The sequence below is a fragment of the Leptosomus discolor genome, chromosome 9, assembly GCF_034619465.1.
Source record: "Leptosomus discolor isolate bLepDis1 chromosome 9, bLepDis1.hap2, whole genome shotgun sequence".
Classification (NCBI taxonomy): domain Eukaryota; kingdom Metazoa; phylum Chordata; class Aves; order Leptosomiformes; family Leptosomidae; genus Leptosomus; species Leptosomus discolor.
In genome coordinates this window covers 39218041-39362219 of record NC_141399.1, presented here as the reverse complement: position 1 = coordinate 39362219, position 144179 = coordinate 39218041, and positions in this window count along the sequence as shown.

Sequence of the window (144179 nt, the reverse complement as noted above, 5' to 3'; positions counted from 1 at the left end):
TGTATTATGCTGTTGATCTAACAATGCAATTACAGTGGTTCTATTTGGTCTTATAGGACTGATTTTTCTTATACTTTTTCCATTTTTAAGCAGCAAGTAAAAGTTGTTTTGTTCTTAATGTATGCATAGTTGGTTTGTTTTGTTACACATGACGTCTTGTGGCAATGCTTTTTGGGATTTCTAGTTACAGTGAGTGTCAATCATTTATGGAATAAAATAATAGAATATATTTTTTATTACTACTTCCTTTCATGATTTTGACTAATGCCCTGTGACTGGAACTCTCTTTAATCCTTCTGTATTGAGAAGTCTGATTTGCTAATTTCAGTCCTTCCTATGCACTTTCTCCCACTCCATCTGCAATGAAATTGCTTTGGAGAACATAGGAGAACTTAGTTATATAGGGTTTTTTATAACATTAGCACAGGTTAGACTGAAATAATTTGCATGTAGTGATGTATTTTGCCCTACTAAGAATGGTTTTGAGTTACTGCTGTTGGATATACTCCATCTTGAAGGATGTGCAAAATTGTATATTCAGATTAACTAAAGAGAAACACTAGGAGTGTCTTTGAAATCACACAGCTCTGCTAGTCCTGATAACAGAAAGCAGGATTTTTCACAGAGGGAACAAAGCTGAGTGAGTGGCATACGTGTTTCCGTTACGAATTCCTTCCAGTTTAAGTTGCAGGAAAATACGTGTAAGTAAGCACAGAAGGTCTGTGTTTGAAATCCTCACGTGAATGTATTATCATTTTGAAAATTCGTCTTTTCCATCTAGTCTGATTCTGCTATACATGTTGGTGGGAATCCTGAGTGTGTAGATACTAGCAAGATGGCAGTGATACAAAACTGGTATAACAGACTGAGACGGGGGAAATGTGATTTAAATACCTGGATCAGTACAGTGTCCTGTTTGATTCATGAAACACTACAATCTACAATCTTTTCAGTTCCTTAGTTTTGTTAAGGACTGATTTTAATTAACAAATTTAGCAATTATATAAACTGAAATGATGCATGCAGAGAACACCAGTATTCTCAGTTCACGGGAGTGTTCTCTGTATTACTTGCAGAATTGTAGCTCATTATGTTGTTTACCTCTGGCAATCATCCTTTCTGTATTCCTTTTTCTCAAGTGGCAGCTTCTCTATGACTGTGTTGCCTGGAGTATTAAGATATGAAAAGGTAATCCTGTAACAGTTGGGATTCAGTAGCTATACAGAAAAAGGAGAAAAAACCCCCAAACCTGCTATGCTCAGAGAACAGCCCAAAACCTGTAATTAAGATAACACTTCATTTGACAACTGAACAGGAGCCAGACCTTCAGTCATTTTGGAGCTGGTATATTTACACCAATTATTTTAAGTCTCTTCAGTCACCAGATATTGTTTCTCTCTGCTGTCTGGCAGGACACCAGTGATGCTGATCTGTGATCCAACCAAATAGGAAGAATAAATTAACAGCAGTGTAGCTGGTACATTCTCAATCCACCAGAATTAACCACAAGTGCAAATGAGACCATCATGAGATCACGATTGTGTCTGCAGAGCAGACCATGTTTAAGGTACTCTTTACTGAAGGAGGACATGGAAGGGCTCCATGACAATAAGACTAAGCTGATTCCTTCTCATATTTTAAGAGAAATATTTTTAAAAGTTATAAAATATGTGTTGTATTCATGCTATAAGTGCATACCTTGAGTTTTCCAACTGAGAGAGCAAGGTCTTCTGACCGAATTCCCAATTTGTGCTGAATTTTTACATATTGCTGCCATTTATTGTTGAACATAGAAGTCCATATGTGTCACCCTTGGAAATTGTTTTCAGCAGAAATCTTGCAGATTTTTCTGCAGCTGAAATAGTATTCTTGTAACCTGGACATGTGCTTGACAACTGTTGGGTGGTTCTTAAGGAGGCTTCTGTGCCAGGGTATGAATTCCCCTGTGACAGCTCTTAGATTTCCTGATGTTAATGCTCAGCCATCTTAAAAAAAAAAAAAAAAATCCTAAATTCCTCCCTCTTAATAGCAAGGAAATCACCCAGGAAATAAAACTTGTCAACCAGGGTGGTACTGGTGAGAGACGGAGAGTAGAAGGGAGGCTGTGAGAATCCTTCAAGTGTTTTGGTGAAATTCTGTTGTATATAATGAGCTTTCACTTCTAAATACTCTCATACTGTTTGGTTTTCTTGCGTGATACATAGTTCCATTAGAAAATGTTTGTTCAGATATATTTTTGAAATTGATGTGATAAAGTTTTGTAAATATAATGAGTGTCAACTGTTTTCTGTAATGGATTGTAAACTGATTTCATTCTCCATTGTTCTCCTTTCTTTGCTAGTAACCAATATGCCACATAAGCACTGAGAAAGTTGACTGTTTTCCTTACTGTGAATCATAAATATGAAGTCCTTAACATAAGCACATTTTGTCCTGTGATGTTGTTTTCTAGAGAAAAATGAAGTGCATATTTTTAAGCAACATAACAATAAAAACAGATGGAAATCATATTATCTGCAGACTTGTAAAGGGAGCCCTATGTAGGAGCCTAATACAATTTCATGAAAAGGACATTTTGGGTTTTTTATTTAAATGAAAGGGTTGGGTATGCCTGGTAGAAAACGTTTCATTATGGCTTTTTCCTTTGCAGTCAAAAAACTCCTCTCATCTAGATTTTGTGTAGTTAGGTAGAGTATTCTTGATTTTTTTTTTTGATTGATTTTGGAGACATGGAGTCATTCTTTTTATAATAAATGTTCTTATAAAGAAAAACTAAAAGTATCTTATTTTAAAACTTGATTTTTAAATGTATGAATCATAATCTTCTTACTGATGGATGCTGAGAAAGTTGAGGTTAGTGTCACTGGGAATAAATACAGAGCTAAAGTGTGTATGGAAAGACTTGTTGCTTCAATGTATGATTGTATTGTCCTTTCCTGTATCCTTATTTGGAGTGGCATTGCCTTTCAAGCTAAATACATAACATAGCACTCACTATAAAAACAAGTTTTCACAGCTCTGCTTTAGGGTACTGGAAGGTTTATTTATGTGTTGTATCTCAGAATCTTACATCTGAGGCTGGAGCACTGCCATCTGTGGTTAACTGAGCATTAAGGAGACTGCTGCCAATACAAGTGTACAAGAAGACAAGTAAGATGAGTTGGAAATTATCTACCAGAAATAAGATAGAAGCATATCTCTGATACAACTGGAGCCTTGCATTAAAGGAGTGCATTAAGTTTCCGTTACTTATATGCTTGTTCTTTAATATTTCCTTACTTTAAACTCTCTGTAGCTCTCAAAGGATATTTTCCTATATTGCTTTCCCCCAGCCAAGTAATTGCCAAATAAATGGAGCTTTGCACTCTTTTAGAGAGTTAGTTCACAGATAGGGCAGTGAAAAACATACCTTCTAGCACTGGACGTACCTTGATATGCAGAAAAGTTAAATAGCATGGTCTTACATCACTCGGAAGGTCAGCAGCAACTGCATTCAAGTCCAAGGAGATCGTGGCTGAAAGACACTGGAAGGACTGCCACTCTGCAGAGATACCAACACATTGCAAGTCTGTTAGTTTTAACTCTACAAGAACATACAGGCCTCTCATTTCAATGTGATGTGCAGAGCATGGTGTCATCCTATCATCTGGCTGAAACACGAATCATCATCTGTGTGTGTGTCTGAGAGCTGTTTGTTGTGAGATTCTGGTGTGACGCTGATGGTTAATGAAGTTTGAAAAATCACTGGGGTTAGACGTTTTCCAGTGCAGGGTCATAGCATTTCACTGAGGAGAGGATTTGTAGTACCTTAATACGTATGTATATAGACTAGGGTGGCATACGCTTGTTTTAGATTCCTCTCAAAATGTGAAGTGCAGAAATGCTTTAAGGTGTTTAAGTCCATTCTACATATTCTCTTACCACAGGGTAACTGTTTTTATGACTTGTTTCTATTTTTTTTAGTATTTTCAGCAAAAACTCTGGCTGTTGGTGGAAACATCCTAAGTTAATAACACTGATAAAGGAAACAGGAGACAAAAAGGCCCCTAGATTGATCTCATAGAAGTTGTTTAAACACAATGTGTAGTTACCCATCTTAGTCATATGATTTTGGTGCTCAAATAAAATTTTAGTATACAGGTATGGCAGTCAATTTCATGTATTCACAAAATAAGGTGACCTGAGAAATCAAACAAAATATGGTTTGTGATTTCCAACAGCGTTGGTATTTTTAGTATACATTCATTGTTTCTTGATTTCTTCCTCACAGGTGGTAGAAATTGGCTGGTGGAAACCAATAAGGTAGAAATGCTGTGATAGCTTAAAGAAAAATAAATCACTGAGGAGCAGTGGAACCTGTAGCATAGAAGAATGAGTAGTTTAAAGTTTGAAGTTCTGCACATTGATGGGTTTGAAATTAACTATAGCAATATATCAAACAACTAGATAGTGGTATTGACAGAGAGCTCTAAATGTGGGCGTTGGGAAAGGAGGAAAGGTTTTGAGCTTAAAATTATCTATTGGTATTTAAACCAAAATTATTAACATTTTCTGGATGGGAGGAAGATGGGAAAAGACTTTTTAGTTTTGCCTGTAGATTAATTTTTCAAATGAGAAAGGGCAAGTTTCATTAGAAATGATCTTCTTATGTTTCTGAAGATGAGGTACAGGAAAAGGCAATTTCTGGTTGACACTCATTTGAGTTTGCTTTTCTTGTATGTGCAGCAGACGCCTAAGCAGAGTTTTGGGAACGTGTGTGGAAAATATTTTAGTTTGTGACTCCTGTGCCTTGAATTACTGCATGACCCCTCCTTTACTTTTCCTGCTCTGCTACAAAAGATATTGAACATCTGAGGATTCCCCCCCCCCCCCCCCCAATTTACATGTCAATAAAACAGTATTATACACAGAGGAGCAACAAAAGAACAGAGAAGTTAATTAATCTGAAGATTACACAGGACTGAAATGTAATATTAGAAACTGCTCTGAATTTCCTGGGTAATTCTATTATCCTGGGAAGAATAAAGAAGTCCTAGTACTTTTCTGCTTTAACATTTGATATCAGTGAGGAATAAGTTATTTCCTCTCTTTGAGCAGCTAATTCCCAGCCATGCAGTCCATACTGCCTGCTCTTAGTGAAAAGGCACAGAGTAGTAGTACTTATTTTCCTTCCTGCGATGATCAGAGCAGCAGCCATGGCATCTCAGGGGTGACCATTTCTGTGCTGGGAAGCAGAAGTGAGGTTTATGTGGCATGGTATGTCTTCTCCACTTCTGGCACCTGCTCTGTTCCTGATCTGCCATGAGGGATATGTGGTGTGTCTCCAAAGGCCAGGACCATGAGAACAGTTTAAACACCTCCTCTTCCACATTACAGACAGTGGGATCTTCATTCCTGTATGAATGAATAATGAGACTGATACCTGCTTAGACAAATGAACTCCACCATTGGTGCATACAGAGAACTGCTCTAGTGTGTGAATCAGAGACTTGTAATTTGTGCCTCCCAGTTGCCTGCAGGAAGGACTGGACCCCTGGATTTGGTTCCTTAAAATTGGACTGTAGAAAATAAAAAGTTGCATAGTTCCTCCCTAGGAACAGAGTGTGAGTCACCAAATATAATTGCTTGCTCTAGGAATTACAGTCCTACCAATTCCGTTCATAGAACCATAGAATCATTAGGTTGGAAGAGACCTCTGAGATCATCAAGTCCAACCGTCAACCTAATTCCACCATGCTCACTAAACCATGTCTAGTAGCACTACATCAACATGTTTTTTGAACATCTCCAGAGATGGTGACTCCACCACTTCCCTGGGCAGCCTGTTCCAATGTTTGACCACTGTTTCTAATTTTTCGTAATGTCCAACCTAAACCTCCCCTGGTGCAACTTGAGGCCATTTCCTCTTGTCCTATCACTAGTTACTTGGGAGAAGAGACAGACCCCCACCTCACTACAACCTCCTTTCAGGCAGTTGTAAAGAGCAATAAGGTCTCCCCTCAGTCTCCTCTTCTCCAGACTAAACAACCCCAGTTCCCTCAGCTGCTCCTCATAAGACCTGCTCTTCAGACCCTTCACCAGCTTCATTGCCCTTCTCTGGACACTCCAACACCTCAGTTTCCTTCTTGCAGTCAGGGGCCCAAAACTGCACACAGTATTCGAGGTGCGGCCTCACCCGTACCAAGTACAGGGGCACGATCTCTTCCCTACTCCTGCTGGCCACACTATTGCTGATACAGGCCAGGATGCTGTTGGCCTTCTTGGCCACCTGGGCACACTGCTGGCTCATGTTCAGCCGGCTGCTGACCAACACCCCCAGGTCCTTTTCTGCCGGGCAGCTTTCCAGCCACTCGTCCCCAAGCCTGTAGCTCTGCATGGGGTTGTTGTGACCCAAGTGCAGGACCTGGCCCTTGGCCTTGTTAAACCTCATGGCATTGGCCTCAGCCCACTGATGCAGCCTGTCCAGATCCCTCTGCAGAGCCTTCCTGTCCTTGAGCAGATCAACGCTCTCACCCACTTTAGTGTCATCTGCAAACCTACTGAGGGAGCACTCAATCCCCTTGTCCAGATCATTGATAAAGATATTAAACATCACATTAGTTTCATTGGGAGTGAATTTCAGGTGTGTAACTTATGTAAAAGGAATGCAAGGAATACAAAGGCACAGCATGGTTTTTGAAAAAAAAAGCTTTACTTTTCCTTTGTAGAATAAATGATGACCCTTATTAAAAATAGTTGCCTGTGAAGAGTCTTCTGTGGGTGATGGTGACAGGGACAAGAGATGAAGACTTTTGCCAACTTGTTAGAAGCAAGCGCACTAATGATAAACTATGATAATTTTTTTTTAAACTAATTTTTTGAAGGAAGAAATGTAACCAAAAACACAGGCTTGTCATGTGGGAGGAGGTGTTTTCTTGTAGCTGAGAACTCATTTCCAAGGCTGTACATCAAGGGAGTTTTCACTTCAAAGATGTCTACACTGAGGAATAGCAACATCTAATGAAACTGATAGTTAAACCTCAACTATCACATCATAAGTGAGTTGATATAATAGTGCCTGCAACTGTTTCACATCCTCTTTGATTTATTTCGCTTTTGATCTTTACCACCTGCTGGACCAGCATAGCGTTTTTCACCCTGTTTCTTTCTGAGATGTTTTAAAATTACCCAGTATAACAAACAAAAATACATTATCAATGTATGTTTATATGATCATTATTTGGGCTCAACAAGAAAGGACGTGGGTAATAACTGATCAGCTATCCAGAAAAAATGAGCCTCACACAGAAGAGAAAAAGGTTACATTTTAAAATAAAACAACTTCCTGTCGTTTTATTATGTCAATTTATTATGTGGCATACTGGCTTTGCTACAAATTTCATTGTACTTTACTTAAAGACCTGACAATGTATGTTGTTCTTGCTTTAACACTGTTACTGGTCTTGGGCAAATAGTTTTTTGAAATGCTGCAGTTTTCTAGGTTTAAAAGTAGGTTTTGTAAGTATAAATTTGAAAGTCATTGTATGTTTTGAGCTTGCTGAAGACTGGGTTTGAACATACAAAATACAGATAGCTTCTGTACTGGTACTTGTATTTCTTCTTAGCTAAGTATTTTGTCCGTTCAGTTTATCATATCAAATAATATATGGGAGTGAGCAGAAACCTATATGGGTTTCCTGGTTAGAAATAAGAGAAAAAATCCAAAGTCATCCTGATGATATGAAGAATCTACAGGTTTTTGTCAGTACCTATTGAGAAAAAAAATACAGTTTTATATCTTTGGAAATAAAAAGTGAATGGTTGACCATGTGCTGTTTTCTACGCCACAAGGTATTTTTTCTAACTGTCTCTTACAGAATGTCCTTCTAAATAATGTCTTTATTAAATTTCCTTCTATTGGGAAGCGGAGGCATTCTGACAGTCATTTTTGCTCCTGTTGCAGTAAATCTGGAGGAATACCCTCTTTCACAGTGCACACATGTGTGTGCATGCATGTGTGAATAATGAAAGTCTTATCTCCACAGTGATAAACTCCTAGGTCTTTGCTCCCAACACAGCTGGTTTTTACTACAAGAAGATATTTGTCTTGTTGAGGAAAACAAGGCTTAGATTAGATTCTTGAATACTGACTTCCAAAGAGGGTAATGTATATGTTTTGTTAGTGTAACAGGAGTCAGTTAATATTCTGTTAAAAAGAAGCAATATGAGTCAGTAGTAGAACAGAAGTCAGAGAATATTTTAATTGTAATTACTTTCACTAATCTTTCAAGCATTGAATTTACTATATTCCCAGAGAGTTTGTGACATTTCTGTTCCCTTTCTTTCATTCTTGTGTTCTCATCCTTAGTAAAATGCGTTTATTTGAGTTTACTTAAATTAAAAAAAAAAAAAGGGAAAAAAAACCCCAACCCAAACCCCGAAACAACCAAACCCTTGAGAATGAAAACTGGTTCTGCAGAGCTTTTAGAATTACATCGGTAGTCTTTATGTAAATCACATATGTTATCCATTTACTGGATTAACATAACAATACAGAAAATCCTCCAGGGTGCTAGTTTATTATGAACACATCTGCCATCCGAGACAGCCAGTAGATGCAGAAATTAGTTTGGCTTATGGAGTTGTACACCGAAGATTAGCAGAGTCCTACCAGTTGAACTCAATGCGACATGTTTCACTGTGTTTGCCTTTGTAAATCTTCAAGTGATTACAGAAGAATTTCACGGAGTTGTAAGATACCAATGTGTTCTATACTGGGCTGCCTGTTTAGGAAGGTGGCGATTGGAACACTTAAGCAGCAAAATCTCCACTCAGGTCGGGGGAGGTGGGGCTCAGTCTGCCCCCAGCTAGGGGGAAGATTTTTATTTTCTTAGGATGTTAGGCAAATGGCTGGTAAGATGATTAAGGGACAGGAGCACCTCATATACGAGGAAAGGCTGAAAGAGCTGGGGCTGTTTATCCTGGAGAAGAGAAGGCTCAGGGGGATCTCATGAATATATGGAAATATTTGAAGGCAGGGTGTAAAGAAAGTGGAGCAGACTCTTTTCAGTGGTGTCCACTGACAGGACAGGAGGCAGCGGGCAGACAGAGAAACACAATGGGCACAAATGGAAACACAGGAATAGAAGACTTAATTTTTTATTTTTTTTTTTTACTGGGGATGCCTGAACGCTGAAGACTACTTAAAACATTATGTTTAAAGTGTCATTGTGAGAATAAAGTACCTTATTGTTAAGGCAATGAGGCAATGATCCATTGGCAACTTTTCTGATACTCTTCTGTTTCCCTTATCCAGGGAACTCCACTTCCACGCCATGCAGTAGTACGGTGCGTAGGCATGATGAAATTATCCAGCCTGACTCAGGAACCATCTAGTCAGTTTATCACAGGAGGCATGTAGCTTCATCTGACTGCTAATTAAGCAGACCTCTTAGCAGGGCTGAGTAGACTGTGAAAGAGCTTAGTTCACTGCGAGATTTATTCAAGATTCCCCTAATGTAAATAAAGAGGAGCAGATGCTTAGATATTGCAGGTTATGATAACACTTGCTGGATTCAGTGGCTGATATTTCATGTAGGTGTGCATTTGAACACTGCATGGTTACTCACTGGTCCAATCCAGTGAAATGGATTAAAAAAACCCCTTGTCAATAATATGAGAATTTGATCTGGCAACAATTGTCTATACAAGATTCTGAGAAATGGGTTAGCAGTTTGAGACCTCACCATTATGTAGCAGGAACTGTTTGTATTATGTAAGAATATATTTAGTCAAGTAAAAGGATTTCTTTAGAAATACCAGCTACTTGATCTGTTTCACTATCAAGTTATTTTTTCGGTTTGAAAAAACGCTATTTTCCATAAGTATGTATTGTTTCAGAAACAGATTAAAGGAAATTCATTTACTGATTGTAAACACCTCATTTATTTCAAGTAATTATGTGAAAAATTTCTTCCAGGAAGAATATTTCGTAGAAAGTGAGTCAATATTATGTCCTAATGTTTCTGCATAAATGAGGCTTTGTTTCAATAAATTAGAGCCTGTAAAGCCATAATCTTAATAAACTCCACAAATTACTTTGCTAGTCACTGTTAAACTGGAAGTATTATCCACTCTAGAGGGAAATAATTGTTTTCATACTTGTTTATTGCTGAATATCACAGTAATTGTAAGGCATTCTTTTTGATGTAATCCATTATACAGTTGTATTTAAAAAGAGATATGAGCCATTTTGTGTTATAATTTAATAACTTTGGAAACTAGATATTCAGTCATCAAACATTATTAAATGAAATCACTCAGAAACATTCAAATAATTACTGGAAAGAAATGAAGAATATAGTGGATTTATTCTTGGTTTTTGAAAGTTATTCCTTGCTATACAAGGCTCTCTACTGTTCCTGAATAGGAACCTACTACATGTGTGGCCTATTGAAATAAATGAGCTCCCATGCCCATTCAACAAATCACTTAAGTCTTGGTGTAATATTGTTAACAAGCCCTTTTAAATCACCGTGATAAAGTGCAACTTTCATTCTTTCTAATTATGGGAGGCAGACTATGGAAAAGCAGATCTGAATTATGATTTGGTAGCATTTGCCTTTTCTTCCTACCCAGAGCTTTCTACTTCTGTATTACACTAACTTATTCCCAAGACCGACTTATTGCAAGACCCACTAGTAACTCTGCTTCCCCTGTACATCCCTCTGCAACTTTTACTTTTGTAGGCTTGTTTTCCAGTTGACTGAATCTGGGAAGCTTTATGAACATAAATCTTGATTTAAAAATAGGCTTATTTTTTTTAAATTATGATATAAATATGGTTAACATATGAGTTTGTAAATGTAATTAATTGTTTTCATAAATAAGACTAAGAGTTCTATAACACAGATGAGAGTCAACGAAGCATTTCCTAAGAGGATTTCAAAATATGTAAATCAACTCTTTTGGTGTCAACAGTGGTTTAAGGAAAATTAGTAATTGGATGTGTTTCTGGTGAGTTTATGAAGGCATTTATATGAAACCTTGTGTTTTTATTTTCTTCGGTGATTTTTGGAGTAAGTGTAGAAAGACTGCGAATTAAATTTGTCATTTAGAGATGGTAAGAATTTAAATTATATTGGTTACAGTATCGTGATACAGTTTTCTGAATTGTATGCAAAGGAGAGCCCACTCAGAAAGTCTTTTAAAACTGTGCCTAGTATCTAAAAATGCAGGAATACTCCATGGTATGCAATAGGTTATTCTGAAAACTGATGAATCTGCAAAATATTTCACAGTCATAGTATGCACAGAATTCATTGTGACTTAAAATGTTGGATGATGTGCTGGAAGGAAGTTGATCTAATTCTTGTATAGGTAAACAGGGGAAGCAGAAGTAAACCCAGAGTTTTTTTGAGAGAAAACTTTAGTGTTTTTTCCTCTGATGTTCCCACTTGTTAAGGATTTGATAGTAAGTAAAGGGCCACACACAAAAATACTTGAACTTGCATCAGAGAGATTTTAAGACCGCCATTTCTTAAGCTTATCAGAAAGCAGATTGAAATGAAGCTTTATACGGTTCATAAGAAACTTGAAGAAAAAATGTTTAAGTGCAAAGGGCTCTTTCATTCTGCAAGGAAAGGTGCATTCAAATGGGAAATTTGACATTTTAAATAGCTTCGAGAGTGATAAACATTGGAACAAACTACCAAAGGACAAAATCGATTCTTCATTCCTTGTGGTCTGTAAGACAAAACTGAATGCCTTTCTGGAAGATATCCTTAACCAAAGTTAAGCAGTTAAGCAGAATGTAGAGGTAGCTAAGCTTGTAATGTTCTGGAACTCAATATAAGTGTTGTAGTATTCCTGTGGATTTGGATTTGACACATCTATGAATTTCCACTGTAGTTCATGAAACCTAAACTCCTTCACAAGTACTTTGATTAGCAGAAACAAAGGGAAGAGATACCGGAAAGACAAGCAAGGATGGGACAGTGGAACAAAGAAAGATCTTAAGAATGGTATCTGTATCAGCACATGGAGATACTAAGAAAGCAATTTTGGAATTACATAACACTGTTTACAATTTAACTGTAGTATGTTCATGAAGAGAAAAACAACAGCCATCTAACCCAGCCTTTTGCCAGTGTAGTCTTATTCTCCAAATCACTGCATGTTTTCTAGTCTTTTGTCTTGTTTTGTGGTGGACCATAAAAATGAAGGATGTCCAGATAATCATTGATGCCTCGTCTGTTACAGTATCATTGGGCTGAAAATTACCCTTCAGTGGTCGGTGATTGTACTATTAAATGGAGAGGCTTTGTATTATTATGGAAGTTAATTATTAATAAGGCTGTGAGAGAATTGCAAGAGTAAATTTCTAAAATACCCTGTGCTGCAATTGAACATTTTCAAATATCTCAATATTTCTGTGTGAAAGAGATCATTAATTCCGCAACTATAGAATAGGTGGACTGCTTAGGGCTGTGAAAAATCCAGAAGCTATCTGTGATGAGAAGTGATTTCAGGTTTTACTTCCAATTTTGCCTTTCAGGGCCAAGGGTTCAGTTTGTAGGGACACTGAAGGTTCTTTAAGCCACTGGTCTATGTCTAAAAACTGACACTGAAGACTTGAAGTAGGTGAGTTTGCGTTAAATTCCTTTTGATCAGAGTGGCTAGTGGGAGGGGGTGCAGCCATAATCTGTGAAGAGATCAGCCTTTGGCTTCCTAAGAGTATTTCATGTGATTCAGGCTCTTAAACATCAGGACTCGTAGAGTGCAGACCATGGATATGTTACTCCCTGTGTCTTGGACTAGAAGCTGGGATTAATGACAGCACTGATGAGAATATTTTCTTGTTGAGATTTTGCCCTGGCTTGCCCTGTCACCTCAATGGTTTACCAAATTGTTGTTTCTTTTGGGGTTCTTCTGTGTATTATTAGTGTAAACAGTATTTTTTGAAAGCTGGCTTGGTTAGAAGCTGCATAAACTCTTGCTTCTTTGAACATGAAAGATTCGAACAGGAAACACCTTGCAAATTTAAACCTCTTTCCAAACAGCATTTTACTCAATGTTCACTTGAATTCTGTGAGGGACAAGCCATAAATTTTGCTTGCTTGCTTGCTGTCTTCTGTTTCTGATCCTTTTTTTCCCTGCTTCTTCTCTTTCACACAGGCAAACAGCTACAATCAGATCAAATCCTGTGTCTGCAATTAATTCAACAAGCGTCCACTTAAAGCTTCTCAGGTATTTTGAGGTAAATTATTTTTTATGGCAAAAGTCCTTTTTCATTTTTTTTTTAACATTGAAAAATTCTTTAAGAGGCTTTACTTTTACTTTTTCTATACAAAGCTTTTTTTATCTTTCTCTGAATAAGACCTGAGTATTTGTAACATCCATATGAAACTGAGGTAATTTATAACATACAATGCATAGGAGTTTATAATGTTTTAGAATTTTTAGTAGCTAGGTAGTGTTTTAAGTCCAAATTAGTTCACTTTGCAAAGCTGTTATGGCCAGATGACAGGTGTTGAGCTGAACCTGTCTTCTTTTTCTGATTCTTTTAATGTGCAGCTGCAGGGAGAATATACCATGAGCTGTTGGAAGTTGATGTTTTCTTATTACTATAAAAAATATAGCGTAGAAAATTGTAACTTAAAAACCAGTGAAAAGGTCCTAATTTGAAAACGACTTTCTTTTTTTTTTTCAAAATTCCTTTTTAGTGATATCTCCAAAACCCAGCCCAGAAGTATATAAAATACGTAATCCTAGCTTTTAGAAGCATTACCTAATCAAGACTGCAGGTAATGAATTGTGAGGCCATTTCAGGGGAGGTTATTTGGTGAATATAGACTAGAACTAAACTTGAAAAAAGTGTAAAGCAGTTATGATAAAAGTTTCATGAACTTATTATTCAGCTTCCAACTCCCATAAAGAAGTCATAGTCCTGCTAGTTAAAAACACTCTGCGTGACTATGGATTTGATTCAAAAAGTATTTCACTTCTATTGGTTTATCCAGCCTCTCTGTTTTGCTGAGCTGTTCTACTGGCTTGGATCAACTTTATCTATTGAAGTTTTCTTTACTCCAGCCCTCTTTTAAAATAAAAAGATATTTTTATTTTACACTTTAATCTATTAGCTTCCTTATCTATTGAATTTTTATGGATTGTGGTCGTGCCTGGTTTACAATTTTGAGAGTTGTCTTAAAAGCAACACCTTCTATATAAAGGTATTGTGAATGAGAAACTTAGCAGGCATGGTGTCTGCATAGGATTGGGAATGTAGGATTGTATGGACGCTAGCTACTTTTCAAAACTCTTTTGTCATCATTTGAGGGCCAAAAAAAGCTGAAGGCAGGGAACTGCATTATTAATGTATTTTATTCGTAAGTAGTATTTACCTTTACTATGAAGGTTCAAATGAAAGGTTGAAAGCATGTTATTTATTTATGAAATTAATTTTATATAGGGCACAAAAAAAAAGTCAATATTCTGTCATAATGGATAAAGACTCTTAAGACCATGCTGCATCTTTGTGATGTGTCTTTTGGTAAAGAATATGGCACCAGAAAAAAAGGAGATATGGAAACTTAAACAATTAGTGTTCTTAATTTCTTAAGCACCTGAACAGGTAGACTCCTTTAAATACTTGCAGAGTTGATGAATGTAGTTGTAGCTGAGAGGTGAACAGCTGTGGTAGTTTAATAGCTTATTACCGTCTCATGGAGGCACGAATACCTGTCTGAGTGGTCCTTATCTACTACATTTCCAAGTCAGGCAGATCAGCTGCCTTTGCTGTTGGCAATTTGTGTATACTGTCTGAGGTGAGAATCCCAAACAGGACCTAAACTGCATCGTTCTGTTACTAGTTATTAAGGTGTGTGGATTCTGTGTGAGATTGTTCATGCACTGTGAAGACAAGTTTCCCCTGAGAAGTGAACACTAAAAATTTATGCTAGGATTTCTAAATTGTATTCTTGTGAACAAATAGTCAAGTGAGCATATCCTAATGTAAAGTGGGATTCCCAAACTGTCAAGTTTCCAACCTGGAGACAGGCTGGAATAGGGTTTCTCTGGAGTTCCCAAACCTGGGATAGGTGACACCACAGTCGTGGACTCCAGAGCACAGACCAAGCTAATGGTATGTTAGTAAACTGTTGATCAAGAGTTATTTTTTCTCCAATTACTTTGATTTTGGGTAATTAAAAAACCCATTCTGGTAAACTGTTTCTTTTCACACAGCTCCTGACTGTCTCTGAACTCAAAGAAGAATTTTTTTTAAACATTTTTTTTTGACATTTAGATGTTTATTATTTTTCCACATCAGCTGTATTCATAATAAACTGTATTTTGTTTTTCACTGTGAAATTCTAATTTGAAGTCCTCCAAAAGCTGTGCCAAACCTATTAGCAGGTGAAAGAGTAGTTTTCAGTGTTGAAGACTGCAGTTAGGCACATTGCATTTAGAGCCAATGACAAAAGACAAACAGTTCTCACTTAAATCACAATTTTTGGAGCAGAATTTTCAGTAGATGAAATGAGACATAGGCTTCCATATTCTTCTGTCAAAAAGGACTTAAAGTTTCCGTTTAATTAGATGGTACTTCACTCCCTTATGCTCTTAAATCTTGTCCTTTTATGCCAGATGCAGATATATTTATGGCATTTAATTATAGGCAATCAGACCATTTCCTGCCGTAGTCATAATGTCAGAGAATAGTTGATGTGAAATTAATGACAGATACTTTGTTTCTTGTTGCTTTATTAGTAAGGGAATGTATTACTTCAAAGATTGTTCTACACTTGAGAAATACGCAGTACAAAATGCCAAAGCAGTCATGACATCCAAGTGACAATGTGAAGAGTTAGCTTGGCATATGGTGATAGAAAGAAGGCGATATGTTTTGACAGATATCGTAATTTGACAGTTAAAATAAATACACCAACTGTCAGACAAAAATAGTATGGTTGATGAAAAGTATGTACTGTATTCTTTTCCTATAGTTTCTCTGTTTGAAGAACATATAAACATGTATGACACTGGTAATCTGCAACACCTGTAGACTCTGAGTGAGAACAAATGCCAACATTACAGTGATGCATTTTCTTAAGTTAGTGATTTCATTTCCAGAAAGAATACTTCAGCAGTCCTCAGTAGAAGCTTACTAACGTGAGTATTACTCACAAATGAATCATGAAGGTTACTGCAAATGAATAAAAAGATAGAACCACAGAAAGATCTTCCAGGTCCAAGAGCAAACAAAAATGTTTGGTCCTTTCTTTTCTGTCCCTTTGGTTATAGACAAAGGAGAAGGTGTCCACAGGAGAGCTGAAAGCACTCAAATCTTCAAAAGATGTTAATTAGCTATGTAACTGTAAAAGTCCCAAAAAGTATCATAAAGATCAAACCACCCAGATGCTCAAATCTTTCCATTAAGATACAACAATGTGTTAGAAATCCCGGGTCTACCTTTGGGAGAAATGCTGTGTTTGTCTGCTGCGAGAACAGCCTTTCAAAGGTAGGGGCAGAGACCTTTGGGTGCAGTGCCAGGGGCAGGGCTAATGAGCTCCGGCTGCGTGCTGCGCTGCACTGTGCAGAGGCTGTGCTGCCGTGAAGTAATTTGGTCGGTACTTGCTTGGATGTCTCTTTGCTTAGCTCCCTGTACTTGTTGGAGTTCAGGACCGTTGTGAAGAAATACCTTTCATATGCAGACATGATTATTAAATGGTACAAATCACTTCTTAGCTTTATTTAAATGTGAGGATCTGACTTATAACATCTGTTTTTGTTCATCTCTGTTATTCCCCTGCATTACAATATTCCTAATTATTTTGTAAAAAAAAAATCAGAATAGTTTGTAAGGAAACACAAGAAGTCAGACTTGTGTTAGAAGGAACATTTTTGCTTAGAGAACATAGATATTGGCATGTACAGTGGCCAGCTGCTACTGTACTTCGATGGATAATTTGCTTTTCTGACAGGAAAAAAATCTGAAATCATTAAACTATATTAAATGTAGCATCATACAACTTCTTTTATTTGGTTCCTTGTTGCAGTACAGTTCTTATCAACATAAAGGTGATTACTTCTTATATTTATGTTATTACAGAAATGAGATAATTATAACTCCACTAGTCTCACATTTAGATTTGACCCAAGGCTTATCTCATTTTCTGTAACCAAATGTAACAAGATGTCAATATATTTTAAAAGTTTCAGAGGAGTTTTCTGTCAGTAGTTGCACCTCTCTGCCCAGTATATGTCAGTATATTTTTTTCATTACATCAGAGAATTATCCAGACAGTTAAATAATCATGGCTAGGCCATTTTTCAGACCTGAATCTGATCTGTTTAGTTTCTTTTTGTGTGGGAGCTGTTCCTTAACTTTGAACATCTTTTCTTGATCATTGTGGTTTTTTCAGTTCTGATGTTTCCCTTCACTGATGCAAGAAGAGGGATAGAACCGCCCACAGTATTTAGGTTGAGAGCTTATCGTGGATTTATTGAGTAGCATGATAATGGTTTCATTACTGACTTCAGTGGCATCACGATGGTGTCTGAGAACCCTTTAAAATCCTCTAGGATTTTATATTACTCTTGTGTGTTTTTCCCTCCCTAAACTTCATGTCTGATCTGTCCCTCTAAAAAAAAAAATGGAACGTGTTAAAAGTCTCTGAAAAACTAAATATGGCAAGGTTGCCAGAGTTTAGCAGTACTTACTGCAAATGACTATCAGCAGTTTTAAGATCTCAGGTTGCCTATTTCTTCCTCTTTCATTTACTAGTCAATGAAGGCCATGTTCTTAAACTAAAATGTAGGGGAAAATAATCAAATATGACTCAGAAAGTCTCTAGCTTTTCCAAGATTTTCAGTTTCCCTAACTAGAGTAGATGAAATTACTGCAACAATGAGAATTGCTCATTTAAAATCATTTAATGTTATGCTTTTGCCAAAGAGACTTCAAGAAATCTGGATATACCAGCACTAATAAAGTGGAGCTTTTGAATTGTGCAGAATATTTCCCTTCAGTTGTATAAAGTTAATATAAATTTTAATTTTAAAAGGTGCATGATATCATTATGTGCACACGATGCTTCTCCATTGTTATACAGGAAAGATTATCTGTGTCACCGTACCATTTGGAGTATGCAAATACAGAAGACTCATTTTAATAAGAAACTGACCAACGCAGTATTTGGCTAGGTTCATTGCAGTTATTTCTGATTTTTTAGATGTATTTATAACCATACTTAAAAACCCCAAACTGAAACAAAACAGAGCCAGAATCAGTGAGCCGAAACTCCACATGCCTGAGTCTAGCATCTTCTATTGAGTAGTTAGTTACCTGTGAGTGCCCAGGGCAAACCAGTAGAAACCTGTAGTCACTGGAATGCAGGCCAAACAAATACTTGGCCCTTTGCATCTACCCGTGGTTTATAAAATACTCAAGTTTTAGTGACTCAGGCCTTGCCAGCTTGGAAGATGTCTCAGATCATTTGCAGAAATATGAGAAGGTGATATTGGCTTGTGTTTACTCGGTGGTATAATTGTTTTGTTTAGAGTTAACTGCATTATTTAACTTTGGAAAAATTATCATAATGTTTCTAATTCTTAGGTTCCAAAGGAGCTAAATCATTGACAAAAAGCAAAATCTTCATCCTGTCTGTTTTTTAAGCTATCAACATATAATTCTCAGCATCCTAGAAACTTCTTTTCATCATTACTGTATGTAGGGTAGAGAAATAGGAAATCCTGACTGACAGGCTAAAGGTTAAGTGGTATGTGTAATCCCTGAAATGCAGAACTATTTAGCAATTTTGGAAAAAAGCTGCTTGATACAAGGCATTAACAAAATGCATTGTGAAAGCTTGGCTCCCAAATTAATGTGACTGCCAATGTCAAACCAAAAACTTTGCTAGCAAAACAATTTGTCCAGTACTAAGCAGACACCATCATGGCAGATTGAATGAACATTCATACAGGGATACCATCTGTTTGTAATGGCTATTGAAGAATAGCAGATGAAAATGCGCTGAAGACATGAAAGTGCAAGACTGAACATCAATGGAAACAGGACACAGTGCATACAAAGCAGTGGTGGAATAGGCCAGCTAATACGGGCGATAGAACAGAAGCCACTGGCACAGAGGAGAATGTGTGAGTGTGCTCATGAAATATAAAATAGTCTTGGGGCAGTGAGAGAGAACCACCATGAATAATTATGACTACCAGTTACTGGATAGCTGTTGTCCTTAACTGAGAAAAGTTGTTGTTAGAGTGATAGAATATGGAAGGAGCATCTTTTCTTCCATGCTAGAGACGTGGTCCCGTATAGGATGAGTCTGTCGCGGTCTTAGGTACCTAGCTGAATTTCTTTGATTGTTTTCTGCAAAACTCACACTTTTTGCTCTGGTGATCCCCGTTTCAATCCTGGGAGTGTCAGCCAAATTTGCAGTCATACAAAATGAGTTATTGTTCATTATAAGTCATATAGCCTCTGGTGCTTAAGACTCTGCTAATCAAGGGAATGATATATGAATGTAGAATTCTTTATATTCTATAGAATTCTGTATTCTGTATGAATATTAAATAATATTCTCTATTGCCTGGTGGGACTGTGTTACAGGTTGATTTTTATGCCTTAATACAGAGATAAGCCAACATCAGCACTGCAATACCCAATTTTCAAATTCTCTTTCCTTTGGAATAAATTTCAAAGTTTAGAGTCAAGTAATTTAAATGCTGCAAGGATGGAGTCCTGTGAAAAGGAGGCTCCTTGGGCCAGTTTGTAGCAAGTACTAAGCAGAGAATATAGCTGAACTCCTTTCCTCTCTGGAATGCCTAGGCTGAGCAGAAATCTCTTTATGCTGAAGATCCAGATGTTGGAATCCTGTCCTGAAGACATACTGCTCTTTGAGCAAGGCTCACTGGTTTTGGGTGGTGACAGGTCATCATAATGGCAGCCTTGTACCCACTGTGCCTCCTTCCTCCCAAGTGCAGCTAGCTGTGCTTCACAGATAAAGTGGTTATGGATACATTGGAGGGGCAGACAGGGGTCAAAATCCTGTTGTGATTGTAGAGGTAGGTGCTTTGTGTACTCACTCATACAGGAGTTGTTTTTTGAAAGATTTAGTTACAGTTTTACTTCACTTGATATTCCCGTAGAGTCTAGGCGAATGTTGGTAGCCCATCTTGGTACGGGTTAGACAGTTACTTAGGAAGGAGCTCTTTTATCAGAAGTGGGGAATGGGACATCTAAGGCAGGATTCATCATGTATTTAGCATGGCTTAAGGTGTTCCAGGGCCTTTGACTAGACCTCTAGGTGCCTCTCCAGAAAGGAGTGGATCTCCTGCAAGTTGTCAGTGTCTGCTAACCCTGCATAGGGTGTCTCAGCCTCAGGCATGAGAAGCTTTGGTTTAGACAACTAAGTCCTGTGCCAAAAATCTAGCTACATCTGGTCTAGGTACCTGGTGGATCTGACGTGGGTTTTTAGAAGTCTAGAATAGGCCTGAAGAACCTCAGGGGTTTTTGTTCTCTGTTAAACAGAATACATAGGTAGATGATAGCATATGTCACTTCCTCAAGCTGGAAAAGACCACAAAAGCAGAGAACTTCTTTATTTTTTTCCTTTTTTCTTGGCAGATGTATAGGGTTGTATTCTGATCTCACATCAATTGTAAATGTGTTAATATATTTACTTCTGTTTGGTGTATCTGAATATCAAATCTGCATGTCTCTAATACTTCAGTTTATTTGGGTCCTTTACTTAAGAAAGTAATTTAGAGACATTTTTCCTAGCAAAAATAAACAATTGAGAGATTTTATAATTCAAAACTGTTAATAGTTTATGAAGAATATAAATAACTCATCATCTAGCCCATTTTTCACATCAGTCTTTTTTGTTGTAATTTTTTTCAGTGATTCTTTATTTGTGACAATATTTCTGTGAATCTGACCAGTAGCTTCAGCTGAGGATCTGAAATTAGCTTATTTTAGTTACAAAGTCTCTGAGAAATAAAAGTTGTATATAAAGTAACATTAAATGACCTTTGTTTATATCTTATGGTTTTGTTGTGGAAGGAAATGCACACGATTAAACCAGACTTTATATCACTCATTTTATTCGTATGTAGAAACACCCTTTGTTTCTGAGTAAGGATTTGGGACAAGTGTCACTGAAATTCTTCTATAAAAAGATATGAGGATGTAGCAACAAATCTTTCTGCTATTCACACTGGTGCACTTTGTGGTAGGCAACTGTCAATGCAAAGGTATACATTGCTGACGCTGTGTGATATGTATTACAACTCTGATCCAGGAAAGCAAGTCTCAGATGTGGCTACCAGGAGCTTTACAGTATGTACTCATTAGATTCACCCAATATGATAACGTTGCAGTTGTCAAACCTGTGGCCACTTCTGTGGTGCTGCAAGTTTTTGAGAATCATACTGCTAGGCTCCATGAATCAAAGATGAGTCTGATGCAGAATTTATTTAATTAGACACTCTGAATATCCTTTTCTATGCTCTGTTGTGAACTGCAAATGATGATTTAAAGCATCAGAATATATCACAGATATGTGTGATATAAAGGCCCTTTGTAACAGTTGAGATACTTCCAACTGCAAGATAGGTCAGGACCCTGATATTGCTTACTGTTCTTGTAAAAAGTGGTTGCTAAGATCAAGCCAAGTAGGCTGCTTTGGTTTATCCCATTTCTGGATATTTTCTGCAAAGAAATTTCCTGTTATTCCTGGAGATTTCTGAAAATCCTTAGAGGTTTTTAGAGTAATGTCCTAGTGATGATATGTCTAACTTAATGACCATGACATTCATGACCTGTCCAGTTCTACTAATATGTGCTTTGTCCTTGACTAATTTCTTTTACTTATGTGTGTGCTTCAATATTTTTTATAGAGTGGTCATTCACTGCAGAACTTCACCCAAAAGAAAACTAACAAAAAATAATTACCTCCTCAGATTTCTCTCAAGTAAGCATAATGCCCTGTAATTAAATTATTAGCTGTCACTTGCAACTGTTTTGCTGTGCAAACAACACTAAAGTCAGGATACTGCTTTTTTTGGGCACTTTCACCATTTAGGTTTCTTTTTTTGGCACAGCTGTGAGTCACTGAACTCCTAATTTAGAAGACTGATTAAAGTCTGGTTTTGGTTTTGTTTATTTTTTTTTTTTATTCTGAAGGAATATCTTGTATCATTCAAAAAAATCCCATCAACAACACTTCATGGTTCATTTGAACGCTCTTATTTTGCTGTTCCCAGTGAAATCTACTGGTGGTTTTTTGTTTAGAGAAGCAAAGATATCAGGGACTCAGCTGCTATTTGCTTGATGCTTCTGCAGGTGACATACTACATTGTCAACACTTGCTTTACTACTCTGAGAGTAATTTAATTGTCACCATGCTTAGCCTGATGTTACTCACTTTCAGGACAGTTAAATAAATCAAGGCTATTAGATGCTGATTCAAACCCTTTTTTTTAATAGCAAACGAGCATTGATTTCTGCACCAAGACAAGGTACCAGGGAGTCATGTTTACTATTTATTCTTCAGTATCAGGATTCAGAGGCATTCACTATTGATAAAATTCTTGCTTATGCTGAAAAATAGTACCACCAGATACTAAAGTAGTTCTGTCCTTTTTGAAGGATTCCCCATGTATTTCACAAACTGAATCTCTGGGGTTTTTTCGTTATCAACGTAGAGACAGGCTTTTAGCACATCCTGTTGAGATCTTATCTTGGACTTATATAATGGTGTCCTGAGCTTAGTTAAGATTTGAGTTATGAATGTGCAATCTTGCTGTTATAGATTCTGTACTTTTTTTTTTTTTTCCTGATTAAAGTTTTCAGCCATCATTAATACAGTGAATATATCAGTCACCAGTGTGAGAGCAGAACTTCCCACATTATCTGGATGCAATTTTGAGTTAAATATTGTCTGGGATTTTAAGAGCCTTGGGGAGACAGATACTTCTTTTCAATTATAGGAGGAGTGCGATGGCTGTTGGCGCTGTGGAATTGGATCTGGAGTTGCCCAGAGAATGGTTTTTGGCCGAGTGAAAACATTTTCTTAAAACGAGAACATTTGGCATTTCAATTTTTTTCAGGCGCTCAAGTTTACTATTATAAAATTAAAAAAAAAAAAAAAAAAGAAAAAAGAGAGACCATTGAAAAACATAAGTAGAGAAACTTGGTACCAATCTTCATAGCTTTTATATCCTGAAAGATGTTTTTAAGGTGTTCAGTGAAGACACAGAAATTAAAAATAATCAAATTGGTTTACATTTAAATCAACTTTAATAAAAAATGATATTTATAAGAACTTTTGATGAGATATAATCAATTTGAGTCCTGGTAGAGTTACTTGCAGATGAAAATTTTTTAAGAAACAAAATCAGAGTCCAGTGATGAGTAGCTTATTATGAATGTAGGGAAAAATGTGTTCTTAGGTTCTTTGGAGCAGTAAAACTAACATGATTGGAATTACTTTGCATGTGTTCCTTTCTTTTCCTCATTATGTTAGTACATGACATGCTGGTAGATTTAAGTTCTTACTACAGATGACTAGAAGAAGTAAAAATGTTTCTATTTCTTATCTCGGAATTGCTTTATAGTACAGGTACTACCTCTTGGTGTCTGTTGCAGCCACACTAAAATGATTCATGAAAATACAGGAGAGCAAACATCTTGTTGCAGTTGTCTTGTGGTTGTAGAGGAAAAACCAACAAGACTAAGCTTTATCATTGTGGTATTTCCATTTCTTATTCACATTTTGGTTTTAAATCAAAATTAGAATGTCTGAAACAGCAATGTGTTTTCCCTAAATGTATAAGGGTAAAGTATCTTTCTAGAATTCAAGCTTAGTTATTATATCATAGAATCATAGAACAGTTTCAGTTGGAAGAGACCTTCAAGATCATAGAGTCCAACCTTTGTCCTAGCTCTATCAACACCACTAAACCACGTCCCTAAGTACAACATCCACCCATCTCTTAAACACCTCCAGGGATGGTGACTCTACCACCTCCCTGGACAGCCTGTTCCAATGCCTGACAACCCCTTCAGTAAAGAAATTCTTCCTAATATTCAGCCTGAACCTTGCCTGGTGCAGCTTGAGGCCATTTCCCCTTGTCCTATCGCTTGTTACTAGGGAGAAGAGACCGACCCCCACCTCATTACAGCTTCCTTTCAGGCAGTTATAGAGAGCGAAAAGGTCTCCCCTCAGCCTTCTCTTCTGCAGGCTAAATAGCCCCAGATCCCTCAGCCACTTCTCAAATGAGACATGCTCCAAATCCTTTACTAGCTTGGTAGCCCAGCTCTCTACCCTCTCCAGCACCTAAGGAGAGTCAGTTCTCTTTTTCTGTTTGTTCTTCAGGATTTCTGTATTACCCAAGCTTTCAGGATTAAGACAAATTATCCTAGCATTTTTGCTTTAGAAATAGACTTTTAGCATGTGACTTCCATGTAGAAAAATGTTTATCATAAACTTTTTCTCAAGGCGTATAGCAATTATCTACTGATAGTTTTTCAAACTGTAGTTATTACTGACCTGTAAAGCAAGAATCAAGTGCTGAGAGATTGTGAACACCAGTTGCACCGAAGAGATATTCTTGTAGTTTCTGCTCTGTATAATTGTATTACTAAGGTAAAAACAGATACACGAAAGTTCAAAGCTGCACGTAGAACAAGCCCCTTTTAAAATATACATATCCTAGAGCTATCTGCAAGATCCATTTTGTGCATTGTCCTAACTCAATATGTCTTTATTTTCAGAATTTTTCAAATGCTTCATATTGCCTAAATTATAATGTACACTTCTTTGTATTATGATATTTACATGTGCATAAGTTGTGTCTGTAAGTTTGTCTGTAAGTTTCTTTTATAAAAATTTCCAAATGAGTATTTTTGTCTGAAACATGGCCAGGGTCTGGCTTAGATAATGTTTGGCTGTTAGAGGTATTTTCTGTCAGAAGGCTAGCTTTGCTCGTTTTTGCACAATCAGATAATGAGATTGTTCCCTGTTAGTGGTGTCTGCTGTATTTTAAATGATTCGTACTGTTTCTATGACAGAAATTATATTAATAAATTATGCAGTAATAAACAGGTAGTTGGTAAATGCAAGAACAGTGAAGTGGTAAATGGATACTTCATGACCGACCCAGTTTAACCAGTGTAAATCTCTGTCAGTGGAGAGACTTTGGTGTTCTTTTGCTTAACACTCAACCGTAGTGAGACAGGCCAAAGGAATTAGAAGTGTTTGAAATTACAGTGTAAAACAGTAAATGAGCAATGAAAGTTACAAAGGCTCCCAAAATGTGAAGGGTTGCCCAGAGGTTTTGATTAGTTGGCCAGGTTTCTTGCAAGAAGTTTGAAATATGTGAATGCTCATCAGAATGAACCAAAGGAATAACACCAAGAGTTGAGCAAAGTAGAATTTTATGGGGGTTGGACTGAACCTCTGAGCAGGTTAAGAAAAAAAAAAAAAAAAGAAGTAGTAACAAACTTGTGTATCTCTTCAGCAAAGTCGTAAGACACACTAGTAGAAGAGGCTGTGTAACTTATAGATGTTTTTGCTATGAGAATCATAGAATCATAGAGTATCTGGATTTGGAAGGGACCCATAAGGATCATCAAGTCCGACTCACTGCTCCTCACTCGACTACTTAAAACTAAACCATATGACTGAGTGTCGTCCAGACGCTCCTTGAACTCTGACAGGCTTGCTGCTGTGACCACTTCCCTGGGGAGCCTGTTCCAGTGACCAGGCAATCTCTCAGTGAAGAATGTTTTCCTAGTGTCCAGTCTGAGCTTCCCCTGTTGCAGCTTCAAACCATTATGAATGTCAAACTTAATGTGAATAAATTAGCATAAAGTTATCAATGATCCAAGGGTTTAATAATTTGTCATTTCTTTACCACATAATTTTTATGATATTTTGCCATTCACCGCAAGGTGTTTTACCTAAAACTAAAGTGTGACCCCTGGCAAGAAATGCAGTTTTTTATACTGATGAGTGTTGCAGAGGAGGGGAGGATTTGGGGTTTAAACAAAACCACAGAACTGCTCATGTGTAATTACAGCAATAATTTGGGGGTGGAGGGGCTGAGGTGGGGGACATGGGACACCAAAGAAAAAGAAAAGACTCAAAGCATGTAATTACATGAGTGATCTGCAGTTTTGCAGTCTGTCCTTTGGTAACCTAAAGGTGCTAAGTCTTCACAAAGTCGTTGCATGATGAACACAGTGGAGCTTTCAGAATTGGCAAGGCAGGTTGCACATCTGTAGCCCTGTGACTGAAAATTTGGATGGCTTCTTGCATAGAACTGTCTTCAAATAAGTGTATAAATTATTTTCTAATTGGGGCAGAGAAATGCAATTCTAATTAATGGCAGAGTAATAAAGTACAGCCTCTGTCCTCGTTTGCCATATCTTGTTTTGTTCTAGACAACTTCCCACAAAATTCACTTCAGGTAGCCTTTTTTTTTAAATAAGACTGTTCTCTAGCTTAAAGATCATAAACAATAATGCCACTGGAACTACATGTAAAGGCACATGCATGAATTTTAATGAACTTAGACTGATGGAAAGTTTGCGAAATCCCAGAGTGACAAAGATCTCTTGACCAGGACAAGGAAAATAATTAATGTATTCTAATGCTCTTCATTCTACTCTCATTTGCTAAATATGAAAATAAGACAGACAGTAACACACAATTGCAATTATTCCTTCATAGCAAACCTTCTTAGCAAACACATTTAGTAAATTGCCGATCAGAGGTTAATGTCGAGGTATGTTATGTTATCCAAACACATCTCTTCAGTGTAGGACTGCAAGACAGTGCAGGAAAAGAAATGTCAGACATTAAATAGTCTGAGAAGATATCCCAAGTATTATTTGAGAAATATTCTCAAATAATGGGGAGAAATAAGTGAAATTTTATTCAAAGAAATTACTTTGGTCTAGGTCTTGAAAAGTATGTGAGGGAGCAGTTTTATCAATGCTGATGGGTAATAATGCCTTTGAAAATGAGGGATGTCAAACAACGATATATTTCTGTTCTTTCAAAATATATTTCTGAAGGAAAAAGAAATTGTGAACCTAAATCCAAATCTAGGTTAACAATAGGAAAAACAAGCACGTCAGCTTTACAGAAATTCCTGTACTGAGTTGTTAAAATGAGAAAATAATTGTGACCTTGGATCAGTGAATGGCATTTTGACAGTGAGCATCCTTTGGTAATTCCACCTTTTAGCACCTCTGTGCATCCCAAATGATGGAAGTTATTATTAAGCAAAGACCAAGCTAAGTGTGGATAGTCCTGCAACTTGTTAGCGTGCTTTTTGCACTAAGTATTTTCTACTGAAACTTAAGCATTTTTTTGAGCTGCACAAGAAGAGCTGTTTAATACCAAATAGCAGCACAACAGATCATGAGGAGGGGGGAATATTACTGTATCTTTTGCAGGATAATGTACACTAGAGAAGAACCATCAAATAAGTAGGATATGATTTCCCATTAAAATTTGACTGGAACACCTGATCTCTGGCTTCCAGCTGAGAAAATCGTACTGAATCACACCTGTCTGGAGAAATAACTTCTTAAGATGACTCGCGAAGCAGCATGCACAAGATGGATGCAGATGGTTGCAAACTGGAAAAGGTTGTTTGCTTTGCCTAAGACTCTAATCCCTGCAAACTCAAAAGTCAAAGACTTAAAGCAATTATTGAATGGTTAATTAAATGGTTCTTGTCAGAGCATATGACTGATAGAAGGAGCGGGAGGAGCATAGGAAATATTTACAGAATCCCTGTTCGATGCATCTTACGATGGGAGATACCTTTGCAGGACTACCAAAGAAAGTCCGCTTAATCCAGGCAGCTGCTTAGATTTGAGGATGATTAAAAACAAAAAACCCCAAGCTAAACAAAAACCAACCAACCAAATGCCCCCCGCCCCAACCAACCCACCACACCTTGGAGAAACATAAGAAACATGTCATTGCTGCCTTCAAAGTTTACCAAGTACAGGTTATTTTCTGTGTACCGCAGCAAAGAAAATCTACCAAACAAGAGTGCTCAGAGCCATCTCAAGGGTATAACCTGTTCAATTAACGTCCTCAAATACTTGTTGTTTCTAACACTTATTGTAGTACTGTCACACAAGAATGCAGTGTACGTATATTACAGCCACTAAAGGTATTGAACCACCTATGGACTGGGCAAATAATCTATCTGCAGTGCTAGAGATAGATTCAGTTGGCTTTAGCAAGGTTGCTTGGATTAAAGAAAGCCTATGAACAACTTCTTGCATTGCTTCTGGTGTTCCCCATTCTTCAAAGACTTCTGTTAAGTCATTTGTATATTTTTGCTGTGCTTTTGTGCACTTCAGTGGAATAATTCTTTTCCAAGAATGCCATGCTCTGGAAATACTTTACAAATTCTGGAGGAGTTACTACATGTTTTAGAAATGTTATGCTTTTTCTTTTCAGTTCCTTTTTTTTTTTTTTTTTTTTAAGAAGAAAATTAAACACAGTTTCTGCATCAGTAAATTATGAATTTTCTTGCATCTTAGTCAACTTATAGAAATTACATGGCACTCTGATAACAAAAGATGTGCTCAATAAGAGATTAAAAGGTTGGACACCTTTTAGAAGTTTTATCAACAAACAGCAAGTGCAGAAAGTGCAACTGTGGCCATTCAGACCTGTTTAAGTAGCATTCCCAGAACAAATTTCTTTCTAAGGGTGTTTAATCATAAGCTTCCCAAGCAAGTAACAAAAGGGTTATGAGGATAACAGTTTACTTCAGATTGAACAGTAAACCAGAGGGAATTTAGATATTCTGAAAGAACTGAATATGCGTATCTTCAGCTATAGCAGAAAATCTCAATCCCACACTAATTTTTCAATTTAGGTAATTCCATTCTGCCTTCTCTACCTAAGGTGCCCTTCGTTTTCAGTTATTTTTTCAAGACATTCTTATGTGATACCTCTTCTCCAGGAGCTTTATTTTCCTTGTAAGTGAAATGATTCAGGTTTATCTACTGAAAATATGAATAATAGATAAAAGTACAGAATTGCAGGTTCAATTTGAAAGCTGTATCTCCACAGCTAGCCAAAAGTTGTTTGATTTGAAGAGTAATGCCACAAATGCTGAATGGTGGTATTTTCATGAAGATATTTAATTGAGTGAATTTTTCCTTTGAGTGAATACTTTCCTTTAAAATATACTTCTTTTAAGTGTACAAAAAACTGCACCTACAACTTCAGAAAAGTACAAAACTGATTTGTATTTTGTTTAGGGTACTCAGTGATATGCAGATGTGTTAATAATTCTAGTTCTGGAACTCCTGGGGGATATTCACACTTAGAAATATACTTCATTTCCCACTTCCTTTTGCTTAACAGCAAAACAGCTAAAGTGTGAAGCAGGAATGATATATAATGAAGCCTAAAGGAATTGCAACCCTTGCATCGCTTACTACTGCAGTATTTATAAAATAATTTACCAGAGTTAGGTTTCCAGTTCCAACTCCATGGAGAAAACAAGGTTTATCATAGGAAAACAGATTGTTTCCTGAAATTAATGTATTTTTCTCTATTCAAAAGACCATGATAATAGGATATCAGCAATCCCTAGTGAGGTGAGTCTGTGACCATGAAATTTATACACAGGAAATTCACAGGCTTTGCTCATCTTTACTAAAGAAGAGATTTCATCTCCACACTAGAAAAATAAGTAAAGAATTGTGAGGGAAAGAAGAAATTGTTTCAGGACTCTGTTTTTCGGTTTGAAGATGGCAGGTAGTAATTCAGTTTAAAAATAAATCCTGTTTTGAGTTATAATTTTCAGAGAATGTTCATCTGAAGTTGAGCTTCTTGGGTGAAACAAATGATACAATGTTGAATTAATTTCCCACCTGTGAATAAAATCATTGATCTTTTGTGGTACTTTTTATTATGAGAAATTTTGTGATGCTGATATACTTCCAATTATTATTTATACACATCACAGAAGTGAAGACAACACATTGCAAAGTGCAGGGTGTGATTGTAATAATGACCCTTATTTGCGCTTGTGGAATTGGAAAGATGCTAATGGAGTTTTAACATAAAATCTAATGCATAATCTGATTTAAATCCTGATTCAGCTGCTTTTGAAGTAGTTATTCAATTTCTTCATTCAGCAAACTTTTGTAACTAAACTTTCTGTCTAAAAAATGTAGACTAATGACTGGGGAATGAAAACAATCATCAAAATTAATGAAGTAGGCATATATATTTGAGCTGTCATTTAGCTATGATTCTTTCTCCTAGATGAATGTGTAACAAGGACAATAGTCAAGGGATTCACCATGGCTGACTTCAGATAAATTTAGCTATAATTGCAGCTGTATCCAAGATAGTTCTCTGAACTTGCTTTATGTTCAGTGGAGGCACATTTTGACTTCCAATTTGTTTGGCCGCTTGAATGTCAGAATACTTTGAATCATACTTAGAAGTTCCTCTCATTTTATTAACAATAAAGATGTCTATGCTGCTGGCTCAGGAGGTTTTTTGCGAACATTGAGCAGAGTAAATGGTTTGCAGGTTTTGTTCTGAGTTTTGTTCTGAGTTTTTGGTGAGGGATGGAATTTAATAGGAGACACAAAAGACAAAGAAATCCTCAAAAATTTCTTCAGAATTTCCTAGATCTTCTGCTTGGATATATTATATTTTTCTGAAACATGGCATTTCTCATTTCTTTGTGATACTTACACAAGTCAGGGTAATATGTATGTCAGTTATTTTTCTTCCTTCCACCTTTATTTTCATATTATTTATGTCCAAGATTCCATTAAAAGAAGTACGAATGCTGGGAGAACATGAGTGACTTTGAACTGTGACAACAATTTTGTTTGTACCGTGAGTGGAGAGAGCCTGTGTATTAAAACACTGTGCAGAAGTAGGTCTATAGGAATTAAGGAATGCTATATCACGTGAATGGGTAGGTGTTAAAGGTATCACAGCTGATAATAAGGAATATTTTGGCTTACTGGAGTATTTCACAGTCAATAATGATTGACTAACTGAATTAAAATGAGAACTGTTTGGATAATTGGAGGTTTGGTAGATGTTTTTAGCTTTTTTGCATTTCATCTTTACTGTTTGTCTGATTGATTGCCTATCAAGTCTGATGAATTATTAGACCTGAAATAATAAAGGAGTGCAGTAGTGTCTGGAAAGGGAGAGAAATACTTTAATCTTACCACAATGTGCACTGCTGGGCCACATTTCAAAGGGCTGGGAGAAGCCTGGAGCCTCTTTCTCTTGCATTTAGGATTGTATTTCAGTGCAGGCCTGAGCCATCTTTTTAGCAATACCTGTTGTCTGGTCGTGTACCTTGCTACTCCTGATCTTGCTTGATTTGTCTCATGTCCAGGGGATGATGATTAGTGAGCTGATGAATTGGGAGCACTACCTCCTGTGTAAGACCAGGTCTCTCCTGATCTTTCTGTCATCTGCCTGATTCTGTGCCCCGTGTCTGGTCACATGCTCCCCTTGTCTGTCCTTCATAGCCCCCTGACTTGGGATCTAACCCAGGAGGGGAGTAGGGCAAGGTGTAGACCAACAAAAGGTTCATATTTGCTACTTCAGCCTCTTAAACCCAAAATGTAAACCTCCAGAAATCTATGCCCAGCTGCCATCTGTCAACTCCAACCACCTTGATTTCCCCTAGAGAAATTTCCTAGTTACTTAAATATTCAGTGAGGCCAGTATTGGGTATGCATTGGGTATTTATCAGCTGAATACCCAGCTCATCTGCTAAATTCCAGATGGATTTACTAGCTAAGCATAGCCTTTTTGCCAGCATATGTGCAAGCTGTGCATTAGCTAACTCACAGATTGCTTGGTGCAGAGCCACCAAACGTATCTAATACTCCACAAAATCTGGATTAAAGAAGAGTTACCATTCCATATTATTCAGATTAAAGCATTCCTTGGTAGAGGTAGAGATGAATGTAGAGGAAGATGCTCTAACTGCTTAGCTGGAAGTATTCTGCAGTGAGAGGCTTTAAATCCCTCTTTTTGAAGCCTTTCTCTTGGGATCATTGGGTCATTGCTGGCATTGAGTGAGAAAGTGTGCCTTTAGTGCCTTTAGTTTATTCATTAGAGGCTCTTCCTAAGAGAGGGAATACCTCAGTTTCTTTCAAAATATTTAAGCATTTATGCAAATATGTGACTAAAGCCTGGAACTGATGTCTCTCTGGTAAGGACTCTAACCACTAGAGTATTCAGTAATTCTCACTGGAATAATAACTAGTATGTGTCCCACAGAGAATCAGTTACGGGAAGAGACATCAACAGATTCCTTTCTGAATATTCCCAACTGGCTGATACAGCTGATTCTTTGATCACTAAGTTAACCTTTGTGAATCTCAATGCTTACATGAATTGAATACTTGCACCTTGAGTTAGTGCTATTGTGGCAGGGTGCCTAAAATTTATTTGCTAAGTAAAGAAAATTCATTCCTTAGGTTTGAATGTAATTTTCTTTTGGTTTTTCCACACTGGGCATTTAAGGTGATTAAACTTGTAGCTGATCATCTGCTGATAGTATTTCTGTGAGACACACCTGAAGTGAAAATGCTCTCAACAGAAAGTATCTGACTGGAGGGCGAAAGGCCTTAACTTCTAACAGGTATCTGAACATTTTAGTGATATTTCAGGAAAGTTCTGCAGGGGAATGTTCCTGGAGTTTTTGTCCCCAGTTCTTCCGCTACTCAAAGCAGCCCTTTCTTGAAGTATTTTCCAACATGTTTTAGGAGAGTGCTTACTGGCAAAAAACTAGGAGCATTTTTCCTTGTCTTCTAATAGAAAGATATTAATACTAGAGATGTTAGGCAGCCTGAACTTTATGTTTGGTACTCCAGATACTGGAGTAGTGAACAATATATGAAAAGAATATATAATTATTTTAAAAAACTGGAAAATGTAATCAGGATGAATAGTTTGAATATTTGTTTTTATTTGAAATACATAATCTTGTCAGGGCAAAAATTTGTTTGATATTTCTACAGCTTCTAATAATTAGAGCCTTCTGCACTTTACTGTACTGTAAATCTCTCAACTATGGCTGTGTAATAAGCATACATACATTTCCTTATCCAGCTTGATGCTGCTGATAGCTCTTGTAACTCATTCTCTTGATTATGTTTGGCAACTCATAATTTGCTGGTAGCTGGCATATCAGAATGAGTGTTCCTGATGAGCATTTGCACCATTAAACTCTCATGACATGACTTAATTAGAGAGAATTACCTGAACATTGCTCTTACTTCCTTTCCCTATAAGGGGAGTGTAAGACAAACTGAGTGTCCATTCTATCAAAACAGGAAAACAACCAACCAACCAACCAACCAACCTAAGGCTTGATGGATAGGGAGCTTGCAAAAAAGAACCAAGTTAGTCCTTTGGCTCTCATGCTGATCTGTCTTAATGAGGTAGGATATAAATGAGGCTTACTGAGACATGGCAGGAGAATATATATTTTTTACAGTTTAACCTATAATTTGATGAATACTTTATTTCTACTTCTTAGTAGAGGTTATCTGCTTGCATTTGTTCACATGCATTTTTGTGTTTTCATAAAAACCCTCATTATACTTTTTATTCACATACGAGGATTGACCTGTGCATAATAACAATCTGTAGCATAAATAAGCATGTGATAAATTACAACAGCTGAGAATCTGAACCATGCATTCTAAACCAGTGACTGAATGTTGCTACCTCTTCTGCCAGATGTCAATCTAACGGAAGAAGCTCTCCACATGAAAAAAAGGAAAAAAATTAAACTAAAATCAACGCTATATATGTAGCGTGGAGAACTGGAGAGGTGAACTTAGGTAGGATTCCTAACAGAACAGTTAATAACTGTGTTAATTAGAACATGTGCTGGAGATGCTATGTACAGTAGAAAAGAAGAAAGCTAAGTATGAATAAAGCTGTCACTAGCTTTCATTTGTATGAAAATATTTTTGCTAGACAATTTTTGCCACACAGAATCTGTCTATTGTCAGTTTGCAAAGCATTATGGGATTCTGTCCAAGACACTTCAATGTTAATTGACTTTCTATAATTCCCACACTATTTTATTATCAAGTGAATTTTGGGAACTGGAAATACAATTACGAGGACTGTACAGAGAACTTTTGATATTAAAAAGATGTCATAATTGTTCAAATTCTGAATGACTTGTTTGAAATATTTTTCTGAAGGGGTAGATACATCTGTGTTTTATTTAGGATTATGTATTTGTGTTCATGTAATTATGGGCTGCTTTATAGTCTTCTCAGTACAGAAATGCCTAAAGTGAATAGATAACATTACTCCAATATAGTGTAGAAATCGCTAGCAAAGAATTGCCCTCTACTATGAGAGATGTGTGTACTAGACAAAAGACAACCTGTATCTTTGTTTTCTCATTTAAGGCATCTTTATGGCTATAACCTATTTTGAGGTTAACAGAGGCAAAAGTGGCATATACAATGTGATATAACCTCATTGACATCCTCCTGCTACAAACCATGTGATTGACAGCAGTGAATCTGTTATTCTCTTAACCCTTGCTCTGTTTTTCCTCTTGATGCTTTCACACAAATTTTCATTTATGGTTCACCAGTCACGTATGATTGAATTGAACCTCTTGTTGACTTACATCTGACTCTCCAGCGAAACAGGTGATTGCTGCCATTTCAGCTTCTCAACGTTCCTGCTGTTTCCTTAGGGTGGGTTGAGAAGGCTCTTTGTCATCCCAATGCTGGCTGTAGGGCTTCCTGGCTGCCTCCTGGGGTGGGGTGTAAGTTGCTAGGTGTCTTTGCGAGATGCCATGTGGTCTCCACTGACATACCTCTCTGGCTCATCTGAAGCGGATGTTTCACAGCTACCAGGTAGATGGTAACGGCTAGGGTTTTTTTGTTTGGTTGTTTTGTTTTTGATTGGATTGGTTTGGTTAAGTGAGTGCATGTTTTGGGGAGATAGTGCTTAGGAATAGTGAGAATGGAGTTCTAATGATTGGGAAATCTCAATTTTACTCCTTATTCTTGTTCTATTTGATCTTTCCTACACTATTTCATACTTTTTAGATATGCAGAAATGTAAAAAAAAAAAAAAAGAATATATTAATAGTTGAAGTGTGAGAAGCAATGCTTAGCATGTTCATTCTAAGTCAGGAGATGAAATGAATTCTGCAAAGATTCTGGGTGGGTAATGTAATCGAAGTCAAATATGAGAATCAAAAATGTCCTCATGAATAAACATGATTTCCTGAAAACAGCATAATTTCCCCCTATCTTGTTGTATCATATTCCTTTTAAAATTTTTCTTATTTTGGTTTTAGAAACAGTGTTCAGGTGTTCCTGGGATGGTAATGGTAAAATTGGTAATGGCCCATGGCATGTGTTACCATGATGTCACGATGTTTTAAATGCTTTTTTTTTATCACAGTGCTTTCACGTCCAATATATTTTTCTGAGATTACCTTGCAGTAATATAGCCTAAACAGATTGTTTGCAGCTCTTGAAAATGTTAAGAAAAGGATGGAGTTTTATTGAAGCCATAGATCTTTGTAACAGGGAAAATGATTTCAGCACCTGTTGTGGAAAAGGTAATTTGCTTTTGACTAGACATTCAAATGAGCAGACACTGTAATTGTGAGCTTAAGTACTAGAGGTGGGGGAATCTTTAGTTACCTGGTTTAGTGATTAAAATGCAAAACCAGAAAGGGCAGGAACGTCCCTGAGCAGAAGCAGAGCTGTACTTCCCATGTGGATTCCTTGTAGTCAGCGAAATTACAGAAAATTTTTTTAAACATCACCAAAATGTGATTGTGGTATCTTTAGAGGGTGGTTTTGTGGTTTGGGTTTTTTTTTTTTTTTACTTTAAATAATGTGCCATGCATTTGGTGAGGTATTTAGAGCTGAAAACAGAGAATTTTGGTGTTTCTATTTGCATCAGTTCTGATTTTGAAAGAAAAAATCAGCATTTTCAATGTCAGAATTATTTGCGAAAGTAAATTTTATTTCTTTGGTCAGCAATTTTAAATGGGCTGAAGCAGGACTTTCAGGATCAGGTGGCAATACCTGGCTACTTTTTCTTTATAATGTGTAAAAATATCTTGATTTCGCTTTCATTTGCTGAAGTATCTATTTTCAATCTTTGATTGTACCACCCTGATCCCATTATATATATAATACCTCCTCCTTTTGATCATTCCTGTTTGTCTATAACTCCTAATCAGAATGCTTTCTTCTTTCTTTTTGTTCCAAATAGCTTCTGTTGCTGACTCTGACTTTTCTAGACATGGAATTACATGGCTGCAATATTTGATGAGCATACTTTAAACTCTGTAATTTATCACTGTATTGTTTGCTTGCAGAAGACGGCTCTGAAAGTTCTATTTTCTGCCTTACTAGTCTTTTTTTACTGTGTTTAATCAAAAACTTTTGCAGTTCACATAGACTGTGAAGTGTTAATGAGAAACCATGTGCTGCCTAGAACATGGGGCAATCCTCAAACTTGTATGTAAGAAATATAAACGACCATGTTCTGAGCTTTCTTATGCTTTCGAAATCGGAGGGGATAATTGAATGCTAGTAGAGCAGAACTTTGATTGGTTTTCTAGCCAGCGCTCTAGGATGAAAGGTGTGGTCTCTGTTACCTCGTCATAAATGATCTTTCCTGGGATCAGGAGTAGAATTTATTGGGAACTTGTGGAGAAAATAGGGTTTTTTTTGGTAGGTGTCAGAGATGTCTGATTGAGACCAGGAAGTATTCATTTTTAACATAGCATTTTTGATGAGGAGGATTTTTCTAGGCAGGGATAAAATCCTGACAAATGCGAACAGTGTAACTCAATGCTGACGTCAGTACAGAGGGTGTTTGCAGAGAAATTCCTTAAGCTTACAAGAAACAGTCTCAGAAGAATCAATAAGTAACTACTGTGCTTCCTTTCAGAAATGTCTGAAAAACAGTGTGACAGTTTAAAACAAAGGAAGACAACCGACAAGATACAAACAAACATTTGTTTGGATAGGACAAGGGCTTTAAAATGAAAGAGGGTAGATTTAGATTAGACACAAGGAAAAAAATAGATAGATATAAGAAAGAAAGATGCAAGGAAGAAATAGGTAAGATATTAGGAAGAAATTCGTTACTATGAGAGACTGGAAGAGGTTGCCCAGAGAGAGGAGGTTGCCCCCTCCCTGGCAGTGTTCAAGACCAGGCTGGATGGGTCTTTGAGCAACCTGATCTAGTGGAAGGTGCCCCTGCCCATGGCAGGGGGTTGGAACCAGGTGATTTGTAAGGTCCCTTTCAGCCCAAGCCATTCTATGGTTCTATGATTTGCAGTGTTGCTTCACTAGATTATTCAACCATGTAATGGTCACAATGATATCCTTGGCTTCTATATTACTTAAAAGCCACAATGATAGAAGAAAACACAGATCTCCCACAAAACTTCTATGAAGGGGTGTACGGTTTGGAGATTGCCTTTTTGAGATTCTTTTTTTCTGCATGTATGTGGTTTTGCATAACATAAAGCTCCACAAATAAGATCTATGTGTCTATAAAAAGTAAACCCACTAAATACTGTAACAAATGAAAACATTTAAATAGAGTAGAATTAGAGAATAACTGGACTGGAAGAACCCTTGGGATGGAATTGGTCTCGCCCCTTGCTTAAGGCAGAGCCAACTTTGAAGTTAGCTCAAATTTCAAATTTAGATTAGGTTGCTTAGGGTCATGCAGAGGTGTGTTTTTAGTATCTCCAGGGATGGAGATTGCATGACATCTCTGGGAGACCTGTTTCACCGATGAAAGTTTTTTTCTAATGTCTAATCAGAATAGTGTTGGTTTAACTTGTGTCTGTTCTTGCCTTTTGTTTTAACTTTGCACCTCTAAAATAAGTCTTCATCTACTCTGCAGCCTGCCTTTAGATAGCTGAAAATGTCAATAAGATTGCCTCCTTAATAATTATTTTCTGAACACTGGAGAAACTCAGCACTCTCAGTCTGTGTTTATATGTCCTGTGCTCCAAGTCCCTGAATATCATGGTGGCCCTGTACTGGACTCACTCCAGTTTGTCTGTCTTGTGCTGGGGAGCTCAAAACTGGACTGAGTGCTCCAGATGTGGTCTCACATGTGATGAATACGAGAGGTATGTTATTCCATGAAACAAAGCTGCAGTAGTCTGTTTTGTGGCATCTGAGTCCCTGTTACTCTTCTGGGTCTACTGTAAGTTTCCTTTAGGAGACTGAATAACTATCTAGGGAAAAACAAAACCTGCTCATAAAGCTTGGAGATGTATAACGACTGAAGTACTGCAGAAATCTGCCTGAGTTTTCCACAGGGGTTGTCATGAGGTGAAAGCAGTTTCTGACTTTGAGAACAAATTTAAGTTTTCTCCAAGATAATGTCTTTACAAGATAACATTCCAAACATTAAGGTAGTTCCAGAAGCAGTGAACAACCTTTTTTCCTAAATTAACCATTTTCCCCCTCTTTTTTGGGTAGTATTATTCGAGGTCCTTAGACAGCCAATTCCACCACTAAACTATGTCCCTAAGTGCCATGCCTACACGTCTTTTAAATACATCCAGGGACGGTGACTCCACCACTTCCCTGGGCAGCCTGTTCCAGTCCTTAATAACCCTTCCAGTGAAGACATTTTTCCTAATATCCAATCTAAACCTCCCTTAGTGCAACTTGAGGACATTTCCTTTTGTCCTATCACTAATTACTTGGGAGAAGAGACTGACACCCACCTCACTACAACCTCTTTTCAGGCAGTTGTAGAGAGTGATAAGGTCTCCCCTCAGTCTCCTTTTCTGCAGACTAAACAACCCCAGTTCCCTCAGCCACTCCTCATAAGACCTACTCTCCAGACCCTTCACCAGCTTCGTTGCCCTTCTCTGGACACTCTCCAGCACCTCAGTGTCCTTCTTGCAGTGAGGGGCCCAAAACTGCACACAGTATTCGAGGTGCGGCCTCACCCGTACCAAGTACAGGGGCACGATCTCTTCCCTACTCCTGCTGGCCACACTATTGCTGATACAGGCCAGGATGCTGTTGGCCTTCTTGGCCACCTGGGCACACTGCTGGCTCATGTTCAGCTGGCTGTTGACCCACACCCCCAGGCCCTTTTCTGCCTGGCAGCTTTCCAGCCACTCATCCCCAGCCTGTAGCTCTGCATGGGGTTGTTGTGACCCAAGTGCAGGACCTGGCCCTTGGCCTTGTTAAACCTCATGGCATTGGCCTCAGCCCACTGATGCAGCCTGTCCAGATCCCTCTGCAGAGCCTTCCTGTCCTTGAGCAGATCAACACTCTCACCCAATTTAGCGTCATCTGCAAACCTACTGAGGGAGCACTCGATCCCTTCATCCAGCTCATAGATAAAGATACTAAACAGAACTGGCCCCAATACTGAGCTCCGGGAAACACCACCTGTGGCTGGCGGCCAACTGGGTTGAACTCCATTCAGCACAACTCTTTGGGCCCAGCCATCCACCCAGTTTTTTACCTGGTGAAGAGTACATCCGTCCAAGCCAATAGCAGTTTCTCGGGAGAATGCTGTAGGAAACAGTGTCAAAGGCTTTACTAAAGTCCAGGTAAACAACATCCACAGCTTTCCCTCATCCGCTAAGTGGGTCACGTTGTCATAGATCAGATTAGTCAAGCAGGACCTGCCTTTCATAAACCTATGGTGACTGGGTCTGATCACCTGATCATCCTGTACGTGCCGTGTGATGTCAGTGAAGATGATCTGCTCCATAACCTTCCCTGGCACCGAGGTCAAACTGACAGGCCTGTAGTTCCCCAGATCCTCTTTCCAATCCTTCTTGTAGATGGGTGTCATATTTGCTAACGTCCAGTCAACTGGGACCTGCCCAGTTAGCCAGGACTGTTGCTAAATGATGGAAAGTGGCTTGGTGAGCACTTTGGCCAGTTCCCTCAGTACCCTTTTCTATCTTTCTGGATTTTCTGCAGATAATAGTAATAATCACAGAAGAAATTATTATGAAATAGCCAGATTCAAGACACATACATTTGCATTGTGCATGTTTCCTCTGCAAATAAAACTAGTATAGCTTGTGTGTGTGTGTATGTATGCATAAAATGGAAAAAAGAAATGTTTTGTGATAGAGCAGCTGATTTAAGGTTTGAAAATAATATATATTACCATTCAACCTTGCATCTGGTTTTATTCACTAGTTAGAAGGTGATACCCGTTGTCATATGGTCATGTCCTATAGTTTTTTGCCATATTGTCACATTTAAAAATAAACATATACTTTATTATATCATCTACATTTCCACTCTGGTTTCCTTACAATTTTTAGTTTTCTGACCACCTATTATTTCTATTGTGTATTAATATTAGTGGCAGCCTTGTTATGCTAGGGTCTATTGAAACACATAGTGCATATCTGATGGAGTTTATAGCCTATGTAAACAGGACATGCAAAATATAGAGGTGCTGTTACTCCCTTTTAACAGATATTGAGATATATTCTTATAAAAAGTAGTTTCGTGTTAATGCCTTTGCATGTGGCTTTGGACTAATAACCTGAAAATTCTGTCTTGTTTCCTTTACTTTTCCCTATTCCATTTGTTTCTTTTGTCACCTCTGCTGAGATTAGTTGTTTTATTTTTAACATGTCTCTAATAAATAAGCACTCCATACATACGTACAGGTTGGATGTAGGTGCATAGGCAGTGCTTCACTGACCACTTCCTGTTACTTGGATTAAAGTACAATGCCTTTATAAGTTCACAAGCTATTTAAAGCTATATGATTGTCTTTGCCATTGCAGTTTATCACATTTTGCAGTTAAGCTAACAAATATTTTGGGTAACAAATAAATACATAACAAAAATCTCTTCTTAGACAGGATTAAAAGGGATTTTTAGTAATTTATTTAGATAATCTCTATACAGGCATAAAGGGACTATGCAGCTGCATTACATAGTTCTACAACTCGTTTGAGTGCTATTTCTGCCTGATTGTTCTGAGCAAAAAAGATACAAGCTCAAAATGAAACACTGTGAATCAAAACAGTTCCAGAGAGAAGACCTGTCAATGTAATGGTAGGATGAGATGGAGCAGTACAAGAAGGGAAGAGGTTAGAGTGTTCTTGTAGATGGAGAAGAGTCAGAATAATCCTTTCCTTTTTTTCTGCTGTGTTTGATCAGTCTACCCTGACCACTGCAACTGTTTAGCTTTAAATTGGTAACATATTTGAACAAGTTAATGCTCATCTGAATTCTAATTAGCAGTTAATTGACAGTAGTAATGTGAGTTTACCTTTTGTGTCAGAGATGTTTGTGTGAATGGGTCATGTGCTAGAACACTGCAAGTTTCCATTTTCTTTTTAGTTGATGGAGTATAGCTCACATTCTACTGAGGTTTATTTTGAGATCAAGTGTGATACATTGGAATCATAGACTCTGAGACTTTTCTCAGTGCTCATAATTTTTAATATGTTGCTTTCCAATAAAATCCATGTTCAGCAGCTCTTCTGTGCAGTTGGCCACCATAAAGAAGTGCTTCCAGTACCTGAAAAAAGCAGAGAAGATAGAAGTTCAAGAACCTTGCAAACTCAAACCTCCATTTCTTATGATGGTTGTGCAGGGGTTGGATTCTGTCAGGCATCAGATTAGTAGCTGATACTTGGAATAAAGCAGGCAGCATACCAGAACATAAATTGGCCCATGATAGTATAATTGTCCTTAATTCCTTCCAACAGAGACAAAGCATGAATAGGTATTTTAATTATATCCAACAACATTAACTGCAACATCCTGTGACATTAACTTCTGGTCTCTAGAATGATGAAGTAAAAAGAACTTTTCTATGTGTCCCTGAGCATGAAGTTTAACTTCTTTAAGTGACGCATTTCTGATCAAATATTTTACATAAAATATCACAGGGCAATCTTGGACAATTTAACAAGGAAATGTAGGTGTAAAAGCTTGTTTTATAGTGCAGACAGTCATGACTGACACAAGTATGAGGGTTCCTTGACATGCTGTTCTTGTTGTAGAATCATAGAATGATTTGGGCTGGAAGGGACCTTAAAGATCATTTCGTTCCAACACTCTGCCATGGGCAGGGACACCTTCCACTAGACCAGGTTGCTCGTAAGGCCAACCAACCAAGCCTTGAACACTTCCTGGGAGGGGGCAACCTCCCTTCTCTGGGCAACCTTTTCCAGTGTCTCACCACCCTCGTAGTAAAGAATTTCTTCCGAATATCTAATCTATTTCTATCCTCTTTCAGTTTGAAACCGTTACCCCTCATCCTATCACTACCCTCACTGATAAAGAAAGAGTCCCTCCTCATTTTTCCTGTAGGCACCCTTGAGGTACTGGAAGGCCACTGTAAGGTCTCTCCAGAGCCTTCTCTTCTCCAGGCTGAACAACTCAAACTCTCTCAGCCTGTCACTGTTCCCTAGGGGTTTTAGTGGTGTTTTATTGCCTCTGGATACAAGGCATGTAGCTTGCATCCCTAAATATTTAAGAGGAGAGAATTTTGTTTACTTTTCAGTGGATCTGATTGTTAAAACTAATCCCTTTGGATGCATATGTTGGACCATAAAGCTCATTCTGTCTCTGAATTATTAGAAGTGGCACTCTGAGGCCTGAAAGCCAAATAAAAAGACCAAGTTAATTTTTGTAATGATTTAAAAAAAAACCCAAAAAAAACCCAAAAACAAAAACAAAAAAGAAATGTAAAATATTAGATAGGAATTTAGCCAAAACTCAGATTTTATAATCATTAAATATTTTCTGTAGTACTCTTGACCAAATTGCTTAGTTATTTATATTCAGCACCGCAGTTTGGTGAAGTCACTGGTCTTTTTGTGTAATAAGTAAGAACTGAATCTGGTTCTTTTGCTTATTCCTATTATGTAACTAGTCACCAGCTACATATATAAATTTACCTTTTTACAAAAAATGATAGGTAATTCTGAGAATTTCCAGATCTTTTATTCTAGAGAGAGATATATTTTTCCTTAAAACCTATATTTCTCTGATCAGTCTCAAGTATGAATACATACTTCCTTGTGGTATGAAATAGTTATAGCTGTCCCTGTGACATTTTTTGTTTTGAAAAGACAAGTTAGATAAGATTTTTTTTTCCATTTGGGCATAATACAATAACATTACGAATATCTATGACATCTGGGGCTATGTGTAGGGATTTGTGATACATATTATTAAGCATGTCCTCATAATTTTATTTTAAGGATGATGCTATAGTCCTTTTTATTTTTCCTTGGTTGGAAAGCTACCTTTTTCAGGGACCATCCCAAAATATTGCATTCTCAGGGGTTTCCAGATGTTGCTCTGTATAGCAAAAAGCTTCCAATTCTGCTGCTGCTTCATTAAAAACTCTCTTCTGGATCCTGTGCTGCTCTGCAGAGAAGCGTGCTACTATAAATAAAATTGCCTTCTGAACAATGTGCATAGGTGTGGAAAGAACAGGATCTCTTGTTGTGATTTGCGATATCTAAGGTCCTAATTTGTACATGATCTAGTAATTAACATCAAACCGTAATGTTGTTCTGGCACAGCATAAAAAAATTCCCCCACAAACCAATCAAATCCAGTGCAGCTTGCTTCTGTATGTCACTAGGCTAAGTGCAACTTCTGCTGCAGGGTGTCTATGTTTAGGGCTTGCACTTGTATAGTTACCTCATTGAATCTAATCGTGCCCCTAAAGCTCAACAAAAGGTGACCAGAAAGACCACTTAGTGTGTTAATGATTACTTTGTCTTGTAAATAATCAGGGGCTTCTGTGGGTTTTGGGGGTTTCCGGGTTGTGGTGTGGGTTTTTTTTTTTAGATTTACTTAAGCATAAAAAATAGACTATGGGGAAGAATAGAACTTTTTGAGATTTAAATGAACTTCAGTGGGGCGAGAAGGGAACCAAATTGAATCATGACACTTACTCGTGTGCGTTCAGGTCTGCTCAACCATAATTAAAAGATTTTAATTGGTTTGCATTAGTATTGGATGTAAAGCAGAAACTGCACATCTTTTCCACACTATTTGTAATGTAGTGATGCCAATAATGTATGTATTAAATTCAGGTTTCAGTTGGATATAATCCAAGGCCATGCTGGAGAACAATTAGAGGAAGGACTTGTATGAATAAACGAGATTGCTGTTAACATTTCTATTATTACTTTCTGAAAGGTTTGCAATTACTTCATCTCCTTCATTCAAGCTACTGCTGTAAAGGTCAGAAAAAAAGTGTATTTTGGGGGAGGAAGGTTGTCCGTTAGGTTTTTTTGCACAGGAATTTCATTGTAATGACAAATGGTTCTTTGCTTATAGGAGGGGAAAAAATAATTAATGGTTCAATGAGGGAAGAACAACTGCTCCAAGAAGGAAATCAGAACTTGTCTGATTTAGATGCTGTGTATTTTCTGAGTAGAACTTCAGTGATTGCTTCGGTGCTATTAATGCTAAATTCCATGCTCAAGCTTCTTAAACCTCCGCTGTGATATTTTGGCTGTACTGGTCTTCATTCAGCACTTACTATTGCAATCTCTCTGAGCCTTTACATTTTTGGATTTGTTAGGCAACCTTCTCATGTTTTTAAGTCCATTAACACCATTCCAGAGTCCTGTGGATCTGATCCCATTTGGCTTGTGCCATTTTCTCTGAGGCAAGATATCGTCACCATCATTCTTCCACTGGCCAATGTCCTTGGCAAAAAAAATGTGGGAAATGCCAACTAGATCTGTGACACTTGCCTTTAAGTTCCACTTGAGTTATGCTGCCCTTGTTCATTTACTTAGAAAGTAACATCAATTTCATAACTATCTTTTTATATATACTTGACTTTGACAGATTAGATGAGGTATCAGACTGAGATTACTCTCTTAACCTTTTTTTTTTTTTTTTTTTTTTTTTTTTCCTGGGATTTTTTGGAGAGGGGCATGGGATGGGGCGGCAAAATGAATTTTCCTGGTAATATGAAAGGGTTTATGCTACTGTTCCCTCTTGACGGTATAGAGTGGAAATTGAAGTGAGGGCAATTTCTCACACCCAGAGTATTAACATATCCAGTCGCAGTTCCTAAGGCCAAAGTGCCAGTCAAAGCAAACATATTTAAATGAGGAGTAGTTTTGAATGTTTACCCAAGTGTGAAGTTGTGTTTGAATTGGCCAATTGATGGAGCTACTTTACAAAGTTGTATGGTCCCTGGGAAGATACTTTTTAGACCAGGGTTTTCAAACAACCTGAAGTTTTCCATGTTCTACTGTAAACACTGTGGATGTGACTTACCTACTGTAGCTGTAAAAAAATCTAATCTGAGCAAATTGCTTAGGCTTCTTTTTGGTCAGTAAAAAACTCTGTGGAAGTGATCAATCCCTTTTTAAGATATGTGAAGCACATTGCCTTTAGAAATAGCCATATGTCTTCATGGACTACAGAAGAGAAACTGGGTGACCATCTTTTACTAGACTTTAGGGTAAGTAGAATGAGTGCTCTCCTATGTGATATGGGCCTCTACCTTAAGTTTGTCTGTGATATTGAATGTTGTTTAATTAAATGCTAATTAAATGTTATCTTTTATTTTGTTGTTAGCATGACTCCAATTGGTTTGACAAGGTCCATGATAGTAAAAGACTGTATCATTACAGATTTTAGGGAAATAATGTTATATAGGTGCAGAGTATTTGCTTGTGGGTTTTTGTGCTCTTTCAACTCCATTCGCAGTTCAGGACAAACCTGCTAAAGAATAACAAATAGACTTTCCTTATATTTAGGTGATCCTTAAAGGCTGGAAAAAGGCTTTTCATGTTAAGTATAAGGATATTACTTGACTTGAGACTTTGAAATGCCTTTCTGTTAAGCAAAGTTCTAGGGTGTAATATGTTTTGCAGAATTGCTGTTTTATTGAATTTCACATGAAGATAGAATGGAAGAATTCTGTTGCTGAGTAGTGCTAAAATAGGGATTTTTTTTTTCTTCCAGCTGTCAGTGCTTGTAAAATACTATACACTAGAAGTGTCATATCTGCTAAAAGGTCGTTCTAAGGGAATAGGATTGTTACTTTTGCTCTTCCAAATAGCATGAACTTAGAAAAAAACATTCAGACTTTGTTGTGTAAACCACGCTGCTTTATTAAATAATTTCCATTTATAATTATTTATTATTTTATTTGACCATAAAAGGATGAACTACTTACCCAAATTAACTTACAAACTTGATATTATTACAGATCTTTGCAGTATCTCATAACGCTGTAGATTAAAAGAACACAAAGATGAAATATGGAATTAAAAATATGGAATATATATCACTCCCATGCCTTGTGTAGCTTTCAGAAATTATGTATTATCTCCAAGAATTTGCATGAGTATGTAGGCTTCTAAGGCAGAGTGACTACTCATAAATGGGAAAAAAACATTAACACGGTGTAGATGTCCCCATACTACTGGATTAGATGAATGGACAGTGGGATGGACTGGAAATTAGCTGAAACATATTGCTCAGAGGGTTGTGGTCAGTGACACAGAGTCTAGTTGGAGGTCCATAACAAGTGGTGTTCCCCAGGGGTTAGTACTAGGTCCAGTCCTGTTCAATATATTCATCAGTGACCTGGATGAAGGGATATAGTGCACCCTAAGCAAGTTTGCTGGTGATACAAAACTAGGAGGAGTGGCTGATATGCCAGAGGGCTCTGCTGCCATCCAGCGTGATCTGGACAGGCTGGTGAGTTGGGCAGAGAGTAACCTTATGAAGTTCAACAAGGGTAAGAGTCGGGTCCTGCACCTAGGGAAGAATAACCCCAGTACAGGTTAGGGGCTGACCTGCTGGAAAGCAGCTCTGTGGAAAAAGACCTCAGAATCCTGGTGGCCAACAGGTTAACCATGAGCCAGCAATGTGCCCTTGTGGCCAAGAAAGCCAATGGTACCCTGGGGTGCATTAAGAAGAGTGTGGCCAGCAGATTGAAGGAGATTCTCCTCCCTTCCTACTCTGCCCTGGTGAGGCCTCATCTGGAGTACTGTGTCCAGTTCTGGGCCCCCCAGTTCAAGAAGGACAGGGTGCTACTGGAGAGGGTACAGCAAAGGGCTACAAAGACGATTAGAGGGCTAGAACATCTCTGTTATGAAGAGAGGCTGAGGGACTTGGGGCTTTTTAGCCTAGAGAAGAGAAGACTGAGGAGGGATCTTGTCAATGCTTACAAATGTTTAAAGGGTGGTTGTCAAGACGATGGGGCCAGGCTCTTTTCAGTGGTGCCCAGTGACAGGACAAGGGGCAACGGGCACACACTGGAGCACAGGAGATTCCATCTAAACATGAGGAGGAACTTCTTTACTCTGAGGGTGGCAGAGCACTGGAACAGGCTGCCCAGGGAGGTTGTGGAGTCTCCTTCCCTAGAGATATTCAAAACCCACTTGGATGCAGTCCTGTGTAACCTGCTTTAGGTGAACCTGCTTTAGCAGGGGGGTTGGACTAGATGATCTCCAGAGGTCCTTTCCAACCCCTACCATTCTGTGATTCTGTGATTCCACCAAAAATTACCAGACAAGATCATCACTTGGTTTGATGTACTTGGTATGTGTCAATTTATGTGGACAGCCTGACTTCTGAAGTAAAGTTAGCTCACAATCCAGTGTTGTGAGCTACATGCTCATGTATTATAGTGGTGTAAAATTGAATCCTATAAGACTATGCCTTTAGCACTCCTGCTCTGTGATATGATCCCATCCACTCTCATTAGCTAAGCAAGCCTAAGCCAGCCCCGTGTGAGTAGGTCTTCCAAGCTCCACTTCTGTACTTACACTGACTCAGATTACACACTGACTCAGAAGATGCCTGAGTATCTCTCTGTCTTTCTGGGGCATCATGAGAAACAGGAGAAATAACCAAACAGGAAACTAAAGTGTTTCCCACAGCTTAAATTGCATACTTTTCTCTCTTTTGCATCCTTCAGAAATTGAAATGTCAGTTCCAGATGTATAAATGTCAAGTTGTACCTAGGAAAGGTAAAGACCTTCCTGACATAATTTCTGTGTGGCTAGAGAGGCTCACATCAACATTTATATTTAACCTTATTTAGTAATTGAGACAGACTTGAGCACTTATCTAACAGTATTAACCAGCTGGTGAGGCTAACAGAGGCAGCTGAGTCAGCTTGCTGTTTTCTTACAGCAGTAATACATGTTGCAACTGCATTTTTCTGTGTAAAGGACACAATTCTGATTCTTTTTACATCTATGTATATTTTTTCAGGACTAGTATTATGGATTTATGAATGCAGAGACCCTAACTTAGGATCCTTCTCTGAGTTCTCACCAAACTCAGTCTATCTTGTCAGTCATCTGTAGACAGATGTAGGGATGAACCGCTTTATCTAATTAGACCGCTTGGTTAGGTTCTTAAATTAATCTTTGCAGTCCTACTTGTCTTTTCGTGTCTGTGTTGTTGCAACTTTGTTAATGGCATTCAAATTAGCTGCGTTAAATGTAGTCTGGATGTCTGCTCACACTGCAAACAGATCCATTTGCAAAGTGGTTGCCCTAAGTTATTGCGGTCTGTTAGATCTCTTTGTGGGCTCTTCTGCTGCTGCATACTGTGAATTTTTTAGGGCTTTCACTCACTCAGTTCTCTCCCTTTCTAGCTCATTAGTGTGAGAGCAATTCAAAGCTGGAGGATAACTTCAGATGTTCTAAATTATCCTTGGGGGAGCCTAGAGAGTTATATTCGCCTTGGCTAAAGTTGACCTTTGTGAAACTACTCTCTTTGCATAAAATTTGGCAAAACATATTCAATATCAACTTAAACTGCTGTTACTTCCACAGGAGCAGCTGACTTATTTAGCGTTCATATATGAGGCTGTACTTGCAAGGAGTTTATTTCAGCTTAAAAGACTCAGTCTTTCCAGTAATTCAGATGTCCTTCGTTTCAAGTAGATAGCTTTATTCTCTTCTAGTCATTTCTAACTGAATCAACCTTAACTAGAATCAGCCCACATTGTACATCTTCTGCATTTGGCACCAAAATCTGTCTATAGTTTTTCTGTTCTTTTTTCTTTAGGAACTTTTCAAATAAGGACAGTTCACTTTTATTCTTGTGCAGAAAAAGGAATTTATTAGGAAAGGGAATTTATTATAATAAACAATTGTCACGTATCATTTAAGAGTAGGAGTGAAGTTACTCTGGACATATATAGTACCTATGACTTTACAGACTGTTCACTTCTACCTCCTTGTAATACATTTATTGCCTGAAGGATAAAAGTTGCTTTGTGACTCAGTTACATGGAGGAGACCACCTCAGCTGCTCACGGCTGAGCCTTTCTCTCAGATTTGCTATGTTGAATTCCTTTTAGCCTCTCCTGAACATGGTTCACATAAAATAATTTAGTTTACTTAAGTGGTTGGAATTCCGCCCACCCAAACTAAATCACTTTTTTAACCATATTGGAGAGCAATTACATGTACCTACTGGTAGAGTTTGTGAGCAGTAACCTCTACTGACAGCGGTGCTGTATCAAGATGAAGGTAGAAACCTCTCTGCCCTTGCTGTGTTGTAGGTAGGACAGCCCACAGCTTTAATTTCTAAGCACTTAAATGTGAATGATAGGTATTTATAAACATAGTTGTTGTACTTACGTATTTGGAAGCAGTATTGATTGTATCACATTCTCCCATTTTATTCATGCTGGTATGTGTCAAGTGGGTTAGAAAACATTGAATTATTCTCTTTTAAACTTAATTTTCAAAGTATCTTTTTGAAGTAAGGAAGTGGTGTAAAGGTGTGCTTTGGCAATTGCTGGGGAGGGAAAGAGTTGAATTTATGAATACTTTAAATCGTTGTGTAGTCAAAGAAAAACTATTGTTATTCCTTAACTGAGAGACTGTTTGTGTGCTTGGCAAAAGAACAGGTATCTAAGGCAAACATCAGATGATCAGTATAGGTGCATTGACCTTAGTTGGCTACTATAAATTATTAATTTTATATCTTTTTCTGTTGTGGATTGGCCCTGGCTGGATGCTTTATCGCTCAACTGGACAGGGGAGACAAAACATTACAAAAGGCTCATGGGTCAAGATAAGGCCAGTGAGAGATCATTCACCAGTTTCCACCATGGGAAAAACAGACTTGACTTCAGGAAAATTAATTTATTACCAATCAAATCAGAGTACAATAATGAGAAATACAACCAGAACTTAAAAACACCTTCTCCCCAGCCCTCCCTTCTTCCTGGGCTTAACTTCACTCCCGATTTGTCTGCCTCCAACCCCACAGTGGTGCAGGGGGACAGAGAATGGGGATTGTGGTCAGTTCATCACGCATCTCTGCTGCTCTTCCTCAGGGGGAGGACTCCTCACACTCTTCCCCCTGCTCCAGCATGGGATCCCTCCCATGGGAGACACTCCTTCGCAATCTTCTCCAACATGGGTCCTTCCCACCGGCTGCAGTTCTTCACTAACTGCTGCAGTGTGGGTCCCTCCCATGAGGTGCAGTCCTTCAGGAACAGATTGCTCCAGTGTGGGTCCCCCACAGGGTCACAAGTCCTGCCAGCAAACCTGCTTCAGCGTGGGCTCCTCTCTTCACGGGTCCACAGGTCCTGCCAGGAACCTGCTTCAGTGCGGTCTCTTCACGGGGTCACAGCCTCCTTGGGGTGCATTCACCTGCTCTGGCATGGGGTCCTCCATGGGCTGCTGGTGCCTATCTGCTCCACCATTAACCTCCATGGGCTGCAGGGGCACAGCCTGCCTCACCATGGTCTTTACCACAGGCTGCAGGGGAATCGCTGCTCTGGTGCCTGGAGCACCTCCTGCCCCTTCTTCTTCACTGACCTTGGTGTCTGCAGAGTTGTTGATTTCACATATTCTCACTCCTCTCTCCAGCTGAAGTTGCTGTTGCGAAGGGTTTTCTTCCCTTTCTTAAACACGTTATCCCAGAGGCGCTACCAGCAGTGCTGATGAGCTCGGCCTTGGCCAGTGGTGGGTCCATCTTAGAGCCGGCTGGCATTGGCTCTGTCGGACATGGGGGAAGCTTCTGGCACCTTCTCACAGAAGCCACCCCTGTTACCCCCCCCACTACCAAAACCTTGCCGCGCAAACCAAATACGTCTGTCTGTAACATGGGCAAATAAAATAAAAAAGCATTTCTTGTTTATCTAAAATGGGAGCCTCTAATTTCAAGTAGTTAGTGCTTGCTTAACTTGGAAATATAGAAACAGTGTTTAATAACCTGAAACTTTACAAAGACAGAAGTTCTGGTCAATGGATCCAAGGGAACCTCTGAATCCTGGAAAATTTGGACCTATGGGAACTGTAGAAATTTTCCAAATTAATTTTCTTGTTTGGAAGATTCTCTTGGACCATGTTTTGAATTTGGGCGACACATTTTGGTTCTGGATGTTTTTGTCTATTTATCCTCCTTGATGTTGGTGAAATAATGTGTAATTTGCAGGTATAAACTAAACAAAATTATCCCATCTACAGTTGGGTAATGTGGACAGGTAGTACACTTGCTGTGCTTTCATTTATGTTCTCCTTAAAATAAAACAAAAGCCCTTTATTTATACAGAAAGACTTGAGTAGCTGTTTAAATGAAAGCTTGTTGTTAGAGATAATGTTACACTTCTGTAAATGTAGTCTCTGTGGCTTTTATAGTGTATGACAGCAAATAAACCCAAAGGACTTCCTGAAAATTATGGAACTAAGCTTTGCAGAACTCTCCTGAAGTACTGTATGTATCTGTGTAGTCTCTGACAGGTCTCCTATACTTATCCCTGGGGCTTTTTTGTTTCACACCAAATTTAGAGTAGCCTATGTTCAAACTCAGGATAGAGAAATAAACTTTCCGCTAATATGTAGGGATTGATCAAGAAAACTCCACGGTAATGCTCTGCATATTATAGTACATCTTAACAACAGAAAATACTTAAAGGAATAAAATCAAGAGTTAAATGAACAAAACCTACTATTGAAAAGGAGTGAAGACTAGCTGAAGAAATGTCTGTAAATGTTTGGATTCTCTCACCTGTTCTACTTTAAAATTATGACTAGTCTTCTGTTCTCCAGTACTTTTTAATTTACTCTTATATAGACTTATTTAGTCTCTCATCTCTATCTACTGCTAGAAAGAGGTTATTTTTAACCTTTTATGTTTGGTGTAGTGGGACTTGAAGATGATGAATGAAACAGGTAAGAAATAACTATTGATTTAACATTGTGTTTGCTGGCTGTTTGGCATTCTCTGAAAACACATTATTCTGAGTTAATAATCAATTAGTAAGAAGATTTTCATAATCCATTAATAGTTGCAATAAAGGACAATTTACTGAGATGAATAGTGTTGGCTGTAATAGCACATGCAGAATTGCTTTTGGCCACCATTGAATATTCCCTGGAATTCATCTTGTGGGTAGACTAATGAAAATGGTATTGCCTATACTTAGTAAATCTTACTGATAAAAATCAGCAACCATCCTGCCTAAAAATAAACCAGAAAAAAATTGAACACAATTAGTTTTCTTCTTTCCTCTTGTTATTAGAAGCTTCAGTAAATTATGATGGTAGGTGGGTTGGAAAATAGACCCTGTAAAGCTTTTGTGAAGCTGGGACAACTTATGCTTCTGTGAGTAGGGTAGAAAATTCTGCACCCTGGTGAGGTGGAGTTTTATGATGCCAAGATGTGGAAGGCAAAGAAAAATCAAGTTCTATTCATTTTCAAGACTTTACTAGTAAATTCCTCTCTTGGAGGAATTGTTTTAGACAATCAACTTTCAGGCAGACACCCTAACCTACAGTTACTTCCTCCACATTCCTTTTGAAATGTTCAGCATACAGAAGAGAATTCAATATGTGTTAAATATGAAAGTAGAACTGTTCATTTGAGGCAGTTCCCACATTTCATAAAATCTAGCAGTTACAATCTCTGTGCAACTAGATTGTAATTATTTGTGTTCTGTAAGACTGTTTCTTTCTTATTTAGAAATAACTAATTTTATCACTCACTAAGCATGTATATAGATTGTGATTTAATTATTAAAAATAACAGATACTTTGAACCATCTCACATTTTTAATTAAGTTGCTATGATTCCTTCTTGACATGCAGCTTTTTACTAACTTAAAATTATAATAATTTTTATTTATCTTAACTTTTTACATGCTTTTTAGAGGAACTCCAAACTTTGTGATACTGATACATGCGGTAAGCATCCCTAAAGCTGTAAGCTGCCAATTTAAATTGTAATAAGAGATCCTTATACTTCTCTGTACTGTTTTGTTAAATTGTAACTTCAGATGTTTTAGCTAGAAATCTTTTTTTTTTTTTTTTCCTATTCTTTTTCTATTTAAGAGAATCACTAGATCTCTATCTTGAACATTTGCTGTTCAGCCCCAGTGAATTCTGTCATTATTCCAGCACCGAATGAGGTCTTGGAACTAAAGCATTCTGACACATTGTCCTGTTTTCTTGCATAGCTATTTCTTGACTTCACAGAATACGTTTCAAACTATTGCACTGCAGTATGCTTAATGCTTTTTTTACCCCAAAAAACCACTTACATTTTATTGTTGAGGTGACAATTTGTTATATGGTCGATTAAATGTGTGAAAGCTGTTTATAACTTAACACAGATTTATTAGGAGATAGAATACCATAAGACATGCTTGGTTTTCCTTATATAGTGCAAGATCTTTGTCAAGCACGTTTTACAAGTATTTGATGCTTCAACTTGACTGGAAACAAACCAGAAACATATTCTGTGTGGTTAAGGACCATGTTTTATCCCACCTATTACTTATTCCTGGGGAAATCTGAATAGATTCATAGCTAAGTAGAATTCTTGTGTTTAAGGTGATAGTTACTGAGGTCATCAACAGAAACTTCTTTCCTTCCTCTAGTGAGATACACATTACAAAGTTACCATCACTCTGGTGTTCTTTCCTGAGCTGAGGTGCTGCAATTACACTACACTCAAATGTAGCCAAAATGCTGAGAAGTGATTTGACCCAATCAGTGCTCCTCCACTATGTCAGTGCAAAGTAAAACGTGCTTACTTACAAGCATCTTCACTGGACATTCAGACTTCTGTAGGTGCTTGCTGCTTGTGTTTTTCTAGATGGCTTAGAAAAGGACCTTCTGTGTTCTCTGAACAGTATTTTTCCTTCTCATCTTCTAGAAACGTCCTGTTTCACAGAACTTAATGACCTCCCCCCCAAGTGTAGGTGCAGGCATTATTTTCAATGGATCATTCTGGTGACTAGGTTACAGCATGAATTCACAAATCTCATCAGAAGCGGAGAGAAGGTGGACTGTAGCATGGTGGTGGGAAATGGTGACTAGGGACTGGATGTTAAGTTGGACTTCTTGAAGTGAATGTGCAGAGAATGGTGACCTTATAGCTCAGTGCTAAAAGGTTGAGCCCTGAAATCTTTAATAGTAGGATTATTAACACTGTAGTGTTTTTAAATGACTGCAAAGGTAACCCATTTGTTGTACCATTTCAGTGTCAGTAAATTTAAGTCAGGGGCATGAGGAATTTACTAAAATCTCACAAAATCTGTTCTCTTTAGGGAACAAAATCGTTCCGGATAAAGTGATTGAAAATGCTTTCCAAATAATTGGTACCAATTTGATTTTTAATAATTATCTAATTTAAAAAAAAGAAAATGTTGCTTAGAAATCCTAGTTGCATAGTGGTGATGGACCTGAATACGCTTGTAATTGCTGGACACTAGCACAGTTATCAGCTGTCTGTAGAGTCCCAGTGGGTGTCAAACTTTGCTGCTGGTGCTTTTGATGTTGGTGAATGCACATGTGAGTACCGGCCATTAACAGGGTCATTAGCGTAGCCGACATTCTCCCAACAGCAGTTGTTAAAGGACACCGCAGAGGTTTGTGCATCCTCTCCTTGCTCAAAATGAGCGTTTTGCAAGTGCCAGATGGCCATTACTACCTTTCTAAACTCAGCTCTGTCTGTGTGTGCATACGTGTACGCCTTTGTGAGAAACAGAGATTGATCAGTTAAGGAAGAACTACATAGAAACGCAGGAAATCCATTCCTACAATGCCACCCCCACCCCCCACCCCCAGCCCAAATTACTAGCGGCTGACTAAGCAAAGTGTTAACAGTTTTAAGGAACGAAGGTCAAATGTTAGCCTGGAAACCAATGAAACAACTCCGTGCTCTGAAAATGTTTATTACCAATAATACCTGATTTTGCTAACTGACTTATTGATATCTGCTAAAACACAGCATCATAGACTAAGTTAGGAATAAAATATACTTTCTTAGGTCTTCGTGCAATTTTCATTGAGGACAAGATGAAACCAAAATAAGAATACAACTCAGTGACTGTCTTGCCACACCTGTGATGTTAACATTGAATTCAGAATCTGAGGTAAAGTATAGAAAGGGGGCAGAATGCATGGGAAAGCCATTTTACTAAGAGCTCTGCTTGGAGCGAGATGTTTTACCCTGACTTTCCCCTGGCCCAGATAACAGCAGTTTAATATTATATTATTTTCATCAGGGTGTGGTTTTGTTTCTCTGTGGCCTCTGACAAAACGATTTACAATGTAAATTGTAAGAGCATCTGAATTAATATCTTGTGACACAAGCCAGCAAAGAACAAGAGAGTAAATGCGGGGATGTGACTGAAGCTCAAAGGACATCTTTTTTTTTTTTTTTTCAAGCAAAAGAGTCAGACAAGTTCCTTGGTTTTATTGACCTTCCTCATAAACAGCAACGTTTAGGATTTGGGAACTTGCTGGTAGAATTCAAGTATACAGAGCACCGGGTCACTCCCAGTGATGAGCTCTGTAAGCTATTTTACCACCACTGAAGTCAAGAGGAAGAAATACACTACAGCTGATGTTGCAAATCTGCAGTGGTAAGAAAAACTTGCCTACGCAAAGTTAGATAAGTAGAGACATCCTTTATTAACAATGCGCACCGGGGACACCGAGGACATGGGATCCTTCCCAAAGATGTCCGCCTGCACATTGCAATCAACAAATATTTATATATTAAATTCATACATATTCAGTCTATACAATGCATATTCAATTTCATCCTCTCGATGATTGGTTCTTCTTTTCTCGCTTCTGATGCAAATTAGCGCACAGCCTCTGTTGTAGTCATCTATTGTTCTCTTTTGAGTAGGTGGTATAATTTGGGTAGGTGGTCCATGAGTCGGAGGTCTCGACCACTCCTGGAACTGACCATGTTTGGTCAAGGAACATGTCCTTGGCTTGTAGGCTCTTGGCTCGTACCTACTTCGGTCGTGATTCAAAGATTATACACAATGGGCACCATGATAAATCCTATCTCGCAGACATCTTGGACTGCAACATACTGTCCTTGTTTCTAACCATCAACAGATCATTGGTTAATGAATACCTTAGGTCTGGAATTTTACAGGAGGATGCTAGCAGCATTGTCAATACAGATTTTATTTTATATTTGATCATTTATTCCATTTGAGACTTATTTTCCCAATATAATCATTAGTTTCTCCTATTAATATCCACTAATTAGGATTCTTGATATTCAAATCAAGTTGGGAAAAGTAAGGGGATTTCTAAGCAGTATCCTAAAATCCTAAATCTGGTAATTTCTGCAACACTGATACACCACTTGCAAAAAATTGGTTTTGGGTTTAGGTATCAGCTTTGTATTCCCACACCGAGTAACTAATCGGGCCTTCCTTTTCCTCTTGCTGCCCTTTCCCTCTTTTCTGATTTGACACAATGGGTGGCTGGGGCCTTTAGTTATGTTGGCCTGTTTCAGAAAATTAATTTCCCTTAACATCCTTTCAATCTGCTTGAGATAAAGAACGAATTAATCTGAGCATGGCAAGGAAGTATAATGCTAAGGAAAATGGTAAATTTGTGTTTAGGAGTATTGGCTTTTTTTTGTCTCTTATTGCAATGCATTTCTAATTCACATTTTAAAAAAGTGTGAATTAATGCTTTGGATTAATAACCTATTAGTATGCAAATCTATTTCAATTGTTTCATGAGGATTTACACTTGGAATTTGTGTGGGCTTTACTGTAGGTGAAATTCAATAGAACTAATTGATATTTTTTCTTCATAAAATTAACTCCCCTATTTTCAAGAGTGTTAAATACTGTGACTGCTGTCCTTTTGACACCAGGCTGTCGACTTTCCTTGGTAGTAAATAAAGGCAGCATAATGTATTTAAAAATACAAAGGGTATGGTTTCTAAGGAAAGCTGACTACATTAAAATGGTAGAAGTTTTGTCTATCCAGGCACATACCTTCCAGATTTCTGAAGAACTATAAAGAATAATCAAAAGGTTGTTGTCAGTTTATGGAACTGAAATGTCAGAAATTAATTTTTATAACAGTCTTTAGTCCACCTACATTGCCTTAAATAAAATCTACTGAATAAGACAATGGAAGCTTTAAAAGTGTTTCCTATACAGCAGACCATTTTAGCCCAGACTCAGTGAAGCATATCAATCTGTGAACAAAAATAAGCCTGTGTATAAGTCTTTTACTAGAGGAGAAAACACTTCAACACATGCACGAATTCTTCACTAATATTACAGCTTTTATCAGTGGTTTAAAGTGCTGGCAAACTGAAACATATTATAAAGCATCTGGCTTGAAAGAGCCTGAATGCAAACTCTGTCTATGTGAAGGCAGAGCTTTGAGGATTTAAGAATCTGTACCCTTCTGAATTTCTTATCTGATTTTTAGCTTCATAAGTGGAACATGGAAACATTTTCTGCCCACTGGGATGTTTGTAATCCCATTTCTAATAACCAGGAAAAAAATGTAAGCTGCCTATTTTGAATGCCCTGTTGATAAGCATTTCAAGAGGATGATTCAACACATACACTGCGCTGGATTATCTGCAATAGATTTCCCCATCAAAGAAACATTTTGCTTATGACAAGATTTTCTGTGCTGCTCTACCACTGAAATTGTTTTAAAATGTTTTCGTGTCTGACAGTGTACTCCTGCAAATGCCATAACATCCATTATGTAAGAAATTACTACTTTTTTCCATTTTCTCTTCCTAACTTACATGTTCAAAGCCGCATACAGTTATAACATAACAGGAGAAGAATTACTTGAGTACAAATGGTCTTTTCTGTACTATTACTGTCGTCAACAGTACACCATTTCACTATGTTCTTTATTGAATGTCTGATAAAAATGATGTGCTGTATGTTTGAGAGAAGCAGGAAAAAAGAGACATACTTGATCTTTGCGCATACTTCTCCCTTTTACAAAAACTCTTCAGAGACTGAAGATGTGATTATCTAAAATTGCCTTTTCTTTAAGGGTCGTTCAATAACATATTTCCCTGTTTATGCAAAACACATGAAATTCAAAATTATGATGGATGCAGCCATATAGCTGAGTCCAATAACCAAGATTTAGAACTATATCTTGTGTGTTGGTAAAACTGTTTCATCAAGTTTTGGTATGAAATTCAAAACATTGAAAATAATTTCCTTGAGGGGAAAAAAAAGACTCGTCTTGTATTGTTCATGTCAGTTCTGTTTGTTAGGGACATATTTATTACAGCTGCTCATCTTTTGAAATGGTAAGGCCTGATTTGAAAGGAACTTTTCCAAATAACTGCAAATGCAAAGCTGATCTGTAATATCTAAATTTTATCAGGAAGAAAATTAAAGGATTAATTAATTAATTAATTAAGGTAATCTAAATTGGCACACTGAAATGTTGGATTTAATTTGTTGTTGTTTGGAAAGAGCAGGACACTTGGCTGTACTAGAGGTGACTGAGCAGGTGCCTACCAATCCAGGATTACTGTTCGAATGAGGAGCTCTGCTGTGCACTTGACCGGAGGGCCAGGGGGAAGGAGCTGGCAGTGAGAATAAAAGCAGAGATGAATAAACTTTTCAGAGTCTTATCAAGGAGACTTTGATGTAGGAGATGGGGGGAAGTGCAGAATGGATTTGGAGGGGGATGGCAATAGAAGAATGTCGTTAATCTAGAGATTACAGAGAAGGAGAGGAGAGGTGTATGGGGCAAGCTGAAAAAATAACCTAAATGGATGATGATTTTTTCTGACTCTCTGAGGAGGAGGCAGGTTTTTCCAGAAAATGCGTGAATTTCTGGAAGGGACCTGGAAGGTCTGGGATGACCTACCTGTCCAGGTTTCCCAATTAGTACAAAATAAATCATGGCTAGTTGTCCATCTCCTGTACCTCTCTTCCCATGCTACTAATGTAAGAATTCTTCATCAACACCTTGGAAATCTCCTTATATCAGAAGGGAGAAAACCCCACTGAATCCTGTATTATCTCAGCATTTTGATTATGAAGTCTTATCTTTAAGAAGCACTGTTTTTTAAAAGCTATTTCTTGTATGTATGATATATGTAATGTTATTTACTACATTTGAAAAGGTTCCCCAACACCTTTGTCTATAAGTTGTTTTAAATATATTCCAGTACTGTGACTTAATAGGTAAAAACCTTATACAAAATAAAAGTAAAAACCACAGGATTGTTGCTTTGAAAATTCAATTTATACCCTTATTTAAAAGAAGCAACAGCAACAAGATAGGATTCTTAAGTGTGTAAGTGGCAATATAGATGTTTCTATTCAATTTTAAATCTATTTTAAAAATATTTTTGAGTAATTTATGACTTTGCAATTGAAACAGTCATGCTTAACTGGCTTACATACAACAGAACACTTAAGCAGCAAATCCAAAGACATCAGTCATTATTACCAGTTAGTGTTCTAGTACATTAACAAATAGTTCTATGTGTAATAGAAAGAATTTACAGGAAAGAGATAATGCATTTCTTTTAGCAGTTATATGTTCATTAAGAAGTCAAAATTTTTCAGCTTCACTGAATAAGGGTAAGAAAGTTGCCAAGGAAAATATGGCAAATTGGCTGAATCAGCAGCATCCAGTAAAACAATAGTAAGACGTACGCTAATGTCAATGATATACCTATGATGAGGTAGGTCTCATTTCATCTTTTTCAGGTTTTCTGCAGTCATGATTTTTTCTTCCTTTTGGCTGTCTTTTTTTTTTTTTTTTTTTTTTCATGGCAATACTACAAGGATGAAATAAAACCAAGTAAAATTGCCTTCTCTCATTCTCCTGATACGGAGGACAAAGACTTTCTCCAAACACTACACAATACAGTTTTTGGTAGAAGAAAAAGAGTGCTGTGCTCAGTAGAAGTAAGAATACGCAGGACGTTGCAATCGAAAGACAGTATGAACTTGATCAGAAACAAAGAAAAAGGGACTGTGATTCAGTGATATATTTTTTCTTTCTTTCTTTTATTTTGATTGGAAGAGTTAAGGGGCAAGTCACACTGTTAGCATCAAGAGCTGCAGTGCTCTCCCCAAATAAGTGTCTTGGATAAAAAAGTATTCAGTATTCCTTTTCCAACAGAGAATGGAAGTGGACAGCAAAAGAGACAGAGAACATCTTACCCTACCTGGTATCTAACAGTGCTGATAAATGCGGCTCACAAAGAAGTAAGAATTTGATCTTTGAGTCAATTGCTGCCATCAGCAGCTTGTATGTTTCTGGTACCATTGCAAAGTATCATTTTAGGGCATGAAAGTCTGAGAGACTTAGGGCAATCAACACCAAGGCCAGCAGCCTGCAGGATGATGCAGCATTTGTCACTTGTGTAGCCTAAAAGACTAATATTAATCTGATATAAATTACAGTCTGCTTATGTCTATTGCTTTTTTTGCTGTCATGTGTTTTAAATTATTAAATTCAGAAGTTGGAAAAATTAGGCTAAATAGTAGGCTGTTCACAGCAGTGAAATACATAGCAAGAGCACAGGATAGTACAAGGTTAGGAAGATAACAAAGTACTAAGGAAAATCTTTAGCTTTCTAGATGGCAGATTTAAATTGCTTCATCCTGAGTTGGTCTAGGCATGAAAATGCCTTTTCCAAGGATGTGACCTGATTTTGCATCTTAGTAAAAAATGCCTGAAAGTAGACATCAGATTGATTTCATAATTTATTTTTCTTTAGCGTATTTTTAAAGGTGGGTTTGGTTTCAATTTCAGTTTGCTTTGTCTTGATCAAGACACTTGTAGAAATGATGCAGTCACTTTTTTCCTATACCTGCCTCAAATGACACTGGAAGCGCTATCCTAAACCAAAGCTTTGGGACAAGTATAAAGCCCATGCAACTTCGAATGAAGGACGGCTTGAGCTGATGAAGGAGGGAGGTCCTGTGACTCAAAAGTTTAGGACACTCTGCTTCTGTGGAATAATCTTTGTTTCTATTTGCTGAGATCCTCTGTATGCACTGAGTGTCCTCATCCTATACTTGAGAAACACGTTGCCTTTTTCTCATAGGACTCCTGACTTGCTGGCATCAGAAATGGTACAGCATAACCTTCTGCCAGAGGAATATACCTTACTGCTAAGGGCATGCTACCGGGAAGTGGGAGATAAGGGCTAGAATTCTTGAGAAAGAGATTTAAAACTAAGGCTAGAGAAAGAAATTTAAGACAAGATTTTTGTGTAAAAGTTACTTGAAGGTTATCGTAACAGCACTCATGTCCCCTGTTTGTGAATGGAAGTGACTGTGAATCATAACAATGTTCTATATCATTCTGCTAATTTCCATGTTATATTGCAGAAATAATGATGAATTTCATGACATATCAAATACTTTGTCTCTATTGAAGTTAAGGTCTATTTGTTTAACTATTCTGGAAAATAATGCAACTCTCTGTAAGTTACGAAAACTTTTTGTTTGATGTCAATATACATCTACATCTTAAATCTTTGCCACGATCACCATTCTCTCTGCTTGTCTAAGCTGATGTTGTCAGTACTGTAGGAAATTGAATTATATAATAAAACAAATTTTATAACATTCTATGTATTTTTCTGTGCTGGCTGTACTTCAGGGTATGACAGATGACAGTCCTGAAATCTGTATATGCTTATCTAATCTCTTTCAGAAAGTGCCAGATAACCTTACTTTTGACAAAACCAAGATCAGAGCTGGTTAATCTTTGCGTTTTTTTTTTTTTTTTTTTTTTAACTTTGTCTGGATATCATCCATGTGCATATAGGTGCTGTTGATTTATCTATCTGGCTGTTCTTGAGTGTAAATAAAAATGGCCTCATATGTAACTGCAACTGGCAATATCTGCAGAAACCAGCTTTTCAGAATGTTAAGGTCTTTTTTTGAAAGCATTCCAAGTATATATATATAAAAATAGAAACGTCAGATTTGTATGTGACAATTTCTAAAGTTTAAATTCTCTCAATGTTATGACATAATACAAGGAATCTGATTTTGCATACACAAAAGTGTAGGAAGAAAATAACAAAACACTTCTTATTTTTTGCCAGGGGCAATGCAATATCAGCAATAAGCTGCTTAGTGTATGCAGGGGAGCAAAAATAACATCAGGATTATTGCTGAGAATTATTCATGTTCATGAATCATGTTATGCCTACACACAACCTACATTTTAAAGAAGTTACGATGCACAGAAACTGCCTAGTTTGGAAATATTCTTCTTAGAGGAAGGTTCCTCATTTTTCACTTTCTGGTGTAACAGCTCACCAGAGCAGAGTATCAAGTAATTAAAATACATTCAATTTCATTCTCACAACACTTAGTTTTGCTAAACAGTGAAATTCATATAGAGCAGAATAATGGAGCAATCTATGAACGTAGCACAGTATTACAGTGTTTTGGGTAGTCAGGTTTGTACATCTCAGGTATGACGTAGTGTCATCTCATTATGAACTGATAAAGGTGATTTGCCATCACCTTGACTTTTGCAAGAACTTTAAAGTAAAGAAAACTCACGTATGAGAACTGGTGACTGAAATATTAGTTATTATAATCATCCTTTTAGAAAAATGTGTGTAATGCAAGTGCTGACTACCAAAATTTAAGGTTTGCAACTTCTACTTATCCAGTGCCTCCAACTGACTGTCCTTTTCTTGGAAGGGGAGGAAAGGGAATGAGAATCCCATTCAGTTGAATTAATTCTCTGTGTGGCATCCCCCTCCCAGCTTTTTTTTTTAAATGAGGATTTACATGGGCCATAGAAAAACTGAGATTTCAAAATGGTCTCTTTTTTTGTTGCGATGAATAGGTCTGCTTCTCTGGTGATGCTTTCGTATAAGGGAAGATGTGGCTGTATTGCTAATGTATCGTTGCACTTCAGATGTGAGAGGCCCTGGTCCAAGATTATTTGTTAGTGGTTTTAGGAGACTGAAGCTGAAGCTCAGTTTGCTTCCTTCTGCTAAATTGGTCTCAGGCATGTGTAAGACTGGGGATAGTTTGGTCGTGGTTTGGGGAGAGCTGTTCTTAGCAGCAGTAGTTTTGTCTAAACAGATGCAACTTTTCTGTTCTGTACATATGAACCAGATTCCACTATTTTGTCAGATATTTCAGAACTTATCTGTCTTCACTCTTACTGTTTCCTTGTATTGGTGCAAAATCAAACAGCTCTAGAAGGTGTGGGAGAAAGCATTACCATAGTTTTATGGTTGTAACTGTATTCTAGTCTCAGGGTCTATTCCATTTCAGCCAACTGCTTTTTTATTGGGAGGGGAGGGGATGGGGGGAGGGTGTATGTCATTTTCATGAAAGAAATATCACACTTCATGCCTTGTTAGTTTGAAAAAAATAAAAGTAATTTGTGTTTAGAGATTTAGATTTACTTTGTATTCTCTATACAGAAAACTGTGTAAAAATTTCATAAGCCAATCAAAAGCTACAAGTTATATTATGAATATTGTGATAGGAATGCCTATTCCCTAATGGAGTTGTGCCTATAAATAGATCATTATGTAACCTGGTGTTACATCCAGGTGCTTTTGTTCTTGCCACCTAATCTTGTAAAATCTTTCACCTGTCTCAACAATGGTATCTGGAAGCATTTAGCAGGCTGGGCTTTTCTGTTCAGTGTTCAGTTTCCGTGTGTATGCTCTAATGCATACTGCTCTATAGCATGTCAAAGTAAACATTTTAATGTGTGATCACTACATTCTCTTGGATTCTTCTGTCCCATTTGACAAGAACATGAGCACAGTACATATGATTAAGCCTTAATATCTTTCCGAATACCTAACTATTTTAGTCAAGTACACAACTTACTTTTCAATGAGGGATTCTTAGTCATTGTGCTTTCTTTCCTATCCTCTGCAGAGTTCTAGACTTACTTTTCTTCCTTCCTTTTTAACATGTTTTTGCATATCAGTAAGAGTCTCTTTTCTCTGTTAAGACTAGCTTGCCTGCAGTATTTTTTACAGTTTCAGCAATAAAATATGAATCATTTTTTGTAGGTGAAAAGCAGAAGCTATATCTGCATAAGTAAAAACTATTGGGCGTTTTTCCCCCAAAAAATCTAGATCTGTGAGTGCCCTTGCCATTGCACATATTTTAAGCAGGCTTCATCTTGGTAGATGCTGCAGTTTCTGTGTGTGACCTGTAAGGAATTTAAATGCTTTTCTGTCTTTCCATGTCAACTTTCCTTAATTTTAGTGATGGTTTCACATGCTGAGTCCTAAGTTAGCAAATGTCATGGGGTCTTACCCTCCTGCTCACATGGTCTTTAATGTAGTTTGGATCAATATAAGCTTTCCAGAAAGAAACATATATAAGGCACAGTGATCAAGAGCAGTGGAAAAGTGGTAGATGCTTATAAATAAGGATATGAAAAGTAGTAGTAAGGAGAAAGAGTGGCGGGAGAGGGAGGGAGGGAGGAAGGAAAGACTGAGGAAGTAATGAGAAAAATCGTTTTCTCATGATCATTTTCTCCTTGCCAACTGGTCTAAACCTAGAATATTAGCTGTACCAAGTGCCTGATAATTGTGTTTAATAAAAAATGAACAGTTGAATTGTATGCTGTCATGACTAGGATCTTCTGTTGAAATTTGAGTTCTTTTCTTTGAGTGTGCCTACAAAAACAAAAGAATCACCCCCCTAACCAATTTGGATAAAGCTCTAAAAGTTCAGAGTACAAAGGCTCTCTTCTGACCACAGAGTTGGGAATAATTTGTTGCCGTGTATTGGTATGTACTTCTTAGTGAGGGAGAACAACCACAGCTACCTGCTGGGCTTCATGTTTCACTGTAGACTTGAACTCTGGCTCATATTCAGCAGATGGCTTGACCTTTCCAAGGAGATTGTTGCTTGGTGAATAGTTTTGCATTAAATTCTCCCACTTTCAGAGAGGAAGTCCGAAATTAAAAGCAACCTTTTGAGTCTCAGCCTTACTCTGCAGTTCTAAGTATTTTTTTTAGCTATATGCTGCCAAACGATAGGGCTGCCACATCAGTTATGTCAAATCCTGACTTCATGGTCTGTATCAGTGCTGTGTAAAATTTATTAAGCCCTGCAAGAAATAAAAGCGCAGGTTTTTAGTTTGATGCTTACCATGTCTTTTGCAGCTGGAATGAGCAGAGTCAGGCAGCTGAGTTACGTGCTTGCTCCTAGAGGCTTACATGTATGGCAAGTCAAAAAGCCACTATGTCACAGATAATTCTATGGATGCTTTCCATAAATATAAAGTTTCATTTTGATAGACAACCTAAGCCAAAGTAGTGAAAGGTAGTTTCACATTTGTTACATGTTGTTATGCTAAAATGCACTTTTGACTTGCAGCAAAATTGTGACAGGTGGTTAAAATGGTTGAATAATTAAGTACAAATATCTTTGAATATTGCCACTTATTTTTGCTGCAAAAAAAATGTGCAGATAAGTCAAAAAGTATAATGCTTCAAAAGAACCTTGTTGCAGTCACAAGACAGGGTAGCCTTGTAATTGAGGTGCTGCCTGGGATTGTAAAAGGTCTGTTTTGTCTTTTTTCCTGGCTCTGCATCTGCTTTGAGAGTGACCTTTTGGGAATGTTCTGTAGTCCTTGTACCACAGTTCTTCACTTAAGGCTGCATGTAGTAAGTATCCTGAGAAAAGCTGTGAATTTTTTATAGTATCCAAAATGCAGCTCACCTAGTCGTAGGGTGCAGGTCCAAGTTTTCACAATTGGAAGTTACGCTCAGAGTGCAGAGCAGCAAGAGGGATTGCAGGGAACTGACAGCAATGATTCATTATTCCTGCCTCTTCTCTCTTCCTTTCCTCAGCTGCTGCAACTCAGTTCACTTTGTTCTTGTGCTCTGCTGGTCAAGCCATGGATGTCACTGTTTTACCATGCTCCATTTTCAGCAGCATGTTGACATTCAGTCTCCAATAGTGTTCAACCTAAATGAAGAGTCAAGTTATTAATGCTAAATCTTTATGATACTGTTTGTAGTTCTGTAGATCAGCCTGTCTCTAGAAGAGTTGTGTAACCAATGTAACTGCTGCTGCTTGCTTAGAAACTGATTTCTCATCCATAGCAACTTCTTTGCAATATGTGGTTAAGAAGCTAATTACACGAAGCTAATCTCTTTAACAGCGGCAGTGGGATGTTTATGCATTGCTAAGGTAGGCAACAACTTGCGTATATGAAATTATCTAATTATTTAGTAATTTTTGAATTGTAAGTTGTAAAGGCTGGTACAGAAACAGTAACAATTGGTTGTGTACACAAGAATAATTTACAATAGCTCTTTTACCTGATGTGCTAACTTAAGATGCTTTGAAATAATTCTGCAGTGTTTTGGATTCAGGATTGCACTGCTGATGTGGAGCTTCTTTGGCAATATCCCATATTCTGTTTCTGCCCTCCCTGAGTTCCCCTGCATTTGTTTTGAGACCTGAGAATTGGTGTATCACTTCCCAAAGGGATGTGACACCTATCTTCCTTTAAAGGCTGGAGTTTTTTTTACAGCAATGCATGTAGTAGAAAGCTGAATTAGAAATATTCATCTTTTCCAAAGTAAGCAAAATCCAGAGGCCCCTGTCATTTAAAACACCTGTGGACAAGGTTGAGACACAGATATCTGTCCATGTATTTAGCACTGTGTTGAAGAAAGTAAAACACTGTCCACGATGTGACAGGCATCTATAAGAAGGCCTGAAGGAGGATCCAGGGAACTACAGGCCCGTCAGCCTGACCTTGGTACCGAGGAAGATTTATGGAGTGGTTCATCTTGAGGACACTCACATGGCATGTGCAGAACAACCAGGGTATCAGGCCCAGGCAGCATGGGTTCATGAAAGGCAGGTCCTGCTTAACCAACCTGATCTCTTTCTATGTCCAGGTGCGTGAGGTGGATGTCCATATCTTCTCCCAAATAACAAGTGATAGGACAAGAGGAAATGGCCTCAAGTTGTGCCAGGGGAAGTTTAGATTGGACATTGGGAGAAATTTCTTCACTGAAAGGGTTGTCAAACACTGGAAGAGGCTGCCCAGGCAAGTGGTGGAGTCACTGTCCCTGGAGGTGTTAAGAAAACGTGTTGATGTAGCACTTCTAGACATGGTTTAGTGGGCATGGTCGTATTAGGTTGACGGTTGGACTTGATGATCTTGGAGGTCTTTTCCAACCTGATTCTATGATTATATGATTCTAAATTAATGTTGTATTATTTTCCTTTGAAGGCAGTGAATGGACAGGAAGGAAAGGAATGGGGTTATGAATATAGTTAAATCTCGCTTGACTGATTCTGTAATGGGGAAAACTATTACTGTTTTGGGATTGGATGCATATTTACATTCTGTCTGTGATTAAATAACCTATTTTGTAATGCCACACTAATAATCACAGCTAAACTCACTTCATGTGAGTTTTTCAAATGCTGGCATACATTTGTTCAGGCCCACAATTAAGAACGTATAGACTGAAAAACAGTAGTGAGGAAGACAATGAATGTTGATATACTTTACTGGAATTTCTTCTTGGATTTATGTATTATATATTTCTTTTACTTTGGGTATGATTTTTGTAAAACACTGACGTACTTTTACCTTCAAAAGTCTTCTGCTTTGGCCTGTATTAAGACAAATGGTACAAGTCTTAAAGCTTATTAACTCTAACCAAAAAAAAAAAAGTAGTACGTAGTTCTTGCGGAAGTTTTTACAGTGTATTATCATTGTTATTTAGCTCTTTTTAATGATCAGCATAATGCATCTTCCTTATTATACAGAAAAACTATTTGTCTCTACATCAAATTGTAAAGAAAGGCACGACTTTCCCATCTAGTTCTACCACCAGCCATCACCACCACCACCTGATGTTTCAAATGTAAGAAAATGTTCCCTTGATACCTTTAAATATATTGCGTGAGGAAAAATGACAGCCTAGTTCAACCGCTCATAGCGATTTCCTTGGATTTAGGAGGCACAACTTTGAATTTGATTCCTCAGTCAGAAGAGGGACGTGTAGCTGAGTTTGCTATTTGCAGTAGTGTCCTCTCTTCAGTGAGGGGCAGACTTCCATACTTTGGCAGAGGGGTAGATTTTCAAAGCCTCTGCTCTCTTTTCAGTGTGGAATGAAATCATGTTCCCAAAACTCAAATCTTAGTGTAAAAAGAAGCTCTTTTTTTCTGAAAAGCCTTACTGCATTAAAAAACAGATGAGAAGATTTAGCTTTCTGTTGTACTTCCCAGCACAGCCTTAACTGTGTTCTAGTACCAAAAGCCAGTGTAGTAGGCAGATTGCTATATTATCTGGCAATGTCTCAATAATGGAACTTTCTTGTCTTCCAGTATGAATCCTCAGGGCATGAACCTGGAAATCAGCTTCGTTCATAGTATATTATTTAGACACTTCATGCAGCTATATACTGAGGCTAAAGGCTTTTAGTTCATATTTGGAAGTAAAGACATACCACAGACAAACCAACAAATATTTAAGGGTTATATTTAGAGCCACTAGCTGTAAAGATGGGGGAAAAAATTCAGTATCGTTTTCTCTTACTGAATTTTTCCTTACGAGCTTAACAGAAAGATTTAAGGCAAACTAAATGTCTGCTATTATTAAAGTCATTTAATACCCTAAGAACTAAAAAATCTTTCACTGAGTGTGACTTTCTCATAGCTTGGTCACTGACAAAGCAAATTAGCCTTAGTTGTCTTGCTTTCCTTTGTTCTTTTTTTTTCCTCCTTTCCCCAGGTGAGCCTCCTTACATGGTTGCATGTCTTAGGTTTCAACTTCTGCTGTTTCTACTACTGCACTGGCAAACTTGCCAGTACACATAAATCAAAGTTATTTCTTTGCTTGTTTCCTCGTGCTGAACTCCCACAAAAGCTCTGCAATGCAAAAGCTATAAAATGTTCTAATTTCGTGCCTTGTTTTTACTAACTTGGAAAACAGAAGCTGTAATCTGCATCTTCTCTATTTGATATTAAAGGCACAACTGCCAGCATTGATAAAATTATGGAGAATCCAGTCAGTTGTATGTGAAGGGAAGAGAGATGGATACTTGTCCTGCTATGAGTCCCATAAAATCACCAGTCATATTGTCTGTAATGCCATCCTTCTATAGAGATACAGGAACTGAGGAATCCATGCAGTGGAAAATTGCCCTGATACTGCCTCTGCTTTCCCTCAGTTCATCTCTTTTGGGAGGGAATCCTTGCAGAATACTAGTGGCGGTTTCAGAAGTGGCTCTTCCGTCTTCCCTCATTTGCTGTGTTCACCCTGCCGATAAAGAAAAGGGCCAGACCAGCCATTGGAATGGAGATAGGTGTTTATATTACTCCCTTGCTATCATGAGTCATTTACTCTAGTATGCATTTGTTTCCTATTCTGCCCTGAGGGGCAGAGAAAGATAAATGCTCTACTTGCCTGAGAAAACTGAAATGGAAAAAGTCCCACTTACATTTCCTCATTTGTTCTGCCAGTGTGCCACCAGCTTGTGGCAGAGAGGATGAGCAGAAACGTTTAGTTTTCTCACTAGTGTAATGGAAAGAGACATGAAAAAGTCACTTGACTAATGATTTATGACCAAAAGCAAATTCAGTGACCTTGCTAGGTGAGGCTTAAAGAGCCTGAACTGTTATTGTACACATGGCTTGGTGTATCTGCCTCTTTCTGGAGCTTGCTTTCCTGTGGCATTTTGAAAGAATCTATAGAAATGTTCTATTCATTTCTACCTTTAAATATCTACATTGCCTAAATTAAAATAAATACAGAAAAAAAAGAACTGACTCAAGCATTACGCATAGCTGTAAAAGTTAACAATCACTGGAATTGGTTTTGGCTCGTTGAAATGCTCTTTCATCTCAAGGATTGAGACATAATCTATTCCAAAAGATTTTTTCTTTACAAAAAGAATTCTCTAAGCAGCATTTGGCTGTTGGCAAAGATATTGCTTTGTTATTACTACCTTTACCCACTGAGTTTTGCTGCATCTGTTTTAGCTAAAATCACATTTATATAAGTGGTCTATCAGTCATGCTTCTCCCCTGTGCTCTCAGAAATAGAAATATTATTTCAAATAGTTTTGAAACAATCTATACCAACTGCATTCTTTTCATCAGATTATATAAAATCCGGGGATTACCACACTGTCAGGATATACAATAAATAGAGCAGGTCCAAAGATTTTTAGGTGTTTCAGCAGTTTGCAACGAATGGGCAGAGAGCTGTTTTTTGAAGTATAATAAATGTATTAAAAGGTTGAGTGTTGGAATTGTAGTCATTTTCACATAACTTCGGTTTGTCCTTTAGTGTGAGCTTTGGTTTTCATTACAAAGTAATGAATGTATGAAGTAGAAATCATTTTCTCTGGTCACCTCCCTGGGATAGCAAAGGAGCTGGGAACAGGTTCTTTTGTTTCCCACTCCCCCGAGATTCCCCTCCTGAACCTAAACTGGAAAAAGAAAGGGGAAGCTCATGTTGTGAGCTGTTGTGTTTGAAACTGGCAGATTAGGTAACACTAGTGGTCCCTGCAGGTTATGTGGATACCATATACAGGGACTTACATTAGCAATTTGGAGAGGTTGCCAGAAGTTTGATGACCAAAACTTAACTGGCGGTCAGACTCTGCGTAAAATTCTTGTACCTGGAGGATAATTTGTGCTCTGAACTGTGGTTTGAATGTTTGTATCGAAGTTTGTCAAACTGTCGCTGAAGGAGCTACATGCACCTTTGCAAAGCCCAGTGCTGGACATCTTTGACCAAGCAAAAAAAAGAAATACAAGCCTTTCGTGGGTGTCTTGGCATGTATAGGGGGAAACCTGCAGTGAAATTCCATCTGTGTGAGAGACAGCACACCAGCAGTATTTTAACAGAGTTAAAACATGGTACCATTAAGTAGCTAATGGCAGTTTTGCCTCATTTCTGTGGGTGTAAGAGGCAGCAACAAAGGAATGGCCTTATTGTTTGAAGAACAGGAAATATTCCTGCTATAGTATAGCTCTCCTTAGGTGAGCTCTGTGTGTGTGGCAAGACAGGCTTAGCCAACAAACTCAGAACTAATAAAGATCCCTGAAGTCTGTCCTGTAATAAAGGAGACTGCAGAAGACAGCCTCTACAAGGGTTACGTTTCTGGCTGTGTACATTCAGTCTCATTCTGTATGAGAAAGGTGGTAAGGTCTGAAAGAAGGAACCACCATTTTCTTGCTTAAAAAAGATGTGCTTCTAGAATAATCCCAGAACTAAAACATTAGGGATGCTGTCAGTGAAGACAGAGTTGGTTCAGTGACAACTTGCAAAGATGGTACACTGGAAGAAACTAATGGCTTTTGACAAGGATATTTAAGAATAAGTGCTCACACTGATTTTATTCACCTTTTAGAATTGCTTGGAATCCAGACAGCAGGAAAGTAGGCTTGTAGCCTTCTGATGCTTACCCTTTCAAACGGATGAGAGGGAAAGCTAATGATCTGACTCCTGGTAAGTAGGAGTCAATATTGCTTGTGTCTGGAGTATGCATGAAAACCTCTATTTTATGGAAGTTGCTGATGTTATAAGCGGTATGTTATCCATATTTGCTTCAGAAGTTTACATCCTGCTAATAATTATATTAATTACATGTGTGTTGTATACAGTGTAACTTATATCTATCTACCTATGCTTGTTCTATTTCATGACTGAAATGAAATGACCCTTACCTTGAATTGTGAGCACAGAGCTGTATTTGAAATGAATTTGAAATCCTCATGGATACTTCATTGTAGCCAATCTTCAGACACGGAAAGCTATTAGCACTGCTGAATAACAGTTCAGAAGTGAGGTCTTTCATTTTAGCAATACCCCTAATAGACTTTGCTGCAGCAGGAAAAAAAAGCATTCTAATTTTACTAGAGGAGTCTTTTACAAGTTAATTTTATGAAAATGCTAATATCCGTGGGAGTACTTGAAAGAATTTAAAGAAGTTCCTATTTTTCGTGTTAAACTCTGGAAACTACCTTTTTAGTGCTGCATTAAAAGCAATTTGTGCTAGTTGGTGTCTGTGGTTTGTTCTATTTTTGTTCAACTTTCATAGTCCCAGAACATTTTCACAATTTTAAATGCTTTCAAAGCTACTAATGAAGAGCACTTTACTACATCTAGGCATTAATAAAGCTAGAGATGTAGGCTAAACAAAAATTATAAAGTTTATATTGTGAAATAAACCCCAAAGGGTAAAAATAATTATTCTCCTGTATAAATTGCATATTTTCAAAGGCAAAAATAGATGTCTTAAATTGTCATAATTAAGTATTCTCTGAAATAAACCTTGACATGACATGCACATACTGTGTGAACAGGTGTATTTACTATATAAGCAAGTGTTAAATGGAAATGGTTAAACTGTTGGAAGCAATACTTTTATATGCTGTCTTTAATCTGCACAATTCTTATCTCAAAGTATTTAGAAATATTTAATCTAGAGCTTATTAACGTTCCTCTATTTTGAGAGCTTGGTCACTTGTTCACCATTATTTGAGGCTTTTTGGAGGGTAAATAATAAATAAATAATATACGGCTGTCTGTCATCTTCATCTTGCTCACTATTTTGATTACCCCTAGTGTCTTCTTTCTCATCCAAATCTTTAAATTAAATACCCTTCTTGTTGCATTAAAAAGGGCTGGAGATGCAACTTCTTTATGCCAAATGCTGTTAAAAATGAGATATACCCTTTTTCAGACTAGCTACAGTATTTTAAACAATTTATTCCACGGGTTTGTTTTTCTCATAGCCTCCTTGGAGGGGAAAAGGGGAAACAATAATAATAAGAAAAAAACTGTTAGGGATGCAACACTGATACTGTTATCAGTTTTAGAAAGCTTAACCTGTGAGAAAGGAAATATTATTTTACTTGCAGAAACCATTTTTGATTCTTAGTAACTAGAACATAATCAATTTGATATGCTCTATATAGGAAAATTTCAGATTATGTTCTCAATATTTTCACTTCCTTCTGCCTCCCAGTAACACACAGAAACTCTGATTTTTAAGTCTTTGAAGGATCATCTGCTACTCTTTTGGAGCAGTAAATCCAATAGAACTGTTAAAAAACCCACAAAAAATTTAATGAGAAGCGGAGTGCAAAATATTTTGATTAATATTCCAATTCTCTGCCTGAGTGCCACAGTGCCATAAGACCTGATTTAGCACTAGCAGAGAAATCCATTGTCAACCATTGACTTGAAATATATGGATTTAACCTGAAATGTTTGTGATTATTTACTTCCTCAAATTTGAAATGCACTTGGCTGTCAGTCCTGTGTGTAACATAAATACTCAGATTTGACTGCAAACTTCTCATCTACTTCCTGCAAATATTCTTTCCTCTCCTTTTCTTTCCCCAGGCATGATAAAGGATCTGACATCAGGATTTGTAGTTTCATTATGGAATAAATGGTTACGCTAGAGGAAAACATTGTCTTCTGCTTCCTTTTCTCTCTCCCCTGTCACTCTGCAAACACCCGAATATGAGCTACAGAGGAATTCACTAGACACATGGCATGTCTAAACTCTCATAGCTGAGGCTTCTTGCTCTCACCTTCTCTCGTTTCTCACTAAAGGCAGTTGATGTCTATAGCAAACTGAGGTAAACCTGTGAGGAAATCAATTATGAGATTCAGTGGGATACTACTGTCATTTCTGTGAAGAAATGGGATTGCCAGCCTTGAGTTGTTCTGTAGATACTCTGAGTATCTGGTCAGTTTTTAAACTATATTCTGAATGTTTCAAAGGCACAGGAGACCCCCAGTACCTGTAGAAACAAGAGTCTTTCTCCCCTGTTCTTCAAAAGAGGACATCTTTGGAGTATGCCTTCTTTTCTCCTTCAGTTTGGTGTGGAGCAATGCCCAGCTCTTTCAGAAATATATTCAGGTGGCTTGTTAAAAAATCTAATCCTTTTCCAGGTTCTACGTGACTAAAAAACAAGGTAATGGGAATCTTTTCCCATTATTCCCTCTTTATTTAATGGGAGTTGCTTTTTTTTTCTTTTTCTTTTTATATATGCTAAATGTCTTTAAAAACCAAGGTGGGAATATGGACCTGTAGGATTTTACACCATTGTTTTATTCAGTTTCACCAAAATAGACCATGTATCTGTTCCTGAAACAGTGGAATTCTTTCCCTTGGTTGCTGTGGGCTACAAATCAAACATCTCTTCTCTCTCATATTTTGCTTTGGTAAGCATTTTAAAAATTTATTATTTTTTTTTCATTAATAAGGATTTGTGTCATTGAAATTCCATGCTTTCTAAGGAAGGATTAAAGAGATGACTAATCTTGATATTCTATATGAAGTGGGATAAAAAAAAAATAATCTTTTGATTTATCAGTGCTAGACGTGTATTGTCACCTTAATTCTAGATGTTTTTTAAAAGCAAGATACAATGTTCACTGTTAAAATCAAATGAAAATACATTTTCATGAGATTTTTATAAGACAGATATTATTTAAACAGTGAGCAACCTCACTGACCCCCACGGTAGCCCAGGATAACTAAAACTGTCAAATGACGTATCTCCCAAGTCCACGTCTGAACGACAGCTGCCAGCTTGTATTTTAGTGTTTGTGTTATAGATCATTGCATGGAACGATTGCTATGTTACGTTAAGCTATTTCCAGTTCTATAAATCAATTGTTTGTCAAATATTGAAGGTAAATCCTGAGGCTATAGTAAATATCTTCTTCACAGTGACACTTGTCATATTAGGTCTTTGTCTAAGAGTTGTCTTTTCTAGAATAGTAACTGTATGGAGAACTAGTTTAGGTATGTACGAATACAGCTTTGGCTTTCTAGAAGAGATGTTTCTGTGCTGGGATTCTGAACTTATGGTGTGGATCCAAGTCAACATCTGTTCAAATTGGGGAGAGTCTTTCTGTTAACTTCACTGGAGTTTGAAGTGAACTTTAAAACTCTTTAATAATTGCCTAATTTAAAGTGTATTTTGGAAGGTAGAGATATAAAACAAAAAGTGTGTTTTATAAAATATATACATATGCCAACCAGGTAACTTGCTACATATCATATAACAAAGTGTGTCAATGTAACTGCTAGGTATGAGGAGATCAGCCTTCAGTTATAGTAAGAAAGAGATGAGTGTAGTTATTTGATCAAGAAAATGGAATACTGAACACAATTTAGGCTTTGAATATGGAGAATTTTCCCATCTGTTCTATATTATATTGTTCTCTTGCTGTCCTATGGTTGGACTTGTTAAAGACTGCTAAACAATGAATGATAAGTGGCACTTACAGAAGTGTGAGTTACTCCACAGTACATTCTTATTTCATTATTCGGTATGTAAAAGTACTAAATGCTTCAGAATCTGGAGTAGATTTATTCAGAACAATTTCATGGATTTACCACATGGCTTGTATTTCTTTTGTGTAACTGAGCTTTGTATGAAGTTGAAAAAAAATATTTTGAGATAGTTCTGCATTTTATTTGGAAGTAGTTTATTTCTGTTCTATAATATTGCAAAGAACAGTTTTCAGGGACTGGATTTTACTGCTTTCTGTAAAGAGAAACCTATCATTACAAATACGTTGAGTTACAGTGCAGCTTTTCAGTGCACATCCATCTACTTACAGATACTTAAGAGCAGTGAATGCTGAAGAGGAGAAATCTTAATTTAAAAAAATGTGAGCAAATAATTGAAGAAATTTTTTTTCTTCAAATGTGTGGTCAGCTGGATTCACAGCTAGGTAATTAATTCTCACCTATTAAGAGGGAAGATCTGTGTAAGAATACTCATTCTGCTATATTTTGAAGAATCAAAATAGGGAGCGTTTGTGTATAAAGTGCTGTCAATTCACAAAAACCTTGTTTGGTGCCTCCAGAACCCAGATTGAGGTATGTTTTGGTTTTGTTTAACCCAGCTGCCCGCCAAATGGTCAAAAGTCATCCTGGTGTCTGCTGTGGAGTCTAGAATGTTAAACTGGTGGCATAGAAATCTAGGATTATTTGATTCAAATCATAAAATTAGTGTAATAAATTAATTGTTTGCATAATAATCCTTGTCCCTGCTCATGGCAGGGGGGTTGGACTACATGACCTTTAAAGGTCCCTTCCAAACCAAACTCCTCTATGATTCTGTGATTTTATAATGTTATATTACACTTGCCAGGTCTCATGACTTAAAATGTGGTGTGTGAGGGAGGAGGAGATCTTCGCTTCCAGTAGTGATGACGGTGACCAACTTTTCCAAATGTACCTCCCTAATTTTATTTCTTTTTAGTCAAGATCAGCATTGTCATCTTATTTTTTTATTTCCTTTACTGTAATAACCTAATTAGTCATGAGAAGTCAACATAGTGTTTTGTTGTGCGGTTTTTTTATTTATTTCTATTTAACACCAAGATGGAATACAAATGCCTTTGAAGTATAATGTAAGATCATTCACACTGAAAGAACTGAAGATCTGAATCAAAGGAGAAGAATTTTTTTGATCAAAGGGCCAGCTTCTTCGTCACTTTTGAGTCTGAGATGCTGCATATGTGACCTCAGCTTCCGTGTAAAAACGTGGTGGTTTGATCCTGGCTGGATGCCAGGTGCCCACCAAAGCCACTGTATCGCTCTCTGCTGCCTCAGCTGGACAGGGGAGCGAAAATTTAACAACAAGCACGTGGGTCAAGATAGAGAGTTTAATAAAGCAAGCAAGGGCCGTGTGCGGAAGCAAAGGAAAACAAAAGATCTTATTCTCTACTTCCCATCAGCAGGCGATGTCCAGCCACTTCCTGGGAAGTAGGGCTTTGGTACGTGAATGCCCCCTGCCTTCTTCCTCTTTTCCCCAGCTTGTATTGCTGAGCACACACCATGTGGTATGGAATATCCCTTTGGTCAGCTTGGGTCAGCTGTCCTGGCTATGTCCCCTCCCAAGTTTTTTGCCCACCCCCAGCCTACTGGGGAAATGTTGGAGAGACAGCCTTGGTGCTGTGTGAGCCCTGCTCAGCAGTAGTCAAAACACTGGTGTGTTATCACCACTTTCTAGCTACCACTGCACAGCACAGCATGATGAGGGCTCCATCTCAGACAGACCCATTACAAAAAACTTCCATTTTAGAACTATTTTTGCAGACTTACTAAATCTTGGTTTTCATTACTATCTCCACTCTTTCAAGATAATTTCTCTAAGTTTCTCAGAGTGCACTAAAGATGTAGCAGGTTTATCCATGTTTTTGTCTTTTCTTGAAATATACGCTGCTGTGCACAGCAGAGATACAGGGATATTAATAGAGTTGTTATTTGATGAGTAGTAGGATGAATAAAAATCCACTTTATTGCATAACAGTTATTTCAGTTGTTGTGTTGCCAAGTCTTTTCCAGGCTGCTGTTGTAGATATTTTTTTTTTTTCCCCATTTCGAAGGTTTACAGTCCTGAATGTTTCCAATCTGGTGCCTAAGACAGTGGTTCTGTTGTGCTACTAAAGGTCACCTTGCATGTATCTTCACTGCTGATGACATTGCATTAAGGGTAAGAGATCTGTAGAATTGATCCACAACATCCTTGTTAATACTGGAAGTGTGCAAGGGCATTCCTGCCCTACGGAACTGTATAGCTAGAAATGGGAATACTGGCTTTCCTTAGTCTTATGGTTGGACAAAATATCACAAAAACATAAAACAAATTGTCCCAGAAAAGAATCTGACCTACAGGTTAACTTCACAATTTATGATACCTCAATGATATCGAACTACTCAAGATATCAGTGATCTGGCATATAGTAACTCTGCCAGTGGTTGCTCTGTAGGAAAGCCATTTTTCTTGACTAGTCAGATTTCTGACACTTTTAAAATAGCTACTGGCAGGACACAACTTTGGTGTCTTTGTTTTATTGCTTGGAATCAGTCACCTGAATTTCAAACAACCAAGTGTATAAAAGTAAATGAGGAGCAACAAAAATTATAATTGGCAGGGTTTTTTTTCCTATGCCTCTTACTATGTTCCTTAACCTTCATTTCTGGATTATTGTGTTCTGTTCAAGGGGTGGAGAATCAGTATTTATTCAAAGTAGGACAGAAATTCTGTTACTTTTAGTACTAGATAGAATTGAGTGGGGGAAATATATTTTGTTTGCTTTTATGAAGCTTATAGATGTGGGACTGATGTTTGTAGCAGTCACGATATGGCATTTGGGCTTAAAATACTAACAGACAGTAATTGAAATAATAATTCTCAGTACATATCACAGATCTTTGTGGTTTGTGCTGACATGTATTCCTCCTGCCCTGGGTTTCAAATTGGTGCCCAGTAGGGAAGAAGCAGAAGTCTTTGGGAGAAGCCAGGTCCTGTTGTTGCAGTCAATAGTAAATCACATTTGCCTTTGATCAAGTTGGGATTTTCACTGTTGTGTCTGGCAACTGAATATTTGAGAGATACTTCAGCATGGTCTTAGTCACGGGCTAAGCTGCTCAGCAAATGCAGATCTTTATGGTCTCACTCCTTCATGCTCTCGCCTCCATAGCGGCTTTTGGTCGAATACAGAATGTAATTTAAAATCGCTGACCATATGCTTGAATTTGTCTATGGGACTGGCATTAGGAAACAGATTAAATTGCTGTGTGCCAGACATGTCTGGTGACAGCAGATTTTCACTGTGAAAATGTGACCGCTAAAGTGATTTTATTTTTCATGAGTATGGGATATAAAGTTTTTATGGGAATTTGGTTTAGTTAGTAAGTAATGTATTGTAAGATAATTATCCATGAGTCTGTAGTTCTTTCTTTTTGAAACCCTTGAAAAAGTCACTTAGATTTAGCATTTTCCCAGCTGTTTTTTATCTGTTGATGGAGTGATAGCCACTCTTGAAGTTTCATCTTAATTTCCTTGATGTGCTAAAATGGATTTTAAAAGCTGTTTTTGAAACAATCATGTGTTTTCTTCTAAGAAAAAGAATTAAAAACAGAAAAGTAAGATATTGCATGAGGATTTTAGACTAGCACGGAGATTTCTGAAGATTGTCTTTGCCTCAAAAGATATGGAGGATATGACTCATGAAGCCTTCCTGTGAGCCTGAATTAGGTAATATGTAATAGAATATGGATCGGGAAAATGTTACCAAGAAAAAGAGCCTTTACACTCCTTCCTGGTCAACTGTCTGGGCTTGCTTTGTTCTGTTACTATAGACAAAATATCAGTAAATTTTAGTAGGAAAAGATAGCAAAATGGGAGAGGGGAGGCTTTGTAAGCTGTGAGTAGCACTTGATTGACAGAGTCATAGTCCTTCTACAACCGCTGTCCCTACAAAACAGTGACAGTCCAGAACTGGTACCAATGAAAAATCACCTAAAATAGCAACATAATAACACAGCTAAATGGCAACCTGTGACAGAATTTTACGCAGACACTGTGAGCTCAGAAATCAATAAAATTGATCAAAGTGATTTCTTCTCCTTGCAGAACTATAGCAAACATGGAATTCGACTGTTTTGGGCACCTCAGTACAAGGTCACGCTTTAATAGCAATAATTCTTGTAAATTTGCTAGGGAAGCCTCTGTACAAGGTATGTCCAGTTTCTTTTCTCTTCCTTGCAGAGACAACACTGAAAATACTAACATGTGCTGGCTTTGAATTCAAAGAGAAATTTTCAAATAAGATCTCATGTCAATAAATTAGGGCCTGTGACAATGGTTCTTCGTCATGCGATAGGAAATGTGCCATGTTGATGAAGGACTGCAAAGAAAATCTTAAACTGCTCTTAACTAGATTTCCTTCCATAGCGGTAGTTCATGAGAGTGAACTCATGAATTCAGGGTTACTCTCCAGGTGATTTAGATCAATACCAAAGAATGTTAGCTGCTGCCTCCAGGCCTCAATATCTGGGGTGAAAGCTTCATGGGTGAGATTTTTCCCTTCAACTACATTAACACTTACACTATTATTCCTGTGTAATGATATCATACTTCTACTTACTCTACCCTTTAGATGGAAATTCGTTTGACCCTGTGCAGTCCACATCAGAACTCTGCTTTCCCAATTGTTCTAAGCTGTCATCTCATGAACTGCGCAGGTTTATTTGCATGAGGAATCCTGTTCAGATTCTTGATTCCTCTACCTAAGTGTATCATTTGTGCAGGGATGATTCATTTTTGCAAAGCTGAGGTATGCCTGCAGATCTTTGGATCATTTTGGTTGTGAAAGTCAGCTTGGAGCACCAAGAAATAGCTATGAAATAATCTCTGATTTTTGACAAGGCTACAGTGTTTTGGCTGTAGCAGTAGTAAGACTAAGGCTAACTGATATAAGTGTATGGTTTGCCCTGGTTTTTTATTTTAATGGTAAATGTGGTTGTGATGACATGACTGACACTTCTTATATCTGTTGTACATGAAAATGCAAGAATGCAGTCTTAAGTAGTGTTGAACGAAATTAACGCTTTTTTTTTTTTTAACACTACGCAAGACTGACTACATATACACAAAAAAGTCTTTCAGGTGTTTAATCTGAGAAAATCCTTAGGTTAAAAAAGAAAAGGGCAAGAAGCATCACTTCTTTGCTAAAATATTTATAGAAATCTACTGCAAACTTTCAGAAGTTTTTGAAGATCAGGAGTATGGCTTATCTGCCTCTTTAGAGCAAGCAATCAAAACTTAATTTTTGTAGTAGTTCCTAAGAAAAGGAACATTTTCAATGTGAGGGCAAAGAAAAGTAGTTGTTTCATCTATATCAGCTCTCTGACACACATCCACCTCTGAAAATCGACTGCATAAAGCCCATGTAATTGAACTTTCTGAGGCTCAAGTGTAGGGGAAATCCAGCGCAAACAGAAGTGCAGATCTTGTGACACTGCTCTAACTCCTACAGTAGCTGATAGGTCTGGCTGCCACTAAATGAATATAAATAGCCTGTGAAGCGCTGAAGCAATAGGTTGGTTGCTGCAATAATTGGAGATTTCTTCAATGTATCTGATGTCATTACACAGGTGGTGCTGCGGACTTGGGAATCAGGGAAGTTAATTGGCACTGCATGGCTAGTTTTCTTGGAGAATTTGGGCTCAAATGAGTGATATACTCAAACTCCTTCAGGAGGTAGGAGTGCTGTTGGTGACCTTCTACCACAACAAACCTTTACCTAACTACCCCACCTTTACCTTTACCTTTTTTACATGTCAAACAATTTCAGCCAAACTTGACGAGAATGTCAATCAATCCTACAGATAGATAGAGGCAGAGGAGGAAGATTTCATTAGCCATGAGTTCACATTAGATTGTACTCTAGAATATCAAGAGAGAGAAATCAACCAATTTAAGAAAGCATCAGTTCAGTCTTGCTCTGTATTAGACCCTGGAGAATCTAGCTGTGAGATACGAGCCTGTAAGAAACCAGTTTTCATTAATTCTGCTGCTTGTGAAACTGCTTGTTTAATCGTGTCACTTTAAGTAGACTCTGAAGTAATTTCCTAGTTGGACCTGGGTCTAGTAAACATGGAATGATATATTTCAAAATAGGTTAACAGTTTAACACTGTGCTTTGTGAAGCCATCACTTGATAGTTCTGAATTAGGATGCAAAGGAACCATAGTGATATTCATCTAAAGAAGAGTTCAGGGATTTTTTTCCCCTCATAACAACACTATCACTTAACACTTTTATGTAGTGTTTGCACACTCAGTCACAAATTGCAATGTACTGCTACATAAACGAATTATTTAAGGAATTATTAATTTATCTAAATGAGAAAAAAACCTATTTATTTTCAGAAGAAAAAACAATACTACTAGCTTAACTCCAATAGCTTTAGTAAACCGTGTGAATTAAGTATCACAAAAGCCTCAAATTTGTTAGCCTTATAGTCTTGTTTCTACAATTAACAGAGTCTCTATTATGGTATGGAGAATACATGTGCTTTCTTATCACTGAACCTGAATTTCTTTTACTATAAATGCCCAGTTTGTAACATTTGTTTTGCTATAAATGGTTATATGTGTGTATGACAGAAACCAAGCAGATTCTTAAATTTGTTCTACCTTGTAATGTAGTTTTGTGGTAACCTGCTGATGAGTTTAATAGTCACTATGCAGTAAAAAGCCTCAGGATTAACTGCCCAGAACTAAATCTTGCTAGCACTGGTCTGTTGAGCCATATTGGTGACATAATTTATTGATGCTTGTATGGTGACATGGCTATTACCTCTTCCAAAGTATGCTTTAGCTTAATTAATATTAAGTAGCTGTGTGCTTGCAAGTATCCCAACTTTGTTTGCAAAGTGGATCAACTACAGGATAGCACTTCTTAAAACAAGACAAACTTGTATCTTATCAGTGACTTTTGGAGGAAAAACCTGGTTTTGTGTTACAGTTAGCTACATGATACAGTTTATGTAATGCTAGCTGCAAGACACTGAAAACCTTACTGATCTTAAAATAATAGTTATTAAAAAAAAAAAAAACGAGTTAAAACTTGCTCTGAAGCAACTGGCCTAATTAAGCATTAGTGAAAAACTAACTTGAGGAACTCAAAAGCTCCACTTAAACAATTTCGTTTGTCAGGTAAAGTTCCTTGAAACACTTGAAGTTAAAATAATTTTACATTCTTGAGTGTAAATAAATATGTCAAAGATGGGAAGCCATATTGCTTTGGGAAGTTACATAGTCATCTCTTTGGATATCCTGTTTTTTTTCCTTCTGTGGGATCTATAGGAGCTACTCTTTAAGTAAGATCCCTCAGAATCATTTTGTGCTTCTAAGGCACTTCTGTATCTGTTTTGTAAGCTGTGGCTTGTAATGTTACCACTGAGTTTATTCGTATCTTTGGGCTAATCCAGAGTTGTTAATTTTGCTATTCACTACTGATTCAAAGCCATTGGACTTGGGGCAGTAAAAGGAGATGACAACTCACATTTTTGCTCCAGGGTTTCAAAACCAGACCAAAGAATATATGTAAGACAGCTATTTTTATTCTCATGTGTTTATCACATGTAATAGAGACATCCACCAACTTCATAGCTAAACATATAGCCAAAAGCAGATCTGTCACCTTGCTTGATCAGATCTGTGTGAAATGGCTAGGCTTTATTTTGCAATAAACGAATGAAACACACAGTTGGCTTCTTTTGGTGGTGGTTATTGTCAAAACAACTGATTTGTCTCAGAGTACTTTCTTTTTGTTTATGTTATCAGCAAGGATTCCATTTTGGATTACATTGTCTTTTCTTGTGATCTTTTCTTCTCTCCACACAGTGGTAAATGTATACCTGCCTTGATCTGAGCTTATGGCTCATTTGATTTGCCTTCAAAAAGACTTAGAAGGGAAGCAAAAATTAGGAACATAATCTTAAGCAAAACCAGCTTTCAGATAGTGAACTCATCACCTGGCTCAAATGACAAAATGTGGCCAGTAATGGATGGAGCTAGATGAAATGGATTCTTCCCTACCATGCCAGGCTACATCTGAAATTCGTTACCTTCTCTGCCCCCTACTGCCTCATGATAGGGTCGTGTCTTCTAGTTTTCCAAAATTAAACAGGAATGGAGTTATAAAAATGCTAAACAAACCTGTCTTGTAGGGCAAGGAAAAGGTCCCCCACTTCTGCTCCATGCTTTGCACATCTCTGGCCTTCTGTAAATGCTGAATGGTGGTGTAAATTTCAGTAAACCCTGTGGTAATAGAAGCTGGTGATACACAGTGATATTTAATAATAGAGGTTTGGCATTTAGGTATAATCTGTTGACTGCTGAGTGTTCTTGTTCGTTTTGGCTGACAAAGCCAAATGCCTGCTTTCAAATCAGTGAGGCAAAAGCTTCTGTCTTGAAACTCGGTAGTTACTGATGGCTGGTAGGGAACGCGTTTAGTTGAAGTAGCTTAACATCAACACATTAATCTACAACAAAGGAGTCCAATGGCAGCATCAGGTACCACTTTCCAATATATATGCATAGAAATTTTTCCCCTTCTCTTAAAATGCCTTTGATCACAAAATATAGCACAGGGCTTTGTCATACTAGCAGTCGTTTTCTCATTACAAATCGATCTCCAGTGTGACACAAATAGGCCTGCAAATAAAAATCAAACCTGAAAATTACGATTTTTAGAGGAAGAAAGCATGTACTCCTGATCCAAATTGTCTACCTTTTCTCCTAGATACCATGTGGTAATAATAATATTGTTTTTCAAGTTGAATTACTGAGTAGCAAAACTTGAGGGGAAATTTATGTAATTTGCTTGTAAAAATGGGAACTGTTCTCTGGGAAGCCTGGCGTTTCAATTTCAGTCTGTTGCAAGCTCTGCATTTTGATATCTTGAGGCTGAAATGTCTTCAGAAGGGGTGAAGTTATGCCTGTGGGTGGGTGACTTGGAGCTCATCTCTTCCAGTCTGTGGACTGACAGACCTGAGTATATTTTTCATAACCATCATTTGCTGGATACTGGCCCTACAGTGCCACTGTGACTGATGAAAAGGTTATGATTTTTCTAGCAAGTGTTGCCTTGCTACCAAAGGGTAAGAATCCAGTAATATGAAGCATCGAAAACGACATCTGCTAGAAGGTAACCTCTAGCCAACCAGCAAATCTATCAACATTAAACACTAGAACCCATAAGACATCTGCTTTTTTTTTTTTTAAACTGTAAACTGAATTCTTGAGGTTGAAGGAACTGACAAGAGCAGGGGCTGTTTCTGACCAGTTTTTTTTCTTCTTATGTTAAGATTTGTGTGAGGCATTTTTCAATGTAAAATGTCAATTTATACCCCTCAAAAAGAAAAAGCCAGGGAGAGCCTGTAAAAGCTTTGGCTTGCAAAACTAGGTGAAAAATCTGGCCAGTATTTCTCCCACATTTGCCATCAAAATTACTGTGTGGGTTGTTAAGAAGCTTTCAATTCATGTGTCATAGGACTGGAAGGAGCAACCATGCAGTCTACAAATCCATCTGGACCCATCTCCTGAGTTTCCCAGCCAGTGTTCCGTAATATGTCAGAAGGTATCTACAAAACTAATGGAAAACAACACAGAGGGAGAGAAAATACTATATTCACACAAAATCACAGCAAATAAAGTAAAACTAATACACTTTGAGGAGTTTGTATGATATTTATCCTTTTATAATGTAAAGACATTTGTGATTATGATATACAGAGAGTCTATGAGTCTATGGATGACTTCTTCCTCTCCCACAAGTTGTGATAGGTTTTTGCATTAAAAGTCTTGAGAAACATGATTTTTATTCCAGAGACTACAAACTTCTTGTTACCCTCTTGTTGCTATTATCCACTAGCAAGCTTTCAGTCTGGTTAACGGTCAAGTGCTGCATCTGTAGGTGACTTCTTTCCATCTACACCATGGGTCTCAGGCCCACTGACACTCTAGAACAGTAGATATTAGCTGGCCAGTTCCACAAAATAAATCTGTACTGCTAATGCTGCTCACAATGTCATTTGTGTCACTACTGTTGCTTTCTGCTGCAGCACCAGCAGCAAAGGCCATGCTGTGACTGTGATGGTTTGTTGGCCCAAGTTCTAGTATCACACTGTTTGAAAATTAGAAAACAGAATTCATTACTGGAAATTATTTAATCTTAAGAGAGAGCTTCTGATTCATGCACTCAGACGTGGTAGCCAGGCAGACCACTGTAACCCACAGTAGTCTGCACAGATGCTGCTGCCAGCAACAGATCGTGCTTCTATCATCCCACTTGTTTCCTCTGCTTTAAAGTGAGGAGAATCTTGACTGTGGCTTGGGGCCAGTTTCTGCTCTGGCTCCCCCAGTTCCTCATGTATTTGCCTCTGCTTCTTCTTCTGCAAATGTTTTCAGTTTTGATCTGTAATTTAAAAAAGCATGGCTCTCCACACACATTTTTTTTTCATATGATGCTGCCAGACTCAGATACAGAGATGTTAGGATTTGCCTCAGTGCCTGAGCTGCTACAATAAATGGGATCTCAAATGACAAGATGTATCTGCATACATTATTTTTCCTCTCTGTTCCCTCTTGCTGAAATTGGTTAAATTTGTAAAGTTTAATGGGGTAGGATGTGGCCTACTGTCTCTTTTTAAAGTATACTTACTGAAGATAAACTAAAGGAAAATATTCTGTTATCTGATAAACAATTTGGGGTTGGTACAGTGCAAGCATCAAGACCTGAAGATGGCCTGTTGATCCTGTGATTAACTTGCAGTTCAAGTGATGTGAGCTGAGAGAGTTTGTGTTTCCTCCTTCCATAAATATTTTGGTATTACCTTAGAACTTTCCTTTCTACTCCAAACAAATAACATGGTAATGACGTCTCATTTAGGTGTGTTTGACTGGGGAGATTGCATTAGCCAGAAATGACCCAGTATAGCCTGTGGAGATAGCTGGTTCCAGCATTAGTTTTCCCAGTTGCCTCTTACTCTTAACAATCTTCAGAAGACATCCCCATGTCATAGAGATTATTCCTGTGGATCACTTTCATCAGAGCTGTACTGTTACCCTTTTAGTTGATGGGCCAGTTCTTTAACAATTTAATAAGACTTTGTCCATCCTTTCAAGAGGGATTCAAGAAAGGAAGGTGGAGCCTGTGAGCTATAGCCCTTGTGTCTCTGATCTGATGACTATGAGTCATGTGTAGTCATCTGGTCCGTAGAAGCAGCAGCATCTCCACTGAGGATTTGGGATGGTCCATCTCAGAACTGGAAAGACTGGTTGCTCTGGTGAAACTGGGAAACCGGTTGTAAATGCATTATCCAGGCACTGTGAATGATGAAAGTTTACGTAGATTAAAGGGAGACTGCAAAAATTCATAGAAGTGTCCCTGCCAGCAGAAGATAGTTAAGCCTTCATCTGGCTACTTCTAGAACATGTACGTCTGCATTCTTCCATATTCTAAATGAATAGCAGCTATGCTATAATTTCATATGATGTGATTTTTTTAGGCTTGATTACAGTTATCTAAGGTGAAGTTTTAAGTGCATTGTAACTTTTTTTTCTGCAAAGGCAGGGATTCTGAGGCTTTATCTTGCATTTTACTCATGTGTAATCTTTGTATGAGAGACCAACAGTAGGAACTTCTGTACAAGTTTACATTGAATTTTCTTAAATTGTTTTGAATAGCAGGTCTGACTCTGTTTTAGGTGACTGTGACAGTGCAATTTTTCATATGCATTGCTACCTATAATTGTTTTCTTTGTTTTAAAGAAGTGAAGAGGCAGTGATGTGTGTGTTCTTATTTTTGTTTAAGGGAGAGGTTTAGTGTGTGTACACCTAAAGCAGAGCAGGTCCTCTCAGCTTTCAGTAATATACTGTCCTACCTACCTACTTAAGAGAAACACTTTTTAAGGTCTGATTCTTTTCTGGATAAGAACATTGTAGGCTTAAAGCAGCTCTCCCACATATATCAATTGAATGGGGGTGGCATGTGAATTAATTAAAAATAAATCTTGTTCTATATTTTATTTTTAATCCTGTATTTTAGCTTCAGGTCATATCCATTGTAAGGTCCTCATCTTCATCAGTCTCAATGACAGGATTATTAGTGATGTTATCTTTCTAAGCAGCATATGTATTTTTATTTTATTTTATTTTATGGGACTATGAAGATATGTATATATCATTCTTTTATGGATACTTTAACAAAGTGAAATGCTTGGTGCAGAATAAAACAGTTTTGTAATTAAAAAGATCCACCTCCTTCAGCATTTTGAATGCTAGAACCATGGTATTAATTTAAAAGTTTTAGCTTCCTTAAAACATTCACCTCATGTTGATTTATACTCTGCACCCCTCCCCTTCCTCCCCTCCCTGCACCCCAGCCTGTCAACAAAGGCAACTAGAGTTTAAGGGATCAATCTAGAGGTTAGTCCTACTGTGTTCTTCAGACTAGGTATCAGTAAAGTCCCTCATGTGCTTTCTTCTGCACTCTTCTATACTCTTCTCCTTATTGCTGTTGTCAAGGCATATAAGTTTTATCATATATTTTGCATTATTTTCTGTTTCAAATTTGGTGAGCTATATCTACATGTCATGAGTCATGAAAATGTTACTCCAGTCTGTCTCTCTCTCTCTCCCCCCCTTTCCCTGAGGTATACAGTTTTCTTAACTTATTCTGTAATGGAAAGATTTTTGGAATAGAATTTGAAGCATCTTTTACTTGTTCTGTTTAATATTTTGAACACGTAAGGGGGAATAAAAAATCCCTGTGTTGTCAGTCTTCCTTTCTCTGCAAAATTGTCCCTGTTATTTTTGTACTGTACTTTATATCTGTTTGTGATAGCTGAGTTTATATTTGGTAAGACTTCAACTGTGTAGTCTATTGTTGTGACTGTGTATTTTGCTGTGATGAAGTGAAGCTCCCACAACGAAATCTGTGGTATTCGGCTTGTTATGATTTTATTACTATTTTTTTTGCAGCAAGTAGAATATTGTCTTTTTATGGCTGGAATGACTATTTTGAGGTTTAGTTGTTTGCAATGTGGTTCTAGAGGATATTCTTGTGCACTTGGGAGAAAAATGGGTAAAATCACTTTCAGAGACAACAGTTGAGGTCCAGACACTCCTCACTGAAACTGATTTACAGTTGGGCAGAAAGGCAAGTGTTTTGTGCATCTGTTCACTTACCCGGGTGGGAAGATTTGTCATAAAACCAATTTTACATCAAAGCTAATTACATGGCAAAGACATAGAGCAATGTAAAAATGTACTAAATTATGTACTTTGAATCTATTTTATCAATCTGGTTTTGAATCATGAAACTTGTATTAAATACGAATTGGTGCTCAGATGATTCTTTTTACAGAAGTTATGCTTAAAATAGAAATGAGTGGGTTGGCATTTTTTTACAGAATATAATTTCTTCCTCTCTCCCTCCTCCTTTCCACCCTGTTCAACAAAAGTAAGCCCACGGGACAACCTACATTCAAGTTTCTTCTTTTTTTTTTGTTATATAAAAAGATGAAGCTGATCAAATACCTATGGGAATACCTAATAACTGTGCTATGACATTATTTTACAAGACGACTTGTCAAACTTACAACCTAGGTAAGCTGCCATAGGTAAACTGTCATATCTTCAACCAAGTAATACTGTTCCTCTGTCACCTCCCCTGGGTGAAGACTCTTACACCTCTGCTGTGGCATATAGCAGAGCTGCGTTCAGCATAGTAAGATTTTTAAGTTTCTGTGGAAAATTCAATTTTTATTTTTGTTTAATCTGCACTATTTGACTTTATCCCTTTACACAATTAGAGTGAGTAATAAGGACTTTGCAGCCAGAAGCAGCTCAGTCCTGCATTACCTCCATCTGTGTTTTGAAATTTTTTTCAGAAGATGAATTCAAAAGGGATCATTCCTTTCCAAAGTTTTAGTATTTGTGGGGTTTTTGCTTTTTGATCTTGGCATAAATGCTTGATTCCTTTTTCCTCCCCTTCTATACCATTTCTTTTGCAGCTATTCAGCTGACTGAAAATTAAGCCTTCATTGCCTTAAACTGAGAACCCCATACACCTGGGCACTCCTGAAAATGTTCTTACCCTCCTGTCACTCCTTATCTAAGTAACAAGGAAGAACAGTTGTTACTTTCTTACTGGGGTGCTGTAAGGGTGATAATTTACTGCTCCTAACCTTCTTGGAGGGTAAAATAGCTCCACCTTCTATTGATCCTTTCATTTTAAAGGTCTAAGATACAGGAGAATACTGTGCCGTAAATTAATATGTAATGTTATCGCTGGTAATTTTTCAGGAAGAAGTAAATATCCCAATGAGGAAAATGGTTCTGTTGCAAATCTGCAGTGGTAAGAAAAACTTACCTACACAAAGTTAGATAAGTAGAGATGTCCTTTATTAACGATGCGCACCGGGGACATGGGATCCTTCCCAAAGAGGTCCGCCTGCACATTGCAGTCAACAAATATTTATATATGAAATTCATACATATTCAGTCTATACAATGCATATTCAATTTCATCCTCTCGATGATTGGTTCTTCTTTTCTCACTTCTGATGCAAATTAGCGCACAGCCTCTGTTGTAGTCTTCTATTGTTCGCTTTTGAGTAGGTGGTATAATTTGGGTAGGTGGTCCATGAGTCGGAGGTCTTGACCACTCCTGGAACTGACCATGTTTGGTCAAGGAACATGTCCTTGGCTCGTAGGCTCTTGGCTCGTACCTACTTCGGTCGTGATTCAAAGATTATACACAATGGGCACCATGATAAATCCTATCTTGCAGACATCTTGGACTACAACATACTGTCCTTGTTTCTAACCATCAACAGATCATAGGTTAATGAATACCTTAGGTCTGGAATTTTACAGGAGGATGCTAGCAGCATTGTCAATACAGATTTTATTTTATATTTGATCATTTATTCCATTTGAGACTTATTTTCCCAATATAATCATTAGTTTCTCCTATTAATATCCACTAATTAGGATTCTTGATATTCAAATCAAGTTGGGAAAAGTAAGGGGATTTCTAAGCAGTATCCTAAAATCCTAAATCTGATGATTTCTGCAACAGTTCCTTTTAGTGTGTTATTGGACTGCAGAGTGGTATTAAAACAGCTTTTTGGGTTCAGATAACTGTCACAAGTGTTGCGATTTGTGAGGAACAAACAGGAAAGTGTGTTGGGAGTAAACATTGACAGATGTCTTTTCTGTCAGATCTGGTGTGGTGAGAAGATGTGCAAAAAGAACAGAGTAGATCCCTATTCTTGATCATGTCTGCTCTTCACTGTATGCTCAACTCTGTACACACATTATTCATTTATGCATTGCCTCCCCTTTAGGTGGGAAAGCATGCAGGTCTAGAAACCAAGTGTTGCTCCTGGAAATCTTGGTGGTAAGGCAAAACTTTACTTCTTAAATGAAGGAATTTTGTGGTTTCTAGTGTTTCAAAGTACTTCAGAACAATAAAGACTCAGAGTGTTTCCAGTGAATGAGGGAAATGCACTCCAAATGGTGAATGGCAGCAAAGTTGCCTGGTCTACAGGCTGGCTGTGGCACAAGTATATTAACTTTTTTTTTTTTTTTTTAAATGAAGCAACCGTTTTTTCACAGTAGACAACCTGCTTGTTCAGACTGAAACTCAAAAGGATTTCACCATTTTTAGGCTACTTTTGTACTTGCACTGACTTCTGGGAAGTCTGCCCTCCTGCCACTGAATCCTTCAAGACCAGAGAAAGGCAACATTCAGTGCTGCTTTTGTTGACTCCTGATTTATTTCTTTTGAAGTAAACTAGTTTGGTTAAATCATTAAGGCCAATTCTTTCAAGGTTTTGGTAAATATTAGCTGCATACTGCAAATCATCCAGAAGTCCCTTTGTCCGTTTTCATCAGAATTTAAAATCTTCTTGCAGAACTCCCAAGGACCATGAGGCAGCACTTTAGCAGCCCATTTTCAGCTTTCTCCTACTTCACAGCAAGCAAGTCCCATGACTGCTTTTTGCAGTAATTTTCTACAACGTCTCCATTGTTGCAAAAGAATGTGCAAATTTTCGAATCACTTTATAGCACAGGACTGCAAGAGGTGACAAACTGGGTAACAACTGCTTGGCAGCTGCTTCAGCCTTGGAAATGAAATCTGTTCTCATTGGTACTTTGTTTTTTCACATGGAGTCTAAATAAGAACCTAAACTGCTGTGGTTTCTTGCATCTGTAGTCCACAGCTATTGCAGCTACATCATTGAAGGATTAACGCACAGAAATATTCAGAAGTTGCCATCTACCAAGTATTTTCTGTAGGAAATCCTATTAAATACCAAGCTGCTAGAAGACATCTCTTAAACTTAATGACGCAGTGTTGTTTGTTTCTCTCTCTACAATAACTTTTATGGGCTCTCAGTACTGCAACAAGCTATTGACTTTGCTGCATTACAGGCTTGTTTTCCTGTATTAGTCACATGACTTTTGAAGGTCCAAACCTTCAAAATGATGAAGAAAAGCCAAAAGTGATCAGTCTGCACATTATGCAGGGTGTAAACATTGTAACATTTAAACTTTGTAAGCTTGACTTGAATTTGGTTTAATATACAAAATTATGAAACACAAGTTTAGGAGAAAATTAAAGTTTTTTGGAAACCTGATCCCAGATATATGTTTCTTTTTTGATGTTGAAGTACATGGTTGTTTCCAGTAGGAAAATAAATATCAAGCTTTAGCTGCACTTGGTAAATTAGATAAAAACTCATGGCAATGACTCTGTTGTTTATGATGTCTGGCTACAGAAAAACTACTGGTAGCAGTGGGTTGGTTTTGACTGGGTCAAGAATAAATAATGGCTAGAACAGTCTAAAAATCCATTAAATGTTAATACAACATAAAAAAGCCCTATAAAAATTCTTTTCCAGGGGAACGAAAAATTCTATATGCATCCAATTTTAGTTTTAAGTTCAAACTTTCTTGGATCTTGTTATCTTTTTGTTAGCTGTATGAATAAGGGGTCTACTGTCAGAGACCATCCTCGTGTTAGTACTCTAGACTGTGGTCAGTTCCTGTACTGACTTTCTTTGATAAACTAACTAATGTAATCTCTTTCCCGTGTAGTATTTCCATATTTTTGAACCTACTCTTTGCTATTCCAGAGCCTTCCGCCACTCTAAGTGTCACTTGTACTCTAAGTGTTTTCCTTGTAATAACAATCTTAACATCATGATTTTCTGTTTCAGTGATTGCCATAATCAAAATCTGTGAAGACTACCTCAAAAAAATTGCAACAAAGATGATACTTTATGGAAAAACGTTGCACCACTAGAATGTTAGTGATTTGGTAATACTTGGGTAGGACTGCATGGCTACTAACAGTTTATTAGCAATATTGTCTTACCCAACTACTGGCTTCTTTGGGGTTTTTTCTGCCATTTGTTTTGGGATGAAAGTGCTTTTCTCTACCTCACTGAATAGTTACATGGGTTAATATGTTAATTTGTTAACATTTGCGTGATGCTGCAAGTATCAGACATTCTAGTAATTCTAGGAATTATGATTTTTATCACGGCTTTCTTATTCTTAATTAGGGGATTTGGAACATGAATAAATAATTCCAGCATATGCGAAGGCTTCTGTGATGACAGCAGATTAAGCACTTCGCATTTAGCATGCAAACAACATGTGAATGGATTTCAGAGGAATGTTTTCATCTTTGACATTTCAGTTAACTAAATTACAGTTACTGCTCCATAGCACAGAGAGAAAATTTAATTTAGAATCTGAGCCCGTGTGACTCCAGGTGAGACAGTTTGTAATTCACTGATCCTCAAACAAGGAAAACGATCCCACTGTGGTAAGGGATTTAGCTAGTTCTAGGTAGCTGAGCTTTTGTAATTGTTTGTCTTACAACCATTGTTGATATTGGAGTGCGTCTGAGATAGTCTTGCTGCTATATTTAGTAATTTTGTTCAGCATTTGGGACATCAATTCAACATCTGCAGTGCACAGAAGCAGCTTAGGTAACTGGCAGCTGTATAGTTACCTGTCGTCAGTCTCTGAAGTTGTGGTATGAGAAGACATGCATTTTAATACACCTAGGAGTTTTAAAGGCATCACTTCAGGGCAGTTAGTTGATGGATGAGGTTACATTACTTTATTTACTCATGTAGTCCTAAAAGTGGATTCTTTACCCAGTGTGCAATAAGGCAATTCCACACACTCAGGAGAGATACTGCTTTTATTCAGGCCTGGGTGCTCAGTGGAATCAATCCACAAATCAAGCACACCTAACCTGTAACAGCTACTGATTATATTGGATACATAATACATAATAAACAGGTTTTCATGCATAAACATGTTAATTCTCAGACTCAGTATCATTTCTCCACTTCCTTCATCCGGTTATGTGCAGCAGGTTCTTGAACTGAGTTGAAGGGCTGCTCTGCGACCACCCACAGACCCCAGACACAAAAGGTACGACCCTTCAATGTCCTTGAGTCAAGGACTTTGGCTCAAACTATATTTTGGTCATGATTCAAAGACTGTTAACAAAAAATTAGCATAATAAATCCTATCTAACAAACATCCTTAAACAATAGCACATTATCTTTGCTCTTAACCTTGAAGCTAATGAACATCAGCTAATGAACACCTCCAGTCTACGTAACTTGAGACTTTACAAGATATCTTAACAACATTAATAATATATACAATTGATTTTTATAGATGTTTGATATCACTTATAAGTCAGTCACTGAGATCAGCCTTCAGAGCCAGACCATCCCCGTGGCGGTTCAGCAGAGCAGCAGAACTCAGCGTACAGGGTCTTTTTTCCCAAAACCGGCAGACACGTGGCCAGCAGTGTGATGCCCCTCACTGAGCCACAGCTCTTGCGAGAGAGGCGGGCAAGGCGTAGGCAGAGCCGCAGCGGGCTGTTTAAACCCCCTCTGGGAGCGCAGGGATCGACAAGGTCGAACAAGAAGGGGCATGGTGAGTCACCTGGGCATGTCCTGGGAGTTTGCACCTTGAGCCACGTGGACAGGACCAGCCATGGTTGCAACCCGGCCAAAAGCTGTCCTCAGAAGAAATGTGGTGACCCACACAGAGGTCCCATGCAAACGTGTGGGTGTCCAGGCGTCCAGCTGCAGAGAGTGCCGGAGCCTTGCAGCTGCGATGGAGGACTGCAGAGACACCACGTGTTTTAGATGTGAGCAGGTGAATGATCTGCTCAGCCTCATGGCTGAGCTGAAAGAGCAGGTTGAAAGGCTGGGGGCCATAAGGGAGTGTGAGAGGGAGACAGACTGGTGGAGTCAGACTCTACCTTCTTTGGAACAGTCCCAACAAGCACACAGTGCTAAGGACACGGAAGGTTCCCTATCCCCTCTCCATCTCGCTGAACATGATGACTTAGAGGATAGGGATCAGTTCCTGCCAGGCGCGGCAGGCATGGCACCTCAGTAGCTACCGCACCCCCCAGGTGCCCTTGCAAAATAGGTACGCTGCTCTGCAGGGAGAATCAAACACCAACAAGGATGAAGGTTCACCTAACTTAGTTATGTCGTCAGTACGAAGTCAGACTAAGCCCCGTATCAAAACAGCCTCAGTAAAGAACAAAAGGCACGTACTTGTCCTAGGGGACTCACTTCTGAAGGGAACAGAACGCCCTATTTGCAGACCGGACCCACTTCTTGGGAAGTCTATAAGACACCTGGCCTGCTAGCAACAGATGGGTTAACTTGTCTCAAAGGGCGAAAAGGGTCCTGGGGCAAGAATTAGCAGGGCTTATAGGAAGAGCTTTAAACTAGCTTTGAAGGGGGATGGAGATGAAACCAGGCTTGCCAGAGAGGAGACTGGATGTGGCATATCGGTGCTTGTGGGTCGGTGCGCTGGTGTGTTCTTTCAGTCTGACCTCTCAGAGGTGGGGGATGGTGACCCATGCAGCAGCAGAAACACTAGGCTTGTTGATAAGTTGGTGACCATGGAAGAGGTTGAGAATGGTCAGGTAGGAATTAGGGCTTTTCCTCCCAAAACGGTGGCAGGATCATTAGCTCAGCTGAAGTGCATCTATACTAATGCACGCAGCATGGGCAATAAACAGGAGGAGTTGGAGACCATGCTGCAGCAAGAAAACTATGATAGAGCTGTCATCACGGAAACCTGGTGGGATGACTCCCACAACTGGAACTCTGCAATCAATGGCCACCAACTTTTCAGAAGGGATAGGCGAGGAAGAAGAGGTGGTGGGGTGGCCCTCCATATTAGGGAGATATACTAATGCAAACAAAATAATGACAGTGATGAAAGGGTCGAGTCACTATGGGTAAGAATCAGAGGAAAGGCAAACAAGGCTGATATTGTGGTGGGAATCTGTTACAGACCACCCAACCAGGATGAAGAGGTGGATGGAATATTTTATAAGCAGTTGGGAGAAGTTTCATGATCGCTACCCCTTGTTCTCGTGGGGGACTTTAATTTTCCAGGTATCTGCTGGACATACAATACAGCAGAGAGAGAACAGTCCCAGAGGTTCCTGGAGTGTGTGCAAGATAACTTCCTGACACAACTGGTAAGGGAGCCAACCAGGAAAGGTGCCCTCCTGGACCTGCTCCTTGTGACCAGAGAAGACCTTGTGGGGGAAGTAAAGGTTGGAGGCTGTCTAGGGCATAGCGATCATGAAATGATAAGAGTTTTCAATCCTTGGGGAAGTAAGGAGGGGGGATCACTAAACTGCCATCTTGGACTTCCAGAGGGCAAACTTTGTCCTGTTCAGGAGACTGATTGACCAAGTCCCTTGGGAGGCAGCCCTGAAAGGTAAAGCTGTCCAGGAAGGCTGGACATACTTCAAGAAGGAAGTCTTAAAGGCGCAGGAGCAAGCTGTCCCCACATGCCGAAAAACGAGTCAGTGGGGAAGAAGACCGGCCTGGCTGAATAGGGACCTTTGGCATGACCTCGGGAACAAAAGGAGAGTTTATGACCTTTGGAAGAGGGGGCAAGTCTCTCATGAGGACTATAAAGAAGTAGTGAGGCTGTGCAGGGAGAAAATTAGGAGACCCAAAGCCCAATTAGAACTTAAACTAGCTACAACTGTTAAGGACAATGAAAGATGTTTCTATAAATACATTAACAACAAAAGGAGGGCTAGGGAGAATCTTCCTCCTTGACTAGATAGAGGGGGAAACACAATGACAAAGGACAAGGAAAAGGCTGAGGTGCTCAATACCTTCTTTGCCTCAGTCTTTAGTAGTAGAACTACTTGTTCCCTAGACACCCAGCCCCTTGAGATGGGGAGGGGCAGAATGTGGCCTTCACAATTAAAGAGGAAGTGGTCAATGACCTACTACACCACTTAGATGCACATGAGTCTGTAGGGCTGTGTGGGCTACATCCAAGAGTACAGAAAGAGTTGAAAGATGTGCTCACCAAGCCTCTTTCCATCATCTACCAGAAGTCCTGGCTAACTGGGGAGGTCCCAGTGGACTGGAAAATAACAAAAGTGACACCCATCTACAAGAAAGGGCAAAAGGAGGATCCGGGAAACTACAGACCGGTCATGGAGCAGATCATCTTGAGTGCCATCATGAGTCATTTACAGAACAACCAGGTGATCAGGCCCAGTCAGCACGGGCTTATGAAAGGCAGGTCCTGCTTAACAAACCTGATCTCCTTCTATGACAGAGTGACCTGCCTGATGGATGAGGGAAAGGCTGCAGATATTGTTTACCTTGACCTCCGTAAAGGCTTCGACACTGTTTGCCATGGCATTCTAATGAAGAAACCTGCTGCCCATGGCTGGGATGGGCATATGCTCTGCTGGGTAAAACACTGGCTGGACAGCCGGGCCCAGAGAGTGGTGATGAGTTAAATCCAGCTGGTGGCTGGTCACAAGTCGTCTGCACTGCAGGGGTCAGTTCTAGGGACACTCCTGTTTAACATATTTATCAATGGTCTTGACAAAGGGATAAAATGCACCTTTAGTAAGTTTGAGACAATGCCAAGTTAGGTGGGAGTGTTGATCTGCTTGAGGGTAGGGAGGCTCTACAGAGGGATCTGGACAGGCTGGATCAATGGGCTGAGGCCAACTGTATGAGCTTCAACAAGGTGAAGTGCCGAGTCCTGCACTTGGGCCACAACAACCCCATGCAGAGCTACAGGCTTGGGGAGGAGTGGCTGGAAAGCTTCCAGGCAGAAAAAGACCTGGTGGTTCTGATTGACAAGCAGCTGAATATGAGTCAGCAGTGTGCCCAGGTGGCCAAAAAAGCCAATGGCATCCTGGCTTGTATGAGGAACAGCATGGCCAGCAGGAGGAGTAGGGAGGTGATCATCCCCCTCTACTCATCACTGGTGAGGCTGCACCTCGAATGCTGTGTTCAGTTTTGGGCACCCCAATACAAGAAAGACATTGAGGTGCTGGAGATAGTGCCAAGAAGGGCAATGAAGTTGGTGAATGGCCTAGAGAATAAGTCTTATGAAGAGTGGTTGAGAGAATAGTTTTAAGAAAAGGAGGCTGAGGGAAGGCCTTGTTGCCCTCTACAACTACCTGAGAGGACATGGTAGAGAGGTAGGTGCTGGTCTCCTCTCACAGGTAATTAATGATAGAACAAGAGGGAACCGTCTCAAGCTGCACCAGGGTAGGTTTAGGCTTGACATTAGGAAAAAATTTTCACTGAAAGGGTTGTCAGGCATTGGAATAGGCTGCCCAGGGAGGTGGTTGAGTCACCATCCCTTAGTGTGTTTAAAGGGCATTTAGATGTGGTGCTTGGAGATATGGTTTAGGGGTGTACTTGGTAGAGTAGGGTTGATGGTTGGACTTGATGATCTCAAAGGTTTATTCCAATCTGAATGATTCTATGATTCTGTGATATGCACAAGTAAATAAGGATCTGTACACCCTTGTTGGCATTTAAATATAAAATTACAAATTACCTCATCCCACACCCACTTGAATAACAAGGGCCATACAAGGACAAAATTAACATTAACTTCTTTCAACCTTCTTCTCATTACCTTAAGCAGGATTCTGCACCTTAAAAGGGAGGAGGTGTATATGAGGCTTCTATTGGAACAAAAGAATAGCCTCAGGAAAATTATAGATCAGTTGAGATGTGTGCTTGTGCTTAAATATGCCACTTGAGACACAGACTAGCTAATGTTGCTTCAGTTTCCAGATATGTTGGATGTAATTAAATCCATGTACGAAGTTCTGTATTGACTTTACCTCAAGATCACAATTACACTGGTGGTTACAGAAGACATGGCAGATAATCTCCTGGCCTCCTGGAGACAAAAAGAAAGCTGCTTTCTATACTGCTCCTTCTTGATCATTCAGTAGCAGCTGGGACTCTTAACACTCAGAGCAAAAGGCCAATGCTCAAGGGAAAGTACATCATCCTCACTCTGTTTCCTGTGTTGCATTTTCCTTTTTGTGAAGCCTTCTAATGCCTCCTTATGCAGGCCTCAAACAAAGAGATGTGGTAAATTGGAATTATGCAGAATACTAAAGAGCTTCCCATCGTCTCTCTTGAGTGTGTTCGTGTTAAAAGTTGAACCATCAGGTATAAGAGAGTGAGAAACAAATGTGCTAGTCATGGAGCTCTTGTTACTTTACAGTAGCCTTGTCTTTATGACTAGTTTGAAAAGGGAGGGGCTGGTCTCCATCACATATAAGTGACTATAAATCATCAACTGTTATGGCCTACTTACTGGATAAGAGAAATGCATTCTGCCACCCAGCTGGGTCTATTAATCAGCTTCCTGGTACATGTTGGATCTGGCTGTCCATAAGCTAGATGAGGTGCCACTCTTCCAATCTGGAGGGTGTTGACATTTCCATTCCGAAGTGAGAAGAAATTGAGATCTTCTATATTTTTCATGGGAGTGAGTGAAAAAGCTACACTTTAAAATAGAAGAAAACCTGGGTAGGGAATTTACAGTCTCTAACCAAGCAGACATTTGAATCTAGATCCCTCTTCTCCCAGGTAATTGATCCATTGACAAACCTATTGGTTATTTTAGTTGGGTTTTTTTCCCTGTTTTTTTTCCATGTTTTAGCCTGTCTACTGACAGAGAAAGGCTTTCTTACAAAAAAAAACCCAAAACTTCATCAGAACTAGTCTGTGTCTGTGAAGTCTCTCATCAATTCTTTGATCAAAATCCCTCTTTCTTTTTTAAGCTCTCAAACTGTCCCACTTGGTTTTGCTTTACAAATACAGGCATAAGAAAAGTAGCTCCAGCCCAGTTGTTGAGAAGACAAATGTTGGTGCCTTTTACCTGGAAAACCAGACTCTGAGGTTTCTTCCTCCTTCTTTAAGATGATGGCCATCTTTTCAATTAGTGATGCTGCTACATGACATCCCTTTTATCACTTAATTCTGAATGAAATAAACAGGATTAGAGAGCAGATGACCCAAAAGTAGAACTGCAGTGCAAAAAGTGCTTGCTTTTGTCTCTTCCTTCTCCTGTTCTTCCCTAAGCACACTGCAATTTGTGTGGAAAATTTCTGGTCCAGCTGTCCTGGAATCCTGATTTTTAAGTACAGTTTTGAAAATGAATATATTATGCTTTTTATAGCTACTGTCAACAACTACCAGGACAGAACAACTTGTGCAACTGGCATGGGAATCCAATGTCAAAGCTCAATTTAAGAAAACATTCTGCTTTCTTGGGCAACTGTCATATGTAACAACTGAAATTGGCCTTGATTTAATCTTGCCTTTCCAAATTCACAGAGAAACAACTGTCTGGTTGGAACACAGGTGGAGAAAATAGATGGGGAAGAGTAAATTAAAGAGCAGCAGCACTGTGGGTTCATGATACTGTCAGTGAGAGGCAGCATGCTCTGCTGTGGGGTTTTTCAGCTGATAGGTTGACATTTCTTCCCAAGCCAGTTGAGAAGATAGTTTGGTAGAAAATGGTTTTCTTGACCCTTGAGAGTCCTGAGACTTCAAACACTTATTTGTTCTGAAAGGGAAATATGAGACATTTCAGCTTAAAAAAGCTAAACCGAAAAACAGAGTATAGATGCAAATATTCCCAAGTGACTGGGACACTCAGTGAAGATATCTAAATGCATTTTATCATCTGTAATAATCTCTCTTAATATTTTACCTAAAAGTAATGGAGATAAAAAAGATGAAGCAGTAACTTTTTAAGTGTTGTGGTAACTTTTTCATTAGAACGAATGTGTTATCTATACCCTAGAAAGTATTTGGTTAACCTGTCAGAACACATAAACAGTCTGTACAGGATTATTATTGATATAGACACATACTCTTTTCCATAGTAAATGTGAACAGGATGTAATGTATTATCAATTTTCAAACAGGAGTTTCCGGCTGAAAAAGGTGAGAAATGCTAGCCTTTGGGATGGGATGCCGGACTGAGGCTGGAAGCTGTGTTCTTGGTGTGATCAGAGCCCTTGGTGTGCTGGAGCCTTACCTGTGCATTTGCCAGCTATAGTGCAGGTATATTGTCAGTACTGGTTTCAAATGAGTGTGAGGGTGACTATAGGCCTCAGCTTGAGGTACCACCTTTTTCAGCATAAAAATACATTTCAGTTGCTAAAAATGGGCCGAAGAGGCAGAGATAGATGACTTTATTAAATATAGCTTTTAACAGAAAGCTTTTCATGTGCTAGCAGGCAAGCGAATTACTGTCATAGATGTGTGAGGAGATTGACAATGTACCACTTTGGAGTGGGAAAGGCAGGAAAATAGCCAAAATTACCATTACAGAACAAACTTGTTATGTAGTCATGTCATGTCTCCTCTCTGACCCGTGGATTTTCAAAAAGAGAATCATTACTTTTGTCATGGATTTTTCTGACCTATAGTTCATACTAGAAAGGCACCTCATTAGACTGTTAGCAGTATGTGCTCAAAGCATGGGAAATATATTGTCAAAAGCACTTCACCTGCCTGCCCTCTCCATTGAAGTATATCAGTATCTTGACTTCCATTCTAAAAGTAATTATCCTTTTATTTTTGCATCCTTAAATAATAGCTATTATAGCCATACAAAAGCTTTTTTTTTCAATTCTCCCCCTTTATGCATTGGACATTTTTGTTAAAAATATTTTGTGTAAGTAGATGCTTAATATATCTTAATCCAAGATATATCCAAAGTACTCTGAATCCAGAAATAAAATAAAAGTATAGGTAATACTTTCTTCTGATTTTTCCATGGTGATTTAAAACAGAATTTGCCATAAAAACGCTTTTGCTTCGCTGAAAGCTGGAAATGTCCAGCTTTTAGTGGATATTTCCCTTAATCTCAGGCATTCCAGGTTATGCAGCCACCAGAACATAAGCAAACTTCAAAAGCCCTTGTCCTGAAGTGGTCATACTTGACCTCTATGCCCATGTGAGCGAAGATGTGAAATCAAAGCTTCCATCTTGAGAATTTTCAAGTGAAAATACTAAATAGGTGAATGTTCTGAAACTTGGAAAGTTGATTTTAAATTTAATTACGTTGTGAAATGGAATTTTTCACAAAAGGGACATACTAGGGAAAAAAACAATTTTTATACAACAAAGTATTTTTTTGACATAATACCCAATTGAGATAAAATGTAATTGTCAACATTTCGGAACGAATTACCTTAAACTAGTCAAAGCTGAACTGTCAATGTGTGTTTTGACACTTTGCCATCAAAACAGACACGATCCTATGAAATGTTTCTGTCGTATTCTTTCAGCCAGCTTGAGAAATCCCCAAAATATATCTGGTTTCATTTCATAAATTTAGAAATATCCATTTTTAAATCTTATTTCCATGAGGACTAACCAGTGACTGCTTGTCAAACCAATCTCTTCATTTAATCAGATCTAAGTCTGATTTTTTTCAACTTTTTTTTTGAAAGCGTACCTAACCAATAAATTATATGTTTCTTATGATTTTGGTTTACTGCAAGCATCTAGTAGTTACTGTAACCTTTATCATGCAACAATAGTTTTTGCCTACATTTTAATCCGTGACTTTTGCTGCAGTACTGTACTGTCAGCACAACTGTTGGTATATATGCTAAGTTGAGGCCCCCATGCAAAGCTAATTAATTTTCTCCTCTAGAAATATAGATAGCCTTGTGGCTTAAAGTTCGGTAGCTTAATGAGCAAATATACTAAGACTGCCTTCAACCCTGGGATTAGCCATGGGTGAAGATATTAACTATTCATCTGAGTATTCTTTGTGATCACACTGCATTTGGCCTTGTTGCTATTTGTACGGCTTTGAGGTGCCCTGGCCATTGGCAGGGGTCATTGTTGTGCTATATAAAGAACTAAGAGATAATCCCTGCCCCAAGGAGATTTAAAATGTGTTCATGAAATGAGAGATATCAGATGATTATTGGCAGGTGGCAAATGCAGAGAGGAATAAGGTGCCACTGGAAAGCACAGTAGGCAGTGAGTTCGGCAACTGAGGTCCCAGCCATTCTCAGTTTTTTTTAGCTTCACAATAAGCCTTTTATAAAAGCCTGTAAAAGAACGATCTACTAAGGACACATTCACAAATAATGTCTACTCTAGCAGAAAAGTATATGGATTTGGGCTCAGGGCATTATTGCAATGTAAATAGTACATAAGGTAATAATTCATCCATCCATACTCAACTATGGGAAAAAAGACGAAGCAGATGATCACTAACGATCATTAGCTGTGGGAGGACATTTATGAAATAAGGGACGTGTGAACAATCCAGCCTTTCCAGAGAACCTGAGCTGGGACGTACCGGTACTGCAGAGAGCATAAACAACTTCCAGTGCAGGGGGCATGAACATCTTACAGGGGCAGGAGAAGGGACAGCCGCCATTAATGACACAGTTTTAATTTCTTGAAGAAGATGGGTGTGAACAGTTGTGAACGTGACTTGAACATGACTCGCAATGTGGCCAGTCAGGTTGGACTATGGGCTGTTATTTGCGATGAAGCCAATCAGTATTCATTGGGCGTGGTCGAGGGTTATAAATTGCACTGGAAACACAGAAATAAAGGTTCACTTGTTAGATCACATTGATAGTGTCAGTGTCCTCACGCAGCTCCCGCAATTAGCATTGTGCATTTTGTATTAAGGCAATGTGCAGCTCCCCACTTTCATCACTGTGCCTGTGTAAGAGTACCTGTGTTAATACTGACAAGTAAAGTAATGACTGTAGTTGTACATGGTCATATTAGCTAGCCATGGAGACTGCTACTATATCTGGCTGTGCAGTGTCCTGTATGTACATGTTGAGTCTGTTTCACATCAGTGCAGTTGCTGTATTATGCAGGCAGAGGTGCGTTTGCTACAGGTTGCAGATACCCAGTCCTATCAAGTATGTAGGTATTTGTATTCAGAAGTTTTTCCTGTTTCATATTTTGCCCTGCATTTTTGAGTTGTATGACACTTTTCTTCGGATGTGGTCTAGCAAGCTCACTAGTTATTCTTGGGTTTTGGGAGGTCCTTGGGTTGGCACCTTGGGTTTATCTGGATAAGGGTGCTTGGATTTGCAAACAAAAGGAAATAATTGGTTTATGAAGTGGAGGCAGCACATGTTTTTAGGCTTTGAAAAGCTGTTTTGGCTAAAGTCCTCAAAATAGTTGCCTTACCCTATTTAGGTAGTTTGCGATTGGAAATGCCAATGATTTGTGGGTTTTTTTAAGCTTTTGTGTTGCCAGTTCTGTTTTTCATGCTTACTATTCTTGCAGTAGCAGCTACAAAATCTTCCCACAAGCAGACTCTCACTGCTTAAATATAAGACATTCCCTACCCCAAGGAATTTAAAATCAAAAGGCTTGGACATACAAAGGGAAAGAAAAGTAACGCCCCGAACTAAGGAACAGCAGCTTCTTTTCCTAGTGGAGGGCTCTAGCCATTGAGTCAGTCTGGGACACCTGGGGCAACGTACAGGTGAAAGTTACTGCACCATCAGTTAGGATGTGAATTTACAGCTCGCTGGCTGCTGCATGCTGACCTCCCAGGTGGGCACTAACTGTGAAGGTTTTTATTCCGCTGGAGGAGCTAGTGAGGAGTATGCAGTAAATGACTCAGTGAAGGCTGCTTCTGGCATAGGTTACAGCATCCTTGAGGCTGCTTTAACAGATGCCCTAATTCTGAGTCTGCCTGCCTGCCTCCCTGCCTGTCCCACTGCAAGGACTCCTCACCTGGGTGCACACCTTTAGCTCATCGTGCTCTGTAGCTCTCAGCCTCAACAAAAATGCATTCCTTTTTGGGGAGCCTGTGAGGTTACACTCCCTCCCAATTTGCCCTTACCCTAACTGCGTAAACTGTAAAGGTGCTTCTGAAAGAGCTGCTCTCACAGACTGATGTTTCAGAGTAAGTACTTGTTTACCTTAAAGCACTGGGCTGTACTTTGCAATTCTCCTCAGCTGTCTGTGCAGCAAGACTGGGGTTGCATCTGGAGGCCCATCAGTCATCCTGACTGGGAATCAGAATCCAAACTTGGCATTGGAATATTTTTCTCCAGTGATAGTCTTTTGCAAGTCTACTCTCAAGCAATCATTTGAAAGTAGTCTATAATGATCAGAATATTGGCATTATAAATTGGCCATAGCAATTATTTAGCAAATAGAAGATGTATGTTCTGGAATCAAACATGTTTTATAATTGTGGAATTATTTGGTTTATACTGTCTTTTCCCATTTATCTGGGAGCTTTTTTCAGGAGCTTTGGTTATTTAGAGTACAGTAATATGATTTCTGTTCTTTCTGAAGACTATACGAGCATTTGGGAGGAGAACTAAGAGACAAAAATTGTGTGAGTTTATGAACATGCACATTAAGAGGGAAAAAAAAATTACTTTGCGCAAATTCTGGGATAAACTACAAGACTCATGCAGTTGAAATCTGTCACTCAGCTGTGCAGAAGGACAAAACCTGCAGAGTTCCCTATGCCTCCCTGTCCAGTGCCAAATGTCTGTAGGGCCTGCCTGTGGAATGAAGGAAGGAGCAGGAAGCATTTGAGCATGCTGCTGTTTCCAACGAATGCTGAGCTACTGGTTATATTCTGAAGGGCAGAGAGTTGTAAACCACTGGTATCCTCCCCTTGTTGCTGCTATCCAATTGCTTGGGTGACCTAAGGGATTTTCTGTCAGACCTGGAAAGATTTTGCATGGATTATAGACTTTTTAGTCTGGCCTTGTTTCATTTAGCTCTGTCCAGCTCTGTGATAATTTGTGTGGAGCAGATGTTGCTTGGCTATCTATGCTTGACTTTCAAGTTAGATGCTCTTTATCTGTCATTATATATTGATTATATAAAGAACATCTCAACTTTCTGCACAATAAGCTGTGTCAAAACTGTTGCAAGTGGCAGTGATAGTACATTCTGTGTCTAAGGAGTTGCTTGGTGTTCTTCCAGCTTTTATCTCCTGTATGTCCTGTTTGCATTTATCATCCTTTATGCGTTGCCTGGTATACTGCTTCAACCAGTGGCCAAACCCTCAGCTGGATGAATCAGCATAGACTTCAAACACAAGCGTTTTGGCACAATTTCCTTTTGTAAGTTCCAATTCCAGGAGTGATTTGCTATTTTAAGGTAAACATTTTAACATTCTTAAATTTTACATTTGGACCGACTGCTACCAAACAAAAGCTTTGGTAGGGAGAACTGCTAGTTATGGTTTCAGAACTGACAGTTATGATTTGACTTAATGCGAGCAGCAAATGCAGTTGAGGGAAAGCTCTTTCTGAGCAGAGTGATGTTGTCTGCAGTATTCTTTCAGACTAATGGTTATGAGAGCACAGTGTGCCTGCCTGCACTGCTACTTTCCTTGTCTTCATTCCAAGGCATAGCATGCTGCACGCATTCCTCATACTTTATGTACGTAACGATGAACATGGAACCTGAACCTAAGGTTTAATTAAATGTCACAGTGCATATAATCTCCATTCTAGGAATGGACAGCTGCTGTATTTCACAGGATGAAACTCATACCAACCCAACTGGGTGCAGCCCCAAAGCACTCTGTGGTGCCAAAAATGGAAGAGCCACACTTGATTCTGTGCTGCTTCTGGGCTAATGCATTCAGGCACTCTGCAATGCACTAGCGAGTGTTTCTGCATCTTGGCGTGATGTGTTTGTCTGGGTGTGTCTGTGCCCAGCACGCACACTGGTAGTTTTCCCTCTAGAAAACAGTTACTTGAAATTCCTGAAAGGCACCTATTGTCCCTTAAATACTACTTTTAATAAAAGTAGTGACAAAAGATTGTACTGTCAGGTAGGGTCTTGTTTTACCAGACTGTTAAAGATGGCGAAGGTTGTGGGATTCATGAGTTCATTTAATTAATTAATTTACTAATTGAGAAACTATCTTCACTGTCTTTAAAAAAAAAAAAAAAAAAAAAGAAAAAAAAAGAGGCATGACTCTGGTAGTCTTTTAGCCACACATATATTTTAAAATTACTTAAGCTCCTGTCTAAGAGTGTGGTTGTTACTTTTTCACTGCTCTCATCCTCTTTGCAGGAAGTCTACTGGAAATGAATCCTCCCAGCATGCTGCTCATTGTCTTCCCCAAGTAGACATCCTTTATTTCAAGCAAAGCAGACACTGAGTTTTTGATTTAGCTGCTACAATTCCATTCTTTATTAGAATTCCTTACATTTATAATCAAGTATGCTAATAGAAATTTCTAGCTTTAATTTTTGCATTCCCACATTGTAATACATTCCTAACAAGGTGTAGAAGTAATAGATAAATTCCAATGCATGTAATACAAGCTTGCCCGTAGCTCAAAAGAGAAAACAAGTAATACCTGACTGCTTCTCTGAGATATTAGCTTGCTGATGAAAAGAGCTTTGTCACTTGTTTGTCATTTTAAATGGGAATATAAAACAAATGATCAGGCAGGTTCTTTGTTACAAATGCAACAGAGGAATGAACTGGTCATAGTTCCAGCACATGTGTGAACTTCCACAGCTGAAATGAGTTTGTCAGGATGTTTGTACCTGAACTGGAACCAGCCACACTACTTTCTTCAGTTTTGTTAGTGTAGGCTGAATCTAGTGCCTAATGGTATTGCTTCCTGTACCAGGGGTGGGTGAACAACAGAAAATGCTATGCTATTTGCATACATAATTGTTTGAGAATAAGTAAAGCACAAATTTGCTACAAGTAATTTATTGAAGCTGTGACTGCAGCTTTTAGAAGCTGTGCCAGCTGAAAAGAGGAGATTGCTCAGCTTGCTTGTCTTCCCCCTCACCCTGGCTTGCAGAGGTCAGGGCTCTTCGCTCGGCAGCTTGCTGCCTCATGAGCAATTTCAGGCGAAATGAGGAGGTTCACAGGGACCTGTGCTGGGAGAGGTGGTGTTGCCAATTCAACCCCTGCTGAGCGCTCTGAGCCGGTACGCGGGAGCTTTATGAAGGCAGCATAGGCTGGAGGTAGATAGTTGTTGCCCATGTTCAGATCTCCAGTAAGAGATACTTTAATGTGTCCTACCTCCCCCTTTTTAAAGCATGATCATTCCATGACACTCAGTCCCACTCAAGGCCCATGCAGGCCCCTCTCAAAAACCCTGACTGGGTTTACATTTTTGTGCAATCGTCCTTTCAACAGTACCCCCCCACCTCCCAGGGCACATGCGGCCGTGGTTGTCAGTGGTATCCTTTTTTGCTAATGAAGTTGCATGCCTTTATTAGAATGATTTATCTGAAACTCGCTTTGGCAATGATTCTGTGCTGTTTCATTTTACAAAACAAGGGGAAACTCAGTCTCTTGCATGAGGAGAAAAGCATAGTTCTGACAACTTCCTCTATTCAGACTGAGAGAGTCCTGTCCCGCAGCATTTATTTACTGAAGGCTGATTAAAAGCTGCTTATTCATCTTTTGGTATTTTTTCAGTACAACCATTCACTTTAGCCACTGACATGCAGGGCATGAGTAGAATGTTTTAGCTGCTACAATCATCTAAGAATCTCCCAGGATGATTTCAGGAAAACATTTTTCGAGAGTTTTAGTTTCTTTTATCTTATCTGTCTAATGTTATTTTTATATTCTATTCTGTCTTTTTGACAGTTTCAGCAGAATTATAGGTGCTGTTATGTCCAGCACCAAAATAATTGCACTGCATTTTTATTTCACCCTAGCGTTTTGGTTCTTTAATTCACAATTTATATAGTTTCAGCAGGTACCTGCTGAAGACAGGATTGATACCAGACTGATTTTTTTGTTTCAGAAAAACACCACTCCCATGCTGGTGAAAAAATACGCAACCCAGACATTCATATGGCATATTATAGTAAATATGATCAGGTGAATTGTAAAATATTAATAAGCACTCACTGCTATAGGCTGAATATGAATAAGGGATGCTGGCCATACTTCTGGGTCAGAAAGACATCTCTTTGACCAACTGTGCAAGTTGGGCCCTTGAGAAAGGAGTTGTAAGCATCTAATTAATTTCCTGTATATCTGTAGCATACCTGTTGTAACCCAATATTAGCATTGAAAGGTTCCTGCTACAGAGTAAGTTGTTAAGCAGCTATGTCTTAAAGCACTTAACCTTTGCCTTTCATTATATGGCAAGAGAGGAATGCCTCCAGCTCTCACCTGTCCAGTCAGGTGTACTGTGTGATTTGTAACTTATTTGGAGAGGATCTCTAATGAAAATTTGTTCTATCCCTGCATTTTCATTCCTATTTTATGCATAGGGAATCATTTTCAAACCTGCTTGCATGTTATCAGCAAGCAAATGACTTACTTAATTTACCCTAGATTTTATAAAAAAACCCAAACCAACAAACAATTGATTTTTGGTCAGATTCCTATATCCTTTAGCCACCCCAAAAAACCAGCCCCATTTTAGGGTTGTTCTTAAATTGCTACACTTCTGTCTTTGCACCAGGTCTTAGACCTGTGTAGACAAAGTGCAAACTCATCGTAAAGTGTTTCTAATGTTTCCATTTTCTGACTTGACCTTTGTCAGGAAGCAAATGACATAAATGGATATTTTATGCTGTAACATGAGTGAATACTAAGGAGAAGCTTTTTGTTTGTGCATTTTTCTAAAGCTTTGTGCAACCTCTCTCCCTTTGATTTGGGCCCCCACCGTTTCTACAATGAAAATATGAACACTCTGATATCAACTGTAAATCAGCATTATCTAGTTCAAGGTAGATGCTAGATGTAGAATTTGTACACTCAAATAATAAGTGATCGTTTATGTTACTTTCATATTAATTAAGCAATGATTTGGGTTTCAGTAGAGTGTGAATGAAATTACTGCAGTGGGAAGGGAAACAGCAAGGTACAATGCATAAGCATTCTTCCCATTATGTCTTGGGAAGAACAGGCAGTGAAATGGTCAGATTTTTTAATAGTGTTGTATGGTAAAGTATGCATCAGGAACAAATGAATTTTCATTGAAAATTAAAAGCAAAAGCCAAATTAAGGATTAAGAGTTTAAATTAGTTAGCATGCTGAAGGAGATCAGTGTTGAGCAGCCAGTTAAGCCAGTTTATTCCATTAGTTCAGTCTGCTGTTATTTGACAGTGCTAGTGACAAGTTGCTGCTTTGGACTGTATAAAAAGAGGTCTGTTTTTGCTTGCAACTATAATTTTGGAAAAAGAAAACTGTAGATTGATGAACTTCATGATTATTTAACTATTTTTTCTTATACATTTTTAATAGTGCCTTTCATCCCTGATAAATGGTGGTAATACCTGTGTTCTAGTTTCTTGTAGAATTTGATGGAGATACTTAAAATAGGTCACTGTTTGCACAGTCTCATATGGATTCTGCCTGGATTACCGTGAGGTGAATATAAAAATTTACTGTATTGTTTAACAGCATCATCACAAGGCTTGAAATACCTAAAATAGTATGAAGGCTTGTTAGAGAGTTCCGACATGATGAAGAGCTCATTTATAAATCTTTTGCCTCTGGAAAGCCTCAGAAAGACGCTCAAATAAGACAAATAATTTTGTCTTTAGTGCAACAACTGAGATATGTCATTTTTCACCTTTGTGAATTATACAAGTGAAGATAAAAGCATTCACTGATACACTTCCAAATTACAAATAGTTTTAAAGGACTACAGGACTGAGAACCCAGTCATCACTGAGTTTAAAAAACAGCTTCCCAGTCTTTTCAAATTGCAGTCTGTATTATCTTCTCAACCATCAGAAATAATATTTCTGTGAAATATTGGTGAGAAACATGGTGTTCTTCTAATCTCGGACATGCCAATAGTTCTCTTTCCCTCATATTAAATATATAAGGCTGCAAAGTTTATATATGTATACATTAATTCATCTCTATTGTAATGTTTTGCTTTGACATTAAAGTTTCACACTTTTCATACAACTTCATTCAGTGCTTTTAAAGTGAATACTGTGAGAAAAATGTCCAAATAAGAAAGCTGACTGAACTTTTCATTTGCCTCTTCCTATGATGCAGACCCATGCTTTCTGTTTCAGGCACAGTTGCCTATCCCAACATTTTGACTTGTACCTAGCAGTCCACCAGCTGTTGTCAGCTGCTGTGGCTGACTGGGGAATAGTGGATGTCAGTCCCCCAGGACCAGCAGTTAGACAGACTATACGCAAAAAGTCAGTAAAGTACTCAAAAAAAAATTGCTATAATTTCTGTTGGGTATTTTGTCCAAATAGGAGCAGAATGTTTCTCCAGGTGTTTACCTTGTTCTGCATAAGTCAGTGTAGGGATGGATATTCCTTTCTAAGTGAAATCAGCACGAGGAAGCTTTGGAAAGCAACAGTCTTTTTTTTTTTTCCTGTGGAAATAATACTGGAATATAGTGGAAATTGACAATTTTTTTTTATTATTATTTAAACCATGCAACATTGATATGCATTATTGATTATGGCAAACAGAGTTAACATTTCTTTTTCTTTGTACGAAACACAATACGGCAAGGCACTCTAATTCAAAGAAAAAATATGGACATCTACTGAAACGAAAGTACAGCAAAAGCAAGGTAATTGCTAGCTTAAAATTTGTTAGGATGAGGATTTCGAAGTCCTGTATAAAAGTTTAAAATGTGGTTATGGCCTAGTCTTTGTATTTCCTCGTCTCACAATCCTTGGTGCATGCTTTTGAAGCGTGACTCGCGTGGCACGGACAACCCAGTTGGATCACTTCTTGTATGTGATAAGTACTTTTGTGAGCAGTAGCACAGGGCCTGGTTCCCTGCAGCTTTCTGTCTCCGGGTTTGATAGTCTCATGTCTAATACTTTGGAAACTTTGAAGCTTTTCTTTCATTTGGGGCATTCATAATGTCTCTCTTTCATGTTGATTTGCTAGGGCTTAATACTGTACCTGAGATCAAACTTCAGACTTTCCTTTACGGAGATATGAATTTGAGTCCATTTTCTTTCCCCAGCATCTCTGTTTTGAAAGACTGTATCTTTCTGTCAAACTTTCAGCCGGGACTTTTAAAAGATTATTAGTGTGCACTCAGACATCCACGTAACCATACCACTTTCATTGCTTATGAAAAGAGGGAACAAATTTGCAATAATGCTACCCTGTTATATATATGTATTAAATAAAATTTATGCCATTGTCAACATAAAATTGTCCTCTGTTAGTTCAATTCAATTTTAAATACTTAATGTCAGTAGCTATACCATGCTTCTATTTGATATATCTTTGCCATTGGGACATTGAGTTTTTACTTGCCTACTGCTCTCATGATCTTGGATCTGTTTCACCAACACTTCTTGTTGGTGAAATACAACTAAAAGGCTCAAGGATCGAGACAAAGGACAGGGAGCGCTCACTCACCAATTACGATCACGGGCAAAAGACAGACGCGGAAATAACAATTTAGTGAACAACCACCACCAAGGATAATGAGAGATACAACTAGGTCTTAAAAACACCAAACACCTTCCCCCCACCCCTCCCTTCTTCCCAGGCTCAGCTCTGCTCCCTCTTCCCCCCAGCAGCGCAGGGGCAGGGAATGGGGGTCACAGTCCGGCCGGCACAAGGTGTCTCCGCTGCTCCTTCCCCCTCAGGCAGAGGGGCCCTCGCAGCCCTCCCCTGCCCCACCGCGGGGTCCCTCTCCCGGCAGACATTCCTCCGCCAACTGCCCCAACGCGAGTCCTTCCCGCGGGGCCGCAGCTCCCCAGAACCCCCCAGCGCGGGTCCCTCCCGGGGCTGCCGCCCTCCCACCGACGGGCGGCTCCAGCGCGGGCTGCCTCGGAGCCACGGCTGCTCCGGGCCCGGGCCCTGCTCCTCCGGCCTGGGCTCCTCCGCGGGCTGCAGGGCGACCTCTGGGCCACCGCTGGGCTCCAGGGGCTGCAGGGGCTCAGCCGCCACCCCACCGCGGGCCGCAGGGGAACCTCTGCTCCGGCACAGCTCCCCCTCTCCTGCCTCACCGGCCTGGGTGTTTCTCTCACATCACCCTCCTCACTTCTCTCACCAACAAAGAAACACCAACAAAGAACTCGCTCAACGAGTTCTTTCACTCTTAAATAGTTATTTGCAGAGGCGCCAATTGGCTTGGCCTTGGCCAGAGGCAGGTCCGAAATTGGAGCTGGGGAGTCTTCTAGAAGCCACCTCTGAACCCCCCTCACCCGCTACCAAAACCCCACCAGACACCAACCCACCACAGATTCTCATCCATGTTTCTTTCCTGATCAACTCCTTTTGCTTCAAATGTTTCTGAAGAGAAAAATTCCACTTGTTCTGCAGGCAAAATAAATGCAAAGTGGCAATTACCTCTTGGGCCACCTACCTGATGAATATATGAAGTGACCAAATAGATTTCTGTAGTATCCCATGCAGTATTGTTTCTCCTTCAGTATCCCTTGCTGTCCTGCTGTTATTACTCGGTGTTTGCTTCCCTTATCTGTGCTGCATTCAAGACAAGTCATGCTGGATTTATAATTTCAAGTAACGTTTTGTGACAAGCTGTATGAGGTATGCTCCAGAAGTACAGACACAATTGCATTCATTGCTTCATCTGTTAGACTGAATTTTCTTATTCCACATTTTAAGGGGGAAAATGTCATCCTTCTGGATATGACTTCATGTCCATCAGCTGAACCTATGAACTGGATTTTGCATGCTACAGCTTTCCTTTTTTTCTAGTGCTTTGTATTGTCTTTCTGAAAAAGATACAGAAAGGGAGCAGGGACCACTGTGCATCACCATTGCTCTAGATGTGGTTTGGTATTAATGGCAGACCAATACAGAACACATGTAACTATACGTTACTGTTACAACACCTTATGGGCCATGAAAAGCATCACAAAAGCAGCTGTTCTAGGAAGAGAAAAGAGTTTTTCTCTTTTAAATTTAATTTAAATTAATTAATTTAAAAGTTAAATAAAAATCTGATTATGTTTTTTCTGGGTGACAGATCGTGAACACAGTCTCAGATTTTACAGGTCACTCCAAGCCTGTAAGAAATAGTTAAATGACATTGTGAGTATGACTGGGGAGGCCTGTCCGAGTTAGGACAGACAGTATGGGTAACCCTTTAAATTCCTGTGCCTTGTAGCATCACGGGGGTTTGGGTAGTATGTCAGGAGGATGGAGTTAGGATTTTCTCAGTGATGGCCAATGACAGGACAAGGGGCAACGGGTGCAAGCTGGAACATAGGAGGTTCCACATTAACATAAGGAAAAACTTTTTCACTGTGAGGGTGACAGAGCACTGGAACAGACTGCCCAGGGAGGTTGTGGAGTCTCCTCTGCAGACATTCAAAACCCGCCTGGATGCGTTCTTGTGTGACCTACTCTAGGTGGTCCTGCTCTGGCAGGGGGGTTGGACTAGATGATCTCTTGGGGTCCCTTCCAACCCCTAACATTCTGTAATGTGCCCCACCCTTTTGATATGTGATCCAGAGTTTGACTTTGTTACCCCAAAATGCTTTTAATTACAGAAAACATCAAAATACTGTGTCTTTGTAAGTAAAGCATAATACAAGTTTTGACTGACCCCAAATCAAATGACTTTTGGCCATTGATCTGTATTGAAAATGTTTTCCTTGTTTAGAACAGCAAATGGTTCTGTCTCTTCAAAATGTTGTAAGGAAGTATAAAAGTTATGTTAACCAGAGAGAAGTAGTTTGTTTCAGTAAGGAGTTGGGGGAACAGAGTTGATCTGTGTTTCTGATATATCATGAGTGTGAAGCAGTGTCTGTGGCTGTTGCTTCAAATGGCAAGGGTGAGGCAGAAGTGGCTGAGTATAGGCTCAGGTCTTAATTGAGAAAACTTTGGGGTTTAGCTTCTTTTCGTAATGAAATGAAGTGCATGTGATTCTCCTCAGTGTGAATATGACTGTATTATAATAACTCTTTGATCTCTCGGCAGAATTCTGGTAAGCTGTTGAATGCTCTTAAAGATATTAAATACCCACATGTCATACAAAATTAGTTGACTAGAAGAGGAGGACTTCTGTATTGTAATTGAGTAATATGATAACCCATTTTTCAGAAGGTCTAGACAGTGTCTTTGAGAGGAAGACTGCAATGTGAGATCACAGTATTCATTAGAGATCAGAAAAGCTAAATAGGTAAGAGACACAATGTATGCCTCAACTTTTGGAAAAGTCTCAGCTGAAGTCTATATATTAGTAGAGATCAGAAACCTAATCCTGTACACCTCCAAACTGTAGACTACACAGTCTCTTCAAGATACCATTCTAGTGCTTCATTTCTTTACCCATTTTGTGGATAGACAGAAATTTACTTTTTTATGGTCTTTTTACCATGTACACCCATCAGAAATTTTTAAAGGTAGTGGTGTCAGCTCTTTAAACACTTCAGAATGGAGTTTGCCAGACCCAGGTGCTTTGAAAACTTTACAGAGAACAAGACTGAGTAGAACTATACCTGGTTCCCTTCATGTACAACACATCATTTATTTCTGAAGAAGGAGGTCAAATATCAGGAGACATATTAAGAAATCCAACTCCTAAAACATGGGATCTCAGTGGTAAATGGTTCCTATGGGAATTGTCAAGTTAAGCTGACTAATCTTTGAGGCTTTAAATTGTTTTTGCCCCTCTATAACTGGAGATGGTTCAGTCAGCTTCTCTAAAGATGGAGAGCTTAAGACTTGTAGGATCTATCAGTCCCTGCAGACTCTAAAGATAAATCCAGTCTGACTGAGGTAGCGAGGCATTCCAGGATTCATAATGCCTGGGAGGAAAAAGAAGTAAACTCCTGGGATTGTTTAAGTCTCATCCAAAAGTCTGGAGTTGCACAGACATGAAGCATAACAAATGGAGTTCTCAAAATTCAGGCCAGATCATTTTGCTCTAAGTGGAAGTGTTTAGGTTCTGCTGAAGCCTTAAGGGGAATAAATGACTCTCATTTTGCTTGCCTTGTAGAGAGCTGCTAGTATCTGTATGTTAAACTCTGGTGCACCTTCCAAACTTAAGTGAGCTGCAAGTGAATGTTGAAACACTAGGGTGATGAAGAAGTTAAGATTTTTAAATCTTCCAACGGATAGTCATTCATGCTGATGCTGAAAAATCAAATAATATGTCAGAGGATATAGCATATATTCTGAACTGGCCAAATGAAATGTGCCTGCTGCTGCATCTGGTTATAAAGTGAGAATTTCAAGTTTAAACTCAGACTAGGGTGAAAAAGGAATTATGCTTAATGTAAAGATAAGACATAAGAAGCAGGGTAATTCTGAGTGGATTCCATGTTTGGCGTATGTATAACTGGTGCTCTGTACAGCAGACATTTTGCAATCAAATTATTTCTACTTAAAACATGAAAATATTTCTGTCAATCCTGTGCCATGACGGTCATTTTGGTCTGTTAACACCCAGGGAACACAGAATGCAGCTTTAAGCAAAATTGGTTATAATACATGCAAAGCATCCATGTAAGAATGCATTTTCCATTGCAAATCAAATTACACTTTTGGGATACTAAGCTGATAATATTTGAAAGCCTCCTTACAGGATTGAAAATTGTATTCTCCAGTGCTCTTCACTTGTGTTCATACTGCCTTGAAATTCAGTCAGGAGGCTGGCAGAGGAAGCATAAGTGATCATGGAGGTAGTGGTCACCTTGAAAACTGGTATGGACTTTGCCTCCCTAGCAAAGGTGTGTGTGTGATGGGAAACTGATACATTAGCCCTCAACAGATTTTGCTTCTTGGGAAGATCGTGCAGTTGTAATACCTGCGGTTACCATTAAGTCAGAAAAATGTAAGAATTTTGGAAATGCAGTAGCTACTAAAAAGAAAACATTCAGTAACTTTTTCAGAATTAATTGTAGTTTTGTGTTTAAAGTGAAGTAGGAAGAACATTTGCAGAAGGGAGCTGGACTTCTCAAAACCAAAATGGGACTAGACTCCTTTTCAGACAAATCATGAAATTGAGGGGCATTATTTTAAATAAGAGCCTGAAAGGAAGCTGAGAAGTATTAGGAACATTCAGGTCAGATAATAGCACATGTTGGTGATGTCAGCAACAGAAAGCTGGAGCTGTGCCTCAAAACTGGGCTTAGATTTCATTGGGAAAGCTAGGAGGGCTTTAAGCTTCCCCCGTAAGTCTCTTCTGTTCTTCTCTTGCCCACAGTGCTGGCAGCTTGCAGGATCCCTGGCTGCTACCCAGCAGCACTGCTCCTCTGAAGCTGCAGAAATGTTTTGGCATTGCATAGTCCTCAGGCCAACAAAAAAAGGGGTTTCCTTGGCTACAGTCCTATGCTGTGGGCCCACCTGCACCCCCCCCGGTGTGGCCTGGAGGCAGGAGAGCAGGGAGAGGGTGTCTGTGCAGACCCCTCTCCCTTTTTTCTCCAAAAGCACTGGGACAGTGCCTGCTGGAAGTGGGCCAAGCTTGAAGAAAAGCAGATGGAGTTTAGAAGCAATCTCTGGGAAGGAAGCTATTGCAAATAGCTCTTAGTCTACCACCGACACTTAAAACTGCAATTTTTCCTGCAAAAAGTTAGCTTTAGCAGAAAGCAAAGCAAAGCAGAAGAAAATAAAAAAAAAAGTCTTTTTCCACTTGGCAGTTATTTGCTTTGATGTCTGTCAATAACTGTTGTGAAATCCTCATGCTACTGGTCTGGAGAAGATCCTTCTTTATGCACAAGCTGCTAAAACATCATCCACTACATGGTCACTTGGAGGTTTCCATCTTTCTGTGAAATGTCTAGTATTAGTTGCAGTCGGAAACAGCATGCTGGAAGAAATGACACATACTGTGAGATCTGTTTTAGCTGTTCTTAAATTTCACCAAATGAATAGCTGTGTCTGCAATTTGGCTAATGAGCAACACAAGGCAAAGAATACCCTTGCCTTTCCATAGAGATACCGTGGGCTTTTCCAAGGAGAGCACAGAGCACTTTTTCCCAAGTGGTGAATTACCTAATTTCAGTCAATTGCCTCCTTTCCAAGTTGTACAAGCAACTCTCTTTTATAGCTCTACAAGGAGGTACTGCCAGGTGTTACACATAATGCAGAAATACATTATAATGCCAGTTGCTGCCAGACTAAAAAAAACCCTCAACTTTTTTCTCTTTTAAAAGCAAGTAATTTCACTAATATTTTTCCAAGCCAATGAGCAAGCAAAGAATATCTCCCTGCATACCAGTTTCAGGCACAGCTCATCCTTGCTAGTAACTTCACTTAGAAACATTAACAGCAGCTTTTATTATTCATGTTTTTGATCTACTTTCTGGAGACAGAACAGCACTGATCACTTGATTTGACTTCCTCTGAAGTAGCTATTGCAAAGTTTATTTGGGAAGAAGATAAGAAGCATAAGATATCTTTGCTCTGGAAAGGGAAACAAAGAAACAGTTGTATTGCCATAAACTGCTAACTCTTTGTAATCTGTTCCTTTGGGGTTTTTTTGGGTGGTGGTGTTGTCAGTTAAGAAGAAAGAGACATAAGCTAAATTTCATTCAAGTGCAGGAGATGGAGGGGAATCTACTTGTCCAGAATGTTCCTGACCAGTGATATTCTAGATATGTACTCATACCTAATGGTCTGATTCTTGATAAATATTGCTGTCGAATGCAGATGGTTGTTACGAGTGTTGTATATACAGAAAATGCTTTCCAACTAGTAAACAGTCTCAGAAGGACTAAGATTGCCTAAGTAGTAGGGTAAGGCTCTGTAAGGCAGCACCCGCTGGTCTAAGTCTTCCAAATACAATCTGCATCATTCTACCTCATCCTCCAAATATGTTAAATGTACGGATATAAAGATGAGCTTTTTAATGTGAAATGGTCCTGAACTTCTGTAGGAATCTGATCTGGACTCAAAGCTCTATTAACTTCATATGGTCTGTATCTCATATAATTCCAAGCTGGTATTCTATGATAGAATCATAGAACAGTTTCGACTGGAAGAGACCTTCAAGATCGTCAAGTCCAGCCTTTGCCCTAGCTCTATCAACACACTAATGTGTGTGTCCCTAAGTACAACATCTACCTGTCTCTTAAACACCTCCAGGGATGGTGGCTCCACCACCTCCCTGGACAGGCTATTCCAATGCCTGACAACCCTTTCAGTAAAGAAATTCTTCCTAATATTCAGCCTGAACCTCCCCTGGTGCAGCTTGAGGCCATTTCCCCTTGTTCTATCGCTTGTTACTAGGGAGAAGAGACCGACTCCCACCTCACTACAGCTTCCTTTCTGGTAGTTGTAGAGAGCGATAAGGTCTCCCCTCAGCCTTCTCTTCTCCAGGCTAGACAGCCCCAGATCCCTCAGCCACTTCTTAAATGAGACATGCTCCAAATCCTTTCCTAGCTTGGTAGCCCACCTGTGTACCCTTTCCAGCACCTCAGTGTCCTTCTTGTAGAGAGGGGCCCAAATCTGGAGACAATACTCAAGGTACGGCCTCATCGAAGCCGAGTACAGGGGAATGGTCACCTCCCTACTCCTGCTGACCACACTGTTCCTGATATAGGCCGTATTTTTGACATTTGTATGATACTGCTTTTTACTGCACTTCTGCCTTTTTCTGCATTTGTTTAATGGGACTATTAAATGCTATTGCTTGTGACAGAGTAATTAATTGTTTCTGAAGCATAAATAAGTGTGTGATCATACTATAGGAAGGCAATTTTTTATACAGCTGTGTTTTAATTCATGCTTTATTACCTTTATTATTGCTATTTTATAATAAAGCTTCAGTTTGGAATCAGAATAGGTATGCTTTCATTTAAATTGAGCTGGAGCCTAGCAATGTGTTTGTCCTTCCCAGAAGTGCAACCCTGCAAAAGGCTGCTGTACAGTTAATCCATTCATATGTTTGAATGGGAGATATTACATGTATTGTCTTGAAAGTATTAAGTAAAATGAGTACCTGGAAGAACTGAGTAACTATTAATATGTACAGAAACCTTCCCCGTGAGCAATATGCTATGTACAGATCTCTGGAGATGATTTATTTTTGTGAAGCTTGAATGTAGTATTTCCATTTGCAAACAAATTAGATCAAATACAATAAACATAGTGCTGGAGTCTTAATGTAATTCTATTACCTATAAGCCAGTACATAAAAAAGTAAATGCAGATGCCTAAGAAAAGGCAGAGTAGCTTCTTCAGCTTGACTGATAATTATCAGTGTAAGTCATGTAAGTCTAATAATCATGTATAAAAGTAAGAGAAAGTAATATCCCTGGTCTTGTCAAAACATAAATGGAAGATAGATGAAGGTTGATGCTTTCAGTAAAAGTGCATGCTAGATTTAATGTAAGGAGTAATGATGTAAAGCTGAAATTCAAAATTAATAAAAATATACTTTGATAGCCTGATATACAGCATATCTTGGGAAGTACAAACTGCTCTGAAATAAAGATCAGACAGAACTAGACCTGCCATATATTTGTTTTGGGTTTTTTTTTGTTTTACCATACCTTTACTTAAGCAAACTAGGGACTTGAGGGTGCCTGGGAGCTTTAAGTACAAGCAGCTACTATATGACAGCTATTGAAACACTGAATCTAACAGGCTGAGGATAAATTATTTTTTTCTGCTGATCTTTCACCTTGGGTTTGATCATGGAACTATAAAACTTTCGATCTCTAAAATGGCAATACTATTAGATAGCTTGGAAAAGTGTTGGGAGAGAGAAGAATTTTATCAGAGGTCTGAAGTTACCAAATGCTTTTATTTCTGCAGAGTGCAGTTGGTGACATAACTATTAGCCGCTACAGTGCAAATCACCTATGCTGAAGAGAAGATGAGAAGCAAAGGTAAGATTGTAGTACTAATCCTGCATTATGTCTGCCATTGAAGGGATCCAAAGAAGGTTGTCAGGTATGCATTGCAATAATATTAGAATAAATAAATATACGTGTGTGTGTGAGAGAGAGAATTTGAGGGAAAAAAAACCCAACCTGTAAAAGAAAATTGAGCCCATTGTCTCTACAGTTTCAATGAAGGGATTAGAAGCTTTCTACATTTTGATTAAAAGAAAGTTAAATACTTTTCCTGTCTGTCAACTATGCACTTGTTTTGCAAACAAGTCAGTACTTAGCAGGTGGAATCAATGAGACTGAAGCTATTTTGTGGAACACCTATTAAAAAAACCCAACAGTGTTAATTGTGTTTAATAGAAAGTGTAACACCTCCAGACTTAAAGGAGTGATCTCAAATGAACCGAATAAAGCCCAATACTGTCACAGTGGAAATTCCTGTTGACTTTGCTGACAGGAGGGTTCCACCCATTGTGAAATCAAAGGAATAATCAAATCAAGAGAGATTAAGTTTCCACCAGATCATGCTGGCAGAAGAGTTCCACTCTGCTTGAAGGAAACATAAATGAACAGAAACTTTTTCTCTTCTCCACCCCTCTTATCATGCACAGCTTCAGAGCTTTGGGAGCTCTTACTAACTGTCTCTGATCAGGATGCAACAACTCAAAGTAATTTTATGTTTATATATTTCCTGAAGGGAGTTTTAGCAATATACTGGAATAAAAGGAAACAGCATGAGTTTGACAAGGCTGCTGCTGAAACTTATTGCAACTTCCTGCTATTCTTCTCTATTGTCTGTCTGCTTTCAAACATACTCCAGCCATAGGTCTAACTTGTCACTGTCATGTGCCTCAGCAGCATGGTAATTATCTTATTGGAATGTATGCACCTACATGTTTGTATTCTGTTGGGTTTTAACATTGATGTATACAAGACTAGAAAAGGGATCATCAGCTGCAGAAGTTCTGTGGTATCCTTGTTTTTTTTTTAATTTTTACCTTCTTTGGCTCAAAAATGCCCATCTGTTCTCTAATCATCCTGGTTCTAGCTTTGGAGAAGCTACACGATATCAGCAACTAATCTGATATGTTGTATCTCAAATACTCTCAGCTGACTGTTGCGTGTTAAAGTGTGCTGGTTACTTTTCAACTGGGAGATTGAGAAATGACCTACCTGGGGCAGTGCCCTGAAGTTAAGGACATGATGTGCTACAATAGCACATACAGCTGTTCCCCAATCTATGCAGAATGTTAATTTCTGTTATTATATGCAAATCACCAAATTATGCGCTTTGAATAGACTGTGATTTGATAACAGATCTAGGACCCCTTGATTAGTCAAGTTCCCAATATGGGAAGGTCCCCTGAAACCAAATGAACTACTCAGTGTGTACAAAGTGTATATGATGAATGTGTGTGTATAAATGTGGGACTTGAATGTGGGTAGGTTTTGTTCGTGGATTGTCTTAAACTGCTCTCAGTATAATGGAATGGATTCCGTTCTACAGGCTGCCATAAAGGAAGATCATTGCGAAGTAAAATATTCAACGGGATTACTGCCTGTGCTCAAATATCTAGCCAAATATCCTCTCTTATGAAACAAATTTCCTGCTTTTGTTATTTCCAAATGTAAAATATAACTTTACGTAACAGCTCTAGAAAATGGAGGAGCACAAGTCCACATTTCAGAGAAGGATGTGATAATAGAATTTAATCTGAGTAGGCCAAACTTCTCAGGAAGATTCCATCTGAGTTTGTAAGACCTGGCAAACCTCAAAGAAATGTTTCTGGTTTTTCTATTAAAAGCAGAAATATTCTTCCATTTTCTGTTGGTTGAGAATATTTATCTAATTTCTAGTCAGAGAAAAATGAAAGAATAGCTTGGCCTAAAAAGAATGGTTTAGTGCGTTGTATTTTGTATCAGAAAAATGAAGGACCTGGGAAGGTTTGTCTGTAACTCACCTATTCCTTTTTAGCCTTCACACTGGCAAGTTTACCTGAAAATCAATATTTTACATTGAAAAATATATGTTTTGTGTCAGTAATATTCTCAAACAATATAGATCTTAAAGAAAAATGCCAACACTTGCCAGGTAAATATTTGTAATGAATAATCTGTCTGAACCCCAGGGAACCTGCAGATCTGGAAGCAATGGCCAGCTTCTCCAGTGGTGCTCTTGAACAGCTATTCTTCCCCTTCTCCCTTGGTATTTTTGTTCATTATGTTTACCACAGGGCTGCATCGTTACTCTTCCTTTGGCAGCTGTGACTTTTCTTCTTGCAAATGTCAACCCTCAGCAAAAAAGCAGCTCTTAAGCAGTAATTATACAGGCTGCCCTGCAGGAACAGGGCACTTACTGCAGAGCAAAGCATACCAGGTACTCTGGCAGCTTTCTCTTGGTCCCAGTTTGTCATGTGTGAATAGAAAGAGATGATAGGATTTTATTTGAGCAGGACAGACATCCATAGAGCAGCAGGTGCTAGAGGCAGTGCTATCATTTTATCTGGGGTATACATCACCTAAACTTTCTGTGTTTCAAGCACTTCTGTCCATTAAAGCTGTTCATACCTGCCTGTGTCTTCTAAAACAATTCAGGATCCGTACTACCTAAAGTCTTCTTGATCCTATATTTTTAAGAGGCAGCTAAGTAATGATTGGATTCTTCACACTCATGAATTCCTATTCTGAATCTGAAGGATTTAATCTTAAATAACTGGTCAGGTGTTCCCACTACAAAGCTGGATTGTCTCTTCCAGGGAGGTTGTGCTGGAAGCAAATCCTTGATTATTGTATTCGGCATCCATACCTGTAGTCTACGTCTCAAAATATCCTGTTATTACCGGAGTAGTTTTTCCAGAGTTAGACTGCCCACCATTTCCAAATATTTCAGCCCTGCATAAACCCTGGTTAGATATGAAAGTCACTAAAGTTATCATGAGACAAAATAGAATGATTCTCTTACGTCGTGGTGGCAGATTGAAAAGTGGAAATTTGTTTTATATTTTAAATTACCATATTCTCACTCTGTACTTAAAAACAAGTGCACAAGTATGACATGCAAATTCGTAAAGCATTCTTAAGTTTTTAAGGCCTAGAGAATAAGTTCTATGAGGACCGGCTGAGGGAACTGGGGTTGTTTAGTTTTAAGAAAAGAAGGCTGCGGAGAGACCTTATTGCTCTCTACAGCTACCTGAGAGGACATGGTAGAGAGGTAGATGCTGGTCTCCTCTCATAGGTAATTAATGATAGAACAAGAGGGAACCGTCTCAAGCTGCACCAGGGTAGGTTTAGGCTTGACATTAGGAAAAAATTTTCACTGAAAGGGTTGTCAGGCATTGGAATAGGCTGCCCAGGGAGGTGGTTGAGTCACCATCCCTTAGTGTGTTTAAAGGGCATTTAGATGTGGTGCTTGGAGATATGGTTTAGGGGTGTACTTGGTAGAGCAGAGTTGATGGTTGGACTCGATGATCTCAAAGGTCTTTTCCAACCTGAATGATTCTATGATTCTAAGTGCATTCTGCTTTACATGTAAAGTAACACAGAACGTTTAATCTTCTGGAAAACCAATGACAGCTGTTACTGGAGAACATAAGTCAGAATCTATGTTAGTAAGGACCTTTGCTGCAGATGCTTGAAGGTCCCAGCCAGATTTTATAAAGAGAAATTATGTCTCATTCTGCAGCAAATGAAGAAAAGTCAAGATCCCAGCCCCTCTCATCAGAGCATGGAAAAACATTCAGGTTACATGTTGCTTATAAATAAAGGGTTTTGATTATCCTGGTGATTGTATGGAGATTAGAGCTTTTCAATAAAGTGTACACCTTGAGACTGATCTTTTGCATCAGAGTCTGAAAGCAAATGTTGAAACAATGAGAACTTCAATACAAGATCACCCCTACTTTTTTATTTATATATGTGTATGTGTGTGTATACATATATATATGCATGTATAATTTTAAGGGAAGCTGTTCATGATGGAAATGAATACTGTTCTTCCAGCCTAGTTAAATTGTCATTAGACTCTTCAAATCCTTTTGGGATAAGGATCATCTTTTTGTAGTATGAGTTTACAGCCCCAGTACAATAGAGCCTTTATTATGACTGGTGACCGTAGGGCTACCTCCGCTCAAAGAATGATAATCAGGGGCCTTTTGGAATACTAAAATAGCAGAAAGAGGAGATATTTTTTTTAGTATGTCCAGTTTGCTCAGTGTTTTACATGATAATGAAATTACGAGAGGTGGCAAATTGTTCTTTCATTCCCCAATTATCCCTGTCCTTCTGCTGCCTTGATATAGTGCTGCCAATCAGACATCCCTAGCTTAATTTCATAATTTCAGCTCTTCAGCCTTACCTGCCAGCTGCAACTACTGAGCCACTGACTCTCCATGTTGGCTCTGTGGGTGATCAGAGCAGGAGAAAAGTGAGTGCCAGTGCCACACAGCAGCGATCTAGAAAGTGGGTGCTTTCTCTTAGCTATAGTTCTGTATTCTTGTTCACATGGCCCAGTGCAAGCACATGTGCCTCTGTCAGTGGCTGGATATAGCGAGGAAGAGGCAACACCTATCAGGGTCATGTCAAACGGCTGCAGCTTGCAGTCCAACCCATTATTATCCTCCCTCCTTTCTCAGGGTTTTGCATCTGCCTCTACCTTTATGTAAGGATCTGATCACTGACTGCCACTTAATTAGGCAACAAGTTTTGAAACATTTCCTTTCCTTTCCAAAAATTCCCTGTGAATCGTGAGACAAACAGAAAATTAAACAGAAATGCTCCATAGCTTATCATAGGGTTACTAGAAAGCAGATTTTAAGCAGTAAAACAAGTCTGGAATGGAAGTAACATGTTTTCCCAGGTAAAGAAAGAGAAGGAAGGAGACTGAGACTGTCTGAAGCATTTTATGCACTTAATGATTCTACCATTGATTAGCAAATGTTATGAGGCATAGTGGAGATTTAGAGCTGTAATTGCTTGGCAAATAGAACAGGGAGTCTATGCATAACAAGGACAAACGAATACCTTTTACAACATTAATATGGTACCATATTTATGCTCTGTAATGGTAATGTGCAGCATATCCCGACCTTGGATCTAGGGCTAAATGTCCAGTGTAGTGATGACCCTATGGTCCACCAGAAATAGTTCAGATTTTCACACAGATAAGAGATCTGAGTTTGATGGTGGTGCTTTGCCTGAGACTCCTACTGAGGAATAAAGGAGATTTACTTGTGTCTTTAAGAAAACTCATTTTCACTTTGTGTAGCATGTTGAAAGTGTTGCATAGCTTAGTCTTCTCTTCAGTTTGCTTTAGCATGTTTTTTTCCCCTGTGGCAAGCAGACTCCTTACTCTAAAGAGTTTAGAACCAGATGGTTTTGCAAGCAGGGACTAAATAATTTAGAAGGCTATATCATACTGGAGTGAGCTTAGACACACACTTATATTGTGTAGTATTTCTCTGTGTTACTAAAGGCAGTAGAGAAGGCCACCCACACTGAAAGTCCAAGAACAGTGTCCAAAACTCATAAATTGTCTTTAGCTTTTTGTGTACTTCCTCACAATGTGTTTTCATGTGTCTGTGGCACCATGGCTGCCTGTCGGGTACCTGGCACTTCATGATTTAAACTACAGCTGGGAGAAGCTGTGAAAAAAGTATGTGTTGCCAGCAGAGCTGGTGGAAAGCATTTTTCAGTCTGGTTAGAAAAAATTAGTATATTGTGACAAGCCACTGGAGTGAAATGGTCCAGAACCAAAAGATTGGAAGGGATTTGACAAAGTCATTGACTAGGTTTCCAAAGCACATGTTTTCATCCTGACAATCCAAGACATGGGAGCAAAGAGAGCAGTCTTCAAAAAACATGCCAGGCAGAATCTTGAAGACTGCAGACCTCTAGGCCTTGTTTCACCAGATCAGTCAGCTGAAGATATGACTTGAAGTAGAAAGTCTGTAAAATTGAATCTTGTGATTTCAAAGGATATACATGAATGTATGTATATGTACATATACATGTATGTATGCATTTATACACATACACACACTTCCAAACAAAACGAATAACACCCCCATCAACTTTTTTTCATTAAATACCAAGTGTCCTCCTTAGGACCTCACATGGAGTACTCTGCCCCTTCTGATACTAGCCATGCCAGAAACATCCATTGGAGGCAGACCACCTGGTGACCATCTCTGCACAGTCCGAGATCTGGTTTAGGATTGGATGTGGGAAGTGGTAAATTGACTGAGCTTTGAAGTGCAGAGGAGCCTGGGGGGTTTGTTCTTATTTTATTATCTTGTGCTAAAGATCCAAGATCCCTTTTGTTTTTCATATTGGTCACTTTACTGCCAGTCTGGAGAGAAGGGAGACCTGAGTATTGCTGGCACAGCCTCTCTGGGTCTTCCAGCTATAATGAAGGCCTTGCCTAGACCCTCAGGCAGAGCAGCCTGCTAGTGTTTGAGCTGAACTGCTGTTAAAAGTATGTGAGTGTATTTGGTATGGCTGACAGACTGCAGAGGGAAGTACGGGAGGCAAATTCCCACACCCACCTTGTACACAGTGACTGAACGTTATTTCATTGTATTCCTGAAAGGGTAATGCTGTAGTTGGGGCTGTTGCTGAACCAGCATCCTACCCGAGCCATTGATATTTTGCTGTAAACACGTGCGATAAAACTGGTTTTTACTTAGGTATGTGAAATCATCCTGGCTGTAGGCCAAGAGAAATTGAGATGGCTGTCCATATTAAGACAAGCAGGACTTGAATCTCTGTGAATGAGTCATAGGTTTCCCTTATCTCAATGATTTACTGTTTCAGTGTCTTGAGCTACCTAATACTTTGGCAATTAAGTACCGTGAGAAAAAAATTAGGGAAATATGGAAAAGCACTCAGGGTATTGCTTCTGAGCTAAGTACTGATACAGCTAAAGGGATATTGTCCTTGCACAATCAGACCTGTGAAGTGATAGCACTAGCAGCAATTTAAGCTGTTCATTTTTTTAAAGAAATGAATTCAGACTGATTTTACCTAACCACAATTTATATAGTACAGCAGTAGATTTCCTACCTCAATATTGCACAATTTCTACATGCAGCACTCCTAGAACTAAAGCTGAAGAAAGGGAGGAGTTGTTCTTTTTTGTTTTAAAGAGACATGTCATGAATGACTTCATCTTTTACATTTTATTAAAAAGAAAAAACAGATAAAAATATAGGAGAGGACAGGCATTGATGCACAAAGGATATCACAGGAATATATCCTAAGAAGAAACACTGAAATGCAGCAGTCTATGTGCCAGAAGGATTTTCAAAGTGATCGACAACTGTATGGTTGAAATCTTCTCTCATGTCTCCAGCAGAGATAGAAAAACAGACAGAGAATCCATCCTTCACATTTTAGAGTTCTGCAGCTCAAGAGGAAAGCTGTGAGATGCCTGATTCTGGTTTTCACAGCAGTTGAAGAGGGCAATTTAGCATTCCTCAGCATCATGTCAGCAATATAAAGAGCATAAGGAGAAGAAATAGATATTTAATACCTTAAAAAATCGTATTGGCATTGGCCCATGCTTATTTTCCACAGTATTTTCTGAGCTTTGTGCTGGAATTGAAGCCTTTTAATAAAACAGTTGATATCTTGCCATAAAAAAAGGAATAAAGAAAAGCTATTTCAGAATATGTTCAGTGTGCTGTGTATGTGAATGAAGGGAAGAGTAACGAACAAATTTGCCAAAGCAAACTACATAAATGCCAAATAAACAATAAAAAACAAAGGATTGTTAATAAGTATGACAATATGCACTTTCTTTAGCTGTGTAATTCTTTTTTTGGCATAGATTAACGAGGCCAACTGTAAGGTCCTGCACCTGGGTCACGGCAATCCCAAGCACAGATACAGGCTGGGCAACGAGTGGATTGAAAGCAGTCCTAGCGAGAAGGACTTGGGAGAGCTGCTGGATGAAAACCTGGACATGAGCCAACAGTGTGTGCTTGCAGCCCAAAAAGCCAACTGTATCCTGGGCTGCATCAAAAGATGTGTGGCCAACAAGTCAAATGAGGTGATTCTGCCCCTCTACTCTACCCTCGTGAGACCCCACCTGGAATACTGTGTCCAGCTGTGGAGCCTCCAGCACAAGATAGACATGGAGCTGCTGGAGCGAGTCCAGAGGAGGGCTACCAAGATGGTCAAAGGGTTGGGACACCTTTCCTACAAGGACAGGCTGAGAGAGTTGGGCTTGTTCAGCCGGGAAAAGAGAAGGCTCTGGGGAGACCTTACAGCGGCCTTCCAATCCCTGAAGGGGGCCTACAGGAAGGCTGGGGAGGGACTTTTTACAAGGGCCTTCAGTGACAGGACGAGGGGTAATGGTTGGAAGCTGGGAGAGGGCAGGTTTAGACTAGATATAAGGAAGAAGTTTTTCACCCTGAGAGTGGTGAGACACTGGCACAGGTTCCCTAAGGAAGTTTTTGATGCTCCATCCCTGGCAGTGTTCAAGACCAGGTTGGATGGAGCCTTGAGCAACCTGGTCTAGTAGGAGGTCTCCCTGCCATGCAGGGGGGTTGGAACCTGATCATCTTTGAGGTCCCTTCCAACCCAAACCCAGTATTTTGTCCTCTTTCTAGTTAGGTGGTCAACTGGTGGTTCATAACAGCTGCTGTGAATTAATACCTTTTGCAGTAGGAAATATGGTAAATGCATAACCAAAATATAGTTACAGAGAAAATAACTTCCCTGTTCTGTTTAAATAATAATACAAGGTGTGTTGGCTGGTGTTCTTGGTTTTGATTTTTTTTTGGTTTTTTTTATTTATCTAACAATGTATGAGTTTAGTTATAACAAAGAAAATAAAGCTTTGCTTTCTACTCCAAAGCTGGAGACCAGACATTTTGCTTTCAAATTGATAAAATGCCATTATTTTAAATACATTTTTATCTTCCTCTGGCAAAGAAAACACTGTGGTTAGCATAGAAATTCTCCTCAGTGTGCAGTCTCCAAATGGACTCCATCCAAAACCTCTTGAAGTCAATAGAAAAATGCTCGTGCTCTTCATTTGATATTGGATCAAGTCTTATGTTAGCTATGACCAAGATTTCTTTCACATTTCTGGCATTTTTCTGGATAGTATAGATTTGTATGTAAATCTGTACTTACTGAAATACTTGAAATCAGTAAATAAATAGTTATGAGATGACGTTTTCCCCAAGTGAAGTAAAAGAAAAATTTCCCATCAGAATTCCCAAAAATGAAAAAAAAAAGAAAAATGATTTTCAGAAGGCATTCTTGCTGTAATTAATTGTGGTCAGAGTGGGATGGAGTGTCTCTTTTTTTTCTTTTTTTTTTTTTTAGGTTTGTCCTTGTTCTGCTCATGAACTGATAAAATGAGGTACGATTGTATTACCATATATAGGGAATTAAAGCACACAGTTTCCATTAAGAATGATCTGTTACTTTGAAAAAATGTTAATGTTCTTATTTCTGCCTTATTATTCTTCATTACATTGTTATTAGTAATGGAGTTGCATGCCTAATTGCACCCTCATGAAAACTTGTCCTTTTATCTATGGTTAGGAACAGATCCATGGGCTAGGTGTTAGGTAGAAAAGACCTTCCAAAGGAATGGTGGGATCTCAGAAGAGAGAGCTCTAAGGAGAGAAAACTAGAAAATCTAGTTGTTTATCACAGCTTTTCTTTACTATCCTTTTCTCTAGCGACTTACAGATCAAAGTTAAGTTTCACAGCTTGCATTTAATGAACTAATTTGGATTGTGACTTATATCAAAATGTTGAACAGAACATTTTCTATTTTCTATTTTAGTCTTTCCATATTAAAACCATACAGCAAACTTTAGATTACTTTAATTGCATGCCGATTCCCAGCTCTGTATGCAGAATAGAACTGTATGTTCTTCAACCATACTCACAACACTGGCTGTCTTTTGCTCTGACATAGCAACAAAAGAGCTAGCAGAGCGGTTATTTATTTTACAGCAATTTCAGATAACTGTCTTTTGTGGTGATAAAGTATTGCAGCATGGAGAGATGAAACGTGTTACACTTTTAAGAAGAAAGATGAATATTTATTATTAAGGGACGCAAGTAACAGAAAATAGATGCTACTTCTACTCTTGCAAAATAAAAAAATCCAGAGACTTGTAATGGTCTAGGTGAAGCTAAAGAATCAGTGTTGATGGTGGGATCTTGTAATGCATTGCATGAAGGGTGCAGCTAGCTGAAAATGTTAGTTTTGTATTTGTGAGGTTTTTCTCTGTATTATGCTATGACTTCCTGTGGACTTTTAGGAGATAATCCTGTTATGTACATTCAGACAGGTTCTAAATATTCTTCCATACAAGTAGCTAAACTATGCATTTCAATACAGACTGAAAAATGCGGTCCACAGTAAATGCTCCTCTGCCCCCAAAAATTGATTATTCCACTCTGTATATTTTCCTAAGCCATTTGAGTGCATCAGATAATTATAGATGTTTGACATGCTAAGTGATGGTCTGGCTAGAGTAGCACTTGTGTGAGGTAAGTGAATTGTTTCCAGTAAACTTGGCACATCCACATTGTTAATATGCTACCACCTACCTTAAAAATGGTCAGTTAATTTGTTGCATGACATTTTTCGATTAAGTGGGTTGTATGGATTAATTGTGTTCATTCTAAATATGTGTCATTGATTTTTTTTCTAAATGACCTGCTCTGTTGTTTTTTTTTGCTGCTTCATAACTGATTTTCAATGTACAAAGCTCTCACTGTTTAATGCTTCCTGCAAAATAAAATTATAAAAAGCAATAGATTGTAAAGATTTTTTGCAGTCTGTCCTTCTTCATCATAGTGTTTGGAAACAGTTGTGACTTATCTGAAATAGTGATTATTGCCAAACTATGTAGGAAGCCAGAAATAAGGACAACAATTTTTTTTTTTTTTTCCCATGGTAAATTCCTTAATTAGAATTTTCAAAGCTCTAGGGGGACATTACTGCTGAAGTAATAAATATTAACTCCCTGATGAATAAGTGATTTCCTTCTCAAAGTTGTAGTAAACATAGGGAATTAACCAGCAAGAGGAATGGGATTGACGTGATTTTTTTTTTTAAACTGTTGATCATATTAGTCCATTTCTCTTGTTCTCACTATAGTTCTCCTTGTTGAAAGATATACTAGAGACATACTGTCATTACAATAGATAGTGGTGAGAAAAGAGTGACTTAGAAAGCTTGAAATACTTTATCCTATCTGTCAGTGGCCAAAGATAGTTCGACAAAATTGTGTTTCTGCTTGGTCTGAGGGATAAGTCACAATTTCAAAATATCTCAAGAGCAGCCAGGACAAAGGACTAGGGTTTGATTTTCCTGATATAAACCTAAAGCCTCTCGAGTCAGGTTAAGGTTGCTTGACCCTTTGTTTAATAGCTAAGTGACAGGAGATTTGGGTAATCTTTTCAAAAGCTGAGAGAATATCCAAGAGGTATAACTATGTGTTAAGTTTGATAGTTTAAAGAACACGTGTTATGCTGGAAGAGATCTATTATTTTTTAGTTTTATACTGGTTTCTTAGCTTTTGTCCTGTCTGGTTCTCTCCTATATTTAATTAGATTTGGGGTCACAAGGTTATGTGAGCAAGCAATCTCCTGTTGACTTCCATGTAGGTTTTGCTGATGAGAAGACACTAGGGTTTGTGGGAGTACAGCTCCATCTTGAAGGGCTAAAATCATTAGTACTGAAGTCTATTGATCTAGAAACATGAGTTGCTGATGCAATATAGAAATAGTCAAAATATTTATGACCAGAGCTTTGGCACGTCCATCTGACTCATCCTGCTTTGCAGTGATATTTGAGAACAGAAAACTCCAGTTTCTGAGGCATGTAACATTTTGTCCTGCAGTGCTAGTCCTTTATAAAAGGACTGAAGATACGTTCTTAATTTATTCTGGATAACGGGAAGTTGCCATATCTTATGACATCTTTAAAAGGCCAATCATACTGTTAATTGCTTAATTAATCACAGCATGAAAGAGGCACAATCTTCAAGGACACTTACTTTTTTTTCTTTCCCATGTAGTTTGGTTGGCTGCTTTCTTTATCAAAGTTAGCTGTTTGATAGTAACGAATATAGCTAAAATGGTTGATCAAAAGATGCAAGATCATCATGGACACTCTTCAGTGTAAGATGACTGACCTGTAAAGCCTGGCTAGATATTTCTAGCCTTTTGGTATGGATGAGTGCATGTAATCTTTGCCCCAGCTGTCAGAATATGCCCTTCTGTTTCAGAAAAATGTAGATTAAAAAAAGCCTAAAATATAACAGAAAGCTTAAATGCAGAGATGAGTGTCTTGCCAAATGGGGGAGTGCCTATTTGAGAACAGCCAAGGATTCAGGTTCTGGTCAACGAACTCATTACTTCTCACCACTGAGAAACATGCTGCTTTCTTTGTCACACAACCTGTCTCATCTCATTAGCACAATGACTTGAACATGTTGACAGCATGTAATGGTTTTCACTGCATATGCTAAGAAGTGATTTTAAACCAATTTGCTGTTTTCTTTGTAGGCAGAGTGTGACTGCTGATTGTTGCTAAGGTCCCCTAAAAGTTATTCATTTGGCCACAATTCCTATAGGTAAAATAATGCTGTGAAACAGATGATACAATGCACCAGCATGCTTATTTCTTTCTCTGTATGTAAATGAACTCCCACTCATTCCCAACTGGTAGCTCGGTGCATTGCGGTGAATGCATTCAGACTGAATCAACGTTCAGTGACTCAACAGACAGCTTCCACATTGGCCCATTGTTTCCCTGAATGCTATTAAAGCATAGCTAATTCTCAGAGCTGACAGTTTAAGATTTTCTGAATACATTGTCTACATCTGATAAACATATTTAAATGTTAGACTTCATTCTTCTCATTAAGTACCACCTGCCTTACTTGATCATGTTTATATTTTTTCCCTGTAGCATTAACGAGGTGATCAAAGCTTTCAAGAAAGGTCCTACCTGTCAATTCTATGTATTTACTATTACTGATAAGAGGCTCACCATTTAGCAACCTTAAATAACGAACTCTGTATTTAGTGGTGATCTAGTATTTGAGTGCTAACCAACATTCAGAGAAGTGTTAAAAAAGAAATGTAAAAACACTTTCTAAATTGTCTGACCTCTGATAACGAATTGCCAGTAAAGAGCTGCTTCAAGCAATGGTGCTGTTTTTTCACATTATTGCTGCTAGATTTAACCTTCTGTCCCCTTCTAGACTCTGTATCTAATGGGTGACTGGCACGTACTAGAAAGCTGTTAAAATTCTCAAGTCCTGTGGTAATAGTCTGGCTCATTGGTGGTGGGTGATGTTCTTTGCCCCATTGCTGTAAGGAGAAATCCCATGAGAAAAGTTAAGCAGAGACTTGCATTGTTTTCAGGCAGGACTATGAATATTTCAGTTCTACCGCACTTAACATAATTGATTGGACAACAGCTTGTATTTTATTTTTTCTCTAGAGAACTCTAAAAACAAGCTCCTATATCAGTTTTTTGTTGGGGTTTTTTTTGGGTTTTTTTGGGTTTTTTTTTGTGTGTGGAAGGTTTTGGGGTTTGGTTGTTTTGTGGGGTTTTTTTTTCCAAATGAGCCAAGTTACACAGAATGTCTTCTTCCTTCACCAGTGAAATTTTGACTATTGCCAACTACCACAACAAAGTAAATCTGTAAGTGTGCTCATGAAAATTATCATGACGTCAGAGGGGTTTTTCAGGGGAAAGGAGAGATCACTTGTAACTTTATTATATTCATCTCTGCTGAGAAAGGAATTGTTTTTAACATTCATAAGACCTTAGGCCAATGAATCCTACTTGCAAAAGGCTACTGGATACCTCAGATTATTGCTGTGGAGTTATTTTTGAGAAAGGGATTGAAGTATTCTCCCAAAGCCTGTATTTGAAATGTTTTCATTATTCCTCTGAAGCATCTGGAAGGAGTCTGAATCTTATTTTCATTATGATATAACTATGTTTTTTGAGAAATAGACCTACATTATTGACCTGCAAATAACAGGCAAGAAGTGCTTGAAAGATTGAAAGTCCATGCTGACAAATGATACCGTACTTCTTATCTCCATAAAAGTTTGTGTCTATATAATAGACTGTTTGTCTCTGATTTATTTATCTTGAGTTCATTTTTGGAATCATTTTATGAGCTGAGGTTGGCAAAACTATTACGTTTGGAAAAGTAATGTTTGTTCACTTACCTGCCAGGTTGTCAAGTTCCAAAGGTAGAAAGCAACTATCCCGTTTGGTTAAATGCATTCACAGCTCTCTCCTATTTACTAAACTTGATGAAGTCCCAAGCACCTGCACAGCACCCAGGTAGGCAAGTGGAATCTCCCAGCTGATGCCTGATTGCATTGGATTTATTGGTATGCAGCTTTCAAACATGCATTTAAGTCTTCTGCTTAGTACTGGTTTGAAAGCTTACAACCTTGGGTCACAAATAGGGTTTGTCATGTACAGGGACTCTGCCCTGGAGTGCCACTGGCTGCGTTTTATTTTGCTGCTTCAACGTTTTTGGTTCAGCTTCCTCCTGTTATATCTAGCTCAGCTGGTAGCCTGTGGCTCCAAGCTGCTGTCATTTGATTTAAGCACTCACAAATCAGTTAAGTCAAAATTAATTAATGAATTCCTGTTTTCTTCCTCCTGAGCTCTCCTAAATAATTCGTTTTTAATTCAGTCAATGTACTAAAAACATTTGGCTTGGCATTATTTGTCCAAGGTGACTATGAAAATGGAGCTGCTCAAAAAAAAAACCATTTGGAGAATAATGCTTTTGAAACGCTTACAAAGTTGTTTTAAAATGCCTGGTTTTATTGTAGAGAAGGGGGAAAATATCAGTCTTAATTTCAGCAGTGAAGGAAGCTGAATGAGAAAGAAATATGGTGTAATATCTATTTTCCCATGTGGTGAAATGGCTCTTGGGGAAAAAAGAATCAATAATAAAAGTTGGACTTTATTGACTCTCCTGGAATTAAAGACACACTTGACAGCAGAAACTCATCAGAGCTGAAGTATGTCACTATTCTTTTTTTCTTCTATGGCCCACCATAGGAAGAGAATATGGATACTACACCATCATATGAAGCTAGTAACTGTAGGGTCACTACAAGTTTTATTTTACTTGTATAGAATAATTTTTTTCTAAAGGAGAACAGAAGAAAGGCTTTCACAGCAGCAGGGGAGCCTGTAGCTGCTTGCATCTTGGGTTTCCTAAAATGAACTTGACCTTTCAACAGTGCCAGGATGATTTCTGTGACATACCAGCAGCAGAAGAAAGAGGAACTCGAGAAATATTAAAGGAGCTTTCAACAATAAGTGAATATGAGTTTAGAGTAGCACTTGGCCCCTATTGATTTATTTTTTATTTAAGTAGTACATTAATCACAGTTGGTAACTATGATTTTTTCAAAGACAATTGATAGCTAAAGCTACTGAAATATGAGTCAGCTTTCCTAGGTAATTTGAAACCTGCAGGTTTTTAAGGTTTTGGATTCCTAATCCAAGTCAGGTGAGCACTGCCAAATGCTGCTGGAGTCTGCACAGGTTATGTTCTGCTTTTTGATTCTTGTCTCATAATTTGCTTTTTGCACTAGCTGGAGATATTACTCTTAACTTTGTAATCCTTGTGGTGGAAAGAAAAAATGAGTGCAAAATATACTTAAATATGAACTAAAGAGCGGGGCTCTTCTTGGTGATGGCCAATGATAGGACAAGTGGCAACGGGTGCAAGCTGGAGCATAGGAGGTTCCACATTAACATAAGGAAAAGCTTTTTCACTGTGAGGGTGACAGAGCACTGGAACAGGCTGCCCAGGGAGGTTGTGGAGTCTCCTTCTCTGGAGAAATTCAAAACCCATCTGGACGCATTCCTGTGTGACCTACTCTAGGTGGCCCTGCTCTGGCAGGGAGGGGGGTTGGACTAGATGATCTCTTGGGGTCCCTTCCAACCTCTAACGTTCTGTGATTCTGTGCTATTGTGTGATGGCATTATTTCATAATGCTTATGTTAAAGTCCACTGGAATTTCTCTGCTGGGTTTTTTTCTGGGTTGGCTTGTGTGGGATGAATGCAGAATTTGATGCTATGGGCCAGAGGGAAGGACATTCTAGGTAGTTTGTGATGCAAGAGCTTAGCAAATACCTACTTTTCAGACAATGTTTTCAGGTTTATTTCCTCTGTGCCCCCCAGAGAGGGAGAGGTGGTTTAGTGAGGTGCTGATTGATGTGTCCATATGGGGAAATTCAGAAAAGCTGAGCCATGTTAAGAGTGTACATTAGCTAAGATGCATTAAACCTTTTCTGAATGAAGGGGGAAGATTTGCCTGATGGGAAGTGAAGCAGTATTGGTTTGTTCATGTTACAATAAAAGAAAATAAGCCACTTAAATTTAAAGGATTTTTATTAACAGTCACACTTTTAGTTAATGACAGCCTTTTTGTCTCTTTATTTAGACAACTAATTTAGAGGGATAACGTTGATAGGTAGTCGAGATTGACCTCTTGAAATTCAGAGCATGCCCTGATCATCATTCCAGATTTCTTGCCAGACATCTTGTGTAATCATGCTTAGAAGTTCTCGAAATACTTTTGCACCTTTGCTTAAACAGCTCTGCATGAAGATTCAGCCACGCAGACATTTGCAGTGGAGTTGTTTAAAGCACCATTGCTACAACATAACAGAGGAGATCTGTCTTCTGCAGAAGTGCTGTCAGCTTGATAGTGCTTGTAAAGAATATGTATTGCTGAGAAGTGAGGCTGTATGTAATTAGAGTACAACATCTGCAGGGAGGCATTTAACTTCGTTTCATTGTATTTTATTTTGTTTTTTACTGGCAAAAAAAAGGTAAAGATGTTCAGATGGATGTTCAGAAGAAATAGTTTTCACTGCTTCATAGATACACTATGGCTTCTTCCCATGAATAAGGTGGTCCTGTGTTTTTTTCCAGATTTGAGCCCAGCCACTGTTGACGTTGTTGGCAAACCAAAAGGGAAAAAGTTAAGCTGTTCCTATCATACAAACCTATTCTGCACCATTTATCATCAATAAAGAGGAAGTATGTCTGGCATCTTTGCTTTCTCAATCACTACAGCCCAGCCCTTGAAAGAGTAGACTGGCACAGAGACACTGCAGAGATGCCAGGCCTATGTACAAACAGTTTATCCCTATGTAGCTACTCTAATATCTGTATGATTTCCCCCTGGAAAACAGAACATCTGCTCATTTGAAAGGCTGTAAGTCTACAAATTGCCCTCTAGCCAAAGATGTTAAAAATGACAGTTGTTTTGTAGGAAATTTCAAAAAGTATATGTTTGTGTACTGGAAGAAGAAAATTATGACAAAGCAATGGGGTTTTTTTGCATGTTATGGATGTACAAATATTGTGTTCTTTGGCTGTTTTGCAAATAGTTTTGAACAAAAATAAATATTTTTTTCCTTGCAATTTTAGTTAACCTGATACCTGTTTTAAAAAATCCTATTCTTTTCCAACTAAAGATTCAGAAAGAAGGAAAATTTCATCAATAGTTGTCACTTCCTTCAAAAGCCTGCTTCTCATGAAAAAAATATAAAGAACCTTTGATCGGTTGTCTGCACCCATTTTTCTTCCACTTATGCCCATCTAAATCAATAGTAATTTCCTTTCATTTCTACAATAGAACTAAGATTAAAAAATGGAGAATTTGACCTCTGGAAGGGTGCTGAAATGGCGTTGCTTTTGTTTCGCATGGTTAAGATGAGCTTTGTGCCCTTCTTTGTGTCTCCCATTGCCAGCAGGCCACATGTGTGCCACTTTGCTTTATGAGCCACACTTAGCTGAGATGGGTGCTGAGCAGGGAGGAGCTGATTCCTAACCTTTTTCCCCAACTGTTATACTTCTAGCTTGCCTTAGTGCAATATGTTTTAAATTCAGTTGCTAGACTTGGCATTCAAATGGATTTTGAGCCTGAGGCCTAGGAGCAGTTTTCTGCCACCTTCCAGCAGCACCCACAGAGATAGCGCTGGTCACCCCTGGCTCTCCAGCGGAGACCTCAGTTTGGCCCCTGTGGTTCACCTGCAACCCAGCAAGCTGCCTGGCAGCATCGTTGACTCCCTTGATGGCTCTACTTTGTTCATGATTCCCTTGATGGCTCTACATTGTCCATGCCCTTTTCATGAGTTTTTTATGTGCAACTGAGGTATATTCAGTATAATTTTGAGACTGTAGAGGTTTCTTAGTTTTTCTTTGTACATCCCTTTCCACTGTTCTACATGGAGTTGCCTGCACAACTCTTTCCCTCTTTGGTCCTTGTTTTTATTCCTAAAGGAGGCCTAGAATCACCTGCTGGCTTTACTACCTGAACAAGAAATTGGTAGCTGTTTGGCTTTATTCAAGAAATACTATTTTACTGATGTATTATCATTTTTTAGAGTTGCTGCATATATAATATTTTTTAAAAAGGCAGTAATTGCTTGTGTTTTTATATTTTTGGAGTAAAAATAATTATAACTTGTACTAGGAACAGTTCTTAAATAAATATTTGTATTAATAATTAATTACTCAGTGGGAACTAATTGCCTGTCACAGTGATGTGCAGCATGAGACACTGCTTTGAATGTAATAAATAGCATGCTGCTCCGATAAACATATGTTGAAATCATAGGCACTGAGTAATGAAAATCATGCATCATAAAGAGAACAGTATGGTAGAAGTTCTGCAAAACAGCCTTAATGTATCACAGATCCTGACTTGGCAATTACAAAACACATAGCTGCAGTGGAGCAGATTCCCAACTGGCATAACTTGCTGTAATGTCATCAAGGTGATAACCAGCAGTTTAGAATTTAGGTGAAGATTGTGAAGTTCTAGTCACATATGTCAAAATGCTTTGAGGTGCATTCTGCAGGGGTTTCTAGATTTGGATGCTCAGCTGTTTCCAGTGCTGTTGCTTTCCATTCTCACCTTTTGACTTTGCACTGAATTAGAATAGTTTAATTTCCTTCAGCTGCATCTGGGGCACAGTTTGGGATTTGCTTATCATCCCTTTCTGCCAAGAGCAGTACCTCTTTGCTTAGCACACAGGCCAAGACAGCAGTATGAATCTACCTGGAATCCCAGAATGTGTTAGTGGGAGATCTGAATTTTTTCATAGTAGCTTCATTATGGGCTTTGTCTGCTTCAGAACAGACTTCTTTTTCCTTGGTATCTGGCATTCCTTCTGTACTTCACAGGGTAAAAAATAAGACTAAAAAGGGCTGATCCCAAAATTATTGCCATCCAGGACTGCTTCACTCACCAGAGCCTTCTTTCAATGAACGTTTGCAGAGTCAGACTTTAATTTAGACAGAGCACAGACAGAGATGATGTAAAGAGAGGCAGGTAACACTGAAAGACTGTGATAAGACATTGATGTTACTTGTAAATCTTCATAATTTCTCTCTATTTATAATCATAGGATGTTGAGGGGTAGCATATGTATTGAGAATTGTTATGCTCAGAGTGAGGACCAAAAACTTTTCTGTAAGAGGGTCATAGTTGATCAGCTATTCTTAAAACAGTATCGGTGCTTACTGCTTGCATTGTACAGTTAACTGGAAGTGTAATACTTCTGGATCTAATGCCTTAGGGTTGAAACTTCATACAGGAATACAGAAACAGTGTTTCAGTTATTCCAATTAGTGTATCTAAACCTCTCCAGGAATGGCCAGACAACCTGTGATTGATGGTTTTCCAGTCTCGTGTAGTACTTACCAATTTGGTTTTGGGTATCAGGGAAAGATAAACCTGTAGCACAGCTCAGGTTTACAAATGTATTCCCACCTGTGAAAGAGACTGGGTGCAAAGGACAAATAAATGCACAATTAAGGATTTTACGTGTGAAAAGAGATAAAGCTGGGCAAGAACATTTGTAGACATATGAGTTGAGACAGCAATGAAAGATATCCTAAATCACCAAGATTAAGAAAATTTCTCAGTTACACCTTGGGGTCTGCAAATTCCCTGACTAATCTGGGACTGATAGCTCTCCCACACTGCAGTAGCACTCCCAGTCAGTCAGTACTTATCTGCCTTTCAAACCTTCCTTATGAGTTATCACTGCTGTCCTTTATTGCTTAGGCAAATGACAAATTGAGGCTTCTGTTTTTCTGCCAAACCCAATTTGTTTTGTTGTCTTTCACTTCTCTGACCCTGTCTATCTTGACAAGCTCTTTCTTTCAGTCTGTACTTTAGACCGTAGCATTCTGGAGCAAAGGCTGTCACTTCAAAGAGAGTCTGGGGATGGTATGGCTGTTATAGAAAACAAAAAATTATTTTCTTGGTTTGCATTGAGGTTAGAAGTCTATAGTCCTTTGGTTAAAATGAGCAAGGAAAAGAAGGGTAAGGAAAAAACCCCAAAACTTCTGTCAGGCTGTGACTAAAACCAGGCAAAATTTCCATTCAATTTGGAAGACAAAAAGAATTTGTGCTGCATTTGCATCTTGTGTGGTGACAGTTTTCTCATAGAATTGTATCACAGAATCATAGAATGGTTTTGGGTGTCTTCCTACCAGGGTGAAGGACTTCTTCCTTATATCTAGTTTAAACCTGCCCTCTTCCAGCTTCCAACCATTACCCCTCATCCTGTCACTGAAGGCCCTTGTAAAAAGTCCCTCCCCAGCCCTCTTGTAGGCCCCCTTGAGGGACTGGAAGGCCGCTGTAAGGTCTCCCCAGAGCCTTCTCTTCTCCAGGCTGAACAAGCCCAACTCTCTCAGCCTGTCCTTGTAGGAAAGCTGTTCCAACCCTCTGACCATCTTGGTAGCCCTCTTCTGGACTCGCTCCAGCAGCTCCATGTCTATCTTGTGCTGGAGGCTCCACACCTGGACACAGTATTCCAGGTGGGGTCTCACGAGGGTAGAGTAGAGGGGCAGAATCACCTCATTTGACTTGTTGGCCACACATCTTTTGATGCAGCCCAGGATGCGGTTGGCTTTTTGGGCTGCAAGCACACACTGTTGGCTCATGTCCAGGTTTTCATCCAGCAGCTCTCCCAAGTCCTTCTCGCTAGGACTGCTTTCAATCCACTCGTTGCCCAGCCTGTATCTGTGCTTGGGATTGCCGTGACCCAGGTGCAGGACCTTACAGTTGGCCTTTTTACACTTCATAAGGTTTGCACGGGCCCACCTCTCCACGCTGTCCAGGCCCCTCTGGATGGCATCGCTTCCCTCCAGCATATTGACCTCACCACACAACTTGGTGTCATTGCCAGACTTGCTGAGGGTGCACTCAATGCCATTATCCACGTCACCAACAAAGTTAAATAGCTCCGGTCCCAGTACCGATCCCTGAGGAACACCGCTTGTCATTGGTCTCCACTAAGCCATTGATCGCAACCCTTTGAGTGCGACTTTCCAGCCAATTTCTTATCCATCTTGTGGTCCATCCATCAAATCCATGTCTTTCCAATCTGGAGTCCAGGATGTTGTGCGAGACAGTGTCGAAGGCTTTGCACAAGCCCAGATAGCTGACATCAGTTGCTCTCCCCTTGTCATTTGATGCTGTAATTCCATCATAAAAGGCCACCAGATTCGTCAGGTAGGATTTTCCCTTGGTGAAGCCATGTTGGTTGCCACCAACCACCTCCACATTTTCCATGTGCTCTAGCAGAGCCTTCAGGTGGATCTGCTCCATGATCTTGCCAGGCACAGAGGTGAGACTGACTGACCTGTAGTTGCTGGGTCTTCCTTTTTTTCCCCTTTTTGAAAATGGGGGTGATGTTTCCCCTTTTCCATCACTGGGCACTTCACCAGACTGCCATGACTTCTCAAATATGATGGAAAGTGGCCAAGCAACTTGGTCAACTAGTTCTCTCAGGACCCATGGATGGATCTCATCAGGTCCCATAGAGATGTACACCTTCAGGTTCTTTAGATAGTCACGAACCTGCTCTTTGCTCTCAGTGGGCAGATCTTCCTTCTCTTAGTTCCTGCTTTCGGCTTCTGCAACTTGGACAGTGTGGCTAGAGCCCTTGATGGTGAAGACTGAGGCAAAGAAGTCATTGAGAACCTCAGCCTTCTCCATATCCCTCATGACCAGTTCTCCCGTTTCCTTCCAGAGAGGGCCCACACCTTCCCTAGTCTTCCTTTTGTCACTGACATACCTATAAAATTGTTTCTTGTTACCCTTGATGTCCCTGGCCAAATTTAATTCTATCTGGGCTTTAGCTTTCCATATCTGATCCCTGGCTGCTCCTACAACTTCTTTGTATTCTTCCCAGTCTACCTGTCCTTTCTTCCACTTTCTGTAAATTCTCTTTTTGTCTTTAAGTGTGTCCAGGAGTTCCCTGTTCATCCACGCAGGCCTCCTGGCATTCTTGCCTGCCTTCTTCGTTTTTTGGAATTCATTGCTCCTCGACTCGGAGGAGGTGGTCCTTGAATATGGACTGGCTTTCTTGGCCCTCTCTCCCCTTCAGGGCTTCATCCCATGGTACTCCACTAAGCAGATACCTGAAGAGATCAAAGTCTTCTCTCTTGAAGTCCAGGGCAGTGAGCTTGCTGCACACTCTCCTTGTTCCCCTGAGGATTTTGAATTCTAACATTTCATGTTCACTGCAGGCAAGGCTTCGCTTGAGCTTCACATTAGCCACCAACCCCTCCTTGTTGGTGAGAACAAGGTCCAGCATGGCACCCCTTCTTGTTGGTTCCTCTACCACATGGAGGAGGAAATTGTCATCAATGCATTCCAGGAACCTCCTGGATTGCTGGTGCCCTGCTGTGCCTTCCTTCCAACAGGTGTCCAGGTGATTGACGTCCCCCATGAGGACCAGGGCTTGTGAATGTGAAGCTGCTCCTATCTGTCTATAGAGGGCCTCATCCACTCAGTCATCCTGGTCAGGTGGCCTGTAGTAGACTCCCCTATGTTATCACCTTCCCCTTCCTTTCCTCTAACCCCGACCCATAAGCTCTCAGTCGATTCCTCATCCATCCCCAGGCCAAGCTCCATGGACTCTAGCTGGTCCTTGACATAAAGGGTGACACCTCCTCCTCTTCTTCCCTGCCTGTCTTTCCTAAAGAGCCTATATACATCTATTCCTACACTCCAGTCATAGGAGCTATCCCACCACATCTCAATGATGCCTATAACATCATAGCCTGGTTGATGTGCACACATCTCTAACTCCTCTTGTTTGTTCCCCACGCTCCGTGCATTTGCATAGAGGTATTTAAGTGGGCCCCCCATTGAAGCCAGCTTACCAGCTGGAATGCTTACTCATCTGTATATGCTGCAGCACACATTAACTGACGTGAGTTCCTGTTGTATTGCACTGGAAAGGACTTTATCTCCCTCCTTCACACCCCAATGATTAATGAAGAATAGGTAGTGGATATGTGGGATCAT